The sequence below is a fragment of the Saccostrea echinata genome, unplaced genomic scaffold (genome assembly GCF_033153115.1).
Source record: "Saccostrea echinata isolate AGI-Se365-2 ecotype Australia unplaced genomic scaffold, CSIRO_AGI_Sech_v1 ptg000036l, whole genome shotgun sequence".
Taxonomy (NCBI): Eukaryota; Metazoa; Mollusca; class Bivalvia; order Ostreida; family Ostreidae; genus Saccostrea; species Saccostrea echinata.
In genome coordinates, this window is record NW_026889785.1 from 7,661,663 (window position 1) to 7,805,841 (window position 144,179).

General features: G+C 35.5%; 1 protein-coding gene and 2 pseudogenes across 1 annotated transcript; 2 read left to right on the forward strand and 1 right to left on the reverse strand.

Annotated features, from left to right (window-relative positions):
• The first annotated feature begins 69,991 nt into the window (after positions 1 to 69,991).
• Positions 69,992 to 74,629, forward strand: LOC133199958 (uncharacterized protein K02A2.6-like). The gene is made up of 3 exons (XM_061335743.1): positions 69,992 to 70,233; positions 70,443 to 70,694; positions 73,693 to 74,629. The coding sequence occupies exons 1-3, from the start codon at positions 69,992 to 69,994 to the stop codon at positions 74,627 to 74,629; spliced, it is 1,431 nt and encodes a 476-aa protein (XP_061191727.1).
• A 9,803-nt stretch (positions 74,630 to 84,432) lies between these two features.
• Positions 84,433 to 91,589, reverse strand: LOC133199959 (uncharacterized; annotated as a pseudogene).
• A 4,185-nt stretch (positions 91,590 to 95,774) lies between these two features.
• Positions 95,775 to 96,837, forward strand: LOC133199961 (uncharacterized; annotated as a pseudogene).
• Positions 96,838 to 144,179: the final 47,342 nt, after the last annotated feature.

Here is a 144,179-nt window from a genome sequence, read left to right on the forward strand (position 1 = left end):
ATTTACAGATCTTTGTCGGGGAGCTGTCTAAAACAAGCATTCAAGATAATGTACATGCATGTGCTTTTTGCAAAGGTTCCAACAAATATCTCCAAACACACGAAACAAGTACACAAAAATTAACCTCAAATGTGAGAAGTAATGGAGTGTTCAGTGGAACTATAAAAAAAAAAAGAGACTGGGGGGTGTGCTGAGAAATCGTGGTGACAACAGCCATAATGAAAAGTTAACATAGAAGGTAAAAGGCGTTCATTTTGGGACGAAGACAACATAAACAAAACTTGGGGACAAGGACCATGTCCAGGTTGTTTGCAATGGCTGAAGTTAGACATTACCATGTACAAACAAAAGAAGATACGTCCAGCAAAAACCGACATTGAAAAAACAAATAGTAAAGAAATCAAAATAAAAGTGGAGATAACGAACAGTATTCGAGGACAAAAGTCTAACTAAATCGCGCCAACACTACTGCAAACTTGTTTCAATTATAATTTAAAGAACACCAAAAAATAGAAGGTTCCGAACACATTAGAGAGGTCCTATAGCTTGTGTCGGCAGTAGGATTTCAGGGACTGAGTTGGTGTGGTTACCCTTCTCTGTTTATTGTCCTACATGAGAACTTTTTCACAATCAAGCGTTTGTTATGCTTGTAGCCTGATATATTAAATTCATTTGAAGGTTGTACCTTCCAGGTTTAGATTAAGGACTGTGTCATTACAAATTGTGCGCTTGTTCACCTTATATATAATTTGTAGTCGGAAAATATCTCTTCAGAGCTAATGTTTCTTGTTGATTTACCCGACTTTAAATAAATATGTTATTTTCTCTCTTTCTTCACTGTAACATCTTCACTTGTGATAACTTCATCCTAGTTTACATTATCTTCGATGATAGTATTTACTGCTTTACTCGGAAAATTGCGAATGTCGAGCCATATAAATGTATCTTTAAGGTATAGTGGCACTCTACTCTATGTTTGTGATAACCAAAAAATGTATATTTTTACGCAAACTCTGAAAATAAAATTAAAAAGGAAGCGAAGACCCAATTATATCGTAAAATTGTTATAGTATAAGAAAATGATCCTTTCTGTCTTCTTTCTGCGTGTATGCTATAACATACGCAAATAATTTCAATATTTTTGAGATTTTTGCGAATTGCAGATACTTTAATTTTAGATTAAATATGGAAGAAAATTTTGTTATAATCGAGTTTTCATTTGTGAGAGATATCATTCTCCACAAAATGTTTTTTTTTTCTTTTTGATGAAAAATACGATGATAACAAACAGTATTCAAGCTCAAAAGTCCATTAAACAATACAGATCAGGAGCAGAGCAAACACATCAGAGGTGGGATCAGGTGCCATGGAGGAGTGAGCATCACCTGACGTCCCGTCACACCCGCCGTGTGCTCCTTTTTATGATCGGGAAAATCTGTCGACAATTCAGTGTGTAAATAATGACCTAACAATTAGTATGAAAAACGTCAATCAGCAATTGACTTAATCATCTATTGTATGTGAGGCAGTAATGTCTGGTATAGCACACACTTTTGATTCGCAACGAATTTTTTTGTGAAAAACTTGAATAATGGTCACTGTTATCACAAACTTTTCTGTTATCTCACTGACCAAAGTCCTTATTATAAAAACGAAAGAATGAGAAGTGGATGCAAAATTAAACACTGTTCTCACTTTTTTAAAATCTGTTATCTATCTATTTTAACACGAAATTTAAAAAAAAATCTTGAATTTAATTTTTAAAAGTATGTTTAAATTAAAGTAAAACTAGTGCTAATTGTAACGGGAACCGTTACAGATGTTCCCCAAACGACTCCCAAATTCTTGTGATGCCCCATTCCATACAAGCTTCATGAATTAGGCATTACTTTTGTAATAAAGATGGACACTTTATTTTAAGGGTATTTTAATTGAAAGCTAATCCGATATAGCAATAGGGTATTAGCCAATCAAATATGCCCACATTTGCTTGCACGTTTTCTACATTTTTCTTATAGTGTCTCACAATAAATACATTTGTGTTAAATATCAAAGAATTTCATTGAAAAATAAAAGAGATTAAACTATTTAAGTATTAGCGCATAAGTATCAGAACTCAACACAAGCGCATGCATGCCGTTGCATTCAAATTTGGTAGTATCATAACGCATGTGCGTGGGTTCATGCTAATTTTACCATGTCATCTAATGTATCATCAAGAAATATAAAAGTTATGGCTTAATTTAGTATATCGGCCATTTCACTCCTAACACGCTCAATATAATCAATATTGATATCATTGTCATCTACAGCAAAGAATACAGTTTGTTCGGCATGCTCCAGGTGCTCTCTTGCCCTCTTCTGGCACCACCAAAATATAAATATGTATAACTATTTATAGGTAAGGAAACTAGTCCTGGTGGGAAATAATTCATCGAATGCTGCACTTTTTCTTGTAATTCTTCTCAAAGGATTTGTGGAATGAGATTTGAAAGGCAAAGCACGGATTTGTTTCAAATACTTATGATGCACAGTTAATGTATAAAATATAAAAGATGAACAAAAGCTCTCCAGAACAGAATAAACAAACGGGAAAAGAACAGGTTTAGCTACCTAGGGGCCCATCACCAAGAGTATACATGCATAAATACTGTAATTAAGAAAATATTACTTGTATACATTTGAATAATTTACCGATGATTAAACTAATTTAAGAATGCAAATAAAGGCTGTATAATTAGAAATGAAACTCACCTACATTTCAGTGTTTCTTTCAGCCCGTTTTTTAATGACTTGACAGCAATAAAAATCGTATTATTTTGGGTTTTTTTTTTTTTACATTTTAGTTCTCAAGCTTTGCATCGAAATTAAAGGAATAAATAAATTGTATGATAATAATTAAGACAATAATATTAAACAAGTAGATATTAAATACACTCTAAACTCTTCTTAAATTTATAATAAAATTTTCTTGTTTTTATTTTCTCATTAGTCCACCACAATGACATCCTCATCTTCCCCCTCCTCTTCCTTGTCTGAACCAGTTCCAGCGGTTGACTCAACCCCCTCCATGTTGGAAGTAAATATATTTTCTTCAAGACTCTCGTCCAAGATTCCCTCAGAATCCTCTTCTCCAAAAGAATGTAATTGACTCAGCAGTATCTTCTTTGAGTACACTGAAAATAAAGGATAGAAAATAAATGTGAAGAAAGAAGAGACTCAGAGGTCTTATTGATCATCTGAATTTTATAAGCCTCTCAGGTTATGAGTATGGCATGCCAAATTCACAAAAATGAACTAAACATAATTTGACACCTAATAAACTTATCGATTGTTGACATCGGATTCATACAAAAATAAATCCTACCACTTGTCATGCCCAAACAAAGGCTGGCTAAAATTTTAAATATCTGCATGAGTAGTTGCTGAGAAAACTGCAACAGAAATTTGGTAGGGACAGACGCATATATAAACAGGAGGTTGAAATTGGATTCACACAAAAATGAATTCCACCATATGGCACGCCTTTAAAAAAGGAGTACTGTAAAATTTCAAGCATCTGCGATTAGTATTAGTGGAGAAAACTGCGACGAAAAATTGGACAGACAGACAGTAAGACACACACAGACACACAAGGTTAATACAGTATATCCCCCTTTCCTTCGGAGCAGGGGTATAATGAATCGTTTACTCTAGTTTATTTTTTATAAACTACAGTTTACAATCAAAAAAGCTAGTTTAAAAATGTCTAATTTCTTTTAATTTGGCATGCCACATAGGAACCTATGATTAAGTAAGCACCACCTGGTATGGAACTTTTTTTCTCATAAAGTAAACTCTGTAACAAATACAACTTGCTCAGTGATTAGTATATTCATGGGAACAGTTTGGTTTTCAGTAGAAAAAAAAAAATATCAAAGATTAAAGCATTCTAAATGTATGACAAGTTGAACCACATCTTGGGTCTTCAGCCTTAAAGGGGGGGGGGTTCGAAATTTTGGCAGAAGTTAAAAAAAATGTACTTGTTTTACTCATGTAAACATATGCATGATAAGTAAAGAAGATTTAATGAGGTATCTCATTAAAGAAAATATTACAGAAGATTTAATGAGATATCTGACCAACATACCACTTTGAACCATAGGTAAAGATTTTTACATTTTTGGTAAAGGGCTCACTGCTTATAATAATCATTTCAGCAGTTGACTGCTAAAATTAAAAGCTGACACAATTTAATACATGTTGTTACTTTTTACATGTAAAGTACTTTAAATTTAATGACTGTTGGCTCTCTGAAGCTGTCAGTCTCATTAAAGTTTTAGGTACCTTTAGCCTCCAATACTTGGTTTACTACATAAATATTGGATTTCAGTCCAGAAACTGACTCCTCCAAAGGGTGGTTACAGACATCACAGTCATCAGCTTCTGGGTGTAGCTCAGTGGCATTATTGATATCTCTGAATGGAAGTCTTTCACAAAATGAACTACGGTACTTATCCTGCATTCGATAATTTGAAGTAAATGATATTCTTGTTGTAGAGAAACACGTCCGTTGATAGGAACTTTGCTTAGATTTTTGGTTTCCTAGCTTCCTCTCTTTGCAAAGTAAAAAAGATGGTAAGATGAATACAGCGACAAAGGGTTGAATTGCATGTAATACATTTATGTCCATCTAGAGTCTGCTATATTAAACCATAGCCTTTGCTTGAATGTATCAGGAACAGGTCTTCTTTCAATTTTACGAGGACCTAAAAATTAAGGAAAGGAGGTCCATGAGCCACATAACTCAGCGGAGCACTTTGGCTAGGAAAGAGCAGAAATCAGTCATTTTTAAAAAGTTTACATACATGCTTACTCTTAAGTTTCAGCTTTTCTGGCCAAGTGGTTCTTGAGAAGATTTTTTAAAGACATACCCAGTATATGGATAGATCAGGGTCAAAGGTTAAGACAGTAGGGAGAAAGTGAAATATGTAAAAAAAAAAAAAAAAAAAAAAAAAAAAAAAAAGAAGAAAAAAAAAAGAAGGCAATTTCACTACATTTCTCCCCGTTTTATTCAACAGGTTTAAATTATATATACTTATACATAGAATACATTAATGATACTTTAAACATATTTTATACAATAAAACCAATACTCTGCAATAATTCGGTCGGAAAGGAATCCAGACCTATAACTTTGCAGAAAGTGAGTAATCAATATGAGACATTCCACATGAACTTAGTCGGAAGATAATCCAGACCTGTAATTCTGCGGTAATTGTCTTCGATACATATCATCTGAAACTTATAGAGGCGACGGCTATTCTTAACTGTCTCCTTCAGAAGGTACTGCACGTTGACTTGTTGTTTTGATGCAACTTCAGTAGCAACGTCACCAATGAACGCTGGTGAGTTCCTCCTCCTGGTTTCATATATGGGGAGTCTGTTTCCAGAAGCAAGCGACTCATTGGAACAGATTGTGGACCGGCAATTTAACCAGCAGTAAAGTTCGCCACAGCACCCAAGAATCCAAAGTAGACGTTTGAGCAGCTATCCACCATTCCTTGACTAACTCTGCATCGCCCATGAAGCAATGAAGATATAAAGGTTGGTCTGGATCACACGATTTCCTCAGTAACTGAATAAAGCGTGCGTGTACACCCATCCCAATCCTGTCAGCGGCAATTCCACGCAAGTGAAGAACTAGGACTTTATCGTTACGAGTCAACTTAAGCACTTGGCGGGAAACTTCGTCTTGATGTCTCTAAAGCTTCACAGGGACAGTTCTGTCTAGCCCGTTCTCACCTAATGTCACAACATATGGACTAACCAACAAGTTCTTCATAAGGAGGAATCTATCAGGTTTCAACTCATCAACATGCTCGGGGTGAACTCCTATAGCCATCCTCCAAGGTCCACACATATCTACAAGCTCTGGGTTTGTTGATGGTTCACTATAGACAGCAACTCCTCCTGTAACTGTAACGCCAAGGTTAGGACGTAGATCACTGGAATAGGAGTAAGACAGCAAATCCTCCATAGATCTTCCTGGCGAACATTTCCATATGCGGGAACAAGTCCGATCAAGATGGAAAATGACTGTCGAAAGCGTCAAACATGGTAGATGTCTGAGAACTGCAAATCTCATGAACAATACATGGTTGTACAGTATTACTCTTAGATACTGGTAGTGGTTCCCTAGGGACGTCAACATCAGACCCGTAACTGACATCTATAACTGTAAGTTCATCTTCCGTCGACGAGTCAACAACCGGAACTTCTCAGTATCTTGACTAATAGTAATATCCCCTGTGGCACGTCCATGTGTACGAAATTCTTCGCGTTGAATGGACTGGAAACGTGACAACAGTACTACCAAACACCTCCAGTGGAAAAGAGCTGCTGGTGAGTTAAGTGGTGTCAATGTAAAACCCTCAGGTGGCTCCAACCATCTTGGTGCACACACAATCTTCGCATATATACAACTGTATCAGAATGAAGAGTGGTGACCGGGGTAAGCATTCCCGAGCGATTTAAATAATCCATTGCAGAGAGTAAGTCGGCACCATGTCCTAGAACGCTTCTTGCTAGACTCGTCTAAGTAGCGCAACGGTCTTATGTCACTGAAAATCTTAGGAAGATGACTGTGCTGAACATGACGCTTAATCTTCCAGTAAAACTTGGCTGCTCTTGACATAGGGAAAAGCACATTACCAGGCGTGACTTTGGTCGCAAGCCAATGATGAAGTACTTTTAAATCGGAATCATCTAATTGGGCTTTTTTAATGTCATCTCAGGAATGATTAGGCAGCCAGGAGGACTGGGTAATAAGTCTTACTTGGTGATCCTCATCACACCGGGTAGTTTTGTCCTCAAATATCTGTTGAGCTTCCGTGAGAGGCACTACATTATCAACATCATCCAGAAACTCACCCCAGTTCTTATGGGCCCGATAGCAGTAATGACACTCTCCACAGGGTAAATCTTCTATTTTGAAATCTCCCCTGTAGAAAGGACATGGATTTTCTGCACTTATTCTGGACATGCTTCTATTATATATTATAGCGTACAAAGGAACAGCCAAGTTTATAATGAAATTTCTGTGGTAATTCGCAAAGCCACAACATCCTTGGTACAGGTAGGTACTGGCCACTTGCGTACTTGTTCTATGTAGCTTGGTCCAATCCCTAATCCATTTTTGATGACGGTACGGCCAAGGAATTCCACTTCTCTTCTAAACAGCACACACTTCTTTGGTTTAATTTTCAGACCGTAAGACCTGAATCTTTCAAAAACATCAGTAATGTTGTGTAAGTGTTCCTTGAGAAGTTTCTTCCCCAAGACCAGTATGTCGTCAAAAAACGCCAGGACAATTTTCCAATGTAGGACCCGTAGTACAAGATTCATCACTTGCAAAAAAGTACGGGTGCATTAGAGTACAAACCCCATCCTATTAAATTGAATGGACCCATATTTGGTAATAAAGGCGGTGTTCTCGTCTGCATCCTTAACTTTTACCTGCAAGTAAGCCCAGTTGGCATCCAATTTTGAAAACCAAATATTTCCGGTTATTGTGTCTGGACATTCATCCACCAATGGTAGGGGAAAGACATCTTTTTTGGTCACTGAGTTTAATGCCCTGTCGTCGACACACCAACGGAGACTGCCACCTTTTTTCCTTACTGAAACAGGTGCTGGTGCCCATTCTGATGATGAGGGTTCAATGACTCCAGCACTATGCAACTTATTGAGATGTTTTTCCTCCTCGTCCACATAGCATGCAGGTGTTCTGCGCAAGCGTTGCTTAACTGGCCTAGCATCTCCAGTGTCAATTCCATGTTCAATGGCTGTAAAGTTGCCTAAGTCAAATTCCTTCTTGGCAAAAACATCTACATAGGAGGATAGGACATCTCTGAGGAGTGAATTTTCTTCAGATGACAAATGCTCTCCAGACTTAATCAGTAGATCTCTCGGTGTTCAGGTACCTCATTTTCGGATGTATCTTTAGAGGACACCTTTGCTATTTTGATATTACATCTACAATCTCATAAGCGGTCCCAACTTCTCCCCGTTTCAGCTTGATATTTTTATTAGAGAGATTTACAAAGCAGATTAAGGGCATACATCCCTTGGACTGTAATAATCTGGAAGACAAAAGGATATCTGACTGAATTGTCTCAATAACGTAATCAATGACATACTTAAACTGCATGGCACTCTAAGTACAGCATAAGGTGGAACATTAATATTCTTAACCATTGTGACTTTAGCCACTATTGCTGTACTAAAATCACCATCAGAACAAGAATTCATTGCTATACGCTCATGGCCAATTTCAAGATTACCTTCACTCATGTTGATTATGGCCTGGTGCTGTTGTAGGATATCTAGTCCTAAGAGCATGTCATCATCCACTGGCGCCACAAATACTTCATTGTCTATGAAAGTCTGAGACCCTATGACAATACTTGTCGGCCCAACTCTGTATCCTGTCATCCTCAAATCTCGTCCTGCTGTATGTAATATTACCTTTTTCAGAATGGGTGGTTTTGAACTAAAGGAATTACACAGTTTATCAGATACTATAGTTACCTGACCCGCGGTATCAATAACCGTCGCAACAGGTACACCATTTATATCTAACTGGACTTTAATATTAGAGGATGACCTCATTTTCCGTTTATACATCTCGTCGGGCGGATCGGAATTGTCGGTAGTCAGGCCTTCATCAGGGATCAAGGATTGGCCTACTGTCCTGATCCCTTCTCGTTTCCCTCCTTCTGGGGACTAGCGAAGGTGACGGACTTCGATGGCCTATTCAAGCTGTTGAGGTTGGGGCATTCGGCTTTAAAATGACTGGTACTGCCACAGCTGTAACACCTCCGCAATAGGGATGGAGACCTTGAGGTAGACCGAGATGCTGTCTTCTGATACCTTCGTGGACTGCGGCTAGGTGACCTTACTTTCGCGAGTGCTTCCATTTTCTTCATAATGGAATCTATGTCCGTTTTCAGTGAGCTCATATACTCTTCTAGCTTAGAGATATGATTTTGTACCCTGAACCTTGGACACTTTGATTTGCTCTTTGAGGGAGCATAGGGAACAGGCATCATCATCGTCCCCACAAATCAAAACTTCTCTCATCTCCCTCCTCCCCCTACCAAAAGTTGCTTGATGGTTGTATTGGAAACTCTTGAGGTCATCAATTGTTTCCTCTATATTGGTATAGCATACTGACAAGCTTCTCTGTCAGTACAGCTATGACATTTCCTTTTAATTGCTTGTTCAAGATAATCAAGAAAAGACAAAAATAGGGTGGGGTCATTAAAAAAATCTTCTTCTCGTAAACCACTGGGCCAGAAAACCTGAAACTTACATGATAGCATCCTAGGGTAGTGTAGATTCTAAATTGTTTAAATCACGACCCCCGGGGTAGGGTGGGGCCACAATGAGGAGTTTTACATTCAAATATATAGGAAAAATCTTTAAAACTTCTTAAATTCCACTGGGCGAGAAAAGCTGAAACTTACATGGAAGCATTTTGGGGTAGTATAGATTCTAAATTGTTCAAATCATGACCCATGGGAAAGGGTGGGGCCACAATGGGGAATCAAAAGTTTTACATTGAAATATGTAGGTTAAATCTTTAAAAATCTTCTTCCAAAGAACCACTGGGCCAGAAAAGCTGAAACTTACAAGGAAGCATTTTGGGGTTGTGTAGATTTTAAATTGTTCAAATCATGACCCCCGGGGTAGGGTGGGGCCACAATGGGGAATCAAATTTTACATTAAAATATATAGGGAAAATCTTTTAAAAATCTACTTCTCATAAACCACTGGGCCAGAAAAGCTGAAACTTACCTGGAAGCATAACGAATGGCACGGTGCACTTTAAATACTCAGTATAATTCAGATAGGAGCGTTACTTGCAAAAAATCATCAAATCAAAAACCTTGCATATAAGGACATTCAAATCTTTGTATGTTACAAAATTGAACTGGGCTGAAGTTTCTAGATAAATAATGGGATCCATATTTCTTCGAAGTCTAAATTTGTTTGCATTTTACTTAAGCAATGCAATTCTATAGTAAAATTATAAGCAATAAAGAAACATTTGATAAAGTGAACAGGGCGATAATGAAGCTGTTTTTATCTGTGTGGCGTGTAACTTATTGAGTGTACATTTCCATTTTGTTTTGTTGTATATTTGAGAACGTATTGATCGTAATCCATCACCCATGTTGACAGCATAATCAAGGTTTTTATGTAAAGCAGTCAACTTGAATAGACACAGATTGTTATTGTAAAGTTCATCCCCTCCTGTATCTTTGCTTCTGGGGGAGCACCTAAAAGGTGAATGAGAATGTAATTTTAGTTCATGAGAATGAAGTCTTCCAATGTAGTTGTATGACTTATCACACAATAGGCACCTGAGTTTCCCATTAACGTAATTTCAAGTCCGATGGTTAAATCATTGTTCTCAGAGACTGAGGAATAAATGAAATAAAATCCTAGTCATTAACATCTGCAGCCTCTTTCAACATGGCTTCCCTTCTTTGACATCAACTTTCGAAACTACTTGGTTATGTTTATACTAGTCATAAAAAAGAGCGAGAAAACTGGAACAGGAAAGCCCACGGTCGTGCTCCTACTTAATTCTATTTGTCTCAAGTCTTAACCATACCGTATATTCGTCAGATTGACTCTTGAATGTTACACTAAATTCAAACTGTTCATATGATGTGATATGATATGATTCATATATGATCACTCAGGTGACCTACTCCTACCCGTTCTTGTCTGGCGTCGTGTGTTATCATTTGAACATTTTTAGCTTCTTCTCTGAAACTGCTTAACAAATTTAAACCAAATTTGGCATATAGCATCTATGGGTGAAGGGGAACAAAAATGGTGAATTTCATGGTAACTGCCTCCCTGGGGCCTTACTAGTGGCGCTAAAACCACCGAAATTCATAAATCTTTAAAAAGTCTTTTTCTTTACTCCTGGATTTCAAGCAAACTGTTGACATGATTGTAATAAGCATTGAGCCATCTACCAAAATTGTGAAGTTCATGGCCCCAGGGTCAGGGGTTCTGGTGCTAAGGTGGGGCTATATAGATCATATAATGAAAGTGCATTATTTCTTTGAAAATCTTCTTCTCTGCTCCTGGGTATTAAATAAAGTAACTAAGTACATAGGTAAGAAGAACAAGAGTGACTCTTCCAAAATTCCAAAAGATCTTTGAAAATCTTTTCTGCTCCTGAGTATTAAATAAACATACTAAGAACAAAGTTATGGTGAGCAAGAGTGCCTCTTCTAAAATTGTGAATTTCATGGCCCCTGGCTTAGGGGGTCAGGTGTTAGGGCGGGGCTCTATTGATTACATAGTAAAATTGCATTAATTCTTTGAAAATCTTCTTCTCTGCTTATGAGTATGAAATAAACTAACTTAGTGCATAGTTATGACGAGCTTGGTTGCCTCTTCCAAAATTGTGAATTTCATGGCCCCTGAGTCAGGGGTTCTGGTGTTAGAGTGGGGCTCTATTGATATAGTGACAATGCATTCTTTATAAATCCTCTCTCTCCTGGATATAAAATGAACTACGTATTAGTTTTGATGAGCAGGGCTGCTTCCTCAGAAATTGAAGATCATGGCCTATGGGTCAAGTGTTCTGGTGTAAGGGCGGGGCTCTATTGATTATATGGGGAAATGCATAAATTCTTTGAAAATCTTCTCTGCTCCTGGGTATTATTCAAACAAAAGATTTTTGTTTGTTTGTATGTTGTTTAACGTCCCTCTCAAGAATTTTTCACTCATATGGAGACGCCACCACTTGCCGGTGGAGAGGTGCAAATTTTGTTCCATACTCGGCGTTTACGGCTATTGAGCAGTAAGGGATCTTTTTCGTGCCAGCACCTACTGCGGCACGGGACCTCGGTTTATACGGTCTCATCCGAAGGACCGGTTCAAACAAAAGAAGTGCATGGTTATGATAAAGAAGAATGCCTCTTCCAAAGTTGTGAAATTCATGGCTCCTGGATCAGGGGTTCTGGTGAAAGGGGGGGCTCTATTGATTATATAGTGAAAATGCACGATTTTTTTTTCAAAAAATGTTTTTCTACCACTAGTTATAAAGCAAAGAAACAAATGTATAGTTATGATGAGCAAGGGTGCTTCTTCAGAATTGTGAGTTCATTGCCCCTATAACTGGAATGTAATAAGGTAGTGTGTAAGTGATATTGTCGGGTTTCTCCCCAAGGGATTTGCGTCGTAGGAGGGGTGCCTCTTTTCCTCCAATGATTGTTTCCTCACAAATATTGCAACACACAAACAACTCTGATTTTGACTTCTTGGACGTTATCCAGCTCACTGTAAAAAATTCCGTCAGGGTAACAGTCTAATATCCGTCATATTGAATCTGTTTATTTAAGTAAACTCGAAAGCAACGGGGTTTATTTCAAAATATTCAGAGCTGTCCGTAGACGTCAATACTATTCGAACGCTCATCTTGAATAGAGATGACTTGTAGAAAAATAGTGGCTTTTATTGTTTTTTTTTTCCCTAGAGAACTCTCTGGAATCCATGAATAAAATTTCTTCGGCCATCCTTTCCATTTTACATACACTTCTTTGATTTCAACACGGCGTCTTCTTTTAAGTATTTTCTCCACTCTTTAAGAAACGTCTTCTGACTTTTTGAAGCTGTTGAAGAAACTGCGTAAGAGGGCACTTGTTGTCCCCCGCTTTCACTGAAAGTGGGGGATATTAATTTAGGTCTGTCTGTCGGTCCGTCCGTCTGTATTTCTGTCTGTTTGTAACACTTTCGTTTCTAAACGATATCTTGAGAACCCTTTGGGCTTTCGCAATGTAATTTTGCATAGCAACTCCCCAGAAAGAAGAAACCTATTGATTTTGAGGTCAAAAGGTCAAGGTCATAAGTTTTATCTGTTTTATAACTTTCGTTTCCGTTCGATATCTTGAGAATCCTTTGAGGTTTTGAAATGAAAATTTACATAACTTCTTATGGCCTTAGAAAGACCCCAATTGATTTTGAGGTCAAAAATCAAGGTCGTAAATTCATACATTCTGTTTGTAACATTTTCGTTTCCGGCCGGTTTGAGCTTTTGCAATGAAAATTTATACCATAACTCCCTATGGCCTCGTTCGCCCCTCTCAAAGTGTCCCGCCCCATTTTTTTTTTTATTTATTCTATTAAAAGTCGCTTGGCACTATTTTTAGCACAGGGGCATGTGGAGAGTTATTGCATATAATACAGGTTGTCGGCGGACCTTATATTCAAATAACATGTTTATTCTCTTAGAACTGTTAAGTAAAGGCTAAATTAGACACCATGTATTGTGTAAAATTTTGAAAATATCGAATGTGAATTACATGTGACCTAGTGTTTGCATATAAATTGATGTATAATCAAGTGCCTCTGTGATCTAAGGGTATGATTCTTCCTTAGCAAGTGAGAGGTCCCGGGTTCGAATCCCGGACGATCCTTTTATATTGAAATGTTTTTTCTCGGATTTACTAAGTGATAGTATTCAACATATGAGATAAAAAGTTATGACGTCTGGCGTGTACAAACTCATAAAATAATTATTAAAGTGTGATAAATATTCTATATGAAAAGAATCTTCTATACAGATATTAAAGATTAAGCAAACAAATCTTTATATCCATATTGACATTTTTTATTTGCTACAATATACATGTATAAATTTAATTATCCTACAAATCCAGGTGGGGGGTCTGACCCCCCCCCCCCCCCCAAGAACTGCGCATGCTCTTCTTTTTTCCCTAAGCTGGGGACACAAATTCTCTGAATTAGCTTGTCAGTATTAAAGTTGCTATTGAATTTGCCTTAATTAGCCACATATGTTCTAGATGATGGGGAGACATTTGACAAAGAGTGTCGGCGTTTCCAGGTAGATGTGCTAAAGGACATTGGGGATGAGGGACGGATTGACCATTGTTGGGGAAATCTAGTGTTAACGGAAAATATCCATTGCTCACAGAAATAGTAAAGGCAGTCCTGTGTCCTTTTCAGGTACTACAGGTTGAGGCATCAGTTAGTTCAATGACAGATATCACTGACAAGTCCATCCGACTTAATGCCAAAACTTTCAATGCCATACAGACAGTTTGGTATGAACTTTCAGCATCAGGGAAGACTGCATTTAAATATTTCCAGGAAAAAGACTTCTTACATGAAATAATTTATGTCAACCTGTGAAAATACATAAAAAGTGCAAGAAGAAACTACACCCTAGAACTTGAAGAGAAACAAAAACAGAAAGAAGAATTAAGCAGGAAAAATATAAAGACTGTGTCAAAATGGAAGGCAGAGGAAACATTCACAGTGGCTCCTAAAAAGGGCCAGAGACATTTTCTTTGAGGAGCAAATTGAAAAACGCCAAACTGGATTAAAATTATGTGAATTAGTATCAACATAAAGTGTATGTCTGTTGAAAAAAAAATATATCTTCAATTTTAAGTCTATTTTGGTTTAGCTAAATCTGAAATGTCGTCAGCATCCGCTCCCCCAACCTATTTCAGATATGTTAGCTGATTCACAGAATTATCACTGTGTTTATCTATCTATCTATCTATATTAGTTAAAGATGTGGGAGATATGATTGTGGATTATCTCCCTTTGATTCTGATAAACCTATATTGATTGTTTATTAATCAATATCTCTGAAGTTTTTATGTCGAATATTTATAATTTGTTTTTTCATAACAGGGTTTCTTTTTTGAATTGCTTGTGATCCATAATAAAGAGATCCGTCTTGTTAATACTTGAACCAACAGCGTCGTTGTTTTAACAATCCTACAATAAAAGTCTGTTACAAAAGCGTCCATGATGGATGACGTTTGGTTTTTAATACAGTTTTGAGCTTGTCTATGCTGTGGACCAAAGATTTATTACTGATTCTGGATTACTGTGTGCCTCTCTTTCCATAGGTGGGTCCGTCGTAGCTGTATCCGAATGGACATCTTTAACCAGAGTTTTCTCTTCTCTCGTGGTAATCCGAGATACTATCCGTTTCAGGATTTGAAAATGACATCTTGAAAATACTCTATAATAGTGTCCCTGCACTCTTCTCGCTGATACAAAAAGAGTGACATTGTAGAGTAAGTTTTCTTGTGCTTGATCAATTACTTTTATCATAATCGGGTTCCCGCCAACGGGTATTCTTACTTTTGAGGATTGTCTGACTATTTCACAGTAATTCCATCAAGTTTGCTTAAGAAAAATATCACATGTTTTAATCCAGTAAACAAAGTCTTTATTCTGAAACCATCTATGCAGACTCTTCGTACAAATCCACATTATTTTCTTCATAACAGGTAGTTTTAGCTTTGCTGTTCCTTGGTTTACATTTCACAGGAAAACATTCTTTATTATGATCTTCATTCATTGAAACAATATGATTGAGTTCAGTGAAACCCTTATGGCATCTTTACTATATGACGAACATATGTCTCTGATATTTTATGTACATTGAAATAAACGAAGCAAGTGTCTTGATCTTTATCATGGGCTTCAAGCCAGTTCCATTCTGCATTTTGAACGGTCAGATTTCTAAGAGGTTCACAGAGATCACACTAAGTCTGGGAAGAAACTTGCTGGGATATGTTACAAAACCCACAAATTGTCTTGAAACTTGCTGAGATATGTTACAAAACCAACAAATTGTCTTACAGCAAGGACATCAGTAGGTGTGGGCATATTTTTGAGAACTATCCAAGATTGAGTGTGTGTTTGTGTTACATCATTAATATTTTTATCTCAAAATCAAAAAGGGTCTTTGAAGGTCAATAAATATTTCTCATTAAATTTCTTTTCTAAAGCTGATTCCAGTGGAATTCCTTATTACCTAGCTGGACAGTTTCTTCAATAATAGGCAAAACTCTTAAGGCAAAAATAAAGGAATCGGAATGTCCTGGTAATATGCACATCTACACACTGTGTACTAAATATCTGCAAAGTTTGACCAAAATCTGTGCAGCGGTTTAAGAAGAGTTGCTTTGACAAACTATTCATCTCTATATTCAAGAGATGGCCAAAAATCTAAGTTGAAAAGTGCCGAAATTCCCAGAAAAAATAAAGGAATTGGAATTTTCTGGTAATATGCGCATCTGCACATTGTGTCCTAAATATCTTAAAAGTTTGACGAAATTCTGTGCAGCGGTTTATGAGGAGTTGCACTGACAAAAAAAAACAGGACTGACGGACGGACGGGTCAGAAACATTATACCCCCCTCTAACAAAAATTCACTATAGTTAACTACAGTGAAAACTTTGATACTTTGATTTACTATGAAACTTTACTCTGGAACATTTTTTGAGATTTCAAAGCTTAAAATCTCTAAAATTCGATAACAGTAATGTAAAATTTGGAAATAGTGTGTGAATATACAAATAATATTTCAATTTAATATAAAAAATGTGCAGGTATGAATTGAAGAACAAAAAAATTCAACGCTCTGAAATCCATAGTAAAAATACTTTGATGTACTATAGTGAAAAAGCTTTGATACTATAGTAAACTATAGCTAACTATAGTTCACTATAGTTAACTATAGTTAACCATAGTATTTTTTTGTTAGGGCCCCCACAACTTGTTGCGTGGGGTATAATTATACTGGACCAATTTGCTAATACCAATATTAATAGCTGAAAATAAAAGTTAGTGGTTACCATCATTTGTCACTTCACTCCCCTTGTAGAATTTTCAGAAATGTATCAAATTCGTTCATTTTGTTGGTATGCATTTTCATAGTTTTCTTCATTAGAATATAAATTTTCTAACTTTCCTTTTTTGGTCACCTGAGACTCTCGGGTGACCTATTGCTATTTGTTTTCGTTCGTCGTAGTGCGTCGTCAGTCGTGCGTTAACATTTGAACATTTTCAGCTTCTTCTCTGAAACCGCTTAACCAATTTCAACCAAATTTGGCATATAGCATCTATGGCTGAAGGGGAACAAAAATTATGAATTTCATGGTCCCTGCCCCCCTGGGGCCTGAGGGGTGGGGCTAAAACAACCAAAAATAATGCAATCCTTTAAAATCTTCTTCTTTACTCCTGGACATCAAGCAGTCAAACTGTTGGCATCATTGTAATAAGCATTGAGCCCTCTACCAAAATTGTGAAATTCATGGCCCCAGGGTCAGGGGTTCTGGCCCCAGGGTGGGGCTATATAGATCATATAGTGAAAGTGCATTATTTCTTTGAAAATCTTCTTCTCTGCTCCTGGGTATTAAATAAGGTAATTAAGTACATAGTTATGAAGAGCAAGAGTGCCTCTTCCAAAATTGTGAAATTCATGGCCCCAGGGTCAGGGGTTCTGGTGTTAGGGCGGGGCTTTATAGATTATATAGTGAAAATGCATTTATTCTTTGAAAATCTTCTTCTCTGCTCCTGGGTATTAAATAAGGTAAATAAGTACATAGTTATGATGAGCAAGAGTGCCTCTTCCAAAATTGTGAAATTCATGGCCCCGGGTTAGGGGTTCTGGTGTGTGGGCGGGGCTCTATTGATTATATAGTGAAAATGCATTAATTCTTTGAAAATCTTCTTCTCTGCTCCTGGGTATTAAATAAAGTACATAGTTATGATGAGGAAGAGTGCCTCTTTCAAAATTGTGACATTCATGGCCCCAGGGTCAGGGGTTCTGGTGTTAGGGCGGGGCTCTATAGATTATATAGTGAAAAAGCATTAATTCTTTGAAAATCTTCTTCTCTGCCCCTGGGTATTAAGTAAAGTAACTAAGTACATAGTTATGATGAGCAAGAGTGCCTCTTCCAAAATTGTGAATGTCATGGCCCCAGGGTGAGGAGTTCTGGTGTTAGGACGGGGCTCTATCAACTATCTAGTGAAAATGCATTAATTCTTTGTAAATCTTCTCTGCTCCTGGGTATTAAATTAAGTAACTAAGTACATAGTTATGATGAGCAAGAGAGTCTCTTGACACATTGTGAATTTCATGGCCCCAGGGTCAGGGGTTCTGGTGTTAGGGCGGCTATATAGTGAAAATGCATTAATTCTTTGAAAATCTTCTCCTATGCTCCTGGGCATTAAGGTGATAAACTAAGTACATAGTTATGATGAGGAGGTGGGCCCCTTCCAGAATTGTGAAAGCCATGGCCCCTGGGTCAGGGGTTCTGGTGTTAGGGCAGGGCTCTGATGATTATATAGTGAAAATGCATTAATTCTTTGAAAATCTTCTTCTCTGCTCCTTGGTATTATTTAAACAAACTAAGTGCATGGTTATGATGCATAAGGATGCCTTTTCAAAAATTGTGAATTTCATGGCACCAGGGTCAGGGGTTCTGGTGTTAGAGTGGGGCTTTATTGATTATATAGTGAAAATGCATTGATTCTATGAAAATCTTCTTCTTTGCTACTGGAGATTATTTAAACAAACTAAGTGCATGATTATGATAGGCAAGGATGCCTCTTCGAAAATTTTTAAATACATGGCCTCAGTTTTTGGGGTTCTTGAGGAGGGGGGGGGGGGGCTCTATTGATTATATAGTGAAAATGCATTAATTCTATTAATTAATCATTAACTAATCCTGTCTGCTCCTTAGTGTTGAGCTGATAAATAAATTGCTTAGCTATGATGAAAATGGGAGCTTCGAACAGAATTTTTTAAACTTGTGGTCCTAGGGTCAGGGGTTCTGGCATAACGAGGAAGGGGGGGGGGGGCTTTTGATAATATAGTGGAAAAGTGTTAATTATTTGAAGTCCATAGTTATGACGATGAGGGTAACTCTTCCAAATTTGTAAATTTCTTGACCTTTGCTCTTGGGTTCTGGTGTTAGGGTAAGGCTTTGTTGAATCTGTAGTGAAAATGCATTGTACCGGTGAAATTCTTCTCTGCTTCTGGGCATATCGAAAGCAAACAGAGTAAAAGTTTAAATGATATAAGTAAGCGTATTTCTACCAGATTTTTGAACATCTGGACAATTTGTCCAAGCATTCTGGTCCTGGACAGGGCTCTATTAATTTGTATTTTACTGAGAGAAGTTATTCCCCTTTTCCAATTACCTTTGATAATTAATCACTGTAAATAATGTATTTGAAAGATTAATAGAATAAGATAATTATGCAAGAATGTTTATTGTATAATTCAAAAAGTACTTTCTTAGTTTTAATAATCAGGCAGACCTGTAAGTAATAGATAAATAAAAATGAGACAAAAATAACTTATCTTATTAAAAGTTTTTCAAAGACCATAAGAGAGGTCAATGCTAGAGATTTCAACAAGGAATTAAATTAGTACAGAAGCACTACTGTATGGTGATAGTGATAAATGGGGGATGGATTAGAACCTAATTTATGAACTGTTTCTGAATACTAGACTAATTATTTTGTTGATCCTGATCATCCTATTTTTCTTGCTTTTGGGCAATAAAGCTTCACCTTTCAGTTCATTTTATACTCTATGGATCCTCTAAATATTTGTATTTTACTCAGGTGACTGTTAAGGCCCTTGGGCCTCTTGTTTCACCTTTTTGATGCACCTTGCTGTTGGGGTTCATCATCATATAAAATATTAGTAGCTGAAAGTGGATCATCTGCCATATCCAGCTCAAAAGATGATTCCATCCCAAGGACACTTTACTGCTTCTTTGAATCCAGTTGCATTTATGACAACATGTATCTAGTTTGTCTGATGTGTATTTTCATTATTCAACACCAAGTAAATCATCTACTACACAAGGTGCTTGTGAAAAATTTGAAACTGCAAATGGAGACGACGTTAATACTGAATTTCTTTATAAATACCATGGGCGTGTCAGCTAAAACAATGTAAAAGCTACTTGTCTGGAAATTGCATCAAAAGAACGTTCACAGGATCTAAGACTTGCTGTGAAGAGGGGTTCTGAAGGAGGCGTGTGATGAATTGCCAGTTAAACAATTACAAGAATAACTAGTAGACTAATTGTCCTCGAACAATTAGAGGTTTTTCCACCTTTTTAAAATTTCTTATTTTTTTATTTATATTTAACTAGTATTAAAAAAAAGAAATGGTTTGAAAAATTGCAAAAGTAGTAAAAAAAAAAATTATAATTTTGAGTGACCTTGACCTTTGACTTGAAGAAATATTCAAGGTCAAAGGTCACATTGCAATTAGCAAGATCCCTCTACGACTTATACTTTTAAAGTTATCAGGTTTAATAGTAAGCGCAAAGATGTTAAAGGGCGATAACTCATATAAGGGGTCATCAGATCCTTTCCCGCTGAATAGATTGAAGTTGTGCCTAAAGACCCTAAAGACATTAGTGAAGGTTTGGTGTCTCTACGGTTTTCGATTTCGGAGGAGTAGCGATAACAAGGTTTTCGCACAAGGGGCAATAAGTTTTAATGGAGTTGAGCTTATGGGACAAGAATGAAATCTTTTAAATAGTTTTAAGAGTACATATCAATGATGCAAAGATATAAAGTACTGTAAAAGTGGTTATTTACACTGGTTGTTAAGTACGCGTTTGTGACTGTCAAACATTACGCGTGGGTGTAATATACACGGTCGCACGATTTACCGAGAAAAATTTACGCGGCCATCGTTGCTAACATCGAGTTGTTCCCCTTTAAAAAGGTCAAGAAGTTTACACGCATGAATAAGAAAAAAAGTAATTAGAATTAATTAAGCCTACAAACAAACAAAACAGAAAGAATTTATACTGGTCATTGATATGTGCATGTTCCCTGGATTGCTTATTATAACGGCGATCTTCACAGTCAAAAGCGGTGAAGTGTGAACAACTGGTGAACGCTGTATTGTAACAGTGTAATTATTTACGCAAGCTCAAACTTCGTAGGGGGGATCTACTTACTTACCTGTACCTGCGTGGCGAGTGTTGTCTGTGTTGACAATTAATTCAATAGATATTTTGTAGTGACTGTGAGCTTGTGTAACATTTTGAACTAATTATTTGAAATTAAGAGAGACGTACATAAAAAGAAAATGAAAAAGAGTATCGATATTTTGAAGCTTTAATTGCATGACATTCCTTTAAAATACTTAATATGTAGATGCATTTTTCATTGCACAATTACCGTTCACGGTAGCTCAGTCGGTAGAGCGCTCGCTCCGTGATCGGGAGGTCGTGAGTTCGAATCTCGGCCGCGACAGACCCAAGTCGATAAAATGGGTAGCAACTGTTCCTTCGCCATGCGCTCGGCACTTTGAAGTGAAAGTTGCGGGTCTTTCGGATGAGACCTTAAAAACCGAGGCCCCGTGTCACGACAGGCGTTGGCACGATAAAGATCCCTCACTGCTCAATGGCCCTGAGTGCCGAGTAAAGGTCAAAATTTGAAGCCCTTCACCGGTATATGGTGACGTCTCTATATGAGTGAGAAATTCTCGAATGGGACGTAAAACAACATACAATCAATCAATCATTGCACAATTCAAAAAAAAAAACAGTTACGTTTTCATCACTGTGATGTATTTATCTACTCACGTGCGTTCAATACCAAGATTTATATACTACTGGTTCGACCGGTCTAACAGTACTAGTAATAGTCTAGAATGATTCCAGAACTTAGAAATTTTGTGACCATACGCGTGGGGGTATTTTACGCGGTTCTAAGCTTACCGCGTAAGTAGTGTAAATTTCTTCCACGCGTAAATAACCACTTTTACAGTATATGTTGAAATACAAAAGAGATGTAGAAAGAACTTTATTTCTCATATTTGGAATGACCTTGACCTTTGACCTTGACAAAAATTTCCAGGTTTAAGGTGAAAAAATTTAATGCAGTTGGTTCCATGTCTCTACGACTTATCGTTTTAAAAAAAGAATCATGTTGTGTAAACTTTGAAAACTTTCAGGGGCAATGACTCATTGGATGAATATATAGTAAAGGTCTAGTATGGCTACTCAGCTCTTGTTCTCTGTATTTCCAAACTTCCAGATTCTTCGATTCTCGTGGTTTATCTGTTACACGTGATGATTTTACCTTTTCAATCGTCAACTTCCCTTACTTATGCAGCAAAAATATACCCTTATCATCTGCATATGGGGTGTATATCTCTCAGTTGATTCGATACACAAGAGCATGATCTACGTATGAACAATTTCTTAAACGAGGTAAGTTACTGACAAACAAGTTGATGAAACAAGAAATCAACAGTCTCGTTTAAAGTCATCATTTCGTTAAGTTCTATGGTCGATACAATGACCTTGTCCGGAAATACAAATTATCATTAAGTCATATGCTAACTGACGTTTTTCATACTAATTGTTAGGCCATTATTTGCACACTGAATTGTCGACGGGATTGTTTTCCGTTATTTACCGATCATGACAAGGAGCACACGGCGGGTGTTACCGGTCGGCAGGGGATGCTCACTCCTCCATGCCACCTGATCCCACCTCTGATGTCTTAGAGGTGCGTGTTTGCTCTGCTCCTAATTTGTAATGTTTAATGGACTTTTGAGCTCGAATACTGTTCGTTATCTCCACATATTTCATCTTCATATTTCACGTATATAGTTCTCCATCAGGTCTACTCTTCCTCTCACTACGTACGGCAGCGACGGTTGTTTGGTTTATTCTGTATCCATAGGACTCGCCAAGTCTAGCTTTCTGTAAGGTATCTGACGGAATACAGTTTAAATCATTTGACCAATCAGATAAAGCGTAACATATCAAACCTCCTGCAAGGCTGTCAATAGAAAAAAAAATTGTGTCTGTATAATAAACTGTCTGATTACAGCTTATGAAACACTAAAGAAGGGGTAAAAGAGACGAGTAGGAGGTCATCTCCCTGACAGAGTGGTTGCGAAAATATGATAGTACACTGTTAGTACCTTGGAAATCAGCTTCGAAGCAGGGAATCCCCTTTTGTTTCGTACCTTGTGTATATTTATTATGTCGTATAGGCCAATTTTTAAACCTTATCAAAAGTACAAACCAATTGCACAGAATGACATACAGATATGATTGACGGAGAAATTACATATTTTCGAGAAAATGAAGACTCCTTTTATTCCATTAGTAATTTGGGGGGGGGGATCCACGCTTAAGGTGCCTGTGGTCCTCTGTGAGTTGCTCCAGACCGAGAGAAAGACTCTCAAATATGACACTCTCTGCAACCATATTTGGATCAAGCATGGGTTGGGTTGTGTCCATTTTACTCAAGTTCCCGCAGAGTGATATCCCTTTCTTCTCATTCCTAGCTTGTTTACCATTCCAACATATTTGCACTGCAGCTCTGTTGCATCCGTGAATGCGGTCTCCATGTCTTGAAAATGAAGACTCCTTGTGTTTCATTAGTAAGGGGGGGGGGTCCACGCTTCAGGTGCCTGTGGTCCTCTGTTGGTTGCTCGACTGAAAGACTTTCAAATATGACACTCTCTGCAACCATATTAGGATCAGGCATGGGTTGGATTGTGTAGACTTTATTGAAGTTCCTGCAGAGTGATATCCCTTTCTTCTCATTCCTAGCTTGTTTACCATTCCAACATATTTGCACTGCAGCTCTTTGCATCCATGAATGCAATCTCCATGGCCTGCGCTATCTGCATCGCCTTCCCAGCAGGCATTTCAACGTTGAATCAACGTTGCCCTTCAACATTGAATCGTCCTGGGACACACTTTAAAAAACGACTCATCTCGTCATAAATCTTTGATTCGACCGTCACGTAGCTCAGTCAGTAGAGTGCTCGCTCCGTGATCGGAAGATTGTGAGTTCGCATCTCGTCCGCGACCGACTAAGTTGATAAAAAATAGGTAGCAACTGTTCCTTCACCAACGCGGGTACGTTAAGGCAGTACACAGATCATATTTCGGCGAATTTAGACTTTTTATCGTAAAATGTAACATTAATAAATGGGAAAAACCATAGATAAAACATTTACAATTATTATCCATTGTATAGACGCCATTGAGTCTGAGGCTAAAAGAAGCTCTCCACTACGGCGTCATCACGTGACGTCTATAAATAGAAAAATTACCTTAATGAAAAAGTGAAAAGTTCAACACTACCACGGGGATAATTCATGTCCTTTTGTGAAAATAATTATGTAAAAACATCATTGGACCATGAAAAGTGCTGCTAGAATCCTACTCTCCAAACACAGAAAAAATTATTCCCAAGTTTCGCATGAAACCTTACCAAAATTTTTACATTTTATACATACGATCAAGGAATTGTCATCAATTTATGTTAACCGCACGATTCTAGCAGCACTTTCTAAGTACTATAGAATACAAGCTTTCGATACAAACAAAAATTATGTTTTACAGTATGCGGCGTAGTGCTGAACTTTGCATCTTTGTTGTTATAGAGCGACAGAGGAAAGGCTGATCGGGATTTCAAAGCACTGCCTCTGTTCATTATAAGAAAACATGCTAAGAATATATCAGCGTACCTGATTCTTAATCTTTAATTCCTTATAAATCACACATAACATTCAATGTATATGCTTTAAAACTCCCATTTCATATATTTGTTTACATGAATTCTCGTCACGTTTCATTTTCACTCGGCAAATATTTGATCAATATTTATGACCTCATGGGTTTGGTATATACCCCCCATGATAAATACTTAGCTATTTATACCACCCAAAAACTACAAGATTTAGTTTATATTATGTTTTTCAATGATTCCATTCATTTCTTGGATCTGAAATTAAACATTAAATATAGATTTTAAGAAATCATTATTTCTAAAGATCAAGTCATACAGCTTACTATGACGTCATATTGTAAAGGCAAGTAGGATATCTCTGGGTGTAGCCTTAACATACCCGCGAAGCGCTCGGCACTTTGAATTGAAAGTAATGGCCCTTTGGATGAGACCTTAAAAACCGAGGCCCCGTGTCAAGGTAGGCGTTGGCATGTTAAAGAACCCTCACTGGCTCTAGATGATGCTCTCTAAAAGAATATATGTTTATAAATGCATCAGATGCATTAATAGAATAGAATAGAATAGAATATTCAACCAATTTGGGCCCACAGTGGAGCATAAAGATGAACAATGTCCGAAATCATAGTCATAAATAACAATAAACAGAACAAAACAAACATTAATTACTGTTGATTGTGCAAACATATGATGTAGTTTATGTCCTGTTTTTTGATGAAGGGTAATACATTTCAATGACTTTGTTGACGTTTCAGTTTTATTTTATTATACTGCATTTTTTATTGATTTAGAATCAAAGGCGAACTGTACGCACATAATCTACACACATGTTACCCAATGTCAAGTGTGTTGTCAATGCTGAGGGTAACATTAAACATTTATTGACCGGATTCGAGGGCAACATGCGTTTTTTCGAACCCAAGAACCAAACTCTTTGCCTGAGGCCGTTTGCCCATTATGTAACTTAAGCACGAGAAATAGTGCGTTTGTTTCAATTCATTATAATTAAATGTTTGAGCTTATGATAATCCTTAAAAAATAGATCTAATACTATTAGTTTAATTTGAAATAATTATGTTTTTACGTTATGTCAAAAATCCTGACGCGAGCCCATTGCAGAGGTGTCTGAGAGAGAAACGAACGACAACTCTGCAAGGGAGATTGTGTACATGTCTGTGGGCCAGTAAAATAATTGGCTAAATTGGATTTGGGAGAAATGTCCGTTGTACATACAATGTCTGAATGACAGTCTCCCCCTCTCCAAGTGCTTGTTAAAGAAACGTACAGATGTACATTATTTCATTATGTATTCTGGTGAATACTTTCAAGTCAAATACAAAATAAATTTAGTTTAGTTTTTTGATAAGGCCATATCTCAGGTTAAGAAATTTATTTATGTTTTCATTTTGCATATAGCAACTCTAAAGCAGGTTTCAATGATTTATTAGTAAAGAATCTAAATCCTTGAAAATATCATGTTCTTTTATCATTCACTCCCCAAAATATTTTTAAATTGATACAATGCCAGAAAGGAATGTGTCTGCACTATGGTCGTTTCATTTTCTTACAAGTTTCTTGATTATCTCTTTCCAAGAAGCTTTACACCGAGTGCAAATACACAGCACAGTACGGTACAACTGGGCTGTTTCCATGTCTTGATCTGCTCCCTCTATGCCACAATGACAGCAAAGGTCTTTTCTTCCAACATTTACATTTGTAGAGTAATAGGACACTATAGGACTACAGTTTTATAGGACTTGAGCAGGAGAGTTACAGCTTTTCAAAGATGGTACCCTGTAAAAGATCACTTGTAAAGAATAGATATATTCTTTTAAAGCAAGTACTATTATGTACCGAAGCGGGTAGGTGCCAGGTAGAAATTTTTTTTATCTGGCGACCGCCACATAAATAACTGGCGGCCGCCAGATACTTATCTGGCAGTCGCCAGTTAAACTTCTAGCGGCCGTCAGATCTATTCATCTGGCGGCCGCCAGAAACGTATCCGCCAGATTTAATATTTTTTCTACCTGGCACCAACCGGTTTCCGTAGTTATGTATTAGTGTGTTTGCAACAAATAAAATAATGTTTGCCATCTGGTGTAATCAAAGATCCACATGTATAATCAAACTTTTCTATCAGTCTTCCAAGTCCTGGATCCTCTCTAGATGAGGCCTTTTTGCTATAAATGTATTTGGGCTTGTTGCACTCACAGCAGTGGGCAAACTTTCTCATATGTGGTCCAACAAAGAAACGATTTTTACACCCCTTTAAACGGAGAAAAGTTTAAATTTTAATAACTGATAATTATAACTAATAAGTAAATGAAAATTATAATATTATATAGCAGAGAATATAAATGCTCGATTGCAAAAGACAACCTTTGTTTTCTCTGACGAAGACATGTTTTTAAACTTTCTCTCGCAAAGCGAATCCAAAACATCTTCGCTAGCCAAGGGTTTCTGATACGCTACTCTCCTCATAAACCCTTGGCATACGGTGCTGACAAAAGACGGGATTGTTTTCGTCACGTGATCACGATTCTTACCAGGTATGCACAGATTGCGTCATCTTCAGAATAGATTCTTAATCACATATTTTGCACGTAGCTTAAGATATTGGATGACACCATATAGCTATTCATAGAATGGCATGTTATCTTACGGATCGTTGTTTACTTGAGTTTTTCATTCACGATATTAAAGAGTCAAGATATATCCCGAACGCAAATATCGTCATTTACAAAAAACAATTGCTGATTGATCGAACGATGTCGATCAACTCCAATCACAACTTGAGAAAAAAAATCCCAACATTTTTTAACACCGTATGCCAAGGGCTTATGAGGAGAGTAGCGTATCAGAAACCCTTGGCTAGCGAAGATGAATCCAAAAAAGAAATAAGGACACTGTCTCTCTCCATAACCCATTTGTCAATGTCACAAGATTTCAGAAAGTCCACGTTTTTTGTACTGGCCACTCACATTTTCATATATGTCACTCCTCGTTAACTTACGTTCTATGTGACCGATGGCCTCCGCAATTCTTTTTACGTTGTTTTCAGATTTATTATTGGTACGGATTATACCTATGATTTGATTAACAAGTTTATCTTCATCACTTTCATCACTGACTAGTTGTTGTTTTTCTGCATAGGCAGCAGGAGATGTACAGATATACACACAACTCCTAGTAAGGTTCCCATTTTCAATTAGGTAATTTATCATTTGTGCACAAATTTTATAGTGTGAAATTCTGTATACCTTACAACTGATATCTTTTGAAAATTAACCATGTTCCTTACAGCAACAAAGGTGCAGGATTTTTCTATAAAAAAAAGTAAACATATATTCATTGACAAAGTTAGACCCCCTCCTTTCAGCAGTGAAATAATAATCGGAAATTCGTAACTACATTTAGTAATACACGTGCCCATGTAAATATTTAAAGTCTGACACATATAACTAAAATAAAAATCAAATATTCGACAAACTCTTTACGTTTGCCCAAATTTAATTCTTATTTTGCATTTCTACGTTATTAATCAAAGTTGGCTTCCATATTTTGGAACAAAGTAACGGAAAATTTATCGTAAACCGTGTTTCCTCTGCAACTTACGTGCACTTCTGCGCATCTGGTTTGCTGGGAACTGATTAAAGAGCACAGAAAACACAGTTCATGGTGAGTTTTCATTCAGAATAAAGTTTTATAACTTATTTCACATATATACAACACTGATCATCATCGGTTTCAGAAATTTCCAATGCTGAGCGCCTCAAATGACGCACTTTCATACTGTCTTCTTTGTGAGTGAGTAATTTATACGCACGGGTGAACTTAATGGCAAAACTCAGAATTCGATTTCTTAGATTTTATTTATTAATATTTTGTAAATTCATACGTGAAAAATAACTTGATCAAGCTATTTGAAATAGCTTGATCAAACATTATAGCTACTTAAAGGTACACTTGTATATAGCTTAATAAAGAGATTTAGCTGGACCTGCTTATGTGAATGTTTTTATTTTGATGTTTTTCTGTAAATTCTTGGATCCATGCCTTTGCCGATCTATTCGATGCCATGTTTAGTGTATTTTTATACACACACGCTAACCATCATTAATGCAATAGCCTAGATGATTTTTTTGAAGACCCACCACCACCTACGCGATCCCGTGTGTCCGACTCTTTTCTGATTCCTGTGCAGTGTTTCTTTAAGATGGCCTGTTTTGTTTGATAAAAAGACAGATCGCGCTCTTTTGAGCAGATTTGTTTACATCTCTGTATTTTGAAAATCGCGTCATCTTCAAATCACTTTTTTAAATGGCTACTCGGAGCCTAGGATAGCTTGTGCCTCGCACCATGGAGCGTAGCGGAATCAGCCGAGAATTGTCGATTGATCAATGGCAGCTTACACTGGGACTTCACATCCGAGATACAAACGCAATATGTAATCTCGACAGAGAGATGACAATAATCGGTATACAGAGAGTACACAGTAGTGGTCTCCTTCAATGAGTATTTACATCTCGTGTATTAAAATAAAATACACACGATTTCTAACAATCAAATAATGTCCAATCATCGGCATACTTTCAATGAAAACAAAACACATCACACCCCAAAATGATTTTGTGATCCATTATTGTATTTATTTTGTAATACAGATTTATATTATCTCTTTTTTCATCCTTTCTGAAAATAGAGCAAAGACAATAAATTCAGAATGTAACTTCCTATATCTTATCGTTGTAATGGTAAATTTTTATTCATATCTATGGATGGTTTACTCATAACTTAAAAAATTCATTAATGAACTACGTCAGCTGAAATAACGAATTTATATAAAACCGTATTTATGACTGTATACAGAGATAAATATGTAAAACTCGCGTGCTTTCGTCCTTATCGTCATTAGTGTCGTTATCTCTAACAACGCTATAAAGAGAAGTTATGGCCCCCGCTTTCACTGAAAGTGGGGGATATAAATTTGGGTCTGTCTGTCCGTCCGTCCGCCCGTCTGTATATTATACTTTCATGTAAATTAGTTGAATCTGATTTGTTAAAAAACACTATTGCCCGCTGAATAAAGAAGCCACGCCCACCAGCGTAGCAACAGTTAACCTTGCTTGACGACGGGTGTTATTCCAAAAAATATTGACTGCGCAAAATTCATGCGCGCTAGGTTCACTGTAATATGTATTTGTATAAAACATTCAGTATAATATAATAAATACTGCATGTAGTTGAGTGTAACATTGAAAATTTTCACCCCAAGAAAACCATTGTCAACCTCGGCTGCGCCTCGGTTGAGAATGGTTTTCTTGGGGTGAAAATTTTCAATGTTACACTCAACTACATGCAGTATTTATATACTGTCTGTAACGCTTTCGTTTCCGCGCGATATCTCGAGAACTCTTTGAGCTTTAACAATGAAATTTTGCATAGCAACTCCCTATGGACTAAAGAAAGCCCCCATAAATTTTGAGGTCAAAAGGTTAAAGGTCAAGGTCATAAATTCTGTCTGTTTTTAAAACTTTCGTTTCCGCCCGATATCTTGCGAATTCTGTAAGCTTTTGCAATGAAATTTTACATTACAACTCCCTGTGGCCTAAGGAAGACCTGTATTGATTTTGAGGTCAAAGTTCAAGGTCGTAAATTCATAAATTCCGTCTGTGTGACACTTTCGTTTCCGGGCGATATCTCAAGAATTCTTTGAGCTTTTGCAATGAAATTTTATACCATAACTGCCTATGGCCTCTCTTGCCCCTCTAAAAGTGTCCCGCCTCGTTTTTTTTTTTTTTAAATTATTTATTGTATTTAAAGTCGCTTGGCACTATTTTTAGCACAGGGGCATGCCGAGAGTTATTGCGTATAAAACAGGTAGAATTATATTCTAATTACATCTATCAGAACTGTTTAGTAAAGGCTAAATTAGAAAAAATTAGAAAAATTATTGTGTAAAATTTTGACTATCAAACGTGAATATAAACATTATAATTATGTGACTTTATGTTTGCATTTAATACGCTGTATAATCAAGAGCCTCCGTGGTCTAGTGGTATGTTGCTCGCTTAGCAAGCGAGAGGCTCGGGTTCAATCCCTGGGCGATTCTCTTTTTTTTTTAAATGTTTTTTTTTTTTTTTTTTGGATTTACTAAATGATACTATTCAACATGTGAAATGAAAAAGTTATGATGTCTAGCGTATTCAAACTCATAAAATCATTAGATCTATTGGAAAGAAGCACACACACACACACACACACACACATATATATATATATATATATATATATATATATATATATATATATATATATATATCAACTTAAATTTTTGAGAGGTTATACAATATACCTGTAAGACTCAAAATTTATACTTAAAAGTTAAAATTCCTAGAAAATGAAACTTATACACTCCCCCTTGAATTATTATGAATAGTTAAGGTGCACTGTATATGAACACAAGTCTAATGTTCAATAAATTTTCTTCGTGTGAATTTTTTGCAGTCGAGATATGAGTGCAGAATTATACAAAAATTAGTACCCTGCATGAAAATAAAGTTATTTTTTGCCTTCTGGATCAGTTAATATTTTCCCCGTGACACACAGAGTCCTGAGTCCTAGTAGGCATTGATAATTTTCTTTGTTAATCCTTTATCATGGTCCAAAAAATCTGATTTTCGAGGGACATATGTAAACTGGCATATATAGACGATAGCCTGTGACGTGCTTTTCCTGCTGTTATCGGAATGATAACATCAGCTTTGATGGACACTTCTCTGAGACTATGTCACCCTAATCAATGAGATTTTCCATATTCAATTGCGAACAAAAATTGGTTTTCAGTGGAAATCCCATATAGAACTCTTTGCTCAGTGAAAATCTTTATACCTGAAATCACGTTGGAACCAAAACTGGGGCAATTTTTTTGCCTTTTTCTTTTAAGTATACAAGTTTAAATTGGTCAATCAAAAACAGTTCCGCTGGATCTTCTACTTTCTTAATGGTGGAAATTCACTGGCTAGGTTTTCGAGACCATGTAAAGACTAACTGTGATGCTGCACACACTTTTCCTATCTTTAATAGAGTTGCCTTTGGTGGTGGTTCAAATATCATTGCTTGACATTGTGCTATATATGCTGTGAAGAGTCTTGATGCAATCATTGTGCGAATTACTAGGTACTTTGACCTCAAATCCTGATGAGAGGTTTTTACTATGTAGAGGTATATACATGTAGGAGCTGATATGAATTCTACAAAGTGCTGGATTCTCCCTTTTGAAATTCTTATCCGTACAATTTTAGGTAGTGTAACATAAAGTCCAGGCCTGAAGATAGCTGCATGTTTTCTTGTCACACCCTCAATCATCCTCAACAATATGGTTTTGCTATATTTACTCGCAATGAGGGATAGAATCTGAGTGCGAGTTGTATGATCTGTGGGCTTCTTGTATGCCTCCATTACTGTGTCTATCATTGAATCTTGACGAAATATTGCTCAATCTTCATCAAGGAGTTTTTGACCCTGGACATGAGCTTTGATTGATTGTATGTTGTTTTACGTCCCATTCGAGAATTTTTCACTCATATAGAGACGTCACCATATACCGGTGAAGGGCTTCAAATTTTGACCTTTACTCGACACTCAGGGCCATTGAGCAGTGAGGGATCTTTATCATGCCAACGCCTGCCGTGACACGGGGCCTCGGTTTTTAAGGTCTCATCCGAAGGACCCGCAACTTTCACTTCAAAGTGCTGAGCGCATGGCGAAGGAACAGTTGCTACCCATTTTTTATCGACTTAGGTCAGTCGCGGCCGAGATTCGAACTCACGACCTCCCGATCACGAAGCGAGCGCTCTACTGACTGAGCTACCGTGAACGGTGACATGAGCTTTGATGACACAAATATATTTAGGAACAGGTTTGGTTTTATAATTTTCCTTCAGTTTTTAAGAACAATTAGCTTTTAAAAAATGCTTTTAAAATAAAAATGTATAAAAGACATACAATGCCCTATGGACTATTTACGTTACAAGCTAGATATTAAGGCTGCTCTATTTCAACTAATTACAAATTTTGAGAAACTTATTGCAGACTTTGAGAAATTTGTATCGTATAAATGTGTACAATCCGAGTTAAAATAATTTTTAAGTACAACAAAAATACAATTAAATATAAAATTCAAATGCAATTTACCTATTTATTGCCTTTTATATCTTATAAGAATTAAATAAAATGTTTGGTTATTTGTGTTTTTTTTTTTAAATAATTCGAATATATATTTAAATAATACGATTGATTGGGGAGAAACATAATTATGTTTTATTTCATTTTTTAAATCTAGATTCTAAATTCATATTTTCCTCAATTTCAGAATACTTTTCCTTGTGATTTAAATTCCATTAAAAACATCATTGAGTCGCCACATGATATTACTAAATTATTTGATGAATGACTGAAAATATTTCGTTATTCCTACAGTATAAATTCAAATTATGGAAAACTTGACCTGTTGACTTTTTTTTTCTGTTGACATTTAACCAAGTCCAAAGCAGAAATACCAATATTATGAATTTTTCCTAAAAAAAAATGATATAGGCAAGTTTGTTCATATTGGATACGACAAGAGTTATTCCTCTTGCGCATTGCATGCGACTTTACCCCTCCCCCTTCCTTTACCCACAAGATGTAACTCTCCTTGCATGTTACTAAATTCGATTTTAGGTAAAGGAATTGTATCAATAGTAATGAACGTAAGTCAAATCCTGTTCTTTTGTATAGGTGTAATTTTCCAATAGGAAGGACACAAAGACAAGAACGTAGCAGGGACTAGAGTGCATAAAAACCTGACGTAATGTCAAGAACGGTTTTGCGATTGTGATTACGATTCCTCGGGAATCTTATAACTGAGGGATAATGAATAAAGCTGGTATTATCCTGATATTCGCTCAGTGGAGCGAATAATACTGAACAATTATGGACTCTTTCCGTGTCAACTATTTCTGGACAGCCAGAGCGAACTTCCATATTTTCTGTCCACACTATTCTCAGTGTTTGAAGCTCTGATTCGTAAGGCTTGGTTTGATGTTTTTGGACCAAGCCATTTCACTACAAAGTCGACTTCCTCTGCTCGTGAACACTGTTCAGACATCATATTCTTGAAGATCAATTTCCATGTATTTTTCTAGTAAAATATCTAAAGATGAAACAGATGTGTCAGAATCGTTGGTATCTTTTAGTTCGAGCTCACTGGAATATATCGAATCGACATATGAATGAAAGTAACTATTGTTAATTGATAATACGTCGTCGATTTGAAGGCCACAGCAAGTGTTCGTCTTCTCATGTAGAAGTTTCTGAATAAATTCTGCTTCATATGATAATGAATACAAAAATAGGTCTGCTAATAAGGGGGCGCAATTGGAACCCATTGGAATTCCAACAAATTGTTGGAAAACCTGATCTCCAAAAATCTACAGATATTGTCAATCAGAAACTCGAGCATCTTTTTCATATCATCTTCAGAGTACTTGTGTGTACAATCAGAGTGGGTTTTAACAAAATAATTTTGTAAATGACCAATGACTTTATACATATTATATGAATATATTTATCAACAATAAAAGGAACATCAGTGAGAAAATTAATCAACAGTACGAGGAATATTAAGTAAGAGCATATGTATGGAGTTTATTCTGTGAGAAAATACATGTATATACGAGGGGCATTTGAAAAGTTCTGAGAACTGTTTTATAAAACAAGAGGCCCAAGGGCCTTAACGGTCACCTGAGTACAACAATTTAGAGGATCCATAACCTGATAAATGAAGCTTTGTTGTCCAAAGGAAGAAAAATAGTATGATTAAGATCAACAAAATAATTGGTCTAGTATGTAATCTATCTGTCCCCCATTTATCACTATTACCATGCAAACTTTTAACAAAATATCTATTTTTAACCCCATATTATTACCTCTCACATTTGCCTCACTTGGCCTTTGAAGAACATTTAAAAAGATTTTATTTTTGTTTCATTTTTATTCATCTATTATTTCCAAGTCTACCTGATCATTAAAACTAAGAAAGTACTTTTTGAATTATACAATAAACATTCTTGCATAATTATCTTATTCTATTAACCTTTCAAATACATTATCTACAGTGATTAATTATCAAAGGTGAATGGCAAAGGGGAATAACTTCACTCAATAGATTACAAATTAATAGAGCCCTGGTCAGGACCAGAACACTTGACCAAATGGTCCAGATGTTTAAAATTCTGGTAAAAATACCCTTGCTTATTAAAACTTTTACTCCGTTTCTCTTTTTTAATACACAGGAGCAGAGAAGAAGATTTTCAAAGAATTAATGCATTTTCACTTTATAATCAATAGAGCCCCCAACCCCAACCCCTACCCATGAAATTCACAATTTTGAAAGAGGCACTGTTATTCATCATAACTATGTACTTAGTTCCTTTTTTTAAAACACAGGAGCAGAGAAGTATATTTTCAATGAATTAATGCATTTTCACTATATAATCAATAGAGCCCCTAACACCAGAACCCCTGACCCTGGGGCCATGAAATTAACAAATTTGGAAGAGGCACTCTTGCTCTTCATAACTAAGTAACTTACTTTATTTAATACCCAGGAGCAGAGAAGAAGATTTTGAAAGAATTAATGCATTTTCCCTATATAATCAATAGAGCCCCGCCCTAACACCAGAACCCCTTACCCAGGGGCCAGAAAATTAACAATTTTGGAAGAGGCACTCTTGCTCTTCATAACTATACACTTAGTTACTTTATTTAACACCCAGGAGCAGAGAAGAAGATTTTCAAAGGAATAATGCACCCTAGCACCAGAACTCTGACCCTGGGGCCATTAATTTCACAATTTTGGTAGAGCGCTCAATACTTATTACAATCATGCCAACAGTTTGACTGCTTGATGTCCAGGAGTAAAGATTTTTAAAGATTGCATAAATTTTGGTGGTTTTAGCCCCACCCCTCAGGCTCTAGGGGGGCAGGGACCATGAAATTCACAGTTTTTGTTCCCCTTCACCCATAGATGCTATATGCCAAATTTGGTTGAAATTTGTTAAGCGGTTTCAGAGAAGAAGCTAAAAATGTTCAAATGTTAACGCACGACTGAAGTATCAATGCAGTTTCCCACAAATGTATCTTGAGTAACAGGACTCTTACTGTTTAGGAATAAAACGTACAAAAGTCTTTCCTCGGACTTGTTTCTGTATATATTTTTTTTTGTCCCCCGCTTTCACTGAAAGTGGGGAATATTAATTTGGGTCTGTCTGTCCGTCCCTCTGTGTTTCTCTGTTTGTAACACTTTCGTTTCTGCGCGATATCTCGAGAACCCTTTGAGCTTTCGCAATGAAATTTTGCATAGCAACTCCCTATGGCCTAAAGAAGAACCCTATTTTGAGGTCAAAGTTCATAAATTCTCTCCGTTTTAACACTTTCGTTTCCGTACAATATCTCGGGAATTCTTTGAGCTTTTGCAATGAAATTTTACAGAACATCTCCCTGTGGTCTAAGGAAGACTCCTAGTGATTTTGAGGTCAAAAGGTCAAAGTTCAAGGTCGTAAATTCATAAATTCCGTCTGTGTGTAACGCTTTCGTTTCCGGGCGATATCTCAAGATTTTAAGCTCTCTTGACCCTCTCAAAGTGTCCTGCCCCGTTTTTTTTGTTTATTGTATTAAAAGTCGCTTAACACTATATTTAGCACAGGGGCATGTCGAGAGTTATTACGTATAATACAGGTTGTCGGCGGACTTCATATTCTAATTGCATCTATTAGAACTGTTTCGTAAAGGCTAAATTAAACATTTATTGTGTAAAATTTTGACAATATCAAACGTGAATACAAGAGCACCGCTAAGCGGAGCATCCCCTCGCGCCAGGAACTTCACCAGTAATGGCAATGTCTTCATACGAGAGAAAAATTCTCAAGAGGGACTTTAAACACAATACAATCATCTAGGCCTAGTAATCAACGGTACCCAGTATTCCTATGTAAAGTTTAAAATAAGGTAAAGAAATTAAAATGTATTGCAATACTAATTGAATTTTAACAAAAGTCAAGGTGGATATCCTCGGGGGTGGGGTGGGGGTTGCGTCATAAGCATACGTGATTGGGCAGTTTCCCTTATTCCTACCAGAAACATATCACGTATGCTTTAAATTTCATTAATTTTCCTACCTGAGTAAACCTCACAGTAGCATGCAATATGCATCAAATCTGAAAATACGCACGGAAGTAATATTTTTTTGTAGTGAAAAATGACAATATACCGGTGTTGAGATGTCAATGACACTTGTGAAACTTTATATTTATCATTGTTTATAGCTTTCAAGAATTACGTGCGCCTCAAGATTAAATTCCACAGGCCCCTATTGTAAACACACACACGTGGTGTGGTAATTTGGTATTGAAACCGCGACGTTCATCAAATTATTTCAGTTACTCTGTGACAGAGATGACACTTTTAATTCACAAAAAATTTCTCAGATACGCACAATAAAATGACAATACGCAAATACAAAGTAGAACTTACAGAAGCGGCTCTATCGAAACGACCCGAATTTTAACCTGTTAAATTTACCGGAAGTGAGTATTGTCAACTCGTACATAAAATTGCAGGGTTTGAAGGTAGTAAAAACGCGATATTTTAAGAACTATTAACTTGAAAATGAATAGGGTTCGTCCTTTTACAATGCCACATAAGTATGTGAAGGCTGAAAAATGATAGTGCAAAGGTTCTCTTTAAATCTTGCCCACAAGCTGTAACGGACACACTAACACAAACACATACGCACAGTAGCGATGCTATATCCCCTCCGCAACTAGTTGTGCGAGGGGATAATAAACATATGTGACTTAATGTTTGCATTTAATTTGCTCTATAATCAAGTGCCTCTGTGGTGTAGTGGTATGTTGCTCGCTTAGCAAGCTAGAGGCCCGGGTTCAATCCCCGGACGATTCTCTCTCTCTCTCTTTTTAAATTTGTCTTTTTTTTCTTGGATTAACTAAATGATACTATTCAACATGTGAAATGTAAAAGTTATGATTCCCTGGCGAGTACAAATTCATAAAATCATTATTACAGTGCGATAAATATTCCGTATATTAAAAATAATCTTCTATACACACATTAAAGAATAAGCAATCAAATCTGTACTGGTCAATGCCCAGAAAAAGAGAAATATATTGTAAATGCGTATGTCTTTATTCAATTCCCATTGATTCCTAGATTCACATCATGCGTACAAAAAATATTGAGTGACATACTCCAATTGACACATCATATGAAACGTCATACGAATGACATCCTCTAATTGGCATATCATACGATTTACTGTAAAGTAAATAAAATAAAATATTGTTAACAAAAAATTCTTGTAACACAATGCAATACAAATAAACAGAGGCAATTCGAACTAGTAATTGGCAACGCCAAAGCAATTCAGACTAGTAATATACACCAGAATATATGCTATCAGTATCACAGATTATAACCAAAAATAATCCTTTATAAGTTTATGTTCTATTATATTACAGAATATGCATAAAAAATATCTAACTTTAGAAATTCGTGTTTGCAACAAAATATGAGAGTTATTGCCTTTGAGATACACAGTTTAAGCATAATGCATTTAACATCTATCCTAAACAATACATAAGGGACCTATCAATGAATCTTATAAATAATTTTAAAATTACTATGTTCAATATAATAAATCTATAAATGTAATTTTACATAATAAGGTAATGATTAACGAATATACTCGACTATATAGACCATTATATGAGTATCAAAAATAATGTTTCATGAATAATATATAAAATGCATACATGTAAATATGGGTGTGCTGGTGTTTAAATAATTGGCTTACCGAATAAGTAATTTCTTCACATTCCAGAGATGCATTGAATCAGTACAGACCAGAGAACGATGCTTTCCAGTGAATGTCACTGCTCGTGCAGTACTCAAGAAAAATATGTGTACTCAAAAATTTGTGACGTAGTACACTGACACAGTGGCGCAAAAATTTGAACATCAATAAATGGCTATTATAACCCTGCCCCCTAATTGTGGAGCATAGTGACATAATTACTTCCCAAAAAACTTAAATTCAAACAATATTCATACAATGTTTTGATAAATATATATATATATATATATATATATATATATATATATATGACAGAATTTTTTAATGTAGCACAAATGTTGTTACGTCATGATACCTGCATAAATATACACAAGTTCCTAAGTATCCTAACAAAGTCCACAAAATCTACAGAATTAATCCATTTCTAGGATAAGACATAATTTATCTACAGGACGGATCAAATTGTTTGTAGAAGTTTTAACTCTCACTTGACGCAAGAAACCTTTGTCATCTGGTAAAGTTTCTTCAATAATTCCCATGGGCCACGAATTTCTCGGAGCATTAGAATCGACAACCAGAACGACATCACCCACTTTGAAGTTTCTTTTCTCTTCAAACCATTTCTGTCTCTCTTGAAGTAATGGTAAATATTCGCGTGTCCAGCGTTTCCAGAAAAGGTTTGCCATGTATTGAATTTGTTTCCAGCGTCGTCTACAATAGTTGTGTTCTTTCACAAAGACACCAGGAGGTAAGTTAGGTTTTGTTTTCATTAACAGTAAGTGATTTGGTGTTAAAGCCTCTAAGTCAACATGTTGATCTGAACATCTGGTAATAGGCCGTCCATTCAAAATAGACTCGATCTCGCACATCAAGGTATGAATTCCTTCGTCATCCAAAACTTGTTCTCTCAGTACATTATTCAGGACCTTTCTTACGGATCTTATGATTCTTTCCAATACACCTCCATGATGAGATCCTGCAGGTGGATTAAATTTCCAGTCGATATTTCTCTGGAGCATAGAATCTTCAATTTGAGACACATTCCATTCGTTGATGGCACTCCTTAACTCCCGCTCAGCTCCTACGAAATTGGTGCCATTGTCTGATCGCATCTTGACAACTTGACCTCGGCGCGCAATGAAGCGACGTAATGCGTTGATATATGAGTCGGTGTCCAGAGATGCTGCTACTTCTAAATGAACTGCACGACTGGTTAAACATGTAAATAGAACCCAATAACGTTTCACATGACTTCTCTTTTGTTTCATGATAAATGGTCCGAAATAATCTACACCTACTCTGGTGAATGGTGGTTCATCTGGGATCAGTCTATCTTCTGGTAAATTGGCCATCTTTTGTTCTCCAACACTTGATCCTTGACGACGACATATCGTGCACTTTGAAATAAGTTTTCGTATTGCTGAAGCTGCATGAACAAGCCAATACTTCTCCCTTAAAACTGCCATCATATGGTTTTTATCGCTGTGTTTCAAGTCTTCATTGATTTGTCTGAGAATCAGAGTTGAAATGTGATGGTTCTTGGGTAAGATAAATGGATGTTTACATTCAGTCGGCATATTGGCTCGCTGAAGTCGTCCTCCTACCCGTAAAAGTCCGTCTTCATCCAAAACTGGGTCAAGTTTTCGTACATAACTGTTTCGCTTCACATGTGTATTTCCTTCTGCAAGAGTACTCAGTTCATCACAGAATGTTTGATGTTGTACATAACACAAAATGGTGATTTCAGCTTTCTGTAAATCCTGAAGCGAAATGTGTCCTGAGTCATCTGGTGTAGATCTAACCTTTTCATTAGGCGATAGGTTGTCACTATTTGCAAGTTTATTTTGTTGAATACGACGGAGTAATTCAGTACGGATCTTCAAAATCCATGCAACACTTTTTCGTAGCATATACCAAGAAGAATGATAGTTGATAAGTTTCTCAACACCCATCAGTTCAACGCTTGGTTCTGCCTTGTGTACATCAGCTAATAATGCTCTCAGTGACACTTTTTTTACTTCTGGATCATCTAGTGTTTCACGCAAATTTTCTGTAGGAGTTTCTGGCCAATAATCAGAATTCCATAAAAATTCTGGAGCTTGGATCCAGCGTCCATGTTGCACTATTTCCTTTGCTGAAAGTCCTCTTGATGCATGATCTGCAGGATTGAGTTTAGTGTTGATATATCTCCATTCTTGTGGCGTTGATCCTTCATGAATAACAGCAAGTCTGTTAGCTACAAACGTGTGAAATCTTGATGTTTTGTTTCTTATGTAACGTAACTCAGCCATACTGTCTGTCCAAAATACAGTTTCATCTATAGGAATGTCTAATTCTACTTTCAACATTTTATTGGTACGCACGGCAACTGTTGCTGCTGTCATTTCTAATCTTGGGATACTTGTTTGCTTCAAAGGAGCCACACGCGACTTGCCCATTATGAAAGAACAATGGACATCGTTGTTTACATTTTCCAATCGCAGATAAGAAACAGTCCCATAGCCAATTTCACTAGCGTCCGCAAAATGGTGTAGTTGGGCAAAACATACTGTTCCGAATCCAATAGGTTTAACACATCTGTCTATTTTAAATTCCGATAATTTCTGTAAGTCACAAAACCAGCTGTTCCATTGGTCCGAAAATTTCTCAGATATTGTATCTTCCCATCCAAGTTGAATTTTACTTAACTCCTGAAGTATTTTCTTTGCTCTCAGTATGAACGGTGCAAAAAAATCCCAACGGATCAAAAACACTACTTATCATGGATAGGATTCCTCTTCTTGTAAGGGGTTTCTTATTAACTTCTATGTTGAAACAGAACACATCTGATTCCACACACCACTGAACTCCTAAGGCTCTTTCTATCGGTAGTGCATCATAATCCAAGTCTAGGCCCCTGACTTCTTTTGCTCTCTCTGAGATTGGAATTGACATCATAACATCTCTGTTATTGCTTATCCACTTTGAAATGTGAAATCCTCCTCGAGTAAGAAGTCTTTGTACATCCTTGATTAAGCCAGTAGCATTATCAACAGTCTTTATGGACTTTAGACAGTCATCTACATAAAAGTTCTTAAACACGGTATTGATAATCTCGGAATCAAAGAGTCCTTCAGAATCTCTAGCAGTTTTTCTAAGAGCATAATTAGCACAACTAGGCGATGATGATGCGCCAAACAAGTGAACTACCATCTGATACTCTACGATCTTCTTATTTGTGTCTCCATCTTCCCACCATAGAAATCTGAGGAAGCTTGCATCTTGTTTTGGTACACAAACTTGGTAAAACATATTGTCTATGTCTCCCATCACTGCAATCTCCTCTTGTCTGAATCTCAGTAGTGTACCCACAAGTGAACTAGTTAAGTTCGGTCCAGGTAAAAGATCATTCAGTGAAGTGCCTTGAAATCTAGCCGAACAATCAAACACCACTCTCAACTTTTTCTTCTTTGCATGCTACACTCCATGATGAGGCAAGTACCAAACCTTGCCATCCACATGCTCCATATCTTCAGTTGGAACTTTGACAGCATATCCTTCACTCATAATCTTGTTCATAAACTCACAATATTCTCTGTGAAAGTTTTCATCATGATTGAATCGTTTGGCAAGTGACAATAACCGTTGTTCGGCTTGTTTCTAGTTGTTTGGTAATCTGACATCATTAGACTTGAATGGAAGTCCAATTTTATAATGTCCGTTCTCAAAGTAAATAGAGTTCAATACAAAGTCTAGAAACTTCCTGTCATCTCTGGATGGCTCGTGAATGTCGTCGATTGTCCTCTCACTGAAGTCATAGTTAAACTGGTTACGAATCTGCTCCTCTAGTCTCTTTGCATCAATGCGATTGATGGATACACACGAATCACTGTTGTCATTTGGAGTCACTTCCAGTGGTCCATTAATGACCCAGCCTAGTAAGGTTTTCACTGCAAAGGGACCATTTTCTACGCTAGGAACAACGTCCAAAGGCTCCATCGCCTTTGGTACATTCACACCAATCAAAAGTCCCACATCACAATCAATCACATTCTAGTCAATGTCATGTAAATGTGGCCATTCTTGTAAGTCTTCCGGAGAAATCACATCATTCCTGGACACTGGTAATGTAGACTGTGTAAAGACAGGTGGCAGTTCAAATGTATTTTCTCCGTGAATATCACTCACTTCTAAATCTGATACGATATAAGTGTCTTGGACTCTCTCTTGTCCCATGGTAATGAGATTCAACTTGGTTCGCTTTCCCTCCATATTTAAGGACTGTGCAAGAGTTTCTAAACAAAAGGTGGCGTTGCTTCCTGAATCTAGAAAGGCATATGTTGTTACATATTTGTCACTATACTTAGATTTTAGTCTAACAGGCAAATGGGTAATGCCTGCTTCACGGCTTCTCCAGCCCCCTTATCAGCAGCCACCGACAAAGCTGTTGCTTCACTGCCATCTCCATCACTTGAATTCCTTCGGTTGTCATCTTTCTTCTGTGGATTAACATGAAGAATAGTAGGATGAATTTTTTGACAATGTCTACAAGTCAGTTTTTGCTTGCAGTTATTCTTGAGGTGTCCAGGTTTAAGACAAGCAAAACACAAGCCCTTTGACTTCAAAAATGAATATCTGTCTTTCAAGGATAAGTTCACATATTTCCTACACACATCCAGTGAATGAACTCCATTACAAAACACACAAGGATCTGAGAATACACTTCCAGTCTTTTGACTCTGTGTTGTATACACATCACCACATGCACCTGATTGAACATTTTTTAATGGTTCATTCATCGTGATTGCAAGGTTTTTGTGTGTTCCAGAAAACTTGACTGATTTACCAGGTTGACTACGCTGTCCATCTTGTGAACCTTTGACTGATGCTTTAGTATTGCTCAGAATCTCTCTCCCATATATAGGATCTGTAGCTTTCTTCGCTTCTTTGTAAACAAAGTTGACGAGATGATGAAATTTCACAATCTGATTCTTTTCTTTAAGATCATACACTACATTTCTCTATTTTTCATGCAAGTAGTATGATAACTTTTTCACTAACAGTTTAAGTTTTCCGAGTATTCTAAAACTCTAGCAGCTTCCACATTTTCAATTGCGAACTGACACTCCTTGAGAAAAATACCATAAGCATCCAAGGCCTTCGCATTGTCGGTCTTTATAACTGGCCATTCTTATGCCTTTTTTACATACGATTGAGCTAATATATCAGCATCCCCATATCTGTCCTTAAATTCGTCTAATGCTGCCTTGAATCCATGTTCTGCATCCAGATGTGAATATCCTAACACAATTTTGTGCGCTTCACCTGCGGTATATTGCAATAAGTAATTTAACCGTTCTTCATAAGAGTCTGTGTTAGAACAAATTCTTGTGTTGAATTGTCTTAAGAATCTCTTATAGTCCATCGGATTTCCATCAAAAGTTTGTATTACTGATTTAGGCTTGTTGAGTTCCCGTGCGACAGTCAATATACCTTGGTCACTATTGGACGATGTTTGTATTGGCACAGTAGAACATGGTTCATCAGAAACAATATGCGGCACGTTATCACTGACATGAAGAGCCGGCGTCTGAGGTGGAGTAGGGATATACGCACTATATGTGTCCTGCGGTATGTTTCTCGGTAACGGTTCATGTGAAGTAAATGTCTGTTCACAATTCCTGTTCTGAAATGCACTTGTATACTGAGGTACATGTACATAAGGTGTATTCTGAGGTAGACATGTAGACTGAGGAACATGTAAATAAGCTGTATTCTGTGGTTGACACATATTAGATGTTACATGTGAATGAAAGGATTTTCTTCTGTCTTCCCATGGTGGTGCACATTGATTCAATGTTACATTAACAGTTTCTTTTGTTTCAGGCTTATCACTTGCATGGAAGTCATCTTTCAGAGATTCTTCTAAGTCCAAATTTCTCAAAACACTCTTCTCCATTTCCTCAATAATTTTGGTTTTTGCATCAGTTATTTCAATTTCTGTTTCAATTTCCAGTTCTTCCTCTTTAAGTTTCAGTTGTAGTTTAGCTTCTTCTAATTCCTTTTTCTTCGGTAACGCTGAGGCTCTGGCAATAAGTTCTGCTTTTCTTTGTTGTTCTTTCAATTTTTCGATGGAAAGATGACTTGAAGAAGATCTTATGCTGAATTTAGATCGCACCGATTTGTTTTCGGGTGTTGTGTGTTGTAATAACCATTCTTCAACACATTCTTTCAAATCTGTGAATCTTTTGTTCCTAGATTGAAAATCCTCATCATCCAGGATTTTCTCGCTTGGTGTCAAATACAACAATTTTTGGTATTCTTCATGTGACACGATCACGTCCTCATATATTTGCATCCACTTTTTGTACTCATTTTTTACTGTTTCTTTGTTTGGATTTTCCAGTAGTAATTGTTCTATGTTATCACTTACTTTTGACAGTTTCCTATCACAACTTCTTCTAAACTTTACCTTTTCTTGCACATGATAAGCAAGTCCTTTCTCTGTCATCACTCTGTGCCTCTGTCCTAACTGCTCTTCTGTATCACTTTCCTCTGTATCACACATGGCTGTTGATGATACCTATTCGTAAATGATGTACTGGTCAATGACCAGAGAAAGAGAAATATATTGTAAATGTCTTTATTCAATTCCCATTGATTCCTAGATTCACATCATGCGTACAAAAAATATTGAGTGACATCCTCCAATTGACACATCATATGAAACGTCATACGAATGACATCCTCTAATTGGCATATCATACGATTTACTGTAAAGTAAATAAAATAAAATATTGTTAACAAAAAATTCTTGTAACACAATGCAATACAAATAAACAGAGGCAATTCGAACTAGTAATTGGCAACGCCAAGGCAATTCAGACTAGTAATATACACCAGAATATATGCTATCAGTATCACAGATTATAAAAAAAAAATAATCCTTTATAAGTTTATGTTCTATTATATTACAGAATATGCATAAAAAATATTTAACTTTCGAAACTCGTGTTTACAACAAAATATGAGAGTTATTGCCTTTGAGATACACAGTTTAAGCATAATGCATTTAACATCTATCCTAAACAATACATAAGGGACCTATCAATGAATCTTATAAATAATTTAAAAATTACAATGTTCAATATAATAAATCTATAAATGTAATTTTACATAATAAGGTAATGATTAACGAATATACTCGACTATATAGACCATTATCTGAGTATCAAAAATAATGTTTCATGAATAATATATAAAATGCATACATGTAAATATGGGTGTGCTGGTGTTTAAATAATTGGCTTACCGAATAAGTAATTTCTTCACATTCCAGAGATGCATTGAATCAGTACAGACCAGAGAACGATGCTTTCCAGTAAATGTCACTGCTCGTGCAGTACTCAAGAAAAATATGTGTACTCAAAAATTTGTGACGTAGTACACTGACACAGTGGCGCAAAAAATTTGAACATCAATAAATGGCTATTATAAATCTTTATATCCATATTGGGCCGCCCGCGTGGCGCAGTGGTTAGAGCGTTCGCTCTAGAGTTGCGAAGTAAGGAGTTGATCCTTACGTCGCGGGTTCGAATTCAACTGTGGGACGTGGAGACCGGTCCTTCGGATGAGACCGTATAAACCGAGGTCCCGTGTCGCAGTAGGTGCTGGTACGAAAAAGATCCCTCACTGCTCAATGTCCGTAAGTGCCGAGTATAAGACAAAATTTGCAGCTCTCAACCGGCAAGTGGTGGCGTCTCCATATGAGTGAAAAATTCTCGAGAGGGACGTTAAACAACATACAGACTATATCCATATTGGCATTTTCTCAATTTGCTTCGATATACATGTAGACATTTAATAATTCTACAAATACAGGGGGCAGTGTGCCCCCCCCCCCCGAACTGCGCATGCTCTTCTTTTTTCCCTAAGCGGGGGACACAAATTCTCTGAATTAGCTTTTTCATATTATTTCAAATTCGGCGCTCCAAAACTCATTATTGCTTTTGACTTTCTACTCAAAAAAAATGAATCCGAGTTACATTGCCATGTACAATCTAATTTATTTTCAACGAGTTAACATTTGCGTATATATTAAGTTAAGGTGGGGTTGCAACTACGCCGGCGCCATTTTGGCTTTTACGAGAAAATATGGGGCACCCTAAACTTATCTTCTCTTGAGCTTTAATTGTTCCTACAAAATTTGGTAAAACACCTGACGAATTAATGCCAGCAAATTCTGTAACACAGTCCACTATTCTCCTTTGATTGTCAACTTTGTCATTTGTCTTTTTATGCAATATTTTTTGGCGAGATTCAATAATAACATGCTATGTTTGAAACACGCTTAAACTACATCAGAACTATAGGATCTTTTAAATAAAACACCAAATGATAGACTGTAGTCTATGTAAACGTTCTCCCAACTGGCATTTGTGTCCGTTAGCGTGCATCCAAATAATGAACAAAAGTTGACTTTACAGTTTTAATTCCCTGAAATTGTGTCTCTTGTTACGTCATTTGTATGGTCAGTATTCTAAACACACGGTATTCTGACGTAATTTTCGGAGTTATTTGGTCTTTAAAAAAATTACAAAGTGACGTCACAATAGGTGTATATTTTTCTGATCTTTCCAATGATATCAAACCCAATAATTTCCACTGAGCGGTTAATATTTTATCAAACAGTTCTCAGAACTTTTCAAATGCCCCTCGTATAACCGTTTGCAGCTCTTTACCGACCATGTGAGTGAAAAATTATCTCGAGTGACGTGAAACAAACAAAAAAAATCAAATTAACCGAGATTTTGGTATGAAATATTTTATTCCTTTTTGGAAGTGAAATATTTTATACCTTTTGAGAATGACAATTTTCTCAAATGTTAATATAAATCAGAATTTCAGTCAGCATGTTCTTAATTTTTTTTTCTACTTATAAATTGATTAAAAAACAAACCACTTTAGCCTGTAGTTCTGGGGCCATTAGCGAGTCTTCACAAAGGAGGATTCTTCCAGTGTCATGCTCTCTGACCACAAACGTGTCCTGGTCCTCTCAAGATTTTCCTCCCAAATTCCTTTACCATTCATTATCTCTTATCTCCAGCAAGAGCTGAATTACTCTTCTCAGGAATCCTAAATTAAATTATGTTTATTAATTAAATACACGATTATTGCTCAAATCAACATAAGATTGTGTTTACACAACTAAATATGTTACTATTGTACTTAGACAGAAGAATCGAGTAAATGCACCTTCTACACAACAACAAAAAATGGTTTAATGCTTAAAACATTGATAAGAAGAAAGGAAAAAAAGTCCACCAACATCCAGTAAAAGAACTTGTTGATGATTGATTGAATGTTGTTTAACGTCCCATTCGAGAATTTTCACTCAAATAGAGATGTCACCATATACCGGTGATGGGCTTCAAACTTGAACCTTTACTCGGCACTCAGGGCCATTGAGCAGTGAGGGTTCTTTATCTTGCCAACGCCTACCGTGAACTTGCCGAAGGAACATTTACTAATTATTTTTTATCGACAGTCGCAGCCGTGATTCGAACACACGGCTTTCCGATCACAGTTAAAGAACTGGTGGATATCATATGCTAACTCTCAGTTGACATCGAGTATCCACCAGTTCTTTCACTGGATGTCGATTGACTTTTTCTCCTGTGTAATGAAGGTAAGTCTGCCTCCGCCTCAATGGCTCTCCCGATTGGTGGTGTCCTTAGAGCAGGCAATTTTGGTATGCTGGTTGAATAAACAGTAAGACATATTTTGGTACTAAGTTTGGTTGCCTATGTCTTCCGGTTTGGAGGTGGGGTAGATTTTTAACAACTTAATTTAAAATTTTCTCTTCCTTACATGAATAATGGTTTCACTTCTTGGATGAGCAACCTGCATACTGGACACATCTTATTGTGATTTGCAATTTCTAGTGTGCAAACTAAACAAGTGGCGTGCTCACTTGGAAGTAAGAAGTGAATTATTTCTCTATCAAAACATTGTACAACTTTTGGCTGTATGGACTTGTTGGAACAGCTAGCACCTGCAAAAGATTCATCGTCTAAACACAACACTGAAATCAGATTTTAATGTATTTACATGTCCAAATTATATAATTCCATCAAAAGAATTCAAATACAACCTCGTTTTTCCTTCTTTTTTTTTGAGCTTGTCAAATTTTTTCAGAGAAAAAAAAATTTGTCGTCGATTAAAACATAACAGTAACAAATATTGGAAGAATTTTTTTAAAGATAACAGTTTAATATATGGATGCTTTTGTAAAAACGCTAGTCAGGATATTGACATGAAAGACATCGATCGGGGAATAAAAATATGTCGATTTCATGTCTATGTATTAGGAGAAATGAAACACACTCGATCAATACATATAGTTCTGTTTTGTGAATTTGATTTCTAAAAATTAAAATACGTCACGAAATTTTAATATTGGCCATGCTTGCCGTTTGGTTTTACGCCTCCAGGAGTTTTTTAGAAGTCATCTGGGACACCATGGGTGTAGACAAGGGGGCAGTCAGTAGAGCCGTCAAGGGCGTGACAAATGCACTCCTCAAAAGAAGGACCAGTTCCTGAAGTGGCCTAAACAGGAAGATATGTCAAACGCAAAAAGAATTTTTTTTGGTGTTTTCCCAGGGGTAATTGGTTGTATTGATGACACCCATATCAGGAATTAGGCTCCCTCAGCGGATGAACCACTATATGTGAACAGAAAGGGGTGGCACTCCATTAATGTGCAAGCCATCTGCGATCATGAGGGTATGTTTACTCAAAGCAGTACTTTTTATCTTATATTTTTTGTGCCAATTTTGAATCATTTAATTTCGGCTGTAATGCGTCATTTAAAGTTTTTTTTTCTTTGTTCAAAATATGTACAATTGTAAATAATTTTCCTTCTTATTTATTGGCTTTTCACCCCCCCCCCCCCTTCAGCTACAGGCCTGTCACTTACATGAAGGTTTTATAATACCATGTTTAACAGTTTTTGTCCAGTTAAATGCCATATTTAGTATGCCCTCTGTTAAGTTGTAATTGTGGACACAGGGAAAACAAATGCTGCCGAAACACCAACATCGTAGATGGAAAGGTCGATGAGGAATCTCTCCAATGCATTACTGAACATGAAGGTTTCCTTGTAAATTGTTTAAATTATTATGTGTTGGAGACTTCTTATTGTGAACACATATACATGTAGGATACTGGCAGACTTAATGAGATATGGTCACCTCCCCCCTTTTCACCTTCAAAACCTCTTGTTCAAAGTACATGTAATAAATGGACAAATAAAGTACATGTAATAAATGGACAAATAAGTGCACATATAGCATTATGTTGAGCATATCCTCTGCAATATTTCAGACTTTATAGACGTCTTGTCTACAGGATTTGTTTGGTGGATTTATCATAGACTTGGGAAGAAGAATAGACGTATTCAACCATCTTGTGTTGTCTGCAAAATCAGACAGACCTTTCCCTCCAAACCTAATGATAGAATTTTGAAATATTTTATTCAATAAAATCTTGATCTGTGAGCAGCCAAAATGTCTTTTCTAGCCATTGTTTCCATTTGAGCAATTGGTATTGGTCTTTCTTTCTCTTTTATAGCTTTGGCTGTTCGTGTCTCTCCATAAGAATTGTGGACTTTTCTCCGAAAAATAAGGTCTTCAAACAGTTCATTCACATAATCTATCAATTGAAACAAGAAATTGGACATCATGCAGGATATAGTATTTCTACAAGAGCAGATCTAACAAGAGGCCCAAGGGCCTTCATGGTCACCTGAGTGTAAAAAAACAATCCATAGAGGATCCATAAGGTATAAAATGAACTGATTTAAGACGCTTTGTTGCCCAAAAGCAGGAGAAATAAGATAATTAGGATCATCAAAATAATTATGCTTTGTAATCCGCACGCCAATCTATAAGCTTGTCCGAAGTCCAGTCACCTAAAAAACTCATTTTCATCCAAAATGTTGAACAGCATATATCGCAGTAGAAAGAAATGAAGACATTTTTATATTTATGTTTAACATATTTTCAGACCTTATAACCATAAAAAACAATACATATCATGGAAATGATTGTCGATGAAATCAATTTCAATGATGAATTACAGTGAGCTTCATCAAACACTAGCACACACACAATTTTGGTATCGCGTAATCACTCAATACTTTTCACCATATTTGGTGTATTAGCTGCTTCTGCATAAATAATGCTTGTCCACAACATCTGCAAAGAAAATAAATAATAGAATTGAATTAAAATGTAAATCGGGCCGGTCAGTGCAGTCCCATCAATATGCAGGTCCTGCAAAATAATTTGATTAAGCTATGTAGCTGGAATTAGCTGTAAAGCTTAATGGGGCTTTTCAGAATGAACTCGACAATGCAACACATAATGAATGGTACAGTGCATTTTAAATACACAGTATAATTCAAAAAGGGGCATTACTTGCAAAAAATCATCACATCAAAACTTCTTTCATATAAGGACATTCAAATCTTTATATGTTACAAATTTAATTGGGTTGAAGTTTCTAGATAAATAATGGAATCAAAATTTCCTTGGTAAAATACAAACCTATACATTATGTCTGAAATACCTACAAGGTTTCAGGAAATTCAGTGCAGGAGTTATGCTGACAAACTGTTATTTACATTCCTCAGTGATTTCGATATGAGTGTATGTCCATGTCCAGCACATGACAAATTACACATTTAAATACTTGATGGAAACAAAATTATGATGTAGTCATATGAATTTGTTTATATACTGTACTTATGAAATTATTAAAGGCAAAGCAGCAATTTGAGGAGAGGGGGGCACAACTAGGGTTGGTGATTTCTATTTCAGTAAAGTTTCATGAAGATTTTGAAAGCCATCTACGAGAACGCTCGAGTACAAAACTAAGGTGAACCAAAATACGACTTGTTCCGGTGGCTGAAGCGATGGACCTGTATCAGCCACCTCTAAGAACATGTGTGACCATAATACCCTTTTTTCTGTTTTGTTTCTATGGTAGCTGTGCGGCCAATTCCAGACCCTTTTTTTAAATAGAAATCACTTTGACACAATGCAAGGAATCACCTATTAAAGTTTCAAAATGATTGCTTGATCAAGTACGGAGAAAATTGAAGTTACAGAATTTTCACTTTTCCTCTGTTTCCATGGCAACAATTGAAAATTTGAAAATTTTAAATGCGAATCGCACAACTACAATAACTGATCATCATTTCCATAAAGTTTCATGATGAATGTTCAAGGGACCAGAGAGAACACTCCCGAAAAAAATTCCTCACTTTTCCCACGCTTCCATGGCAACGATAGCCATTTTAAAACAAAGTCTGCACTGCAGAAGTACCGCTAGTGATCGTCTATTGTGGAAAGTTTCAGGAAGATTGTCCCAGCCATCTGCGAGAAAATCCCCGGACACAGTTTTTATGCGTACAATGCAATATGTCGCCCGACTTCGTTCGGGGCGACATAATTATTATCTTTTTTGTGCATTAAAGTACGCATTGACTGATAAATTTAAGCAATATATACTTATATATATAAGGACTTTAAATTTTAAAAAAAATAAAGAAAATAAAATCATAAATATACTTGTAACATGCTACCTGGAGAATTAAAATATATGATGTATTAATTGCTTTTAATAATGAAAAATAAAGAAAATAAAAATAACATGCTGCCCGGAGAATTAAAGTAAATTAATATAAAATAATATTTCAATAGTCTTGTTAATAATAGATATACACTGTACATTTACGCGCTTTGCTTGTATGTAGACTGTTTGGATTTATATCGAATAACATAAACGCATTTGATCTGTTATCCCAATGGACAGATCTTGACGTTCGCTTTCTGGGATCTCTTCTGAATTTGGGGTTCGCTTTCGGCGTTCGCTCTTGGTCCGCTTTGGGTGCGCTCCGGGTTCGCTCGGGGTCGGCCTTAGCGGACCCAGAGAGGGAACCCGGGGGTGCGCTCCGGGTTCGCATTCTGTTAGGTTGTGTCCGGTCGATACGAAACACTTGGTCAGAAAAAACTTAATGAGCATTGGATGTCTAGAACCATAAAGCCATTGCAACGCGCTTTTAAACGTTACTCTTGCTCTCATAACTTGCTTTTTTTTTGGGGGGGGGGGGGAGGAAATGCGTTTCCTACTGCCCTAAGATATAGAAATACTAAGGATGAAAGGCAGAGATGATGTGTTTGATGAACCTCAAGACGGATGGTTTGCAGCAGACAAAGTCTACTTGGCTGTGTGCTATACTGTTGGTAAGCCAATCCAGGCGCGGATTCAGGAATTTTTCCAAAGGGGTCAACCTTAGGAATTAATCCAACCCAGAAACCCATATATCTACATTCTAGCACATAATATAATTGTTAATTCTTGTAGAATTTTTAATCATAAGGTACACTCTGCTTTATCTTTTTTCTTTTGTGTGACATTTAGTATTACTACAAGGTCTTTATGTCATTTAAATGCAGTGACCCGTCTCAAATCACAGGCCTCAATCAAGATAGATTTGGTGTATTTGATTCCCACAGAAAACAACTGTCATCTTGACCACAAGGTCAACAGTCTTCAGAAAAACAGGAAAAGGCTGAAAAAGAAATGATGGTGAGCATTTTAGCGATAAATGTACACTTCGTTATATGATTATCATATGATTATCATATCTTAATCCGACTCAAAGAAAACGAATGTAGTCATGTCCTTAAAAATAAATGTTTTGATATTTTACGAACTACCGAGTACTTTTAATACAACGATTGTCTTTTTGTATTTTAGCTCTTAAATGATTACTTTTAACTACTTCCAGGTATACCTATATTAAAAATAAACAAGCAAATTCGAAAATTTTTAGTGGATGGGATGGCATTATATACGGCATATTGTGTCAAATATGAACGCCCTAGCATATGCCATTCAAAATGAAAGTAATCACCAAAGTTAAAAATTTTGAATATATGAAAGCTCAATTTTTCCTCAATCAAAAGTTATAAGGGAAGATAACATTTTTGAAAAGTAGATTAAACTCCAAGTTGTCCGCGTGGCGCAGTGGTTAGAGCGTCTGCTCTAGAGTCGCGAAGTAAGGAGTTGATTCTTACGTCGCCGGATCGAATCCCACTGTGGGACGTGGAGGCCAGTCCTTCGGATGAGACCGTATAAACCAAGGTCCCGTGTCGCAGTAGGTGCTGGCACGCAAAACATCCCTCACTGCTCAATGGCCGTAAGTGCCGAGTATAAGACAAAATTTGCAGCTCTCCACCGGCAAGTGTTGGCGTCTCCATATGAGTAAAAAATTGTCGAGGACGTTAAACAACATACAAACAAACAAAACATAAACTCCAAGTTCAAGGTCACAGGGTCAAAAATCATAGTATATGTGGTCTTGTCACAGGTAATGTACATGTGAATTTTTAGGATAAACATGCTTAGTTTTAAAGCATTTTTTCGTTTTTTATTTGACATTAGTTCCATGAATTTAACAACATTCGGTCTGTGGGAATAATAACAGCCCAGGTAATTTTTTCTTACATTAGCTAAAGTTTTACATTCTAAGATATAATGAAATTCAGCAGCAGTTTGAGTATTATTACAAAGTGTACAGATTCTATCTCACAGTGGTTTACCATACCATCTTCCATTCTCTACTGGTAGATAATAATTTGCAGTACGAAATTTTATAAATATTTTTCTAAATTTAGGAGATTACTTATCTATAAATTTTTCAGATCCAAAGTTTTGTTAAAAGATTCTGTAAATCTGTCCTTTTGAAGAATTATTTACGTCACTAGACCACCTTTGAATAAATTGATCTTGTAATATTTGTTTTCCAGTAGCAGTTATCCATTTATAATCCATATCGTACCATATATTTGATAAACCACACATATTACATATTTTCTGTTCGCAATCTAACCATGAGTTTGTTAAGTTTCCATCACAGTACTGTTTAAACATATGTTTGTATAAAACATTTACAGTTGTTTTTGGCGGGCCTGAAAAAAGCTTTGCCAAATATGAAATCTTTCTACATTATATCGAAATATACGGAGGAAAGCGACCTGTTTCACCATAGACCATGTACGATGGTGGAACTTTTCAAATTAAATATATACTTTGTAAACTTCAAGTGCAAACGCTCAATAAAATATCAAGATTTTCACAGCCAAAACCGGGGGACAATAATTTGTTTATGGATATTATACCACAGTTTTAATCAATATTACTTACACTGGATTATTCATAATTAAGAAACGATAAATTTACTATATCTCATTCTTTTGAACATTTTGAACAACCAAAGATTTAAGATATATGTATTGAGTTTCATACTATCTGAATAAAAATTCTTTAACTTGCAGCATGTTTTCTCTACAACAGAATTTTGCAGTATTGGGTAAAAGTTTTTCTTACTTGTATTTAAGATATCTGTTGGACATGGTATTTCAAAAACGGAAGATTTGTAAGGATTGGTTCCTTTAGTACACGTCGAGTTGGAGGGCTTGTAAACGTGGGACCATTTTCAAAGACGGACAAACCGTTCACGGTAGCTCAGTCGGTAGAGCGCTCGCTCCGTGATCGGGAGGTCGTGAGTTCGAATCTCGGCCGCGACTGACCTAAGTCGATAAAAAATGGGTAGCAACTGTTCCTTCGCCATGCGCTCGGCACCTTGAAGTGAAAGTTGCGGGTCCTTCGGATAAGATCTTAAAAACCGAGGCCCCGTGTCACGGCAGGTGTTGGCACGATAAAGATCCCTCACTGCTCAATGGCCCTAAGTGCCGAGTAAAGGTCAAAATTTGAAGCCCTTCACCGGTATATGGTGCCGTGATATGAGTGAAAAATTCTCGAATGGGACGTAAAACAACATAGAATCAATCAATCAAAGACAGACAACACCTCAACAAAGATCAAGTCTGCAGCGTATAAGAAACTTTGTAAACAGAACAGAAATTTTAAATTGCACCATAAGTCGGAGGACAAATTTGTCCTAGTATATCCGGATGGAACCATCGTGGAAAAGATCCCGGGTTCTGACGATGAGTTCTCCATTCTTGGTTATCGCAATAGTTTAGATCCAAACAGACGTTTCGACAGATTACGACTTTACCTATGTTCTAAAAGTAAGCCTGTACAAATTTCTAATGCACAATATATATCATTTATGACAGTAAATAGTTTTATGCCGACGAATGACTTAATATTGCAAGTTGTGTTTCATATTTGTTTTATGTTCGACATATATATTTCTTCAGATAGTAATTTAGTCGTACATGTAAGCCCTTACAAGGGCCTCCGCAATTTTTCCCCACTGGGAGCCTCAGGGTCATTGCTGCAATCTTATTGGTTGAGAGTAAGCGTCGCTTTGTACGATTTGTGAAGATAAGTAGACATATTTTGTAAGAGGTTTTCAAAAGAGATTTTTAAAAGATTTTACCGGTGTTTACGGCGGAATCCTTGAATATTATCTTAAGGATCCATTTGTTCTTTTGAAATGTAAAGAACATTGTATCTATTTCCAGTTATACGATTTCAGGCTAGGACACAAAGTTTGTTTACTAACGATGTAGCTTTGCATGAGGAATTAGTACGCCAAAACATTATGTCTAAGAAGGTCTTGATCATCGGTCACAGTTTCATTAGGAGATTACAGTGCACTTTGGGCGATCTGAGGACATAAAACAAAATTTTGGACTTGATCTGGGTCAATATGTTGTGAGGCCGTGCGGTCTCAGCGGGGGCAGTCTAGACAGACTTCAAAGGGACGCTAACGTCTATTCGGAGATACAGTCGTTTCGCCCATGTGTTATCATTGCGCAGATTGGTGGAAATGATATTTGTAGTGCGGAGATGAAACCAGAAGTGTATGCGTGTGATTTGATAGAGTGGTTAGAAGCTTTGTTGAAGCAGTTTACTTTCCTTGACAGTGTTTTTATTTGTGAAGTCTTCATTCGCACCCGTCCAAGACGCATAGATGCACAGACTTATGAAAGAAGGCGTACAATTATTTATCAGATGCTAAAGGGCATGTGTGAAGTACATGGTTCTATTATGTACTGAAAAATCTTAGACTCATGCACAGCCCATTGCAGATTATTAGCAATGATAGGGTACATTTATCCAGAATTGGGAATAAAAAGTTTTACAGAAGTTTACGACTGGCAATTATGCATGCTGTTCGTCACCTGGCAAAAAATTAACAGGGATGTATATTTCCAATTTCTGTTGTGGTTCTCCTCCTCTTTATAAGCTTATATAATGGGTGTATGTGTTTATATCATTGGAAGTGATTATTCCAAAAATAAATAAATAAATAAATAAAATGGATGAATTTGGTAACTTTGAATATGATAACATTTAGACCAGTTTGATTATAAACCTAGCTTTCGGTAAATGATATTCGCCATTTAAATTGGTAACCTTATATTTATCTTACAATAGCCATGTGTTATTTATTCGGCCTCACATTGGCCTTATAAATGTAGCCAAGTACTTTAGCTTTAACCTCAAATTAAGAGGTTTGCCTGGTAATTTGGTTCTGCAATACCACTTTATTAGTAGCCAGGTATTTTGGTTTGAACTTAATAGCATTATGCTAACCATGTATTTTGGTCAGCATCATCAACCTTAAAAGCTATGTATTTTGGCTTCAAAATAATATTGACCTTATAGGCCATGTATTTTGGTTATTACATTATATCAACATCATAAGCCATGTATTTTGGTCTATAGCCATATCAACCTTATAAGCCATGTACTTTGGCTTAGTATCATATCAACTTTATAAGCCATGTATCGTATCAACCCTATAAGCCATGTATTTGGTTTATTATATTATCAACACTTTAAGCCATGTATTTGGTTTATTATATTATCAACACTTTAAGCCATGTATTTGGTCTGTTATATTATCAACTTTTTAAGCCATGTATTTTGGTTTATTATATTAACCTTTCAAGCCATGTACTTTGGTTTATTATCATATCAATTAACCTGATAAGCTATGTAATGAGCATGAATTTTGGTTTAAGACAGTGGCAATTTGTATAACGGTACCATATGAGCATTGATTTTATCTTGCCAAATACATAGCTGTAATGCTTCTTGCATTTCAAACAGTATAAATTATGCATATATGGGGTATGATTTCAGCCATGTATTTTGGCATGATATAAATCAAGGGTCATTTCATGGCCTGTGGCATACAAGTAACTTTAGGTATATATTTTACAGTCTTATGTGGAAGCTGCAAAATGGGGAAGGCCCAAAGATCAAAGGACAAGGAGGAAAGGCCTGCAAAGAGGAGAAAAACAGGAACAGAAGAAAGCCAAATGGTACTTGACATAACTCAAACTCCTCAACTTTTGGAGCCTTTGGAACTCACTTTCTGCCACTTACAATGATTTTTCTAGTCATGTCTGTTTGCATAGAAAAATTTTGGAATATTGTAATTTTGATGTATTATACCACTTATTATGTCGCCCCGTACGAAGTCGGGCGACATATTGCTATTGTACGCCTAAAAACCTTGTCCGGAAATTTTCTCGCAGATGGCTTGGACAATCTTCCTGAAACTTTCCACAAACGACGATCACTAGTTGTACTAGTGCAGTGGAGACTTTCAGTTTCAAAATGGCAACCGTTGCCATGCGAAAAGTGGGGAAATTTGTCCGGGAATGTTCTCTCTGGTCCCTTGAACATTCATCATGAAACTTTATAGAAATGATCATCAGTAATTGTAGTTGTGCGATTTGCAATTCAAATTTTCAAACTGTCAAATGTTGCCATGGAAACAGAGGAAATGGGAAAATTCTTTAACTTCGATTTTCTCAGTAACTGCTCAAGCAATCATTTTGAAACTTTAATGGATGATTCCTTGCATTGTGTCAAAGTAATTTCTATTTTTAAGAAAACCTGGAATTGGCCGCACTCAGTTACCATAGAAACAAAACAGAAAAAAAGGTATTATGCTCACATATGTTCTCAGAGGTGGCTCGGAAAATCTTGATGAAACTTTACAGAAATTATAATTAAAAACTCTAGGTGTGCAGTCAACATTCAAATTTTTCTAAATTCCTACCGTTGCCATGAAAACGAACGAAAAGTGAAAATTCTTTAATTTCTATTTTTTTCAGTAACTACGCAAGCAATCTTTTGGAAACTTTAAATGGTTTGTTCCTTTTACCGGATCAAATTGGAGCAGGTCCATCGCTTCAGCCACCGGAACGAAGTCGTATTTTGGTTCACCTTAGTTTTGTACTCGAGCGTGCTCGTAGATGGCTTTCAAAATCTTCATGAAACTTTACAGAAATAAAAATCACCAAACATAGTTGTTCATGGGATATTTTATTTTTCCAAAGTTTGTCGCTGACGCCAGGTAAGGAACAAATGATTTCAGAAAAGTCGCGGTCACGTGACCATTGTATGCTATCAGAAGTTTCTCTTAATCAAAGGACTGAAAGGAGTTGATGGTTGTCCAAGCTAAGCTAATGGGTATTGCTTTAGTGATGAAAAAATGAATTGTCTATTGAGAAACAGAAATTTAAATTTCCATTTGATTTATGATGTCAATTTCATGAAAAGATGCAATGTATTTTAAAATACAATTAACAGATAATACTTTATGAAATTAAAAGAATACGATAGTTCTTTCTGTTTACAGTATAATTATACAAGTTATACATTTATTGAGCATTGCGACCTTATTTAAGAAATGAAATGAACTTGCACAACTATCATAAAATGTATAAAAAAAAACAAAACAATTGTTGACATTCCTTATAGTGTATGCAGCAAGTATGTTTTTGATAAGTGTCGTTTTTCTCTGATAATTTTTTTCTCTTGAGTAATGCTTTATTTTCACATGCAGTTTTCAAATAAAATTCTGTTAACTAATAAATATAAAGTCGAAAAAGTTATTGTACATTTTTACTACCCTCCCCCTTACACACACGCGCGCGCGCCTCACCATGAATAACAACAACATAAAATATTTCTCTTAACCCGAAATCAATTAATTGCCGAATTTCTGTACAGATGAACAGAAATATAAAATTTATTTTTTGTAAATCAAGTTTCCCTAATATTTGAGTTTATATTCCGCTGCCGTGATGCTTTTTCTGTTGCATGTGTGTAAATCATCTTAGCTACGATTATCCGGATGGAACCATCGTGGAAAAGATCCTTAGCTACGATTACTTCATCTTAATATAAACCACTTGTATTAGTTAAATTATTTCCGGTATCAATAGTGACTAAAAACTAGCGATATTATTCCTTTAATACAATCCAATTCTCCGTATATGTTAGTTACAGGTATAAGCATCAGTGTTCTGATGTATGAAAAATCAACAACAGAATAATACACTTTTAGACCATTTCTAATAAAGTCAGTTCGGGGCGACATACGCTATTGCTTGCAATAGCAGACTTTCTAGTTGTGTTTGCAATTGGTTATAGTTACCAAACTTCTAAGATACGTGTTTGTAAGTTTAGACTTGTACATTTTGCTAATGCATGTAATTTTTACTTGGTCTCAACCGGTGTTTGCTTGTCAAATTTTGGTTTTTGTGTATACTCGCTTGAAATCTATCAAGCCTTAATAAACAACAATTTCAACACATTACATGTGTTAAATTATAGTTTTCTAGGTTACTGTTCATTTAATTTTTGCTGAAAAGAGGAAGCATAAAAAGCTACTATAAACTATTATTATCTTAACTAATGCATAATGTATTCAATGTAACATTTAGAGGTTTAGGTAATCGTTAATCTTAACATGTGTCATGTAAATTTTGAATTTACCGGGTGGCAGTAAATACAAAATTTACAACATGACAAGTAAACGTGTAAAAGAGTTTAGATATTGTTGGTTGGGGAACCTTTACTCAAGTTAGGGAAATTAGCCGCTCCAGTACCATTGTTATGCAAGTACAAGAGACAAATGTCTTTGTGCACAAGTTGCAAATGCTGAAATAATAAAATAAAGTCAGAATAAGGCTTGTCAATACCTATATTGATTACAAATCACAGCTCGCAATGGAATGTTGTAACATGTTATATCAAACACAATTAACATGGTATGACAATTCTTCACTGAGACAATAATCACCAATATATTAACATAAAAGTTATAACTTTTTGTGTCTCAACAGAAAAATAACACATTTAATCAAGTATTTAAAATTACATAACATATGTTTTAGTTTTTATCCGAATGTCATTATTGTGCGACTTATTACAAAAAAACTTTATCGGAAACCAACTTTTTAAGCAAAGAACGTATTTACAAACAATTAGACTAAGTCTAAAAATAGTACTAAACACAAGGCAATAAACATCAGTTTCTCGACTGATTGACAAATAGTTAAAAAAAAATGAACAAAATAACGATAAATCAATTACAAATATAAAACGTTACCTTAAAAACCGTTTAAAAACCGTTTATTGTCAACAAATTCCATGATTTTATACTTTACGAAAAACGTGTACACAAAATTGAAAATAGATCTTAACTTTTGTAACAATCCGGTACTAAAGAGTTCGAAGGTAATTTTAAAAAAAGAGCGAAATTCAAATAGTGCAATATAACAAAGAATAAAAATTTTAGTTTTTTCGAGAATAACATGGAAAATCACGAGAATTCATATGAAACAAATAATGTAAATATCAAGACTAAATAAACGACTAAATTGATAAACCATTTGCTATTTACAAAACAAAAAAGTTGTCCCTGTGGGGTTTTAAGTAGCTGCAGAACTGTAGCTCTCTGCTTGAGAAAATTAGGACAGATAAAGCAGAGTGGTACAGATCCGAGCGTTGTAAAAACCTTCGATTTACGCCGCCGATTTTTTGTCTAAACAAAAATAAGAAATTTCATTAAAATAATCTTAACTATTATAATTTCTCTTAAGTTTTTTTTCCTTAAATAAATACATTTATTCCTTGATAGTTTTTGTATTATGTGTTTATAAAATAATTAAAATTCCTGTGATGAAAATGTTGAATTAAATAATTAAAATATAAAATGTTGAATAACAAAAATATACTCAAAAGTTTTGAATTAACCGGGTGGCAGTAAATACAAATTTTACAACATGACACATGACATGCACATTTTGACAACGCAGTTTTGAAATGTTTACAATTGAAAGGTACACTTACAGTACACGTCAAAATATATGATAAAATGGATAGACCCACTGGGCAGGTATTCCTAAATTTAAAGACTGGTGAAAATGGCATTTATGAAATGGATGTTGACATTCTTTTTTCGAAGTGCAACAAAAAAAATTATCTATTTACAAACTCTTTACTATAAACACAAAATTGCGATAAATATGTAGGTATCGTGTAAATTGCGTTTCCATGTATCATTTAAATTTTTCTGAATATAATATTTGTAAATGTGTTCAAAACAACGATGGCCGATATGAGCCGTCAAATTACAGGTAAAGAGTAACTCTATTATGTATGCAGAATTCATTTACTTTAATAGGATTACCAGTATCATTAATACATGTACAGCTTTGTCAACGACAAAACGCTTGTATTTGTAAAATAAATTTTTACATGTACAAATCTTAAGACAAAATACACTTGAGACTACTAAACATTCCTTAGATTTCTGTAAACTTAGACGGAGACTGAACAAAAACTCGTGTGTGGTTTTCTTCTCTCTCTTTTTTTTTTGATTGGGGGTGGGTAAGTAAATGATGTATGCCTATTCTTTTAATGATATTTAAAACAGTAAGACTGATTTTACTTTTACATACATCGTCAACGATCCTAACTGTCGGATTTTTCCATCGTTGAAGGCATATTTTATGATTGATTGATTGTTTATTGTTTAACGCCGAGTCGGCAATTTTTCAGCCATGTTTCGGCGGATAACTTTTTTAAATACTCTGTTTATGAAAGGTTTTTTGTTTCTCTGGCGGCCCCCAGTGAGCCTACTCTTTTCGAAATCCAGAGAAACGATCTTTTACGTGCCAAGGGGGTTGTAATCCTTGACACGGGGCACCATTTAATGTCCCGTCCGACGGACTTAAAATTTAAAAATATGAAAACTGTTAAAAATATGTAAACTGTTTAAAATTAAGTTGATCTATGAACATGTATTTCTCATCAAAATAGTTTTCTTTATTTTATTCTAAATTTTTAATCAGTTTCTTGTAGATATTCTACAATTTTATAAACATTTACATTTGTAAAAAGTTCATACATCGTTCTCACATTAACAAAAAGTCTACTTCGAATAGGCGTAAAATCGGAACATTCTAAAAGCATGTGGTTTATAGTTATCGGACAGTCACAGGATATGCATTCTGGCTGTGACTCCCGATTCAGTAAGTACGTATTCTTGAAATAATTATTTCGTCTTGACGATCTGTTAATTTTGTTTTCAATAGCATAAAGCTTACTTTCATCACAAAATCCCAATAAATTTGCCAAAGAGAATCAACATAAATTTTAACTAAATATTTTGAATAAAGTAATTCATGTTGAAGTGCAGTTTTTGCAGCATTGCCGGCCTTAGTGTTTCCAGGGATGCCGATATGACTCGGAATCCAACAGAAGTTAACTGTTTTACCTTGCTGCCCGAAATTATGATATTGAATTAATATATCTAAAATGTAAGGTTGATCAATGTTCTTATTTTGTATAGATTGTAAGCAAGAGTATGAGAGTCTTTATTCGGATTCCATAGGCAATCAGCCGATTACACACAAATGATCGACTCATGTGACAGAGAGAATGGTTTCAAAGAAGACTAACTGAAAGAAACAATACTATAGAAATCTTGGAAGAAAAGATCAGTGAGCTGAAAACAAAGCTACAGAACTTGGAAGAAGAAACATTGTCTCTCAGGTTACATGTGCAAAATCAGTTACAAGATCACACCGCGGAAATGGTTCAAAATGCAGCAAAGAAACCCAGCATTGATGAAAACGGTGGAAAGCCTAAAGTACTTCTTATTGGGACTTCTAATGTTCACAAAAGAAAAGAAGAAAAGCTGTCAATACAAGTTGACACTATTAAATAGCGTATACTCTGGAAGATACACATGATGAAATAAAGAACTGGACAAACATTAAGGTTGTGCTTTCATTGGAAACTCCCTTGATGATAAACATTTAGATGTCAAGATGCAGACTATCAATGCAGCAGTGGTGATGAAGGTCTTGGACGACCCTCAGGTAACTCTATCACATAATACAAACTTAACAAACAATGGTATTCCACTTACAAATTTATTGGAACAGGATGGATATCATCTGTCAAATCAAGGCACTGCAAGACTGGCTGCAAACCTAAGAATGCAGTGTTTTCTGCACTAGAAATTCACCAATGGGTATCGAAATGATACACCTACCGTTACAGAAGACAAGGGCCTAACCGATGGAATAACAGAACCACCCCAAACATGGGCAGTTAACTACATGTATATCAACTGTCTTACTGAGATATAAACAAAACTTACCACCGAGTTAGATTTGACTGTTTAGGTAGCATTGTTAGGTAGAACTATCTTACTTATAGTTTGATTTAGTTTGTATATGCATGCTAAGTAAGCATTTCTTTAGTGAAGTTAAATTTTGTTTCTGGAATATTGGGGGTCTAATTACCAAAGGGGAAAACAAATTGGAAGATGATTTTTTCTTGTCAGAATTGTATGGATATGACATAATATTTTTTGCAGAGACACATGTGGGTTACGATTTCAAAGCTGTACTAAATAGTTATAAATATTTTTCAGTATGTAGACCACTGTAAAAAAAATGAAGACATTTTGGAGGTTTAGGTATATTTATAAAAACAACAATAAAACCATATGTCTCTATATTACCAAACACAAAGATTATCAGTGGGTTAAATTAGATAAATCTTTTTTTTTTCATTTAGACAGAGATTTGTACATGTGTTTAGTATATCCTATCCACCATTCCAGTCTTCTTATACTAGAAATTTATCAGTAGATATTTTACAGTCCTTAGAAAGTGACATTACACAATTCAGTACAAAAGGGGATGTAACTCTTTGTGGAGACTTTAATAGTAGAATTGGAAACCTTCTAGATTTTATACAATATGATACCACAGATCATCTTCCAGTTGGTGATGACTATTTATCAGATTTAGATTCATACTGTAGACAAAGTAAAGACAATATCATAGATAACAGAGGCAAAGAGCTGATTGAAATTTGTATTGGTAATCAATTACGGGTTCTAAATGGTAGAGTCTTAGGAGACCTTTTAGGTAACTTTACCTGTTTTACAAGCAATGGTTGTAGCACAGTTGATTATATTCTTGTATCAGAACGCATCATAGATAAAATTTTGTATTTTCATGTATCACCATTTTTAGTAACTTTAAGTGATTGTCACTGTAAAATTACATGGAGTTTACTTGCAAAATTTAAGAAACTTGCAGATAAATCCAAAAACTCCACAACATTGGAACAAAAACCATGCAAATTTATTTGGTACGAACAGTCTGCAAGTAGATTTCAACAGTACATCAGTAGTGATCTAGAGTTCCAAAACAAAATTAAAGACTTCATTTCTTTGAATATTTTGGATGTTAACAAAGCAGCTGATAACTTAAATAAAATTTTTCTAGATGCAGCATCTAAAACTCTGAGAAAACCAAAATTCAATAAACAGGAGAAAACTAAAAAATCAGAACCATGGTTTGACAAAGATTTACATTGTTTACGCCGTAGACTAATTTCTTTTGGTACAGTCTTTAGTTTTTTCCCTAGAAACCCACAGGTACGTGGCAGGTATTACAGACTACTGAAAAAGTACTCTAAAACTGTAAAATATAAACGAAGGAAATTTAAATCAGATATGTTGAACAAAATAAGTGAAATTCATAAAAATAATCCAAAAGCTTATTGGGATATGCTATCAAAATTAAGAAACGACAGAGACGCTAAAGTTCCTGCTGACTTAATATCCCCAGATACATGGCTAGATCACTTTAATTCATTAAACAAAATTGATAACACTTTTACTGACCGTGTTCAAATTATCAAAAAGCAAGTTGCAGATCTAGAAAAATTTAGGTGCTTTAATGAGTTGGACATGAAGATAATAGAAGTGGAATTATCTAAAGCTATCAAAAAACTTAAAAATAATAAAGCTGTTGGTCTGGACCTTGTCTGTAATGAAATGCTTAAATATGGTCAACATGTTTTTAATCATTGTCTTTTAAAATTATTTAATAACTGCCTTATTTATGGTATATACCCCAATTGTTGGACCAATGGATATATAGTACCTCTTCACAAAGGAGGTGACCCAAGTTACCCTACAAATTATAGAGGAATCACAATAACAAGTGACATAGGTAAATTATTCAACTCCATCTTAAACTCGAGACTGGACAAATTTTTAGAAGAAAACAATATCATTAGCAGATACCAAATTGGTTTTTCTAAAGCATGTAGAACATCTGATCATATATTCATTCTGAAATCTCTTGTTGAGAAATATTGTCATCAAGGAGGAAAGCTATATGCATGTTTTGTTGATTTCCGTAAAGCTTTTGACAGTCTTACATGATGGTGTAAAGTTGAAACTTCTACAAATGGGAGTCGGAAGTAATTTTTACGATTAAATAAAAATTATGTATTCCAAAAGCAGGTCACATATCCAAATAGGAAATTATTTAACAAAACCTTTCTATACTCAACTGGGTGTAAGACAAGGGGACAATCTGAGCTCAAATCTATTTAAAGTATTTATTAATGATCTACCAAATATGCTGTCTAGTACACCGGACCCTGGTACACTTAATAATTTAGAAATACATTGTCTATTGTATGCTGATGATGTTGTTCTGTTATCAACCTCAGCCAATGGTCTTCAACAAAAGCTAAACACATTAGATGAATTTTGCCAAAAATGGTGTTTAAGTGTAAATGTTGATAAAGCAAAAGTCTTAGTTTTTAATAAACCTGGTAAATTGTTGAAGAATAAATTTTTATTGAATAATAGTATACTCGAAAATGTTACTAATTATAAATATCTTGGTGTTTATTTCACTGCATCAGGTACTTTTTGGCAGGCTAAAGATGCATTGTACAAAAAAGGTTTGAAATGTTATTTTAAGTTATGTAAAGATATTTTAGCATTTAATCCTCCTGTTAAAACTAGTCTACATATTTTTGACCATACATTTAAGCCAATACTGTTATATGGCAGCGAAATATGAGGTGTGTTTAGTCCTCATTCATCACGATTCAGAAATGGTATCTCAATGTATATAATTTTTCAGAACATGACACGCTACATTTGAAGTTTTGTAAATTTATACTGGGTGTTCATAAGTGCAAAATTTGCAGTAATGTCAGAACTTGGAAGATTTCCGTATTATATTGATATCATAAAATCAATGTTATTATATTGGCATAGATTGGAAAATTCTGATAACAATTCTCTTCTGTACAATGCTTTTATCAATTCCAAAACACTTAGTACAAGTAGAGACTCCTGGTTCTCTTGTATACTTGAATTTTTGAATATTTTAGAAATATCAAAAAAATGCCTCCTCGTTGAGTCTATCTAAATTCAAAATTGTCATCAATAATCAAATCCGCAAAAAGTTTATTTGCTCTTGGTTCAACTCTAAAGAAAAAAGTTCTTCTGGAAAACTGGATTCTTATGTAAAGCTTAAGAGTAATTTCCAATGTGAAGAATATTTAACATTTCTGAATAACTTTGACTTTAGAAGGGGAATAACTAGATTAAGAATATCTTCTCACAGCCTAAAAATTGAAACTGGTAGATATATTGGACTAGAAAGAGATAAAAGAATATGTGAAAAATGTAATTTGAATGTAGTGGAAAGTGAAATACATTGTACCATAGATTGTCCTTTTTACAAAGAAAAAAGAACCAAACTTATAAATGAAGCACAGAAACATAATAAAAGTTTTAATAGCTTAGATAGTTCTCAAAAATATTTTTGGATCACTACATGTGAAAATATGAATGTTTTACTTCAACTTGGAAACTACCTCTCTAATCATTTAATATGACATTGTAAAGCACAACAACTTGCTATGTATGTATTTTACTTTAACATTTTTTTTTTTAAATTTATCTCCTTATTGATAATGTACTGCCTTTGTCTACTAATGTATCTTTCATGCCTCTCTGGGGGCCCTTGATTGGAAAATATATATTGTCTATATATTGTCTATTGTCTTACTTGTAATTTGACGGCTCATATCGGTCATCGTACAAAACTGAAGTAACTAAGGTAAGCCAAAATGTAAATTTTCACATGTACAAATGACACTTTGAAAATGTACCGTTTGGCATTGGTCCTTGTTATTTTTATGTATTTCAGGTTGTCTTGAAAGCGAGGATGCATATGTGATTGTGTCAGGATCCCTAAGTTCTTCGGATGAGCTTCCACCATTTTACGTAGGAAAAGATGCATCCCAAAATTTAAACGAGAGTTTATATTTAACAACGAATGTTACTTTCCTTCATCGTGGGGGCACGATGAAAGAATTTTTTCCAAACAATTGTAAAGGGCAGGTAACTTATTACTTTCGTGTTCGGATTTCGGATGTTTATTTGTGAATGTCTCTGAAATTTATGCGAGTTTCATTGCCTATATTTCAGGAACTGATCAATTTTGTAGAAGCCAATTTAATGACAACGGAGTTTATTTTGAAAGTTGGTCCCTTGGAGGTGTTAAGAGAAGACCGATTGCAGGATTTGGGGGGGGGGGCATATAAATTGAAATTGAGGAAATGAGGTTAACCTATTAACCTTTCGACATTTTATGAACCAAACTTATGATTCCATACGGTACAAAGATTTGCATTCAGTTAGAGTTCGTGCACGTGTACATGGGGCTTATTTTGTCCATTTTTCGCTATCTTTTCTGGTGTGTTAAAAATATTAATTCATTTACACATAATAAATTTAGGGATAAACTAAAATGTAAAATTATGCTTTATTTATTTTGTTTACTCATACAATGCCACGTAGAAAGGTATTAATTGTTTTATATTGTTACAGGGAGGAAAACGAAGTGCCAGTCGACCCAGAAGGTGGAGTAAACACAAATTTACTTACCAGTCCAATAACAGCGGGAATAGATGAAGGCTGTGAAATAGCCACAAAAATTGTTCAACAGACAGCAAGGTTAGACAATTTTGTTGAAACGTGTAACGTGAGACTTTATTAGCAGCTGAAAAACCGATTTCGTTAAAAATTGTCTACCTTATTAGATAAACAAATGCTCCAAATTGTCTGAAACAAACACATCATGAAATCAAATTTTTAAATTAAATGGCACGAGATGTCCACCCACCTATTGTTTTTAAATTACGTTTAGTAAAAAGTTGTATTTTCATTAGGCTCGAGACAGAGGAACCCTTTGCGCTGTGGGCGCATTTTGTGAACAACATTTTGCAAGGGAGGCCCCTTGATGTTTTCGATGTCTCGGAGGAGGCTGTTGGAGAGACCACCAGTCCCTTCATCAGTCGACACAATCTCTTCAGGGATGCAGCTGAAGAGATTCAGCACGCTTTCAACCTGCGGTACCCATTAGAAATAAACTTCTTCGGGGAGAATGCAGAAGATCTCGGAGGTCAGAGAAAAGAATTTGTTAGGATTCTTTTAAAGGACCTTGGGGATATGATCCTGTCAGAGGATGGAAGTCTGGAGAAAAACGAAGAGGCACTGGCGCCAGCATTTTTTTTATGCTGGACTCTTCATAGGTAAATTCCCTTTCTCAGTGGATTCCAAACGAATGTTTTTTTTATGCTGCCTGTTAGTAGTTATCCCTCTATCAATGTTTTTAGGACTGAGTGCTATCCAGGGAGGGCCATTTTTTTTACCAGTTAATGTCGGTGTTGGGCTTCCCTGAGTCTGAAGAGAAGAGGCAGTTCGTTAGAGGGCTACAGAGAGTTGGTGTAGATCAGGTGAATTTTAAATAATATTTTATTAATTCCTTTAAAAATGCATGTACATCTAAAATATATCATCTCTATCCATTCAAATACATATTTATACGCTGGCCGATATCAGCCTGTACATATCTCGACTGCTTTTGAAATTTGTACATTTGAAATGTACATTGACATGTACATTTGGCACTAACAGTGCACACTTCGTGCTCATGCCTTTTGTCTGTACATGTACAAAATGGCAAAAAGAAATGTCAAAATGTCAAAAAGTGGACGCATAAAACACATACCCTTTTAATTAAAATTCCTGGTCGGCGAAGACCATTAAATATGAATAAAACTGTACAAGGCACCGGGAAGAGTTTTACTGTATAAAAGGCTGACAAATTTAATAAGAAAATGTTATTAACCCTTGCGACCTATAAATCAATCTACATAAAAGAATGAAAAAAATCATCAATTAAAATTGCCTTCCACAATCAGTTCTTTGCACCTCTGTCAAAAGACTGCCCCCCTCCCCCCCCCCCCCCGAAAATGATGATTATATGGATAATGTGGTGTATTCCGGATCTATTGTATCTTTTGTTTGTATATTAGAATGTACTACACATGCGCATTCAATAAAAGTTTGTTCCGTTATGGCTGACCCACGTTAGTGTGATGATTTGAACAACACAACATTTTGGCGACGAGGATGCTGGTTTAGAGTCGGCAAACATACAGACTGATACAAAATGGGTGAAGAAGGAAACGCTCAACAACTGATAGGCTTACAGGTCAGATCAATCGGTAAGATTGGATCATACGACGAATCAATCGAGACATGGGATGTCTACACAGAACGTGTTGATCTTTACTTTAAAGCTAACGGGGTGTCTGAAGACTTATTAGTGCCGTCATTCTTAGCAGTAATAGGACCTAAAACGTACGGGCTACTTAAGAACATTTTTGCACTTACTAAACCTGCAGATCTCACGTACCAACAAATTCTTGGACATTTGAATAGACATCTTTGCCCCAAGCCTTCTGTTATTGCGGAGCGCTCTAGATTTCACAGACGTGAACAACAGTCAAGTGAAACTGTGCTTTCATACGTGGCGGAACTCAGAAAATTGTCAATTCATTGTTAACTTTGAAAACTCTCAATGACACTACAAGAGACCGATTCGTGTGTGGTATTAACAGTGAATCTGTTCAGAAGAAAGTACTTGCTAAACCAGCACTAACCTTGGATACTGCAGTAAAAATTGCACACGCAATGGAGACAGCAGGACGTGATGCAACAGAGCTTCGTGAGCAGAGAAACACCAGTGCTACAGTTCAAAAGGTAAATGGTAGTCAGAAATCAAAACCTCGTTTTTTCTATGAAACCTCAGACACAGAAACATATGCCAGCACCACAACAACGTTCACACAAACCATGTTGGAGATGTGGAGGTAAGCACAGTGTAACAAGCTGTAAACATGTAAACAGTACTTGTCGTTACTGTTCAAAGAAAGGCCACATTGAGAGGGCATGTTTAAAGAAAAAGGACACAGAGAGGACTGAAAAAAAGTGAACTTCTTAAATAGACAATGATGAATATGATGAACATCAGTTTGAACCTGTGTTACATATGCATACTGTTAATAACATGAACAAAGTTGACCCAATTATCCTCCAGCTGATGATCAAAGGACAACAAATTAAGAGCTAGATACTGGATCATCTGTATCTATCATACCTGAGGCCTTTTATAAACAAAATCTCAGTGATGTACCACTTCAGAAGACCAGAATAAAACTCAGAACTTTTACTGGTGAGAATATTAGTCCTCTAGGCACAGTGCATGTACCAGTGACATTGAATCAGCAACAGGGAAACATGGACTTCTGTCCGAAATAGTAGTCAGACAGAATGGACCAGCACTCTTTGGTCGTGATGGACTATCACAGTTTAAAGTGAACTGGCATGAAGTGAAAGTGTTGAAGCTACAATAGACCACACAGAAAACTGACACAATGTTAAAGAACGCAGCTGTGTTAAGGCTGTCCGAAGGCTTAATATGCATTAGATATATACTATTTTATTTTGAGCGATGTTTTGATTTTAATTTGTAATCTATGTATACATACACAGTTAAGTTGTAAAGAGAGTTGAATAAGGTATTATAAAAAACATTTTTGTGATGTCACGACTGTGTTGATGACGTGACGGACACAAATTTTCTTAAATGTTGCACAAAAATCGAATCGGCACAATTGAAAAACAAAATTATTGTGAATGGCTTGTTATATAAATCAATTAAACGTATTCTTGTGTGTATATAAAGTGCTGGGGGCAAGTCTGAATTTTATTTCTTAAGGAAATATTTCACGAGAAATTCAACTTGCCCACATACAAGGGGTCATTTTCCACTCTTCATCGCAATTTATACAAAATGGGAAAAATTACATACGATCCCCCCAGCAAAATTCAGTTAGAAGACATATATTTCTAGTAGATTCACACAGAATCTTATTATTCACTTGTGCCAGTCAAATATATGTAAGATTTATAAATTCTATCTCTATCTTAGGACGTGTGAGGGAGCATTTATAGGTCATAGGAAACGACTCTTAACATTAGGATTTCACTTTTTAAACCTAAAGCTATATATGAAAGAATGTTAAATTACGAGTAGTAATATTTTTTGGCCTTTGTTCTACTGAAAAATAAAGGTGAAAACTTTTCCACTTGTTACTTTTCTTACCCGCTTATCGTTCTTGATTTTGTGGTTTTATGACGTCACAAAAGCCCACTGATGTAAACAGAGCATTAGACTAATGTATTTTCTACCATATTTTTATCTAGTTAATTTAAGCTATTTTTGTAAATATAAATGTGTCTATGTTTTCAGGTGAGTTTTCTGATTTCATAGTTCAGTCAATTCAGTTTGAACGAGTCGTTAATAAGGCACGGCAACTCAAAACGGGGGCTCTTTATCGGAGGATATTCTATATAAAATTACGCTGAAATTAAGCTACAACTTCGATTACTTACTCTGCATCAAACCTTTAGAAACAAAAAAAAAATGTTTCCCTGTTTAATACACATATACGACATTCCAAAAGGATTCCATCGTCATTAAAAAAAGTTAATAAGTCGTTTGTTTTTTATTCCAAGAAAAATTGCATAATGCAACATAAAATAGAATAATTTATTAAAAGTGACCTTTTGTGATATGAATAAAAATTTTGATTAAACCTATGACACTTATATGGGGAATATCCCTAATGTGAATCCCCAAAATAAACACGGGGCTGCCTTTTTTTAAAACGTCGTTTGTACTAACTCCCATATACACAAGTTTACGTATAGTTCTTGCCAGAGTTGTTTTTAACCCATCTGCAGTGTGTTTAAAAACGACACGATTATTTCAAGAACTTTCAATTACAAAAAGAAAGAAATAAGAAATAACAAGGGGGTGTGAGGGGGGGGGGGGGGGCAGAGATCGGGTATTGGTGGTGATGTTGTACATGAGTAAGTGAATATTAAGACAGTGTCAAATGATAAGAATTGTTTTATTTATATAAATTTTATTTATATATACAAGAAATTTTTTTCTTGTTTTTTTTTTAAGACATGTGATACTTAACGCAGCAGGTACGTATCGTTTGTCAAGAAAGGTGTCATACTGACAGTGTTGGACTCTGTGTGAAAGTAAAACTAGGTTGTAAATAAATGATTTCATAAAAACAACTGCCCTGATTATGAAAAATGAATTCATTCTCACTCTCCCTTCTTTCTCTCTGCCGATTGCTTTATTTTTCTCTCAGTAGATCGAAGTGTCAAACGATGAAAATGATCACATTTTGATTGATAAAACATGCAAACATCTTGCAAATATGCAATAGAATTTTTAAAAAGAAATACTTGCTTGTTTGAAGATCGTATATTTATACTAGGTTTTAGCCATGATTATGATATTCTTTAAAATTAAGCTGCAAAATGACATGATAGTTTGTAAACATTGCATAGCTTTGAACAGCGATTGGGCCTTAGTGACGTCATATGCTAAGGGAGATAAGCAACGTTAGTCAAAGTGAATTTTCACAACTGAGTAATTTTGATCGACTGTGCTGTAGCTATCTTGCGTAAAAAATCCAAAAAACAATTTCAGTCTTATTTTACCAGCTCATATGAACTTATTCCCGTATGTTACTCAATATGTTCAGGTAATTGTCTCCTATGACCTTTAACAATCTGTGTTGAACAGCCTTAAAACAACAATCAAAACACATGAATTAAACACCAACGTAAAAAAAAATTCTACACGTGATGTGAAAGTAATGTAAAAGTTATGACACTTTCCCCAAATTTGCAGTGACTTGACGTCGTATGCCATTATGACGTCATATCTAGGTAGTTCAGAGAAGTTACCACGGCTGCTATACTGTGACATTCTTCGGACAGCCTTATCCTAGCCGCGAAAATTCTCGACAGACATCAAGCTGTTTTGGGGTCAGAAAATGGAAAACTGGAAGGAATTAGAGCTACACTGTACCTGGAAGATAATGCTCAACCAAAATTCTGTAAGGCTAGACCCGTGCCTTATTCCCTGAAGCCAAAAGTCGAGGAAGAACTCAAGCGCCTGGAGAAGGAGGGCATCATCAAGTCAGTTATCCACAGTAAATGGGCCTCACCTGTTGTCCCTGTAGTGAAGAAAAATGGTCAAGTACGTCTATGTGGAGACTACAAGGTAACCATAACCCCAGTAATGAAGGTGGACCAGTATCGTTTACCTCGAATTCAGGATATATTTGTTTCACTAGCAGGAGGAAGGAAGTTTTCTAAGATAGACTTGAGACAAGCCTACAACCAGATGGAAGTGGATGAGTCTTCCAGAGAGCTAATGACAATTAATACACACAAGGGCTTATACCAGTACACACGCCTACAGTTTGGTGTAGCTGCTGCCCCATCTATCTGGCAACGTGCAATGGACCAAGTGTTACAGGGGATACCATTCATATCATGTGTCTTAGATGACATGATAATAAGCGGAAAAACAAATGAAGAACACCTTGCAAATCTCGATGCAGTTTTAGAACAATTAGAAAAGTTTGATCTACGAGCTAACCTAGAAAAGTGCGACTTCTTTAAAGCACAAGTGTCATACTGTGGTCATATGATATCAGAGGAGGGACTGAAGAAGTCACCAGACAAGGTCAATGCTGTACTTAATGCACCTGGACCAGAGAACTTACAGCAACTCCGATCATTCCTGGGCTTAGTTAATTACTATCGTTCCTTCTTACCAAACCTGTCAACAGTCCTGTTAACAAGCCCAGTCAGAATTGCGTCGCAAGAGGAAGAAGAAGAAGAAAAGAGGTCAAAAGAGAAAACGTAATGATAATTTCGATTAGTTAGACATGGACTCTGAAACGCCTCTCATGCGTAAACGATTTTCATCGCGACTTAAGGTCGCTAAAATGACGGCCGGTTCATTGCTAGTAACCCCTTTTTTGATCGTATTCGGAATGACTGATGATCTGTGGAATAACGCGCGAAAACACGACGTACTTGATTCCGGGGATGCTAACAAGACGAATGATTGCGACTACTCGAAAATCTTTCCACTGACCAAAACTCTGCATGTGGGTGTTAGTGTTTATAAAGAAACATTGACCATAGACTTTAGACGCTTAGCAAACAACAGACCTACTTTGACGGGAATTCAATTCGATGCTATGCAATGGTATTATCTAAAAAGAACTTTACCATTTATCGACCGAGCTCTCAGCGCCTTAGAATCCAGACGAGATTACTCTTGCAATATAACCACGATCCTACCTCGGTAACGTAAACAACAGCATAGATTCCATACAAGAAGGTCTTCCCAGAGAATTGTTAATATTTCATCTCCCCGTAACTCAAACAGCAGTAACTAGAACATATTATGTGGACTGTTGACCCGTGTCTCAAATATGTGAGACGGGACGCGTGGAATACCATGTCGCGGGAACAGGGGACAACTTGGATTTAACTTGGATTTAAAAAAAAGTTTACATTAAAGGTCAAATCGTAAAGGCAGACGAAACGTCATTAAGTCCCGATGAGAAAGTAGGTCCAGTCAATAATTTTTTTCAGTCTCTTTAATCAGATCGACATCTCGCTTAACGGAAAACAATTTCCCAGCAGTTGGTGGAGCTTTCTACGCTTATAAGGCGTACCTGCAGAACTTGCTGAATTACGGGGAGTAAGCTAAACAGACTCAAATGCAGTGCTGCTTATTTTTCAAAGACGATGCTTCATACATGGATGTCAGTAATCCTAACGGCGCTAATTCTGGACTGTACTCTCATACGGTTTTTACGAAACAGAGTAAACCTTTTGATCTCGAAGGACCTATCTTAGAGGATGTGTGTCGACTAAATCGATTCGTGTTAAACGGAGTCGACGTAAACTTAAAACTCTACAGACAAAACCCTTCCTTTCGTATAATGACTGCCGAAACAAACCCAAAGTATAAAATCGTGTTCGATGATCTCATTTTCCGAGCTTGCAGAGTACAGGTATCACCCGGAGTTATCGTGGGGCATAACAAAGCTTTAGAACACGGCAGTGCTAAATATCCATTCATTCAAACGGATGTAAAAATGGCTTCGCTTCCATAGCTTCTGGACAGACTCGATTTATATGGGACAATATCTATCTCTCCTAGTGTCCTAGTAAAATCGTGTTAGGACCGATATCTACAGAGGCTCAGACAGGGAATTATTTAAAGAATCCTTTTAATTTTCAGACGTTCGGAGCTAGACAAATAGGGTTGTTTGTAAATAATGACAGCGTACCCGGACAACCATATAAAATTGACAACGACTGCTACATATATATGCCTTTAAAAGTTTATTTGATATTGTCGATAAAAACCAGATGGACTCGGGTAACAACATAGATCGAGACGATTGGAAAGAAGGGTATGCTCTTTATGATTTCATCTTACAACCGCAGTACGGAAATGATGATAGTCTTCCTTTAATTAACCAGACCAGTGTCCGACGGGAAATCGCTTTCGCTCAAGCTCTTATGGAAACCGTCGCGTGCATTTTATATGCGGAATTTCCGACCAACTTTGTAATAGACAGTACCAGAAATGTGATTCTTAACCTTAATTTATCCCCATGAATGGACAGACTTTCGCAGATCTCTGTCGCACAGATGCGATATTAGAAGAACAATTCAGAGGCGTATTTTCCGTCGATAATTTACCCTTCCATGTGCCTCGATATCCTAGTGCATACATTGTAAATACAGCGCCCTCTTCAGACAGGGGCGAACACTGGTTAGTGATTTATTTTTCCTCGTCGAGACATTCATTTGTATTTGATGGTTTTAGGAGAAAAGAGACTTTACCTTCTCCGATTCGTTCATTCATTTTTCGTAATAGTGTACCTTGTACTTGTAATACAAAAAGAATACAAGATATTCATAGTCAGACTTGTGGATTGTATACCTTATTATTTTTACTTGTAGTTAGTAGATATTGTCATATATTTAATTTTCAACGGTTCTTTGACATGATACATTGCAGACCGATTTTTATGTATACAAAACTCTTTGTTCTGTATTTAACTTCAAATAATAAAAAAGAGTAATTACAGTGGAAAAACATTTTTTTTTAATTTCATATTCAACATTTCTGCTTTGATTTCCCCATTGGACATCAATGATTATAAAAAAAAAAGTCTATGTAAATTAGTGTCATTGGTCAATAATTTGAATTGACGGAGTACGTCTGAAGCATCCATCTTGTCAAAATATTCCTCCATGAACATGTCTCTCTGTGTGCACCAACTTGTCAGACATCCCGCGTCCGTGTGTTACGGTCTCATCCGAAGGACCGGTCCAATTAAGGAATATTTGGAATAATGCCCTGAGAAATCATAATAACAAATAATAAATACATAGCATAAAATATTCTGAGATATCCGTATCACTATAGTAATTACAATCTGTGGTTCACAGATACACTGCATAAAGAAAGGTAACTCTGTACATGATTTACATACAATCAATGCCCCTTTCAATATTACGCTTTGTAAAACATAAAAACATTTATACAACAAAAACTGATTTATATGCTGCAATAATGTCTACACAGACTTTACTATTTCGGGATTGTTATAAAATATATATATAAAAACATTAATATCATATCAATCTATGGGACTGAGCCTCTCCCATTCATCGTAGTCTATATGGCTCACAGTACATGTATGTCCAGATCATAAAACTACAAATTATCATAGTTAACATAAGTAAACCTATCATCATAAAAATATCTAGTAGACATATATAAATAAAAAAAATACTTTCAATAAAACATTACTCCTTAAATACTCTCTCACAAATCAGATTCTGACTGTGCTAGTGCTATGGAATTAACTTTGGCAAAATTACAGATTTTACAGTTAAATCAAATATTAGAAATCATATTAAAATTAGTATATAAATGTTATCTTACCCTAATAGAGAAAAGTATTCTCTCTGTCAATGTCAAAAAGTCGTAAATACAAAACGTAGTAAATATAATCCTCTCTGGTCAAATACTGGACAAAGAATGACCATAACAAACAACACCTTTTTTGGAGGGAAAAATACTGATCCAATAAAACACAACCTTACAAAGTCCAAACCAATGAAAACAGTGAATACTTCAAACCAAAGACCAGAACCTTCATAACCCAAGGCAATAAACATTAAGTAAAGCTACTGCCTGTTCTACTTGGTGACCTTTAAAGATTTAATAATGCATTTATATTTACAATTTAAAAACATAAAATATATTTCAGATTTATCAAATAAATTAATAAATCTAATACTGTAAAAAATGCACCCAGTCATATTATCCCAGCCCTTTCAAATGTGAAAATTCATTTTCTTCCTCCAACAACAACCATTCACCTACAACCGCTTGATTCAGAAATTATACACAGGTGTAAAATAAACATTACAGAAAACAACAGTTGTCTCACCTGATAACGTTTATCGATCGAAGGGAAACACCGTCCCTATTTTAGACTCTGCTATTTGATACGTGAAAATTGCTTGCGATTCCGTAACCAGTGAGACTATTATAGATTGTTGGACACATAGTTGGTTGATCAATAAACCTGAAGGAATAACATAATCTGCGACAGTACTTAGGGTACTAGCGAACTTGAAAATATGTTACAACGGGTTCAGGAGGATTAGAAATGGACCCAGACATGAGACTTGCTATTCGACAATTCATCGATTCAGATCGTGACGCCAACCCGACCGAAGTTTTAACTGACTCTGAAATTCTGGAGACAGTAAAAAAAAACCTACTTCCGAATCAGAATCTGACGACAGTGACAATGAACCTAAAAATATTTATATACCGTCAATGTCAGAAGCTAAAACTGGTATCGACAACGTTCTTAAGTTGTTGGAGCATGACGAGAGAACGACAGAACAAGAAATTAATAAGTGTTTGAGTACTCAGACATATTTATTTCAAATTCAAAACTCTAGTAAACAAAAAACAATTGGTGACTTTTTCAAAAAGAAATGAAAGTCGCGTTATATTCTTTTGTTTTGTTTGTTAACGTCCCTCTCGAGAATTTTTCACTCATATGGAGAATTTCTTTTGTAGACACACGTAACATTAACAAAATGTGACAAGATAAAATGTGCATATATATTGATTTTGTTTTGATAGTCTACAATTGTAGTTTTTGGAAGAACTCGTTATATTGCCACCCTCGCTTTAATGCCAAAATCTGTCTTGGACAAAAGTTGGCAATATATCGAGGTAGCACTGTACTTACATTTCAACTATTGTGCGCCCTTTAATGATGGCATTGATGTATATGTCTTCTTTGAAGTGTTCATCTGGCATGATTGCAGGCAAAATTGCAGTTGAAGTTTTGTAATTTTTCCCCCCACTCATGATGCAATATATATGGAGAATGTTTTTTTAATCGACTCACGTAGGCGGCCCAAGAAGTGAGCTCCTTTACACGGCAACAAGCAACTGAAAGAGAGATTCATTAAAGAAGACAATGGTAACTCTGTTCTGTATAGGAATGAACAGGATTTGGCCTACAGCCGATATTATTTTTGGTGAATTTTAATTGGTTAATGTACGTATTATTAATCATTGAACTACACTGCAATAATTCGTAGAAAACAAAAATTGTTGGCATTCTTAAATCAAAGAATTACTAGATTTATTTCAAGGTAAGAAGTGTGTGTCTATATCTCATAGAAAATAATCTTAGTCCAGCATAAAGAGGATATGAGTGTATGAACTTAATATTTTTTAGATTAATAGGAATGCCGTGTAGATGTGGAGAATGAGGGTCATTTTTCACGTACGTGCAATTATAGGTAAAATGTGTGCTTGTTGACTGAAATAGCAATACCGTTTGCATTTTTAAAGGAAATTCTAAAGGAAATCCAATACATATATTGGACTTTAAATTAACCAAAAAAATTATTGGAGCTAGGACATTAAAATTTGGATGCATTTTGAGTTCATGCAGAACTACGAATTGATTACAGACACCCATTTCTCTGATGATTCCGATTTCCTGCCATGCCTTCATTTCACAAAATCAAACAGAAAGAAAACAACAGATATGATTTCATTCACATTTTAGATTACCTGCACTGAACATTGTTCCAGCTCGAGGAAAAACCTAGCCCTCGATCAAATCAGTGTATCCCCCCCCCCCCCGGTAACCCTATGTCCCCGGGTAGCACCCTATATCACTTGATATGTCCTTCTTTTCCGTCCTTAGAACAATTATAGTGTGATCCAAAACAGTTGACTATCAGCAATTCACACCTGCACTCTGTAGCTCCTGTGCATCTTCAATTGCTCAATAAACTCGCATTACTTTGGCCCAACTGGGACAAATATATGTTCAGATCCCTAAATAATCTCGCATTACTTTAGCCGTTTTTCTATGAACTCGGACATATACTGTATGTTCAGATCCCTGCCTCCAATTATAGTGACTAAGTAATTACTTTGATCTATAATATACTGAATAGGGGCTAGGAGCTGAAATACTTCTGAGAATACCCAGTATCTATCTGTTTTAATATAAAATTTAATTTTAATTTATTTCTTGACAAAAACCACATGTGTGGCACGTCATACATACAATATACAAATTTACTCACGTAGATTTTCTTATTTTTTTTTTCCTGTTTTATAGTTGAGTCTCATCAAGTAAATTAAAGCATTAAAAAATAAATCCTGAAGTGAATTTACACAAAGCTCACTTGAGCTTTTAGCTCAGTTGTGCTTAAAAGAAATACTTGGCTTCTAGAGCTCCGAGCTCAAGATGAGTGATCATTCTGTATTGTTTTACATCCCATTTGAAAATTTCTCACTTATATACAGACGTCACCATACACCAGTGAAGGGCTTCAAATTTTGACCTTTACTCGGCACTCAGGGCCATTATTTATCGTGCCAACGCCTGAAGTGACAAGGGGTCTCGGTTTTTAAGGTCTCAACTGAAGGACCCACAACTTTCACTTCAACGTACCGAGCGCATGACAAAGGAACAGTTCGCTCGCGTGGCGCAGTGGTTAGAGCGTTCGCTCTATTTTTGCGAGGAAGAAGTTGACTGAAGTCGCTGGCTCGAATCCCACTGTGGTACGTTGAGATCTGTCCTTCGGGATGAGACCGATAAACCGAGGTCCCGTGTCGCAATAGGTGTTTGCACGAAGAAGATCCCTCACTGCTTAATAGCCCTGTGTGCCGAGTATAGGTCAAAAATTTGCAGCTCTCCACTGGCAAGCGGTGCGTCTCCATATGAGTGAAAAATTCTCGAAAGGGACGTTAAACAAAACAAAAAACAAAAACAAAACAAAACGAAAAAAAAACAAAGGAACAGTTGCTACCTGTTTTTATCGACTTAGCTCAGTCGCGGCCGAGATTCGAACTCGCGAACTTCTGATCACGGAGCAAGCGCTCTACCGACTGAACTACCGTGAACGGTATGCTGAAGACGAGAGTAAACACTTCAGAAAAGTAGAAATGACCGTCACGTGATCAACGAGGTCATGTGATATCGTAACAAATACGTTTATATATAACCTATAGAACTCTTTATATAAATTGGCTGTACTTAAGTACATAACTTACAAATAAAAATAAAAATCGACTTTGCAATGCAGTGTTATGTTTTTAGCGCATATAAAGCTTCGGGAAGCCTTAACATTGCTGCGCACCCCTTAGTTCTCCCTCACCTGTACATACTTATATATATAGCTAAGGGCATTGGTCAGGTGTTTTGAAGTGGTTATTCTTATTTTGGTTTTTATTGGTCATTGATTTGAAAGGTCGGATTCTATTACTTTTATTGACTGAGTTGGAGTTTTCCCGCTTTATTATGACCATTCGTTGTTCAGTGGGTGATCAGACCAGACCACATATATTCACAAAAGACATTTTGACTTGAGACAGAGATTTCCATCTCTGGTAAGTTACTTGTATTAAGGTACTTGTTTACTCAGAATAAAAAAAAATCCACTGATGATAATCAAAACTCAGCTATTGAATTAGTAAGACATATGTATGTATAGATGAAATCCATTTTAAAACATCTAGGTCAATGACCTACTTTTTTTCCTATGAGCCAATGAAATTATAGCATGAATTCACCATTGTAGATATGAATTTTTAAAGGTTACTTTCATCTTTTACAATTTTTTTTTTTTTGAGAGCACATAAATGAAACATTTTATCACTTGAATTTTTTTTATTTAAGGTGTTATCTTAAAAATAATATAAAATCAATTCCAAAATCAATCACGTTTTTATTTTCTGCAACTCGAATTTCCTCTGTTTTATAACATTTTAAGCATAAAAATGAACCTTTTTCATTCAAATATTCTAAAAATTTGACTGATGATAACTCTAAATGGTTGATTTATACATATAGAAAACACCCTAAAAGAAATAAAAATAAATTACAAAGTGGGTGTCAATGATCAAAATATTGAGATATTTTGTTACAAAATAACCTGAATTTCCTCTGTTATTTTTCAATTTCATACGATATTTCATTATGTTCTCATTAAGATGTACAATAAAAAAAGTTGATGTACATAACAAAATCTTTTTCAGGTCACCCTGTCTGATACTTTGAACTGCAAAAATAATTAATTGACATTTTAAAGACAAAGGAAACAAACTTAATTATAATATTTCGAATTTTCTCTATCCTCTTTTCCAATTTTCATACATCTCTCAATTTAAGTTATAGTAAAACCAAAAGAGTTAATACAAAATTTCATAATATATAAAAAAAACACATTCCATAAAATTTAAAATAAATTTTAAAACATTAAGTCAAAATAAATTAATAATTTACATGTAATAAATATAATGATTAATAAGTTAAAAATGAATTACTGCATGAACAAAGTAAAAAAAATGTACTTTTTTTCTTACATGACTTAACATAATCCATTTCAAGGCAAAATATAAATTTTCATATAATTTAACTAATAATCATCTGCTTTCATTAATTTTGTATGTATGACCTCAATGTTTGTTAGGAAAATACAGGAATGCAACACTCCAGGCCTTATGCATGAAATATATGGAGATAACGAACAGTATTCAAGCTCAAAAGTCCATTATACAATACAAAATAGTAGCAGAGCAAACACGGACCTCCAAACATCAGAGGTGGGATCAGGTGCCATGGAGGAGTGAGCATCCCCTGCCGACCGGTCACACCCGCCTCGTGCTCCTTGTCATGATCGGGAAATAACGGAAAAATCCGTCGACAATTCAGTGTGTAAATAATGGCCTAACAATTAGTATGAAAAACGTCAGTCAGCATTTGACTCAATGATAAATTGTATTTGCTGACAAGGTCATTGTATCGCCCAGAGAACTTACGAAATGATGACTTTAGACGAGACAGCTGATATTCTTGTTTCATCAACTTATTTGTCAATAATTTACCTCGTTTTAGAAAATGTACATACGTAGAGCATGCTCTTGCGTATCGAATCAACTGAGAGATATATACCCCGTATGCAGGTGATGAAGGTATATTGCTGCATAAGTAAGGGAAGTTGACGATTGAAAAGTTAAAGTCATCACGTTTATCATAAAGCTTGGTTGTTAGATTACCATTAACGTCTTTTTCAAGTAAAATATCCAAATATGAAACAGATGTGTCGGACTCTGTGGTATCTTTTATCTCAAGTTCACCAGGATATATCGTATCGACATAAGAATGAAAATAGCCATTGTTAATTGACAATACGTCGTCGATATATCTAAATGTCGAGTTGAACGCCACAGCAAGTGATTTCTTCTTTTCACGTACAAGTTTTTGGACAAATTCTGCTTCATATGAATACAAAAAAAGGTCTGCTAATAACGGGGCGCAATTGGTACCCATAGGAATTCCAATAGATTGTTGGAAGACCTGGTCTCCAAAAACCACATAGATATTGTCAATCAGAAACTCAAGCATCTTTTTAATGTCAACTTCAGAGTACTTGTGTGTACAATCAGAATGTTTTTTAACAAAATAATTTTGCAAATGACCAATGACAAGGTAAGTATATTTACGAGTTCCATTTTTATTGAAAAAGCAGCTGTCAATGATATCAAAAAGCCCGGACTTTAATTTATCGTGGGGAATGGTTGTGTATAAAGTTGAAAAGTCGTAAGTTTTTAAGCTGTTGATTTTGGTAAAATCTTGCGATTTCAAATTTTCCAAAAGTTTCTTGGAATTTTTAAGTATCCACATCTGATTTACACCACTTCTGGAATATATTGTTGCACAGTACTCTTGAAGTTTCTCCTTCACCACTGTTAATATCTTAGTGAGGAGTAAGATAGAGGCTTGGTTGAACATTTACTGGAACCCGCTATGTATCTTTGTTTGTAAGGATTTTTATGAAGTTTCGGAATCCAATATAAATATGGTAATTCGAATTCATTTTGGTTGTTTGGAATATTAAAAATATTCAAAACTGACATATGATTTTGAAGAATTTCTTCCTTAGAAAGGGAACTATGAGTATAAGTTGGATTACCACTTGTAGAATTAAATCCAAGTTCCTCTAAAATACATTTAATATAATGAGCCTTACAAACAAAGACAATGTTGTTACCTGCTTGTAGTGATCAGACAATTAACTTTCATTTAAAGACATGAAAAACTGTGTAACAATATCAATAATTTTCTTGCACTTCGTAACTCTGACAGATTTGTTGTCACACTGCTCAGTGAATAGATTATTAATTCCATCAGGACTTCTAGAATGTGCTGATCTGAGACAATCAAAGTCTAGGCCACTACCTGCCACCTTCCTTGCCATTCTGACACTCAGAACATTTTTATCAATTAAACATTTTAAGGATGGAATGTTTCTATCTACAACTTTCTGGTAGTTATGGACACTCAAAGCATACTGAAATGTAAATGTAGAGGATGAATTAATGTTCATCATCACAAAAATGAACAGTGTCAAATAACCTTTGTAAAGCTGAAACATCCTCTACAGCATCATGTGCATTGTAAGTACAATTTAACAATACTTCTGATAAATGTTCCTGTCTATATGAACACAAATTGGGATGGACAAGTTTGAATAGAAATTTGGTATCTAAAAAACCTTGTACACATTTTGACATTCGATCTAACAGAGAGCAAGAATCTAGAGCATGAAAAAGAACATGAACATCAACACTTTTGATATTGTGGCCAACTAAAATAACACTGCCTTGCTTCTCAATAAAGCTTAAAAAAGAACCAAGTGCACTTGAAATTGAAACAGCATTGACTTTCCTCTCATGGTGATGGAGGATTCCATGATCAAGCTTTAGGCTAGTAACTGTGGAGGCAGAGGGTGTAATTTGCTTCTTAGGCATTACATAGGAAGAAAATGTCTCCTTCCCACAAATGGCAGCCACCTGCAGAATGTGTGATGTTCTTGCTGAAATAAAAAAGAATCAGCATTGACATTCATTAAATAAAAAAAAAAAACTAACAAAATCAACAATGACATTCATTAACCTTTTTTTTTCTTTTTTTTTTTTTTTTACCAAAATCAGCATTGGCTTTCTTTTATGATTTTTAATATATATAAGACAACTTTTTTGAAGTTTTCCTTAAAATCAATTGTACAGATTTAATTTAGAGAAATAGAATTCATCAATACCAAGTCCTGTTGTTTCCAGGTCAAAGAAGACAAAATTTTTGTCTTTGGTTGACAAACTCTGTGGTTGTGGTGCAGATGAAGGTGGTGGAATTTCATCAACTACAGTATTGGAATCAGAGATTCCAACTCCAGACTCATATGTAGGCCCCTCTCTTATCTCTTTACATGCTGTAGTCTGGCATCTATAAAGGCAATAAAATTTTAAATATCAATAACTGAGCTATTTGAAACTTCAAAACAAAATTGATTTTCAAAACTTATCAAGAAGAGCAAAGTAAATATATACAAGTATGCATGAATTACACAACTAATTTTTTTCTGTCTACATTTAATACTATCTTTATATACACCTTACAAAAATTATGATACAGTAAAGCTCTAGGTGTGTGACAGACTGAGTAGTCCAACACGATCAAACCCCACAAAGAGGTTGGAGGTAGAGTAATACTTTTAATAACTTTAAATTTTAAAATCTCACTTCTTGGCTTTCAGTTGCATTCTTTTCCTCTTTGCATTCTTTGTTCTTGCGATGGCTTTTCTCTTTCTTGTTTGAGAATCACGCAAATAGCAGAATTTCCTTGTGTGTTTTCCTGGGGAGAGACCAACTCTTCTGTTCACCTATTAAAAGTAGGATGTTATAATGTTAAAGTTCAATAAATAATATATCACTGACTCAATGGCGTTCTAAATATTCAATCTATGACATGTTAAGTTGTCATCATCACTCAAATGCAGAACTATATATGACTTACCAGATATGACAGATATGTCTGCCCTGCATTTTTCTCTGCAACACTTGCTGCAACTCTGTAACTGAGGCTTGCAGATCAACCAAAGTGATGATTCTAATGGAGCTTTTAGGGAGACAGATTTGTTGAATGCTTCATTTGCTCGTGTACTTCCTGATCTTGAAAGTTTGGAAGTGTCCTTCAGTAGCTTGGAGCAGATAAGTTGAATGGACTCTTGAAGATGGCTGTCCTTGAGTGGTTTCCCATATGGGAAAGCAGAATATTTCTGTTTCGGATTGCTGATACGGGTACACCAAGATTCATTGCAAGCACTGTGATCTCCAAAGGGGTGTCTGCTTAGTGCTTCCAACCCTCTCTGTACTCCCACCGGATTCCCTTTGTTTTGTGATATCATGTAATTAAAACATTTTACCAAGTACCGAAGTACTTTAGTACTCAGTGATCTGTGTTTTAATTGTAAACCATACAAATTTGAAGAGAAAATTTTCCTTATATGGTTTTTATCACTAATCTTTGTAATGTTTTTGTGGACGTTTCTCAAATGGCAAAAGGTAGTGGTGTCCTCATCTGCAACCACATTTGTTATGTTCACCCCTTCTTCCATTTTTCTGGAGACCATTTTAGCTACCATATCCTTTTCCATCGCCTTAGAGCTTCCTATATAAAAGAAGTCCAGTAAAGCTTGAGATGAAACTATTGTAGTTAGTTAAATGTTTTATGTGCTACTAGAACTGTTTATATTTTACAATATACACTCTACAACTCATTTCAAATGGATCATTTTGCAGAATTCCTTCAAATAAAGTCAAGCATGGGGTTATCAGATAAAAGTAATCTAATAAATAAAGTTACCTATGTTATTAGTGATGGGTATTGCCAAAATTTTTTATCGAGATATATCACAATTTAAAAACAATATCATGATACTACATGTATCTTGATATTTTTACATATAATTTTTGCTATGATTTTAAATGAATTTCCAAGATTTTTTTTCTAACAAATACAGTGTGAAAACATAACTTCACTTTTTCATTTTTATTTACATGTATATTACTAATAAAGCATGTTTGTATTCTTGGATGTTTTTGTTTTACAGTATTTTTTAAAATTCCTGTGCGTTGACATGTTGCATGTTAGTGTGATTTCGTGTTGTGGGAAGTTGTGTTCACTTGATGTGTTGTTGTTTGTAAGCGCAAAGGCCTGCTTTTCTGAAATCACTGGTGAGCTTTTGTAAAAGGCCCTATCTGGACACCATACTCATGGGATATATTGTTTCACATGTCTTGCACAAAATAAATTTGCTTGCTCTGTTTTCCACAAGTGCTTTCAAGCAGTTTTAAGTACATGCATTTGCATTATGATTAGTTATTTTTGAAAGTGAGAATAATAGAGAGAAAAGGATAGGTGGGTCAGTTCTCTCTCTCAGAAAATAAAATACCTTCCCAGTTTTTTCGGCAGTCGTGATCTTTGGGGTCTTTTCCACTTCTTGTAGCACTCTCACAAATTTTGCAGCATTTTGTTCGTATATCATAATTAATGATTTTACCTGTCTGAGATCCAATCATTGAGCAATGACCTAAAATTATTGTTTCAAATAAAAAGTCATGAAGATTGAGTTATCTAAGGAATGAATTTGTGATAAAATATATAAATAATAGGTCTGTTATGAAATACATTTGTTATAAAATATATAAATATTGTATACAATAGGTATAACTATTATAATTCAAAATAATTTAAACAATTGAAGTTTTACTGTGTTAAACATCCAACTCCTTTTTAAAAGAAAACTAGAGGTACTGTGAGCAATGAGCTCACTAAATGGTATCCCCTGCCTTCCATATGATTATAAAGGCAAGGTCCATGTTTTGTTTTGTGATATCATGTAATTAAAACATTTTACCAAGTACCGAAGTACTTTAGTACTCAGTGATCTGTGTTTTAATTGTAAACCATACAAATTTGAAGAGAAAATTTTCCTTATATGGTTTTTATCACTAATCTTTGTAATGTTTTTGTGGACGTTTCTCAAATGGCAAAAGGTAGTGGTGTCCTCATCTGCAACCACATTTGTTATGTTCACCCCTTCTTCCATTTTTCTGGAGACCATTTTAGCTACCATATCCTTTTCCATCGCCTTAGAGCTTCCTATATAAAAGAAGTCCAGTAAAGCTTGAGATGAAACTATTGTAGTTAGTTAAATGTTTTATGTGCTACTAGAACTGTTTATATTTTACAATATACACTCTACAACTCATTTCAAATGGATCATTTTGCAGAATTCCTTCAAATAAAGTCAAGCATGGGGTTATCAGATAAAAGTAATCTAATAAATAAAGTTACCTATGTTATTAGTGATGGGTATTGCCAAAAATTTTTATCGAGATATATCACAATTTAAAAACAATATCATGATACTACATGTATCATGATATTTTTACATATAATTTTTGCTATGATTTTAAATGAATTTCCATGATTTTTTTTCTAACAAATACAGTGTGAAAACATAACTTCACTTTTTCATTTTTATTTACATGTATATTACTAATAAAGCATGTTTGTATTCTTGGATGTTTTTGTTTTACAGTATTTTTTAAAATTCCTGTGCGTTGACATGTTGCATGTTAGTGTGATTTCGTGTTGTGGGAAGTTGTGTTCACTTGATGTGTTGTTGTTTGTAAGCGCAAAGGCCTGCTTTTCTGAAATCACTGGTGAGCTTTTGTAAAAGGCCCTATCTGGACACCATACTCATGGGATATATTGTTTCACATGTCTTGCACAAAATAAATTTGCTTGCTCTGTTTTCCACAAGTGCTTTCAAGCAGTTTTAAGTACATGCATTTGCATTATGATTAGTTATTTTTGAAAGTGAGAATAATAGAGAGAAAAGGATAGGTGGGTCAGTTCTCTCTCTCAGAAAATAAAATACCTTCCCAGTTTTTTCGGCAGTCGTGATCTTTGGGGTCTTTTCCACTTCTTGTAGCACTCTCACAAATTTTGCAGCATTTTGTTCGTATATCATAATTAATGATTTTACCTGTCTGAGATCCAATCATTGAGCAATGACCTAAAATTATTGTTTCAAATAAAAAGTCATGAAGATTGAGTTATCTAAGGAATGAATTTGTGATAAAATATATAAATAATAGGTCTGTTATGAAATACATTTGTTATAAAATATATAAATATTGTATACAATAGGTATAACTATTATAATTCAAAATAATTTAAACAATTGAAGTTTTACTGTGTTAAACATCCAACTCCTTTTTAAAAGAAAACTAGAGGTACTGTGAGCAATGAGTTCACTAAATGGTATCCCCTGCCTTCCATATGATTATAAAGGCAAGGTCCATGTTTTGCTCTGGGAGACCCGAATATGTGTCAGATCAAAAAGTAAAATAGGTGGTGCACAATTTACGGCCTCATGCGTCCTCCGGGGCATGGAGAGGATAAGTAAGTAAGTACAATGGCACTATGAAACAAAGATTCTGTGAAAGTTTCATTAAATTTCATCCAGTGGTATAGGAGGAGTTGCGGATAAGAGATGGGTACCCTCCAATATTATAGAAAGAATGGTAATGTCCATATTTTGCTCTGGGAAACCCAAAATATGTGTCCAATCAAAAAGTAAAATAGGAGGTCACAATGGCACTATGTAACAAAGATTCTGTGAAAGTCTCATTAAATTTCATCCACTGACCAGTGGTACAAGAGGAGTTGTGGATAAGAGATGGGTACCCCAAAGCATAACAGACGGACGTACAGACGGAAGGATGGACAGATGGATGGACGTACACACAGACGGACATACCGATCACTATATACCCTCCCACTTTTCAAGTGGGGGGTATAAAAAATTATGCACAACATACCAGAGAGGCTGTCAAAGGATCGCCCACTGCCTCGTTTCTGCCAACCTGCATCAACACTGTCTGTTAGCTCGTCTGTACCTTCATACCTTAAAAATCACAGGAAAGCCATCAGAAACATGAAGCTAGTTGGTTTTTCCCACCTTAATTGTGGTTAATCTCTTAAAATGAATATTTTATATAATAATAGGTTACTGTGTTGTATATCTTTAGGAAAACTATTTTAAAATCTTTAATTGAAAATGATAGGATTTACTGCTTACAGGTAATATGTTAAAGTTGAATATATTTGAGAATAGAAATATTAAAATTTTAAATGACATCGTCTATCCATTTACATTCTGATAAACACATTGTAACTTCATTTAAATCATATATATTTTAGTGTCCTAAATATTCAAAACCAGAATTTTCATATTACAATGGATGTGTTTTTCTGCATGTACATACTCTACAGTTGCCTGAATTTCTTCATGAAGGCTGCTTCTGGTAGTTTCTACTGCAATTTTCTCCATAACTGTTCCTGTTTCATTTTGTCTGTTTTGCAGTGTCCTAGAACTGATTGGGAGGATATTTAATGATGTTAAAAATGTATTCACCTGAGAAGGCCCCATGCCTGTATGCACCATTCCTAAAAATATATAATTCAGATGTATTTATGAAAAATAGAATATATTCATGACAGGATATTAACCTGGTCCTTTTCATAGTATACATGTACTGTAACTGAAAAATAAATACAAAATATGTACCTGTGGCAAGCTTGGTATTTGCATCCCATATCTTTCCATGGCGTTTTCCAGTTGCTATTTTATTTACATGCTGACATGTTGTGTTTTGACATTGGACTTTCAGGAATGAACCTAATCCACAAGTTAGTATTCCCATGGTATGAGAAAGATGGAGAGGAATGCCACAAACATCACAACCAGAGAGCCCATCTGCTAACACCCCTAACTAAACCACCCTTCTTCCTTCTCTCCAAGCAGTGTCATATCTTTAGAAAAAGTGTTATTTGCATTAAGTTAAATGATCAATACCAATTATGCACTGATCATGCAATTAAACTGAATCAAAATCCATTTTTATAATCCTATATCATAATTCATATATAAAGATCGAAATAAAAAAAAAATATTTGGCAGTCAAAGCAATCATTACAAGTTCATATCATTTTAAACTATACTTTATTTATGCATTAAAAGTGAATAGGATTCAGCAGTTGAGCAGGTTACATGTCACTGACATTGTCAGATTAACAGCTGATGGATTTGGTTATTATTTCCCTCGACCTCTTTTTCTGTGTTATATGTAGGCAACAATATTTTTGCCGAAAGATTTACATGTATGTATTAACACCTACAGAAAACTCGTTTCTAATAATTTATGGTCTTAGACTTAAGCATTACCTAGAATTTTCTAAGTCGTTGAAGAAGACGGGAACGTCGCTACCTGCCGGTTCTGGAACAATTGCATGTGTTGTCATCATGTCCAGTCTCATCCTCGGTAGATCGATTGACATCATAATTATGGTCTAAATTAATCCTACTTACTGACCAGCGATTCGTGAGCAGCTGAGAATTTTGTACTGGGATATTTTCTTTGAGAAACCTTGTTTCTTCCAGCGTGTCATGATGCATCGATCATGATCGGTGATGTTAAATGACAGACGATTGTTTACATTTTACCGCGCTGATATACGGCATATATACATGTACGGCATATGTCGTAAACAGTATATTTCCGATAAATTATAAATATTAGAATAAGAAAGACACAAATGTTAGTTGTATATGTAATGTGTAACTCTTATATATAGTTTTAAAATATAAAACTATTCATTGACACAACTTTTTAAACTTACGACATTTATAACTACGGCGACCCGTTGTTGTTAAAATATCGTGAGTAAACAAGTACCTTAATCTCATACTTAAAATGTTTATCCTAGAGTACAGGGTGTTTCAACAAACATGTCCCGACTTTGGATATTTAAATTTTTGCCAAATCACAAAATATGTTTATAACAAAAATGCAAGTTTTACGGCAAATTGTTTAAAAATATGAATATAAGATATTATGACGTCATAATTACTTACTTAAGCATCAAAAGTTAGGTAGTCAGGTATTTTAAAAATGGGAGATAAAAGAGATCTCTACATTGATATTGTTAAACTGTATTACGCAAATAGAAAATCACCAACACTTGTTGAAAAGGAAGTATCCAGATGAAAAGCTTCTCTCTAGAAAACAGATTTTTCAGGTTGTGTCAAAATTTGATCAGTATTGGACTATTGGTGACAGAAGAAAAGACACGTCTATAAAGCCAAGGACTGGACGGTCAGATGAAAATATCGAAATGGTGAAGACAATCATCCAGGAAACACCACAGAAATCAGTGAGAAGACTATTTAGAGAACTTGATTCTAACATTAGTTCCTCATCAGTTAATAGAATTTTGAAATACGACTTAAAATAATCACCTTATAAAATTTCAATAATGCAGCATCTGAAAGATACCGATATTTTCTCCCGTCTTTGTTTTGCCAAGTGGATGTTGAAAAACATTTTTTTTTTTAACCGACGTCATATGGTTCTCAGATGAAGCACATTTTACACTTGATGGACATGTAAACAAGCAAAACATGCGTTTTGGGGGAACTTCAAAGCCTGACTTTTATGAAGAGAGACCACTACATAGCCAGAAGGTAACAGTCTAGGCGGCAATGAGCAGTACCGGTATCATAGGCCCTTTTTTCTATGAAGAGGATGGTGAAACCACAACGGTAACACCTCAACGCTACCTGACTATTTTCTGAGAACCAAATTTCTGCCTGAGCTACCGTTCACGGTAGCTCAGTCGGTAGAGCGCTCGCTCCGTGATCGGGAGGTCGTGAGTTCGAAGATGGTGCCACTCCTCACACCGCAAATACCGTGCTTGAATGGCTGTCTCACAGGTTTGGAGAAAAGTTTATATCCCTTCGCTCAAACATTGAGTGGCCACCACATTCACCCGATCTAAACCCTTTAGATTATTTTTATGGGGATATTTAAAGGATCGTGTTTATTCGCCACCCCCACAAGATACAAGCGCTCTGAAAATGACTATCAGAAGAGATATTAGATGTATATCCTTGGACTCTTGCAGAAATGTTATCAGAAACTACAGAGACAGAATGAAACTGGTGACGAAAAAAAACGATGGACATTTGAACTCGTTATAAAATGACGTCAGATCAAAACCTGCCTGTAGTGACCATCTTCTTAAAATGTCTGTCTTTAAAATAAATGATCTATCCTTTTTAAAACTCTTGAATTGATTAAATTGTATAACTTTGTTCTTTATTTTTCCGCAAACTTTCCTTTCATAAATGCTACATAACTTTTAAAACTGCAAAGTCGGGACATGTTTGTTCAAACACCCTGTATGTAAAAGTTATTTCCATTTGCACTTGCTAAAGTGAATGAATGAATTTGAGAGAAAGTTATTTTATGATGTATATTTATTGTTGATTACAAGATCAATATTAAATATTTGACAGAAGTAATTTAATGTTAATCAGATTATGTGTTTTTATGATGATCAAAGATATTTTTATTATACTGTTCAAAGTGAGCAGTTGATATATTTTTTAATAGATAATATTTTTAAAATATTGTATTAAATTACAAATCACCATTCATACATGTAGACATTGTACAATAGACAATTTTGTGGGAAAGCCTATTCCCATAGAATGGTGAGATTGAGATTTATATGTTTTAAATCTTGAATATTTGACTATTATGGGAGTAATATGTAAAGGTTTATATATTCGAGAGTTATCTCCCTTAGATTGACAATGTAGATATAAACGATGATAATTCAATTATTATCTTCATGTAAAATAATGAAGATTGTGTGTGATAATTATTTACTTTTATATTGATTGTTGTTTTATGATATTTACAGGGCTATAAACATGATAAAAAGTTGCATGTCAGTCAACTGTAGAATAAATATATTCAAGAACCTTGACAGGAGTTTTGTGTCATTCCATACCCCTGTTACATTAAGATCAATGTTACATCATATTATCATATTTATTCCTAGGATGCTTCACAGAGGCATCTAAGTCATTAAACAGCTCTTGTTAATAGGTTAAATGTAAATATTTTTTTTATTCTTTTTGGATACCAAAATAAACAAGAGTCACGTGAAAATAATACAACACTGTAAAGGATCCTTAAAAGTATAAAGAAAACTAACTGAAATATGAAGATGTTGCCCAAGAATATCAAACATAGTTTATTAATTTTGTCTTTAAGTAAGGCAAAGTAATAATCTAGTATAGTGCACAACCCTATATGTAACTTTAGTCGCCCGCGTGGCGCAATGGTTAGAGCGTCTGCCCTAGAGTCGCGAAGTAAGGTGTTGATCGCGGGTTCGAATCCCACTGTGGGACGTAGAGACCGGTCCTTCAGATGAGACCTTATAAACCGAGGTCCCGTGTCGCAGTAGGTGTTGACACGAAAAAAATCCCTCACTGCTCAATGGCCGTAAGTGCCGAGTATAGGACAAATTTTGCAGGTCTCCATCGGCAAATGGTGGCGTCTCCATATGAGTGAAAAATTCTCGAGAGGGACGTTAAGCAACATACAATCAATCAATATATGTAACTTTGGCCCGATAGGGCTTGCAGTTACTTGCGAATGGACTTACCTACAAAATTTAAACTAGTGTTATTGGTCTTGTATGTGATGTTATTACATCTCTCCCTATATGCTTAAAACCACGATGTGATGGCATAAAATGTTGTGAAAGAAACTTCCGCGCTGATCCAATGGGACGTCGGATTGAGTCTCTGCCTAAATTAAATAATGTGCAGAGGATTTTATTTGGCATGCTCGTCTTCAGTTTGGTGAGAAATATGCAAATACATGTGCCGACACTGCATGTACTTGAATCTCTAAGATTTCCACCAACTTCTGAACAAAGTTCATCTAAGTTCTTTTGTGTCATTCCAGGCAGTTAAAATGTCTGAATCCCATAAAGATTTTACGAAATCGACACAAGTGAGTTAAGGCGAGTTATGGGCGTTCCAATGCAAATGAAAAATGACATAACAAAGCTTTTGACAGGAAGCCATGCCCACTTATGAGTGATTTGCATGAATCCTAAAGTTTAAGTGATTTAATCGATCAAATATATATTTTTTGTTTTTTAAAAAAACATAATAATGTTTTCTAAACTTCCTTCATTCGTTTTTAATCTGAATTATTCTGTTCCGTGTTCAAAATTTAACTACTGTGTTGTCTTTTGTTCGCGGTAGCGCTTGAAAGCAGTTGTGGAAGCTGGAAAGACGTGTGATATTTTATCAGTTTATCACCCAGTAAGGATTTGTCATCGGTATATACATTTTAAAGATGTATCATTTCGACCTCTGGCTAAAAACGTTAAGTAATTTGTACACACATTTGCTTTATTACATTGTGTTAATAACTGATAACTAGGCTGCTATTTGGGACTACACTTGTAGTCCTTCAGTGTTAACTGAAATTCTGAGTTTAACAGTAAGGTGCAGTAGCAGTGATCATAATTTCTAGCGTAAGCTAAATATTGGGCAATGTTAGTTGTGTATTGTTTGCGTTAGCAATTCTAAATTTAATATCATGTCCTTACAACATGCTTCATTTTACAGGCAAGATGTCAAAGCCTAGGAAAAGGAGACGGGTTAAAGAAGGCTTAAAGGAGGAGGTCAAGGATATGCTGAAAGAAATGGTGGTAGAAGCATTTCCTACAATAGCGAGCAAGGTTGTGGCACAGCTACAAGAAATGAATAATCCATCCAACTGCTTGTCGCAATCTGCATCTTCATCTGAACAGAGCCATGCAGCTGCATCGGTACAACAATCCCTCCCTGGAAATGACATAATCAAAAGTCAGCAAACATCGACAGAAAGTGTCGACCAGACATCACATTCTATGTCTGAGACACCATCACAACAGAACCCGGCAACGTCATCAGCATAGCAACACCTCCCTGCAGATAATGTAAATCAGCAAACATCAGACAGTGTGAACCCGGTCCTGCAGTCCTTAAAAGGTAATGCATTCAATGTGACGGGCCCCGTACATGCAAGCCGTCCATTAAGACAGGGTATTGACCTGAAAATAAGATTTAAAATATGGGCAGAGGAGTATATTCAGCTAGGGTCCCTAATTTTCAAGCAAACCTCTGCCAAGCTTGAAGCTGTCCAAGGAAATGATAATTCATTTACCTTCCTTCTAAAGGAGCACAAGTATTTCTTCAAATCCCTCCAATAGTGGATGAACGCTTTTCATGTTTTTGTAGCAGTGTATTGTGAAAAATTCCCATCACAATCGCCTTGCTTAATAAAGTACATGGCAACAATTCAGAAACTCAGCAATGATGTCGGTGAAAAAGCAGCTTTCTACTACGATGAACAGTTCCTTTCTTGGAGAGCTGAAAAATCCTGCTCAAATGCCCTGGGACAAAAATCAATGCTGAACTTCACTTGGAGGCATTACAAGTTGGACGTAAAAGTTTAGACATGAATGAAAAAACTTACAAACAGAACAGAACAAGCAGCCCTTTCGTGGAAAAAGAAAGAAACCATGCTTCAGCTACAACAACAATAATGGGAACTGTGTTTGACCAAACTGTGAGTACGCGCACATCTGCAGCAGATGTTTTGTACAGCACCCAAAGAAAGAGTGCATCATGTTCTCAGAGCCCAATAAGTAACTCATTGCAAACTCTAGTAAACATCAAAACCCAGCAAGCCAACCTAGAAGGTGATATTGTTATAACCCATGTTGATGCAAGAGCATTAATGTTTTGGCTACAGGGTTCTGACTCTGAAGAAACAAAATTTTTGTTTAATTTTTCCAGAATTTTCTGATTACGGTTACTTGCTTACAAGTCGACGATAACGCAGTTAAACATATCTCCTGGAGTCTGAATCCTGAACTTATGGGGCCATGTTTTTCACAATTCTGGTGGTTATTCTTCCAGAGAAAAAGCTGGAAATATTCAAATATTTATGACACTCAAGTAGCATCAGGTACCTATATGTCACCTGAGTGATATTAAGGTTCATAATGTCCCTGTTTACTTGTATCAAATGCTTCTTCAATGCTTATTGTTTTACTAAAGAATTGTATTGCTTAAGTAAAATACAAACAAAATTTAGCATAGCTTTCAGGGCAAAATTGGACAAAAAAGACATTTTAACATGATAAATTTATAAAGGAATGATTAACATTTATCCCATTAAGTTTATTTCTCTTAACAGAGTATCTATGAACCTTAAAATCAATAATAAAAGCACGTGAAGATTTTTTCATAATTGTCTCCATGGCAGATCATCTTCTCCGTAATCATTGCGCAACTCTTCATCTTTTAGTATTTCCCTCGAAGCAAACAAACACAATCTTGTTTTGTTGGTAAACACTTGAAGTTTCATCACTGCATTGTTTTTTAAGGTATTTAATGTATAATGACCATTTTTTTGTACCCAATAAATGAATGGTTAGATTTTTAAACATGGCAGCATTTTGAAGGTGTTATCAAACATAGATACTCCACCAAAGGTATGTATCAAGTTTGAATTATTGTACAGTTCATTATACCTTTAAGATAACATTGAAGTTATGGGCAGCGCATGTGTAATTAAGATACTGTAAAAAGTAATCTGAATTTCAGAATTTCATACAAATATGGATAAATTCTCTCTTTATTATAATATGAAATAAAATGAATCATTCACCATAGATATTTAAAAAAAAGAAGACTTGTCTTCCATTCATCAAGGGCAGATGACTAACTTTTCTTCTATTCACAAAGGGCAGATAACTCTTCAAAAACTTTTAAGGTGTATAAATGAATAGTTTCTCAGGCAACGCCGCTTCGGTAAAATCATAGCCGCGTCGACTTTTTTTTATCTTTTTTTCCGGAATTTTCGTACTTTATTGTTATAGGTTTTCTCTCTTATCCAAACAATAACAAACGCTTAAGTGACACGGAATATATTCGAAGCCCATGTCAATAAAAAGTTTTTTCTTGCGGGATATATCTACAGTAATCATGTCTCCGTTATCTGCACAAATTGTGAGTGCCACTTCCATCATATTACCTTGGAACATTTCTGGTGGATATAGTGGGAATTGTTCGGTGGGAGAATTTACGAAGACTTGAAACATAGAAAATTGCATGTAGCATTTTTCAATTTCCCAGAAAAATTGTTAAGTTCCCCTGTACTGTAGAGGTCGGGCGCTCGGAAACGGATTTATTTGATCGTGTAATGTCCACACTGTGCTTATCTGAAGTAGGGTCTCTATTCGGACGATGTAAAAGATTTTCCTTGCAGTCAAACAAAGATGGAAACGTTGCATGGGTTCTATTAATGTCAACAATGAAGAGAAATCACGGACAGATGCATTTAAAGTACTATTGAATGCATCTAAGAATCCTACACTTCTTCTCCAGTAAATGAAGATAATAACAAACGCATAGTATACAATAAAGTATTGCAGATATTAGAGAAATCTGGACTTAGATTCACAACGGAAAGCTTGGAGTCTGGCAAGTACTTTTTGAATGCTGTGACAAATAGCCTTTGGTACATTGATCCATTCAGTGATAGTTTCCAAAGCAGGGGTTTTTTTATCCTCTGTTGTTTGAACACTTAGTTGGTTTTATTGACCCATCTAAATCAAAGCACAAAAGCCAGGAATTGACAGATCAAATTAACTGGCACATGCTCAACAACTTGACATTGTTCTAGAGCAAGCCTGGATAACTGGACGAATGTGGCACCCAAATAAACTGCAGTCAAAAGGCTTAGCAGAGATAATGTACAAATATTCAGATTACTTGAAAAAATCTTTAGAAAAAAAAAACGAAAACAATACACTGTCTTAATTTTCCTGAACGCATTTTGGATGATATGCAGTCACTAAAGTTAATTCAACCTAAATGCGTTGTGAAGCCCACGTTTTTTTTTCACGTTACAAATCATTGACTAGCCACTTAGACACCTTGAGAGTTAGAGCCAATGTGTGTTGATGAATATATCCTAGATGACACTCGCAACAGAAGATATATTGACCATGCCATTTCCCATAAGTGCATACATTATTGTGTTGCAGCTGGTAACAGCCTTGGAACGCACAACTTTTTGTGGAAAATCCCAGCAAGTCAGACTGAAGATGACCGGATATCGAAAAATCAAGAGGTGATTTAGCGAATATAGAAAAACATGCCCTCTTACCACACTAGAGCAATGCGACGTAACTTCCCTGACTTCCCTGATATGCTCCTTGAAGCTAATGCATGCAAGAAATGTATACAAGACTCTGACAGGTGATAACAGTGCTGCTTCACATCTAAAAGAAAAAGAATGAGTCCAACAAGCATTGTAATCTGCAAGATCTAGACTTTATTTAAGACTTGCATGAGCAGAACAAGGGGCAATATCAATTCCAGATTTGCATAGACAAGTTGCATTAACTTACCCACCTGATACACCTATTCCAAGTGAGCAGTGGTTACGATTTCAGTTTGCCCCTTAGAATGCGACATCATACTCTTCATTACAGTACACAGGAAAATTACAAGTAAAATTCCAAGTTCAAAGTCGTCAGTTAAGAAAAGAGCACATGGAGATACATTATGCATCAGCCGCTTTTCGGTATTTGAAAGAATTGGCTGTGAAATTAAGAGAGTTTACAAAATTTGTGTGTATGGATGATAAACATCATTGTAAAGTTGTAAAGTAGGGGAACCAAACCTTCCAGTTGCAAAAGTGGATCGTAGTAAAAGAGTCATAGTTTGCCAAGAGAAGGTTTTTGCAGTGTCTGATCATGACTTTACCAAATTAAGTATAGTTCCAAGTGTGACTATGCTTCTTGATATACCAGAATCCATATATAGGTCATTTTACAGGGACCAAGTTTATGTAGGAGTGAAAGACTTGGTATTGGAGCCATCATCACTAATTCGACACAGAACTGAAGCAAGTAATGCCTTGAAACTTGAATAAGACTAGAAACCTATACTTCTGATATACACAGATGGAGACCCGGACGACAGACTTACCTACTTGACTGTTCAGTTAAACCTCTCCATGGGAATATGATATGCTTGTTGTTGTGCGAACTCCACCTATGAACTCTTGGAAAAATGCTCTTGAGAGAATAATGTCAATTCTGAATTTAGCCTTACAAAGTGTTGGTTTGATGCGAAAACAACAGTCAGAAGACTTCGAGAAAAAAATTAAAAGCATATATACATGTACCATCTCTCAACTGAGAGACATTGCAAGCCAAAATCATGACACAAGCAAGAGATGATGCACTGCATAGAACCAGTCAAGGTTTTTTTAAATATATGTAAAAGTAGATGAAATGAAAATACAATTTACATTGTTCCTTAATACATATTTAGAATATGTCTTTAAAGACAGAGCCTTGAATGTGTATTTTCTTTTGAACCTTAAAGATACTCCTCACAAAGTTGTTTAAGCGACTTTACCTTAAAGAGATAGCACTTAAGTCCTTCTCAGCTGCATCAGCAGATGACATCAAAGAGTTGTTTGGAGAACCATGGGAGGATAACTTGAAACAAGCTGAACTAAACAAATGCTTAAAAGAGGGGTGCTGTCTTTTATTTTTATCTTCAAATGCTTAAAATGTGGTAAAATGTGCTAGTTCTTCTTTTGATTCTGTATTTCAGATGGGATGCAGTGTTGGTAATAATGATGAACATTCAAAATTGTCAGAGTTTGTTCTGTAAAAGGGAAACGAGCAGTATTCTGTACTTCATGCACTTCCTTGATCAGCACCAATAATTCTTTGCCACCATTTGATATAATGTTCTCTCATCTTGAGAGATATAAATACCCACATCAAGCAGAGGATGGAAAACTGGTTTGCAGAACAACAAAGAAAAAAATGAGACTGCATTATTATTGTATCAAAAAGAAACGTCTACTGAGACGTCACCCTTACTTTTGGTTAAGCCTTACAGATATAAGTGAAGTAGCACTTCAAGAAATTCACATGAATATGTTAAGAGATGTTTTAGGATTTAAGATTTGAAGTTTTTCTTGAAATTGAAAACTGGTAGCATAAAGCGACATTTTACGGGCAGCAATTCTGAATTTTAGGACAATCTCCTATACTTCTTGTACATGTTGACGATAGTGTTAGTTTCTCTGAGAAAGAGATGATCATCCATGGAGATTAAGAAGATGAAACTAAGAAACGATTTAGGAGCTGACATTTTGATGTTACCCCAAAGTATAGGAAAGGATACAAACTATGGTGCAGTGAGGAAAATGTATTTTCTACCTACTGTGAAATCATGGAGACAACAATGAAACCATCACCACAGCAACACCTGTACGGTGGGAAACCAACATTGGAATCATCAGGAATCTAGCTATGAAGGGAAAAGGAGAGAGGGCATTGGTGGAGCCAGTATCATTTTTCGCCGAAGACGAACAAAGGGATAACCAAAAGATTAAACCATCAACACCGCTGCACCATTATCTGCATCTTGAGAGAAGAGAATCAAACATCAAGAACTGATTGTTACTTGCATCTGCATGCAAAGCAATAGTTAGATCATTCATAGTTAACAAAAAATTTGAAGATAATAGCATTGCTTGAGATAATGCATCATACAAATTCATTTGACCAGATTCGTCATTTTGGGAACGAGTCCCTGTACCTATTATTCCGTAAATATATTCCTAAGTAAACTCGTTATTTCAGTAATTCAACACTTTTGGCATTTGATTGTGACCTAAATATTGTAAAGATTGTAATTCTTGAGAAATACGGGCATAGTTTGGTGCTATCGTGCAACATCTGATCAAATTGAAAACTTGTGAAATCTGACTGGGGACTCGTAAATGTTAGCAAAGCAATGAGCGCTATTGCCGTACATTGTACTCCATTAAATGGTGCAAACATTTGATAACCTTGATGATAATTTGCTAAGACACTCCTTTCCATTTTAGATGCGTTCCCTTCAACTGCCGATATGGAAAAGAAAGCAGCATTTTCACGTGGCGACGTGCTCACGGTGCTGATACACTTGATCTATGTCACGTGACGAAGCCGATAATTTTTTTTAGAGAAGATACTCCGAAATACAAAATGCAACATTATGGTTGTTTTTTAAGCTCGCAGAATAATGAAGAACAGAAAGTGAATTTAAACTGAAGCATATGCATTTCTTTATGTCACGTGACGAAGCAGATTTTTTTTTTTTTTGGAGAAGATTCTCCGAAATACAAAATGCAATATTATGGTTGTTTTTAAGCACGCAGAATAATGAACAAAAAGTGAATTTAAACTGAAGCGTATACATTTTTTGACACCGTCTTTTTTTAATGAATTACTATCTGGAATCTCATATTTATAACGAGTTGCTTTTATATCTTGCACACTCCTCTCCTGGAGAGCATTTATTGTTGTAAAAGGACAAGAGGCACAAGGGCCTTAACGGTCACCTGAGTATAATACAATTTATAGGATCCATAGAGTATAAAATACACAGATAGATGAAGCTTTGTTGCCCAAAAGCAAGAGAAATAGGATGATCAGAATCAATGAAATAATTAGTCTAGTATTTAGTAACAACTTGTACATTAAATTCTAATCTATCCTCCATTTAGCACTATCACCATGCAGACTATTAACAAACTATTAGTTCTTCTGTACTACTTTTAACCCCATATTGTGACCTCTCACATTGGTCTATCTTGGTCTTTGAAGAACATTTAATAAGTTATTATTGTCTCATTTCTATTTATTTATTATTTACAAGTCTACTTGATCATTTAAACTATGAAAGTACTTTTTTGTATTATTCAGTAACTTTTTTTGCATAATTCTCTTATTCTATTATCTTCCAAATACATTATTTACAGTGATTAATTTTCAAAACTGAATGGCAAAGGGGAATAATCATTTGAATACAAATTAATAGAGCCATGGCTAGGACCAGAACACTTGACCAAATGGTCCTGATAGTCAAAAATCTGGTAAAAATATTCTTGCTTATTAAAACTTTAATTCTGTTTGCATTCGATATGCAAAGGAGCAGAGAAGATTTTCAAAGAAATAATGCATTTTCACTACACATTCAACACACCCCTACCCTAACACTAAAACCCATGTCCCAGGGTCAGAAAATTCATAAATTTGATAGAGGTACCCTCATCATCATATCTATGCACTTAGTTGAAGATTTTCAAAGAATTAACACATTTTCACTTTATTAATAAATGTAGCCCCCCCCCCCCCCCCAGCAAAACACACAAACCTGGAGACCACAAGTTTTAAAAATTTGTAAGAAGTTGTTCATGATAACTGTGCACTGGAAGAAGCCGAAGCAGAACTTAATGCCATGCTTGAAGAAATTGAAGATCTAAGTGAAATTCAACAAAAGAGAACAAAGAACTTTGTCAACGAGCAGAATCTTGCACTTCATTCAAGTGAGCATACTCTGAGCCAAAATACACCTGGTATGTCGGATCTCGTTGAATCACTTCAGTCTCAGCAAGGCCAGTTTCAAACGAAGGACCATCTACCAGGCCAGTTTAGTTTTGCTAGTATGCCTATCCCAGGTCTTGTTTACATCTCGCCTCCTCCTCCGGGACAAGTATTTAAACAGTATAAATCTACACCAATGAATCCTCTGGGACCCTCTTTCTTGTCGGAACTGCCACCATCTACGAACCTGCACAGGTCAAAATCATGGTAAGGGTAGTGAGTTAACCAAGTTTTTGTTGAGAAAGGGTATACTTATGTCCAGATTCTCGAATTTCAATAACCGACCTTAAACTTACTTTCTCTAGAAAACCTCATTCAGAGCTGTCACTTCTGAATTAGAAGTAAGCCCACTGGAAGAGTGAAGAATATCGAACATGAGAATCCTGCGAGAGCATTAGCGAAAATATGGGAGAGACTAGAAGAGAGATATGGGGCCGCTGAAATGATGAAGGTTCCCCTTAAAACCAAGGTTGGCAACTTTCCTAAAATAACGTTAAAGGATAGCAAGAAGTTATATGACCTGTATGATGTACTGAAGGAAACATACAATGCAACCAGATATAAGAGGGTACAAGATGTAGAGTTTCCACCATTCGATGTGTTTTGCGATTTCATCAAAAATAAAAGTTTGATGTTAAATGACCCTTTTTTATATTTGATCATGTGATCTAGCTTAAGCCAATCAGATAGCTGGCAACAAAAGAGAAAAAAAATAATTTTTGTAATTGTTGAATAAAATTCATTTTCAATGAAAAACCATGAGACATCCTCTCTCTCTACCGTTCATTCATATCGTTTATCAATGTTTTGTAATGATTTTATTCATGATACTTGCACGAGAAACATAACCCCCAGGTGTCATATCACCACATATTCGTAAGTTTTTCACTGAAGAGAAAGATGGTATCTCTATTCCACTTTCTTTCATAATGAACCAAATAAATTTGGTCGTTTTATCACTTTAGAAAGGGTACTCTCTCTCTCTCTCTCTCTCTCTCTCTCTCTCTCAAACTTTTGTATGTATGCGTTTTGAGTGGACCAATATATACAAGCTACATGTACCTTTAATAGAAGAAAAATTTTTATTTGGAGAATGGGTCACTAAATCCTCATCATCATTGGAAGAGCTGGAGCTTTCCTGATCATATCAAGAAAAAAGGGCCGGTGCCTCAAATGAGGGGCTCAGAGGGGCCAAAAATCTTTCATGGAAACTTTTGAACGATTAATATTTTGTTATCAATTCTTGAAGCAAAAATGTTCATCTTAACTCTATGTATTTGCAAGTATATGTTTTAAAATTTTGATCAAATGTTACGTAATAAGGGGCCAGAATGTTAAATCTTTGAAGCTTTATATCTCGAAAAGGGGGAGTATTTTGATAAGCAACAGTGAACAAAAGATGTTCAGATTAATGTTCTAAACATTATGCAACCTTTCAATTTTTGCAAAACGGCCCCATTCTAGACTTGAAGGGTCAGCCCCTCAATATTTCTACTTGGCATATCTCGAAAACGAAAAGAAACCTGAATAGTTGTTGAACAAAACGTCTTCAAAATTACAAGACCTTTCATTTGGTATCAGGAAAAAAGGACTGAACCTTTAAATAATTGGCTCAGAAAGCCCAAAAGATTCAGATCTGTAACTCTTGAACGATCAGTATTTTGTTATAAATTGCTGAAGTACATATGCTTTAATAACAATATGCAAGAAGATATTGTAAAATTGTGATCCTCTGTTACGTAATTAGGAGCCATAAAGGTCCAGAATGCTGAACTTTCACGCTTTACATCTCGAATAGGGTAAACATTTTGGTAAGCAATATTGAACAAAAGATGTTAAAGTTAATGTTATATAAATCAAACGAAGGAAATCTTATGAGGGAAGTCTTAATATCAGTATTTTTTAACGAATATCTTAGTCAAAATCACATCTCATCTTATCAAAAATCCAACGAAAGACCTACTCGTTGCTCGCAACGAGATCTCATTTAGTTATTATTATTTGGGGGGGGGGGGTTACTAAATAATACTATTCAACATGTGAAATTTAAAAGTTGTGCCGTCTGGTGTGTACAAACTCATAAAATCTTTTTTTAGGCCAAAATAAAAAATACCTTAGTTTCCCCTAACGCGACCGACCCCATTAAATCGTGCCGACTGAAAAGTTTTTTTAAGAAGATTATTCAAATATTTTTTTTATTGCTTATCAACTTTATAAAATACAATCTCATCGAAATCCGTTTTTTTTCCAGAACGGCGGCTTCTGTTTTACTCTCATTTGGCGCCCACAATTAAACATGTGGCCACAGATGGTTAGTTCGTGTTATAAAACAATGGGGATGTATCAGTCTTAATATATATCTTTAACCTATCACAATCCTACACTCTTGAAACATTTCGTGAATTAAATATACCATGACTAAGGTGTATTAAGATGCTATTTACAAATTTGTCTTCCAAAATTAACGTACGTAGTAAGCATGGCAAAGCCTGCCTCATGAGCAGAAGAGGGGCCCACCTTGTTTATGCTTATCAATAAATTTCACTGCATTTCATTCGTTTCGATGTAATTTACACTTCAGGTATGATTCTATTTGTACTATACAGGACCGTAAGATTTGTAAATATGTCTTTGTATAATTATTTCATCTTTACAAATATAATTTATATGTCGTTTCTTCCTTCCTTTCATTTATGGGGTAAATTTCGTGGCTATAACATTAGATATATAAAACTTTAATCATTTTATATATGATGTAGTTGAATTAAATAGTTTATACAGGTACACTCTTTTCAAATAGTGTGTGTTGAAATCTTTAAAATTGGCTGATGGTACGGCTTCCTGAGACGTCTAGTGTAATTTTCTTTAGGTAGTACCTTGAAAATAGGTTGTTTCCTTGCTTTAAAATACCTTTTAAATTGTTGGATCGACAACATTTGAACACCTGCCTGCTGGAGGGCTCCAAATTTAGACTTTTTATCGGCACTTATGGCCATTGATAATAAAGCATCAGTAAGGGATCTTTTTCGTGCCGACATCTACATGTATATTTCGACACTGCATGGACCTACGTTTTTTTTTTTACCGTCTCATTCGACTGAGCAGTCCCCACGTCCCACGTCAGGACCTGCGACTTACAATGCAATAAGCTCCTGAATTATGTCGTTACTCCAAAAACAACACTAGAATTACTGCACCACGCGAGGCCCTTGACATTTTGTCTGTGTAAGCACTCGAAGATGATAATAGGTTTGAAAAAATATACTCGGATGGCCGATGGTTGAGTATTTGCGAATTTTGTCTTTTTGTAAAAATTCGATAAATTTACGCTGGCTTGAGATATTTCACAAGTTCAAATGAATAATATTTGAGAATTAACTAACCATACATGTTGCTTTTAAATTTTATTTGTATGATATTCAGTTTAAAAATCGGTTTCTTTTCTTCTTTCTTCTTTATAAAGATATTATTCAATTTTTCAGAATGTATTTTCAAAACTGCTGTCAGAAAAAAAATAATTTACCTACCTACCTACCCAACTTATAATTTAAGGGTCGGGTTAGGGGAAACAAAGATATTTTTAATGATGGCCTTACAGTGTGATAAATATTATATTAAAAAGAATCTTCTATACACATATTAATGAATAAGCAATCAAATCTTTAAATCCATATTGGCATGTTTTTATTTGCTTCAATATACATATATACATTAAATAATTCTACAAATCCAGGGGGGAGTTTTACCCCCCTCCCCCCCCCCCCCCAACTGCGCATGCTGTTCTTTTTTTCCCTAAGCGGGGGACACAAATTCTCTGAATTAGCTTGTTCGAATTGTTTTAAATCCTTTATCATCGAATCATCGAAGTAAATATTCTTACTTTATAAGATATTCGGCAGAAAAAATAAATTAATTGTACTTCTGGTACATTTATCGTTAATGAAGAAAAATAAACTCAATTATTTCCCAAACAAAGACACTTCTGGAATACGGATTGGATAGTTTTCGCTTTGTTCTTGGATTGGCAGGATCCCTCTCACGGACATTTGGTGGATGACACACTCTGTCTGTCCGATGTCGGGAGGTTGGTGCGCTGTCTATTAAAAATACAGTAATAAGAGTAATTCAATAGAAGGAAAAATGCAAACTCATGTCTATATTACAGTGGTCCAATCCACACTTTACAATTGTTGTTTGCGCGGTCAACCAAGACTCTTGTTTACACTACCAAATGTTAGGGCATGCTGCTACAAATTTACTTTGTGCAAGTTTTGTTTTCCTGTGTAGGTACCAAAATCACTGGGCAATCAAATTACTACATGTTAAGGTAATTTTAAAATTAAATGACAAAGATACAAAGTCGAAAGTTACATGTCCTAAAGATGGCGACCAAAGGAAATAACTTTTGGAAAGTTTGGATTAAACTATACTTAAGAAAATGTTGACTGACATAACATATAACTGTATTCAATGGTTAAGTCTTTGTCTGTAATATTATGTCAGTATTCAAAATCCAAAATTTTATAATATAATGAAAGATATATATTTTTTAACATTGTACACATTGCTTTAAATGTTTAAAATTATTAATGATAAGAAATCAACATATATTTCAATGATACTGTCACGTGGTCAAGCTGGCTATCTCCAAAAATCACACAAATTCAACTAAGTTTTAACAAATTTATTTACAAATAATAATAATAATAATAATAATAATAATAATAATAAAGAAGATTTCAAACAGACAACCACACTCTGATCCACACTATTAAACAAAAAAAAAAAAAATAATAGCAATTGGTAACCAATAATCGGACAATTAACCAAGGGTATAGATTTCACTCAAAGTATCAATGGCAAACATATCCCACTGGAGTCGTCATCTCCATATCAATGATTATCATTGTCATCATCAGCATCATCGTATGAACGAAAACCATGTCAGGTTTGCCAATACGTCAGTGTTCCTATATCGAGCTACACAATGTTACGTGGATTGACTTATCTGTATCTGTCCACTATCACTGAATCTTGAACCACACACAGCATCCTTCCGGGCTTTAGTCCTGGAACCTTTCGCTGTGTCTCGACGATCCCCTCAGCTTAGGGCATGTATCCAGCACATGTCATACCAGTGTCCTTGACGCTACAATGACGAATATTTTTAAGTCACATGTTTCACTAAATAATGTTTGGCAACACTACTATGTTTGGCAATTCATTCTCATAAATAAATAATTCAATACGTATAAATTATAATGGTTACCAGTTAACATAAGTCAAAACAAATTATTGCCAACATGGCGCACCTTACTTTCGACTTCCGGTCATTCACTTCCGCCCAGACATTTAAACCAAAATTTAAATGGACAAAATATTTCACATAATGTAACAAATCTGAATACAAGAAAAATTGAATTGCGTACAATAACACCTTTAAACTCTATCGATATAATACAAAAGCCATTCGAACACTCGCTAACCGTCACACCTGACTGAACAACGGGTAAAATGGTGAGAGCTGGCCAAGTTCAGAAATAAGAACGAATACGTATTCAATAATAAATTTATCTAAAAAAAAAACTATATACATAACGAATATTAATAATATTATAAGTAAATACTTACCACGGACCTGTCTCCGTGCCAAAGTCAAGATACTGATTGTATGGCAGCTATTTGCATGTACACTAGCTGCTTCAATTGTAGAAACGTGTCTGCAGCTACGCTTCTCTGCCGGGAAGGACCAGGCCTCAATTGTTCTGGTCGGCCAAGCTATTTTGCAAGGTCTTATGGGTAATTAGGGCATAGGGACAAAACGCCGGAAATACAAATAATATGTACAAGTATTATAGTGATTGTTACAGATACAATAAAAATAATTAAAAATAGAAATATAATGGTTTATTGTGAAAAAATACCTTCCTTATACTCTCTTGAATGTAACAGTTACGGATCCACTTTGTAGCTTCAGTTTTACTGGACCCTTGAACATTTCCTGAAGAAACCTGGGCTCCCCCTAAGGTGCAAGACAAGGTTAAACCCATTATTATTCCCATTAGCATTTCTATTCTGCAAAAAATAGTCAATAAATTGACGGTCAATGCAATTATTATATTTTATAGGAGAAATGGATGTACCTGATCTACCAGTTAAGTGGTTCCTGCATATCTGATTCTCTCTCTCTCTCTGTCGGAATTGATGACTATGGGAGCAGATTCAGCACCTACTAGTTCACCAAGGGTGTAAACACATAGGTAATATGAAATGTATTGCTAAACTTCGCTGGTATATGTGTAACATCATTGCATCCATAGTAAGGAAATACATATTTAAACTTAATCTTACTTGATTCAGTTTGTCAGAAGTTGGTGCGATGTCAGGAATATCTGTATTTTAAAAATGTAAATGTATTTTTCTGCAATACGTAATTTCTATATAAATTGAATAAAAGAAAAAGAATAATTTTTAGTAGTGGAAAGTGAAACGTATTTGCGTAAATTTCCTTATTCCATATCTTTCTTTAGATTTACCTGGAATTGGCGTCAATGTTTTATCCAAATCCGACCCCTAAAGCAATTCATCCAAAACGGATTCTTCTTCATCCTCTTTCCTTCTCCTTTGGATAGTATTTTCGCTGGCTGTTTTGTTTCTTGGGATTGATTCCGTGTCTTCAGAATCTGGTAATAGGCTTGGAAGGGATGAACTGTCCGGTGTGCTTAAGACTTCGGAGTCGCTTTCAGCATCTTTGTTTCCTTAAATCATAGTTTATTATTTTCATTTTATGAAATAACACAGGAAGTTATTTTTTTCAATATATGAACTCTAACATTATTCTATTTTAAACATATTTTTTATAAGAAAAATATTTTCAGTTAAGTATACTAACTTCTTAATTAATGTTTAAAATTCCTTACTTTTTATTTCCTACTAATACTATTGTATTAAACATATCATTTTTTACAGCAAATTATATTCAATTAATTATACCGACTTCTTCATTAATGTTCGAAATTTTTTTACTTTTTTAATTTTCTTCTAATATTGTAAATTTACCAATTAATTATACATTAATGTTTAATTTTTTTTACTTTTTATTTTCTACTAAAATTGTATATTTATCTGGTCTAATATCCCCGTCTCCCAACTCATTTGTAGGAACACCAGCCCACGTGTCAAATAACGGTGTTGTGTACTTGTATGATGGTTGGACATCCAATGGGTATACTGATCTATGATAGTATAACATTTTTTTTTAACCTTAAACGAAAATTATACCTTTCAAATATTTTTTCACAGAACACAAGTATATAAATTCTTACTTGATAAGGTTGAAGAAAGCATCATACAGGTTGTGTTTTCCACATAACCTCTGTCATGTGACCCTCAAACTGTGAAAGTTTTGTTCCCGACATCTTAAAATGACCCTTTGCATGTTTCCATGCACCTTCGATACGATTGGTGTGTATGTCGACTTCCATTGACATAAGTTTTTTTTGAAAGAATACCTGGAAATGACTGTAAGCGTTCAAAAACGATGTCATTCAGGGGCCAATATGCCGACCAGCCGTCACTGTAGATGGTGCTGCCTGGCATACAATGGCGTTGAATGATGGGTAGCAGTGTCTCCTCTGTCCAGTCTGCTACTTTATACAATATAATTGTATTCGTTTATCTCTCAACTATTCCAAACACCCATATCTGAAATGTTACAAAGAAAAATCATGGCATCAATAATCAATTGTATTTCTGTTAAAAAATGGAATAACTCTGAATTTCTTTTTTTTTTAATGATTTCTTTTCTTGAGTGTTTGTATTGTTGTTTTAATTTGTTTTTCTTGTATGTGTTTTTCAATTAAAATTAAAATAATTTTTATATTATTTTGAAGGTATGCAGTTTAAAGGTCCATTGTTATCGAGGAATAATTTGTTAGTTTACCATTTTCTAAAATGTTTATATTTACTAAACAAATACAAAGGTATGATATTTAGCCTTTTGTTATCATTGATCCATTTTCCACTTAATTAAGGTTTTAAATTTATTTCCTTTTGTACATTTTTGCAAGATATGCTATCTGAATATATTACCTTTAGTCCAGAGTTGGGATTACCCCTGTTGTGCTTGACTCGTCAATCTCTATGACACCAGGCGGTTCTTTGTTTTTATGTGGGTCTGAAAATGTTCCTTAAACAACTCCCTTATATAGGAACCCAGTGGACTGCTGTGGTGTTGTGGGAAACCCCTGAAAATCGCGCGCATTGGGCGAGAAAACAACCATCCAAAAAAGATTTAAGAAATAAAATTATGTCTTGAATAGCCAAATTAGTTTTCTCAAAAAGGGAGTTTGCCCTGCAATTTCTGGTATGTAGCCTCTGTACGTTGAACCTGAAAAGGGAACCTCCTGGGTTATTAGCAGATGCTCGTAAATGCATTGTCCCTCCGCAGTTGGCAGCTGTACAAGGTACTGAAGTCGCTAATATACCCTGCCTTCTTAACCATTTATAAACTAACCCATCAGTCGCCCGCGTGGCGCAGTGGTTAGAGGGTCCTTTGGACGAGACCGTATAAACCGAGGTCCCGTATCGCAGTAGGTGCTGGCACGGAAAAGATCCCTCACTGCTCAATGGCCCCGAGTGCCGAGTATGGGTCAAAATGTGTAGCTCTCCACTGGCAAGTGGTGGCGTCTCCATATCAGTGAAAAATTCTCGAGAGGGACGTTGAACAATAAACAAACAAAACTAACTCATCAGTTAGAGTCATTAAGGAATAAAAATTCCACGGATTTTCCAAATCTGTTGGCTGTTAATTTCCATGAGGTTCTCCCTCTTCCATTCTCTGTAATTACCGCCGCCCTTTCTACTTGCCATTTCTAACCCTGTGTAACCCGTTTCTTAAAGGGAACCTCCTGGGTTATTAGCAGATGCTCGTAAATGCATTGTCCCTCCGCAGTTGGCAGCTGTACAAGGTACTGAAGTCGCTAATATACCCTGCCTTCTTAACCATTTATAAACTAACTCATCAGTCGCCCGCGTGGCGCAGTGGTTAGAGGGTCCTTTGGACGAGACCGCATAAACCGAGGTCCCGTATCGCAGTAGGTGCTGGCACGGAAAAGATCCCTCACTGCTCAATGGCCCCGAGTGCCGAGTATGGGTCAAAATGTGTAGCTCTCCACTGGCAAGTGGTGGCGTCTCCATATCAGTGAAAAATTCTCGAGAGGGACGTTGAACAATAAACAAACAAACAAAACTAACTCATCAGTTAGAGTCATTAAGGAATAAAAATTCCACGGATTTTCCAAATCTGTTGGCTGTTAATTTCCATGAGGTTCTCCCTCTTCCGTTCTCTGTAATTACCGGCGCCCTTTCTACTTGCCATTTCTAACCCTGTGTAACCCGTTTCTTAAAGACCATACCCTTAAATATTGCTAATTAAAAACCACGTGACCATGATTATTTCTCATCAGTAGACAAGCAAACAATCGCCCCTGGAAATAAAAAAGAAAGGAAAATTTATTTTTAACGATTTATTTCTTTTTCATGTTTCCATAATGTCTTGTAGAACCATCCAAATACTGGTATTGCCGCATTGTTACATTCCATGCATACAAGGCATAATTTCTTCCATTCTCAAATAATCTGAAAATTATCATTTTATTAACGTTGTGATAATTTCTGTCCAACTAACAAACATATTTTATTTTTTTTCAAATATTTCTGGGGTTTACCTGCAGATGATATATATATATATATATATATATATATATATATATATATATATATATATATATATAATAATAATAATATTAAATATTGAATTAACCTAAATAGTACTTCCAAGTGATTCCTTGCAGCTCTGTTTCTTGCCAGATAAATAACATTTACCCATTCCAAGAAAATGGCGGGATTCAAACCGTTAACAAAAAAGAAGGTGGCAATTAGAATCCTCTGAAAATGACGGCGATGAGGCGTCCAGAATAGTCTTCTAATCCAATATTGCCATTCCCTTGCTGGACCTATGTCTTGTATATTAGACCATAAGTTATATTCTTTCTGTCTATGGCGATTGTTTAAATGTACATGTTCCTTTACAGAGACTTATTTTATATATTATCATTAAAATGTGCTTATTTTTATTTAAATTATTTGTGTTCCTTTCATATTATTCATTGTGGTGTTAAGAGTGTTCACTGCGTTCACCAGCAAATTGCCTTCATAGGCCTCGTACAGTGTATGTTTAATGTGAATGAAGAGTACTCAGATGCGTAGATCAGAGTTGCCGTTCGTTGACGGAGTGGGCTCGAAAATGAAAAAAAAAAATTGTGTAATGTAGATATTGAAGAAGTTTATATATATTTCCCTTTTCGGGAAAAATGCAATTTACTTGCACCCGTATTATAAATTTGCAACCTATTTTTAAAGTTATGTCGGTATAATATGTATCTACTGGCGTTAATATTTATTTTAGTGACATTCTTGAAATTTATAATGAACTTTAAGAGCTCACCAAGAATATTTATTATTTACGGAATAAATGAATATGTACTCGTGTTAATGAATTCCCTACCTGAATTATATTCAAAAACGGAACTTGCGTCGGTATACACTCATGTTATTCAATTCGCTCTATTCAATTCCATCATTATTTCAAGTATGAATTAAGAATGAAAACCCCTCAAAAAATCCACGCCCCATTTTTTATCTGTATGACCCCAAAGAAACCCTTCTCCGGGGAAAACCTCCGCTTTCAGAGACTTTTAGAATGTTGCCTCTGTATATATATACTCATGTTATTCAATTCTCTTTCTGTGAAAAGTCAATTTAAGAATCTTGTCTCCCTATATATATACTCATGTTATTCCATTCGCTCTTAATACCTGGTATTTATTCCGGATTTGGATCACTTGCTTTTTATAGAAAGGAAAAAATGACTTGCGTTGGTATATACTCATGTTATTCAATTCGCTTTCTGTGAAAAAGCCAATTTTAGACTTAATGGTTATCATTAAAATCAGATTTATGTAACTACATAGTGTTTCTTATTAATTTTAATACTAAGGTTTCATATTTGGATATTTTACTTGAAAAAGACGTTAATGGTAATCTAACAACCAAGCTTTATGATAAACGTGATGACCTTAACTTTTCAATCGTCAACTTCCCTTACTTATGCAGCAATATACCTTCATCACCTGCATACGGGGTATATATCTCTCAGTTGATTCGATACGCAAGAGCATGCTTTACGTATGTACAATTTCTTAAACGAGGTAAATTATTGACAAATAAGTTAATGAAACAAGAATATCAGCTGTCTCGTTTAAAGTCATCATTTCGTAAGTTCTATGGTCGATACAATGACCTTGTCAGCAAATACAATTTATCATTGAGTCAAATGCTGACTGACGTTTTTCATACTAATTGTTAGGCCATTATTTACACACTGAATTGTCGACGGATTTTTCTGTTATTTCCCGATCATGACAAGGAGCACACGGCGGGTGTGACCGGTCGGCAGGGGATGCTCACTCCTCCATGGCCCCTGATCCCACCTCTGATGTTTGGAGGTCCGTGTTTGCTCTGCTCCTATTTTGTATTGTATAATGGACTTTTGAGCTTGAATACTGTTCGTTATCTCAACATATTTCATTTATTTATAATTAAAATGTTTTATAAAGGTAATGACCTATTTTGTATTGTATAATGGTCTTTTGAGCTTGAATACTGTTCGTTATCTCCACATATTTCATTTATTTATAATTAAAATGTTTTATAAAGGTAATGACGTTAACGTGTACAACGTCAAACTTAATCCATTTCCGAATTGAATAACATGATCAGGCCCGTAGGACGCAATTTCAGTTTGGGGGGGCACAGCCAAACATTTTTCAGTTGACAGTTGAGGGGGCACTACCAAAAATTTTCTGACAAGCCAAAAAAAAAAAGTCATCAGGCGGTTATTGAGGGGGCACAAGCTTATAGTATCCATGTTTATTATAGTAATCTATATATTGGCAAAATTATTGGGGGGGGGGGTGCCCCCCCCCGGTTCCTACGGCCATGATGATTATGCCATTAGTAGCAACCTAGAAAGCATAGATAATAAAGAATCTCGGCCGCGACTGACCTAAATCGATAAAAAAAAAATGGGTAGCAACTGTTCCTTGGCCATGCGCTCGGCACTTTGAAGTGAAAGTTGCGGGTCCTTCGGATGAGACCTTAAAAACCGAGGCCCGTGTCACGACAGGCGTTGGCACGATGAAGATCTCACTGCTCAATCGCCTCGAGTAAAGGTATAAAAAATTTGAAGCCCTTCACCGGTATATGGTGACGTCTCTATATGAGTGAAATATCCTCGAATAGGACGTCAAACAACATGCAATCGATCAATAAAACCCGAAATCCGGGACAGTCGGGCGTCGGGACGACTAGATTAACCGCTTGCACACGAGTCAGTTAAAGAACGACTTGACTTAAACAAAATGCAAGCAGTTTTACAACACGTACTCATTTTATTCGGATAACGAATTGGACATGAAGATTTCGTTAGAAGCCGTGTCCCTTTGCGGGGTCAACTGAAAGATCATAATGGAAAGGAAATATCTCTACTTTATGCTTCTAAACATTTTGGCATGCTCCGTTAAAGCTACTGCATTTAACTGTGTTTTCTTTCTATGTATGGGTAGCCCTTACCTGCACAAAGACTGATGTCTCTCGGTCTGTCCTTACATGTAAGAGGAGGTCCTAACCTATATGTGGTGCTGATAGCACCTATTTTCAGAGAACACAGTTGTTGATAGTGTTCCGAATAACTTTGGTTGTATTCTCAATAGTGTTCCGAATAACTTTGATTGTATTCTCAATTTGAATTTCAGGAATTCCTGTAAATTTAAAACAAGTCTTTCGAGAGTATTGCTAATCAAGTCGAGACTCAAAATCAGATACCTGTTTTCTAAGATCACGAACTTCAAATGCAACTTTTTCTATTATGCTATTATTGAAAGCTGGTTTGCCTGATGTAATTAAGCATAAAAATAGGTATGTCAAGACAATTGAATATTTTTTCATTATTTCTCACCTTCTCCGTAACCATCCTGAAATCATCATCCTTGTCTACAGCCACAAAATGTTTGTTTTTTCTGTCATGAAAGTCATTCTTTGGAATTTTATCATCCTTGCCTGTTGTAAAATCATAGTTGAATTCTGTTACCTCGTAATTTCCACGAAATATTTCTTCAGCATTCTCGGATTAGTGAAATGTTGATACTCGTCTTCTGTTAAACAGTCTCCATGACAGATTTCTGAAGAAGTCTGTACCAAGTTGGTAACATACTGAAAGGTACAAGGGGACTGTAATCATACAGTAGGAGCATCCAGGTATTTCCCTTCTATCATTTTTACACACTTGAGTAAAATTTTTTCTTCCAATTACCAACATTTCATGGGCTGAAAAAGAATGTCTTACTGTAAATGATCCTTTAATAAATAAAACTCACAATTGTTTTGGATCAGCTCTTTATTGTTTCTCAATAATTCTGATATACAATCAGTTGATTCATCCATTCTATAATAAACTAAACCCATCCTACATTCTCCCATTATTTGACAAGAACTCCATAAAGCATCTCCAGAAGGCAATGCATATTTCATTCCGGATAAAAATCTCTGCTCCGCTAACAAATTCTGTAGTTTAGCAGTCTTCGTCGCGTGATTGGAATCCATTGTACCAAGAAGGATAACTGGTTTTCCCCAATAAAGTGTTTCTTTCGATTTCATACCCATGATAAATTTTACTGTTAACCATAATGACTGTAGCGCTGATAATGGACAATGGTTCTTTGCTGCCGTCTATAAAAATTAACGTTGCGGTGTAGAAGCTCTTTGTTGCTGACGACGTCTTTTGTCTTTTCTGTTATTTTATCCAAAGCTTCATGAAATTCAAATTCCGGAGTGAAAACTTCTGATATGTATCCTTTTTAAAAAATTATCATAGCCCTACGTATTTTATTAATATTATCATAATATGAAGAAATATTCTGAGCCAGTAATGTCAAACTAAACGTTTTCTCTGCATTATTCTGTACATCGGCTATATGTTTAGCAACTTTTACAGCCTTTTCAAGTTTTCCCGAGTGCCGTTGATAAGTTGTTCACTTTGTATCGATTGTCTTCGCTTTGAAATTCTTTGAGACTTAGTTAGGTTCAGTTAGATTCTGGTCTCGTCTAATGATGCTGTAAACCCAACTGGCAACCATTTGTAAATCCTCCGAGGTGGCAGTTCGAATATGGATTAAGAAAAATCTCTAATGAAAAATAAAGGAGCACTGCGTCCTGAACCTGTAAATTTTTGAAATTGTTTTTAATTAAATGTGGAGAGCTTTTTGATTTCGTATTCCATTTCAATGTCCATCGTCTTAAGCAATTTAAATAAAGGATGCCTCTTGTATCTCAAACAGACGTCCTACAATTTCTGCCCGTTGTCAAAACTTCAAAGATTTTAAGACATAAATATTTTTTAAAATGTTATAAGATGAAAGTAAAAATATCTTCCCTCTCGTCTCATTGAGTAAAAATGATATAAAACACATAAAAGATAGCTCTACAAGTAATAAGAATTCATTCCCAAAAAAGGAATTATTTCAAAATGGAAATTAGAGTCACAAGTATCTCTAAAAAATGAAAGAAGATTTTTGAGATCAAATTTTTTATTTCGCGAATAGAAAGCTGTTCCAAAATCTTCATCAAAGGTAAAATACATGCGCGGACGAATGGAGCACATATCTATATGAATGTCCACAGAATCCTTTTCGTTATTATGCTGCTGTTTTCAGGTTCTGCTCTATCATTCGTTCCTTAGTTACGTAGCTTCCTTATTTCAAAAACATTGTGTTAAAGAAAGTGTTTGGATTGAAGTCTTCCTTTCTGTAGTTAATACATCTTACAAGAATCACAATCGTCATCCCGATAAAGAGGTTCATAAATTATTTTTCTTCATACATTTGTTCATTCACATTTTTATTGGATTTCCTTTAGTTGACGCTGCCTTTCCATAAGCATGTCTATGAGCTTTGATGAGCATTCTTTCCCTGTCAGAAGGAATATGTTGTGACCAAACACATACCAATCATGGTTTTCGTTATGGTAATATAACTCCAGAGTGAACAAAAGAACAGTAAGATGATGGGAAGATTTGTCTTGTCGAGTATTTATACTATTTCTTCATCCTCTGTATTTTTGTAAGAATAATGTTTATTTTAAAAGTTTGTCTCCAAGAAAAGTAGCAAAGTCCTTGGGGACTTCTGTTGGTTTCATATGTAATTGACAACAGGGAATTCAGGGCTATACCCAAATACAATCTCATATAGAGAATATCCAAGACTCGTGTTCACAACAGATGATAAACAATTTTCCCAATTACTTTTATCTGGAGATACGTAAGGTGTTAGTCTCTAAGCAAGTGTCGCATGTATTTTTTCACAAGCTCCAAGGCAATGGTGTGCAAAGGCTGGAGTTAATTGTTAGGCAATATGTAGCATCCTGCAGAGTTCAGACGTAACTTTGGATATAAACTCACTTCATATTCGCATATTTGTCGTTAATAGAAAGGTTGACATTTCAAACTTGTAGGGGTACGTGTACTAGGGGAATCACCTAGATTCATCGCGTATTACGTCATCAGTTTTTGTGACGACAAGGTTTCTATGCGTTCTCTTAACTTGTAGAGTGTCGTCTACACGTCGTAAGTACAAACTTGTATCTTTTACAACAAAAATAATCTTACTGATGAGTGAATATATTCTTGTGAAACATTAAATAGATTTCCAAACTTTATTTGCATGCAGATTGGTAAGAAATTAACCATTTATTTGAAGTTAAGTAAATTCCTGTACACGATTATATCCTACACGTTATGAAATCTCAACTGATATATTACAAAAACGGGTACGTGTACGTGTAGTTATATAACACGTACCCGTACACGTTTTAAATCTCAACCTCTCTATTTTCACTGTTTATACATGTACACGTAGGTGTCGCTGCGCTGCAAATGAGGTCCATTACGCACTTTTCAAACTCTTTGGTTCTGTAACGTATAAATCAATATTGATTTGATCGAAATATTATATTCAAATCAAGTTAAAAAAAATCGCGAGAGTAAATAAGCCGACACAGAAGCCAAATTTAATCAATACAAATTACTGCGCATAGAAAGTGCGTGATAACCTAGGGAGATGGAACACAGTCCTACTCCTATAAATCAATCTAAACTAGAATACTAATTATTTGTTCGAAACATTTCTCTGGGTACGAAAAACTATCTCTAATTGTCTTTCAGCATTTATGCTTGTCAGTGGTTCATGTAGTCATTTTATTGTGTTTGGTTTAGATTGACTCCTTAGTATCTTTTTGTTTTGGTTCATTTATCGATCCAGGTGTTTGAGAAAATATGGCATGTCCAGTAGACTCATGCTGTACAATTGTGAGCATATCTAATATGCGGTTTGCTATGGCCTTTTGTAGCATTGTTATTGTTAACAAATTTGTTCGCCCTGGTGGAATTTGATTTCTCTGTCATTGGTATTTTTACGTTGACGATACACTTTAAACCCTGTATTAGGACGACGGATGGCTAGTGAATGTTTGAGCTGATAGCCTTAGCTGTTGGTTGCAGTTGGTTTCACATGCCATTTGTTGTACTCTTGAAATGTTCTACTTAGATATTCGTCCAAATGTTGTTTAATGTCAAGGAAATCTAAGTCAAAGGTATTCTTGCCATTGCCGAATCGTTCAAGAAAAGTCGTTTCCAGGTTCACAAGACTGTTCTTTGCAGTTGGCAACATTGGTGGACAATGTCACTCAGGTAAAACACAAATGGCCCGGTAATGTCAGTCAAGTGAAACGCAAAGCTTTTCCAGAATTTGTCGCTCGAGAAGGCATGCAGGGTACACAACTGCATGTAAACAGTTACTTTTTCTTCCAGAGTTTTTTGAGAGATTTACGGAGACATAATCTCTCCAGTTGATAACTTCTTAATTTCCTGTATTGTGGTTATTTTAAAACTACGCGGCTAGGATAAGGCTGTCCGTAACATATCAAAACTGTTTCAACTCTAGTAACTTCTCTAAACTACCTATATATGACGTCATAATAGCATATGACGTCAAGTCACATCATACTTGAGCTGACATGACGGGGAAAGTGTCATAACTTTTACATTCCTTTCACATGACATGCAGGATTTCTTAGCGTTGTTGTTTGATTCAAGTGTCTGGATTGTTCTTTAAGCTTAAGTGTGCTGTTATGATGTTGAACATTTGCAATTTAATATCATTATTCCTTTAACTTGTCCGATATACATATATTCGAACAATAAAAAAAAAATGAATGTGAATCGCTCCGCCTTACACGTCGGTGGACTGAGTTAGAACTTATGAATCGTGTATATATTTGACTGGCACAAGTGATTAATAAGGATAAATCAAAGATATTCTGTGTTAATCTACTACAGAGGTATATCCTCTTACTGAATTTTGCTGGGGGATTGTATGTAATTTATCCTATTTTGTATAACTTGCGATAAAGAGTGGAAAATGCCCCCTTGTATGCGGGTAAGTTGAATTTCTCGTGGAATATTTTCTCAAGAAGTAAAATTCAGACTTGCCCCCAGCACTTTATATGTACCAAAGATCACGATGAAATGACTTATTTTTTCTCAACAATGTTGTTTTGCACTTGTGCCGATACGATTTTTATGCACCATTTAGGAATTTGTAAGTGTCCGTCACGTGATCAACAAAGTAATGTGACATCGCAAAAATGCATTATTATAATACCTGATTACACTCTCATCACAAGTTGACTGCAAATTCATACATAGATTACAAATTGAAATTAAAATCTAGCTTAAAATAAAATGTTTCTATTTTAATGCATATTGAGCCTTCGGACAGCCGTTAGCAGTTAGGTGCGTAGTTGTTGTTAATGGGGATACTGCGGTTGATGTTGTTCTAGGACATTTCTGAACTTACGATCGTCTGATGACTGATGATTCTGGCTTGATGTTGAACGTAAACCTCTTGTCTTTTCCCTTAATTCTATAACACTCGGAATTCTAGAGTTACCGACTTGGTGTCGTTTCTGCATCACTTCCCTAATTTCTACTTTGACTTTAAAAAATCTTCAATGAGTTTAGAAATTCAGTGTAGGTAGGTTAGAGGGATTCGATTTCTCGTCAGCAGTGGCACCGTTTCTGACAGACTATATATCGCATGCGCAGACATCACTTCAACCTGTACCAATCGATTTTCAGAAGCTCATGCAGCAGATAAATTTGTTAGGGGCAGTCTTATCTGAAAACACTTGAAGGGTTTATCAAGTTGGTTTTAAGAGCATAGTTCAGTTGCTGCATGCAACAAGGATTAGGTTCACTTTGGCCACAAATATTTTTTACTTTGACCTTCCATGTTTTTCAACTATAATTTCAAGATATTATCGTCTTTCCTTCCTATTTGGCGACTTTCTCTAGTTGTCGGTCTGTAGACTCGATCGTCAGTTACCAGGCCAACAAAATTACCTGATATCAGTTGAGTGTTCTCTTTTTCATGAAATTTTTCTGAGAAGTGTTTCAAAGATTATGCCCAATTTCTTAATATTCTTACAAAACATATCTATCTGCTTTTCTGATGAGTCTTGCATGTTCTTCCGTTGTTTTGTATTTTATTTGTACCTTGTATTGAAGTACCCCAAACTCTCAATTATTTCTAATTCAACAGGACAATCAGCAAATTTATTTGTTTTAAGATAAAAGAAAGGTGCGTCTGGTTTCTGGCGTCGAATATGAATACTACTTGCATTGTGAAAATCAAACAAAAAAACCCATTGCACTCCTTTATTTTGGGGGCAAAAAAATGCAACCATTGTCACCCTCTGAAATATCTACCATTATGAACACTTTTCAAATGAGCTACTTTATCAAAAGAAAGGACTGACGTAGGTTCCGATTCAATATCAGCAGTTTAGAAATCTGTTATTTTGCAGTGCAGCATTTCTTCAATGTCCGATCTTGGTAAAGGCATTTGTTACCTTTGAATTGCTTGTAGCAAGCTCTCTGGTATCTGTTGTAGATGCATGTCCAGATTTCTGTATAGAAGAGTGGTCTGTATTGTCAGATGAGATATTGTCGTGAAAAGATGTTGACAATGATTGGGCAGGTGCCTGTGAGGGGGTAGGGGATGTCTGGATGGTTTCTTGAGAAGGCGCGAAGGATTGTGGGACGGAAGTCTGTGAGGGGGTAGGGGAAGTCTGGATGATTTTGTGAGGTGTCGTGGATTGTGGGACAGATGCCTGTGAGGGGGTAGGGGGAGTCTGGATTGTTTTGGTTTTGTGAGAAGGTGCTGTTGGTTCTCCAGTAAACAGGTTGTCCTATGTGCTGGATTTCTGAAGAGAGGGATTCTCGAGGGAAGATTGCCCAGCTGTATCAGTTGTAGTTTACTCAGAAGATACTTTCTCTGAAATGTTCAGAACAATGAAAAAAGTACTGTAAATACACTGCAATTTTGCAGAATAACATTTTATTTTTGTTCATTTAAGTTTATTCCCAAACTTGATTTAATTAATGGAACTTCATGTAGTACTGCACAAATAGTAATTCAAGCTATGTGGCTGTTATCAGGTTTACAAGCTAACATTCAACTGCATATATATTTTACATTCAAGCCAAAATAGTTGATGGATTATAATAATCCATAACAGTATTTAATTAAATTGGCTTCGATAAGGTTCCTCCTATTTTTGTTTGTTTCTCTCTTTGTTTCTCTTTGAAAGCCATGTAGATAAGAAAAGTTTTCACAAGAAGTCCATGTACATTTTATGATATTTGTTAGAGATGACTTAATCTTCAACATCAGTGCAAAAAAGGAATGCTGTTAAGCATTACATTGAATTCAAAATAAAGATTCTCCGACTAAAAATAAAAACAACGCAAACTTTTAAGTAAACTCCCTTTACATCCATAGTGAAAAGGTCCAAAAATGAGAATTCTTCGTCGGCCAAAACGTGTTCCACCAATGGGTTATGTGGCTTGAATCCACTACTCTGTCTAGAAGGATTATCTACCGTAGTGAACAGCAGACAAGCATGAATTCCTGCTACACAGAGCTTGACAATTTGTCATAAGCAATATTTTAAAATGGGTAGGCCTTATAAATTAAAGAATTGAGAATATTCAAGTAAATATCCATATTTTGGCTTGTGGCGTCCAATTCTTTCTATTCAGCATCCAGAAAGAAATTTTAACTCAGAATTTTAACCTGCAGCTATCATGAATATTGCATTTCTTTTAAAAATTTCATTATCATAACGGCTTGCCAGTTAAATGTTTTTATTAAACATCTAGGTACTTCCTGATTATAGATCTTAAATATAGTTAGATATTAAGTATTAAGTTAAAAATGAGACAAGTATTTAAAGGTGTGAAGTGCAATGCATTGCTATAAAAGATAATTTTACATATATCTCTCCTCATTCTGTATAGAATTTTATGGATATTACACCCCTTGCGTGATTTCTTCTCATTCTGTATAGAATTTTATGGGTATTGCTCCCCTTCCGTGATTTCTCCCCTCTCAAGATCAAAATGTCGGTTTCCACTGTTTTTGTTGGAAAGGCAAATCCACAATTTTTGCACACCATCACTTTTACGTGATCCTCATAAATAACAGCTGGGACATCGTCTGGGAAACTTTTTTACACTGTTAAACAAAATTTTTTATATCATAAAATGTATATATCAATTACTGCAAGTTATATATGTATGATTCACATAAATATTAGGGTTTGAGAAAAAACATTAAGGCAGAAAGAATGGGTAAATTTCATTCTTTTCAAATACTGAACAATGCAAAAAAAAGGGGGGGATTACTAAGTACTACAGTTTGTTTTTGTCTTCTCTTTATTATGTTCCCCAAACGAAGTTTGGGAACATATTGTTTTTACTCGGTTTCTTATTATTATTATTATTATTATTCTTTTTTATTCTTATTTCTTCTCCGGTACTTTTTTGTCCGCGAGTGTTCTCGGAAACTGCACATCCAATTGAGTTAAAACCTTTATAGGGTTACTAGGTATGTTATGTAGATTTGCGGAACGAAGGTCATTTTGCGCGCACGTGCACGCACGTGCGTGCGCGTGCAATGCGTAAAGTGACCAATATACATGATATAGCTGTAACTTTTATATTTTTTGATGAAATGCTTTGATACTCAGAATACAAGGATATATTAAAAGTGTAGACAGGATGACATGGTCAACATGCACATGCATGCACGTGCGCGCACGCGCAAATCGTAAAATAACCAATTTACTTGATATAGACGTAACTTTTATATTTTTTGATGAAATGATTTGATACTCAAAATATTTATATATATTAAAAGTGTAGACAATATGACATGGTCATCATGCACATGCATGCATATGCATGCACGTGCGCGCGCATGCAATGTGTTAAATGACCAATATATTTAATATAGTCGTAATTTTTATATTTTTTGATGAAAAGCTTTGATATTAAGAATATACAGATATATTACAAGTGTAGACAAGATGATGTGGACATCATGCACATGCGCGCGCGTGCAATGTGTTAAATGATTAATATACTTAATATAGCCGTAACTTTTATATTTTTTTATGAAAAGCTTTGATACTAAGAATAAACAGGCATATTATAAGTGTAGACAAGATGGCATGGTCATTATGAACATGCATGCAGGTGCGCGTGCGCGGAATGCTAAGATGACCAGTATACTTGATATAGCCGGAACTTATATATTTTTGATGAAATGTTTTGATACTGAGAATATAAAGATACATTAATAGTATAGACGGGATGACATGGTCATACTGCACATGCATGCACGTGTGCGCGCGTGAAATGGAAAAAACGACCAATATACTTCATTGCCTTATTTAATGAAGCTTACAGAAAATAAGACATCAAAAGGGAGTTGGGGAGCGTTTGGGGAACATCTGTAACGGTCCCCGTTACAATTATAACTAGTTTACTTTATGTTGAACAGTGTGCAGTGCTTGCTTGTGTTTCTGATATGCCTTAATTTATATAAGAACCAAGATGGCCCTCGTCACAATATAATTATGTATTAAAAATCAAAATAAACTATGATAATCAGGGTTTGATCTTAATATCATTGCCACCTGCTTCGAAAAAAATATAAATCAAATCATTGACTTTAGTGACAATGTTTCCGATCACATCATCTTTCACATAGTAAAAGCAAATCTTAGTAGAACACATCTTTACAAATGACTGTACATCCCATACAACAAATAAGAAATTGAAATGAACAATGCAATGACCCTTGCAAGGTGAGTTTTGATTTCCTTAGAATTATATTATTGATTTCTGATCTTCACTCCTTCTGATCTTTCCCTTTAAAATTTGAATTTTCTCAGCATTTCTAATATCAATTGTTGTAATATTGGACTTTGACTGTATCTGCAACTTCCTTCTTCACTTGTCCACTTTGTTCTTTAATGCCTGTAATCAAATTTGACTCTGTTATTGACATTCATGGTTGAGGGCATTATAAGACAAATACGCCAGTCAAATATTGTTCATATATCATAAACAGTTTAGAGTGCAAGAAAATCATGTCCACTTTGATGCAAAGATTTCATTTATTTTTTTCATTCCTTATAATATTTGATGTACTTTCTTTATGATTTTGTGACCAGTTTTTAAATTGATTTTTGTATAATTTGCATTGTTTTATTAAATATGTTTACAAAAAATTGTATTGTTATAAATAGTTTTGAAATGAGGGATTCTGACTGAAACTTTCCTAAAAGCTGAATAAACATACCTTAAGGAAAGATGATACAAACATACTTTTATCAAAGATTTTCAATTAAACTGATTTCAGCAAACAACAGTAAGTAGTCCTTAAAAGGATGCTTGTTCTGTGACAAGGGAGCCTGTGTGATGGTCTCTCTCCGCATGGCATCCACTAACCAGCCCACATATCCCAGACAGTTCTCGACCATCCAAGAAAAGGTATGACCCCTATACTTTCCAAACTGAACAATGTATTGGCCCAAAACATATTTCTCTTTTTTAACATCCCAACTATGGGACCTTACAGCCCCAAAGCCCTTGCCTTCACTTGGAATGTATTAAGTTTGGTGAACTTTCCAAACCTTTCTCGACATCTTCCTTCCTATGATACAGCAGATCACCACCTCTTGTTCGTCTTAATCGTGGCAGCATATTGTAGTTAATAATAAATATAAACTGTTTCAGACAAATGAATTAGAATATGTTGCAGTAAAAAACAATCCTTCATTGTTGTCATGCATCTGCATTATGCTCAGTTATGTTCTGAATTCCTTAAAAAATATACCCTTGTCAGATAATAAATTCAACGTATATATTCACATGCTTAAAATAACACATACTATTGATTCATTGAAGGGAATAATTAAGATGACTGGTGTAATATCTGGACAAGATAAACAAAAACTTATGCATATCACACGTGTTGTACATTTGTAAATAGGGGGACTTATAGACATTTATTACTTCTGTTCTTCATACATCTAATTAAAGCCACGTGTAACTTGATGTCGGTAATCAATATTTATTTTAACATTTTATTGGCAGAAACGCTGATGTTTTTTCCAGGGGAAATCACTGTTGAAAAGATTTGATTAATGTGTATAGAATATGCATTTTCTCAAACACAAAAGTGATCAAGATTAGGATATTTAATAGTGAAACCAGAATTGTTCAATTCTGAAAAGATATAGGTGGATACATGTTTCAAATAGCTCGTACATTTTAGCGTCGTCAAGAACCGTAAACACACTATTTATCTAGGCCTTATCTTAATGTTAGATGCAGAACATATTGGTCAACTCCAATGGAAGGGAATGTAGTCCCTATGCAAAAGCTTGTTAATATGTCACAATATTTAAGTTATGATAGTTTACCAGATTACTGACTACCATATAGAGATGTTGACAATCGACAGTTTCTTCCCTGTTGTACTGTTCAAAACAGGACACCCTTCTCTCTCCAATAGGGCTAGAGGTGGGTCACAATAAGTGATCAGATTCTTACATAGTTGTAATATACAGGAAAATATCTTTTAATGTCCTCTTCTTAAGAATAGCACGACCATAATTAGCCGTATTAAGGGGTAAACCATCCTAAGATAGTATAGATTTATGTTTGTATAAATCATGAACCTAGGGGGGTGTAAGGTGGGTCCATAATAAGAGATCAAAGTTTTACATAGGAAGTGTTACAAAGGAATATGTAGTTGAAATCTTTAAACATTTCCTCAAACACAAGAAAGTCGTGATTGCTCATATTTATATGGAAGCATCAAATTTGTGTACTTTAAGTTTGTTCAAATCTTGACTCCCTGGGGTAGAGAGGGGGCACGACAGGTAACCGGAATTTTATTAGGAATATGTAAGAAAGATCATTAAAAATCTTCTCAAGAACAACAAAACCATAATAAGTCATTAATATAGAAGCGTCCTCGAGTAGTGTAGATAAAGATTGTTCAAGTCTTGTCCTCTGGAGACAGGCTTGCAGGCCAAAATACAGGATAAAATTTTAAGGAAATAAATCTTATAAAATCATCAAATGTCAAATATGAGAGCATCGCCAGTTAGTGATGTTCAAATGATACCCCCCCCCCCCCCATTCCCTGCTCCCTTAAAAGTAGGTTTCGGAACACTTTTAAATTTAAATATTTTCAATACTGAACTACTAGCCAAAGAGCTTGGGTGAACGATGTGGCCCAAGGGTCTCTTGTCTTTACAGTGAAGGGCCTTGAATCTCTTGTTTAAGATATCAACTTGAACTATTTTAATACATTTAATATTTTACCTACCATATTCATGCAGTTTCTTTATTACAGCTGCAGGTGGAAGAGAGCTGTATTCCTCACCTGATGTACTCCTCAAGACTCCCAGCGTTTCCTGTTCGTTGAGTGATTGCTCCCTGATCTTAAGAAGTGTAAACTTCCGACCATATATCTCTTCCTGATTCACAACAAGCTCACCCGTGTTGTTTATTTTGTTGGTATCAAAAACTTTTGGGGCAATACAAATACCAATATCGTAGATACCATCGTAAATTTTTTGCTGTAGGGTTTTTCTGATTTTTTTGGGTGGTATTTGATGAGGCACAGCTAGTCCACGTACTCTGAGGTACTTTCTCCTGACTCTTTGTATAATGTCCCTACCACTTACAATTTTTTGTGGATTGAATATCTGTGTATTAATACCATTTTCAGAAGCAAACTGCTTGAGAATTTGACCAGCATTTGAAGGAAAAATTCCTGCCTTGTTAGTAATATAGTATTTTTCCCTAATGCTGCCCAGTTCACCATTGTTTCCTTTTAATTCAAGTAGAAAAGCTTTTTGTCAAATGCTGCAATAGTGTCTGTATAGCCCCCTGCTGTGTCCGTATAGCCCCCATGAATAGAGGTCTTTGTACCCACAAATATATTCGGATAGCCCTCATAAATAAAACGGGGGAGGGTCTAACTTTAAAAAGGCGGAGCAAATAAACGTCAGGGCAGTTGGAGAGGGGTATTATTAATATTTATTAATAAGTCTAAGTTAAGAATGCAAATAGTAATTTATTAAAGGAAAAGTTTTAGAAAACAAGAACGAGAAAAAAAAAAACATGGTGGAATTGTATTCTGTAGATATTGGAAACAACAGAGATGTAAGAATTTTAAAAGAAGAGAGCAAAATGTCTATCGTTATACGAGAATTATCTGATAAGCAAGAAGAAAATCCAGTAGGAATTGTGTTAAGCATTCATCAGTGGAATAACTTAAATTTGTTGGTAGGATTTGCAACGGAGGCATTACATCAGCTGATAAATGAAGAAAGTGAAATAAACTTTTTTCGTCGATTAGGTGATGATACGTACATCCAAGTGTACTCGCCATACAAATGTGTAACTTTAAGAAAATTTGTTTCAGTTCCATACTATAACCCACATCTACCGAAACCATATTGCCCCACATATAACCAGGTTAAACTCTGTCCTACTAAAGACGGTATTAGTTTACGAGTTTTAGAGTGGAATCATGAGGATCATCAATGAAATTATCAGACAGCATTCTTAAAAGTTTTGTGACAATATCTTGTATTTCATAAAAAAACAATGTTGACAGTATCAGTATTTATCAGTTAAAATACAGGATCTTAATGGATAAAGAAAGAAATGTACACGGACAGACATATGAAGAACAAAAATAGGAATTATATTTCGATTTTAATAGACGGAAAGGTTAAAAATTTCAAGATGGAATTCATCAGAACGTTCAGTTGTTTTAACAAGAAAATCAAAAACTAATAAATTGAAAGAAAGTAATGACTTAATATTTTTTTTCATTCAAATTGGGATTTGATGCAATAGTTTTTATATAATGAATATGGTCTCAAAATGTATATTACAAACAAGTAATACATTTCGTGTATCAAAACGTATTTGACAAACAATGAAACTTTGTTCATGGTATATATATGAATAAATAAGTAGGTGTTTCAATAAAAGGTTCACACCTTAGTTTGTACATATAAAGGAAAAATAAAACAGTCAATCAAATACGGGTGAATAGCGATAGATATATAAATAAAAATCGAAGGGTATGTTTGACTTTCAAAAAAAGTTGCAAATGAAGGAGAGAAAAAAGGAAAGGAGGTGGTGTTCTCTGTAAGCAGATTGGATTATAAAGGATGCCTTGCACAGGTGGCAGATTACGGCGTCATATAACAGGCGTTGATAAAGGCTGTGACGTCTACCATCACAACATATAAACATCTACTGTCTTTCCTCTGTTGTATCTTTTAATTCCTCCGTGGATACCAATTTGCCGAAGAACCAAAGCTACTGTTTCGTTGTTGTCGGGGTTGACGAAGGTCGGCATCCCTTCAGTAACATCAGCTGCGGACGTGTGATTAGTTGGCACACATGAATATCGCTAACTTGATTCGCCTGTGTTTTCCATTTGACCTTCTACATTTTGTGCACAGCTTTTAGAATTGTTTTGCTTAGAACCCGACGGTGCTGTTCTTTTCTTCCTCATGCTTCTTTCAAACCTTCTCGTTTTGACAGCCTGTGCAGATTAGTTTTTGTCTTGCATTTTCAGATCTTCATTAAGTGCAGATCAGATCAAAACACCCTTCATTCTTCCCTCTATGTGGATTGTTTCATTTGTGTTGTCAGTGAATTGGCTTGAATCGGAAAACTTTTAAAATAACTGTGTATAGTGCATTTTGTATGAAATGTTGGAAGTTAAAAGTGAATTTGTTCTAGTTTTTCGTAATCAGGTGATGCTTGGTCTAGGATTTCTTTTTCAAACGTTTGTTTTTCATGCAGTATTTCTTCTCTGACATGATTCATTTGATGTTACATGCCGTATTCTGAAATCGAAATATTGACTGGAAAACAGTCGGAAGGTTTTAGATCTTCCCACATTTGCAATCTGTCAGGTGTCTCGGTGTTTTCTGAGGTTGACAAGGGAACAAATACTTGGATAATGCTAATTAAAGATCGAGGTTTTTGGTGTTGACCAATATCCTTTTCTAACCGATAACTTGTTTGTTGTCAAAACCAGCAATGACGGATCTAGACGGGCATTTAGGAATCGACGATCCAGACTTGGGATACTATCCAGCTTGATAATGAGGAATAAGAACCCACTCGGAGATGATTTGCTCAGCATATCAACAGCCTGTCTACTGCTTGATTTAGTGTAGATATTTAATGACAGCAGGAAGGACATAGGAGCAACCAGTGTTTGAAAACGGAGTGAATAAATCTGTTCTATTGTCCTCCAAAAAGTAATTCTGTCTTGCCCTGTCTAAGTTTTAATATTAAAGACAGTCAATGCGTTGATAAATCTAACTAATGTTTTGTTTCTTTGTGTTGTATAAGAATTACTTTTGAAATTTAGTAGCTCAGAATGACTTAGATATTCTTTTGACACTTCTACGATGTCTTCCCCTATGTTTTTCTCTTCTCTATTTCCTAGATAAAATGCCAAATTTGAAATCTCTTTCGAAATTGATGATTCCAATACAGAAAAAAAGTCCTTTTTTAGGTCACCTCAGTCACTCAGGTGACCTATTGCTATATGTTTTCGTCCGTCAGTAGTATAGCCGACATATGGGGGGGGGGGGTTAAACAATGGGTCTATTGTTGAGAGAACAATGGGAAGGACAATGGGGGAACAATGGAGCAAGGTCATGGATGACCTCTTGGTGACCTAGAGGAGACATTACCGTGACCGAGATCAATGGAGCAAGGTCATGGATAACCTCTTAATGACCTGGAGGAGACATTACCGTGACCGAGATCAATGGAGCAAGGTCATGGATAACCTCTTAGTGACCTGGAGGAGACGTCACCGTGACCGAGAACAATGGAGGGAGGCTGTGAATAAATATATATATAAGCTGTCACTTAGAGTTCATCAAAATACTGAAGTAGATATAATGATATCCTCATCTAATTCATGAAGAACATCATAATCAATGAAGTAGATTCTTTTACACACAACGAATACCCTTTGTACTTTTAATACCCCCTCGTAATTTATCCATGCATGAAGACATCTCTGTGTCCGTCACGACAATATGGGGGAAAGATAGCTTAAAATTTATTAACTGTCGCATAGAATACCTTAAAATACATGAAGACATCTCCGTGTCCGTCACGATAATATATAGGGGTAAGGAATACTAAAGTAGATTTAATGATACCTTTATCTGATTCATGGATTCCTGTGTATTAGCTTCAAAATATATTAACTGTCGCAAAGAGTACATTAAAATACATGAATACATCTCCGTTACGATAATAAGGGGAAGAAAGGGTGAGATTTATTATGATTTATTTACTTATATGTAAGGAAGGGTGAGAACAATAGAATACGATCATGGATTGTACATAAAGTACATGGTATAGATTTAAATATAAGCCGTCACATAGAGTACTTTAAAATACTGAAGTAAATTTAATGATACCTTCGTCTAATTCATGCTGCGTATTAGCCATATTCTTCACGCAGCAGTTATCAAACACGACAGTGCCTAAATTGGTACCTTTAACAGTATTAGAGAGAGCATACTCGTAATGGGCTAAACATGAAGATATTTACAAAGAGTGGATAGATTTAATGCTAACATGTATCATGAATCTATGTGCATTAATCATAGCCGATCTCCTCTCTTTAAAAAAATACACATGCAGATAAATTCCAAGCATCGACATGGTTTGTCACTTCTTTTCAATGAAACCCTTTACATAAATAAACTGATTTAAAAAAAAAATACATGTTTTCTAACAATCAAATAAAGCCCAAACATCGACATGTTTTGTCACTATACTCAAAGTTTATCTTTTCGATGAAACCCTTTACATGAATAAACTGATTGTTTAAAATTCGGACATACTGAAGTTCGGATGTTAAATGACCGATTACAACTTGTGTATCTTTTAAAAAAAAATACACGTTTTCTAACAATCAAATAAAGCCCAAACATCGGCATGTTTTGTCTAAGATACTCAAAGTTTATCTTTTCAATAAAACCCTTTACATGAATAAACGGATTGTTTTGAAATCTCTGGCATACCGAAGTTCGGATGTTAGGAGGTTAGATCCTGCCATCAAAAGTAATGAGAATTTTTTATCAAGTATATTTTTAGAATTTATACACATAGCTTTATTAAAAGTCAAAACAATAACTGGGGGTCAATGTGCTTCTTTTGGTGCTTTAGAGCATTTAGTTTGACCTTTTTGCACTGAAAATGCATCTTACACATAAATCAATTTTGAAAGCTTTTCCTCCAATATTTTTTGTTCAAATAAATTATGGGAACAAAAACAGTCTTATCTAAATATTAAATAGACACATTAAAATTTGTGACAACGAAGAAATTTTCAAATTACTGCGCATGTTCAATTATTTGACCTTTTTGCACACAAACATTTTCATTTTTCTGGCATTAAAAATTTAACAAGCAAAAAAATCATTTGAAAATAATGACATTTCACTGAATTTAAGAAGAATGGTTAAAAGTATCTTATATATTCAGAAAAGAAAATTAAAAGTGGGGGTCTGTGATGTTAATTTTTAGATATTACTAAAATAGTGCTAATTTTAAGCTTAAATTAGGGATTCATGATTCATGATTTTCTATAGTAAATCGAGAACGGTCATTCATTTTTAAGCTTCTGTTTACTATGAGCCTAACGTTGTGCGAATGACAAAAGACGCATTATATATATTTATACAACTTGTGTGAAAGTAGGAAGTTTGTACAAGGTTAGGCTGGTACCTAAAATATTACAAATGTATAAACAGTTCAATGTTTTCCTATAGTAAACGAGAGCTATTTACCTGTATGACCTATGTTGAACTCACATGTGGAATAATTTATTTATAATACTGATAGTAACGTGCGTTCCTCAAAGGTGCTCACTGTATATAGCCAGGTTTTTGGGATGTATTTGGTTTTAGGATTAGAGGGTAAAGAGAGTTTAGTGTCGTTTATAAAAGTGTCAACATTTATAACATTCATCCATGACAATGAGACGGTATTGAAGTCCATCTTAATACTATTTTTTATTAATTTCAAAATTCAAAGAAACTAATATCAATGCTTTTTTTAATGCAAGCGTGCAATTTTCTTTGTTTAATCACTATGACTTCAGACTACTACACGTCATTTGATTTTTTTAAACAGATAAAACAGCGCAAGAATCATTTGGCAAAAGCGCCCGTCGATGATCCGCCATCAGACAGTTCAAGTGTCGATTTAAAAGTGGGATTTGGATATCTAAAAGCATTTAAAAATACCCCCCCCCCTTTTCAAGTTGGGGTATAATAAGATCTATCCCTAACGTCCCATACAGATAAGTCAAAAAGTGATTTATTTCTCAGGCTCAAATTTCATGCACTAGTAACTCACTTGGTAGTTTCCTCTAGTAGGACTTCTATCGTTCTTTTCGTTTCTGCATTGTGTCGAGCTGCAACTGGGAGGATCGAAATATTTGGGTCTTCTTCACCATCAGATTCGACTTCTGATCTAAAATATAAATACATATATAGGATTATTTAATAATTATTTAATCATTTCCCATCATAAACCTCTTCATTTTTGTATCTAAAAGTTGAAAAAAGTAGAATACATACTCTCATTTCCTTCCATCATCAGTGAGTACGAGATCTCTTTCCTTCTATCATCAGTGAGTACGTGGTCTCTTTCCTTCTATCATCAGTGAGTACGTGGTCTCTTGCCTTCTATCATCAGTGAGTACGTGATCTCTTTCCTTCTATCATCAGTGAGTACGTGGTCTCTTTCTTTTCGAAGGCAATTACTTTTCTTTCCATCACACTTGGTGGTGTTCACTTTGCTAATAATATAAAATAAAAAAAAGTCCAGATTTTTACACAGAGCTCTCTCTCTCTCTCTCTTAATCTTTTGATAAATGATCAACAAAACAGAAAAATTGAATCTTAAACAAATTAATTTGACTAGATACATATACAAAAGTAAACACAACCTCCCTGGTTGGCTTGTACTGTTGCCAGGGCCCATTTTGTTAAAAACGGACAGAGATGCGACATTTTGTCTTTTTAAGTAATATTTATAATCAGTTTTTATTAATAAAATTAAAACATGATAAATGTGAATGTATTTTATTTTTTTTTTTAAATATACGTTTTGATTTACCTCGAATATCGGCAGTGGAAAGCAAGTATCGCAGAGTCGTACTAAGCATCTATTTCGGTAATTAGCAAACCCTTTCAATGCGTGGAGAATTCGATTTTAGCGCGTCTGGAATCGTTTTTATACGCCCGTCTTTAGACGGGACGTATTATGTTATGGGGTTCATGTCCGTCCGTCCGCCTGTTAGCTTTTCTCGTGTCCGGCTCTTAACTTTAATACTTTTAGGCCTAGGATTATCAAACTTTGTCAGCTGATACTTCTTGGGTGTCAGACTCTGTGGTATCTTTTATCTCAAGCTCACCAGAATATATCGTATCGACATAACGTCAAGTTCAGATATTGGATATATAGCACTTCGGGCGTATTTGTAGGCATGAATTAATAAAATCAACTACTTAAAACATGTAAGTTTTCTTGGCATGTTTATTTTCTACCGACATACTTTGGAAATCGTATTTAGCGCGTTCGCATTTGAACAAAAAAGACAACACAAGTCTCTATTCGTAGGACATAGTGTCACTCTTGTCACGCTGTCAGTACCATAATGGCGGCCGACGACAACTCCGCAGAGACATAGAGCGATAACTCTGTAAAACTTGTAAAAACGAATGATGTATAGGCAAGTTGAAGTTTTTGTGGACAAACAGACAGCTAGACAGACCACCAGACAGGGCAAAAACTTTACCCCCCAAATCTTTGAATACGGGGCATTAAAATAAGGTTACGTTGCTAAATTTATATTTTATTTGTAACTTACTGAAGGGATACGAGGTAGTAAAATTGCCCAGATTACACTAGGGAAACTGCATACCTTTAGTAGCTTGTAAAAAAGTTAGGAAGCCTTTGCCTGTTATTGTCTCCTGATGTCTTTTGTTTCCTTCTGTGTACTTTAAATTCAGCAACTGTCTTCAAGCAGCAGCTGCTACAGGTTTTATTTTCCCACTAAAAAGTCCCCAACATTTCTCTCGTGTCCCCTCTTGCCGAAGAGCACTTACAAGCTGGTGGTTATCTTACAATAAAAAACAAGTTAAATACATATAATCTGATAATACAATGTTGGGTAATTTTTCACCTTGCAAGGTCACTGTAGATCAGAACGTCTCCTTGCAACTTGTTTTCATTAAAAGAATAAATACAGATAAAATTGCATATTATTTATACGACGTTTTAACATGATACATACTGCATGTTCATGGAAAACATTTTTTTAAAGTATTATTCATTGGAGTGGAATACTTAATTCACATTATTGTTAATTAATTCCAGCTAACAACTTGGTTTTCTATTAGGCATGCTTGAAGTGTTGGCACATGCTTCTCTGTAAATCGTGTTACTGGTACGAGAAATCCAGCATCAGTAGCCGAGTCTGTTATACTCGTGTAGTGATGCTGTAATTCAGTTCTCGAACTGCACGTAAATTAACATACAATCGATCTTTCTTCTACATTCCCTCCATTTCATCTCCTTTAAGCTCGCATTCAAATGACTGGGTTGCTGTTTCCATGCAGTACATATTTCCATAATATTATTTATGGCCAGTTGAATGTCTGTCTTTTTTGCATTTGCTGCACACAATACCACCAGATTCCTTACATACTTCCTGTAAATTATTTCAGCTTCCTCTTGTAGCTCTTTTCTTTTCCTATACCTGTGGGTAGAATATGATACATGTGTAGGCACTTGAATGCCAGAACTGTGAAGTATGGGGGTGGTGGGTGTTGGATTTGTTACAACATGGATGTTGTTGTTGCTGCTCTGAAACAGAAGTGTTTAGCATAACTAAAGGCTGTATTGATCGAGTAGGGACAAGGAGCTACACAGGTGGAGCAGGTAAAGGATTAGAAGGCTGGATCACTGTTCTACTCTTTACTTATCTGCAGTGTTGGATTAGAAGGCCGGATCACTGTTCTACTCTTTACTTATCTGCAGTGTTGGATTAGAAGGCCGGATCACTGTTCTACTCTTTACTTATCTGCAGTGTTGGATTAGAAGGCCGGATCACTGTTCTACTCTTTACTTATCTGCAGTGTTGATGGGGAGACAAACTCGTGTGGGTTTTCAGCTTCTCCAAAGGGCAGGGATGCAAGCTACTGAAGAGGTGGAGATAAATTTGCAAGCTCTCACTGGCGGATTTGAGAGATTGATCCTTGTTCCATGATGTACAAGTCTTGTTTCTTCTCACGACGATTTTACCTGAAAGTAGAAGTATCTGTGTTTAATAGAGCATTGGAACAAAAGATTCAGCTTCTTTTAGGAATCTTGTCTTCATTTGCATTTAAGAGTGTAACTGGTTTTTGGAATGGATGAAAACAAGTATTAAAGACCATCACCTTGCCATACTGATCAATGACTAAATTTTTTTTTTACATATATATTGAATGTTCTCTTCAGATTTTGTATTGGTGTCTAAATAGAGATATAGCTCCACATTAGAATTATTTTCATTTACAACAATGATTATATACGTGAATGTGAATGCAAGAAATGGGAAAATTATATGCGAGTATACAGTAACAGAAAGTTATAGGTGACAGATTGTCTTCAGAGGGTGAGGGTGATGCCTTGGACTCATCGTTGGAAATGGGGTTACACAACCCGACCCAAACAAAGTAACAGTTGTCAATGAATTCTCATTGCCGATCACAAAGAAAGATTTAAAATCGTTTTTTGGTCTGACTGGATATTATCGGCAGTATATCCAAAATTACTTCGCCTTGACGGACATGCTAAAGAAAAATCAACCCAATAAAATAAAATGGACTACCAAATCAATCGAAGCAGACAAAGCCCTAAAAGAAGCGCTAACAACAGCCCCTGTTCTAATAACACCCAATTTCAATAAAAGTTATTGGAGCAGTTTTAAGCCAGGACCTGGAGGACTGCGATCACCCCATGGCCTACCTTATAAGAAAACTGTTACAAAGAGAACAAAAGTATTCGATAGTATTCAATTCAGCATATTTCAAAGTAATGCAGATGACAACACACTTTACAAAAACGTAACACTTGATGAATTTAAGGATTTTGGCTTGTCTTTGAATGTCAGAAGGGATAATGACATTTTGTTTAAGTTAAAAAACCTAGAAATTTCAATTAATGTTATGAGAATTTCAATGAAGTTAGTGCATATTTTTTATTCCTTGCCAGGTTCTCTGGTAATTTTATAACTTACTATTAAAAATAAAATACTGTCTTTTAATTATATTTAATATACATTTGCGAATGTACTTCATTTTTAAAATATTAAAATGTTTTTACTTTTAATATAAAGTGAAGCAAGTACTTTAATTGTTTGTTGTTTTTTTTTTTACATAGGAACGCATTGTTGCACAAATTGGTGGCAACGACACATCTAAAAGGCCATGGAAAGGTAACATTTGAGCCGTTTGCTTTAGTTTTCAATGATTAAGTTTAGTTAATGTTGAGGTCTAATTTGTGTCCAGTTATGTAGAGTACAAATGAACTGTACTCTAATTTTCAATGCACTTGATTATTGTTTTAATTCATATTAACACTTATTTTGATATGTTTTATTTGTAAATGTATGACGAAAAAAGTAATGTCGTATATGAATATCTCTGGGAAAAAAAAACAAATGTGCATTTGGGGGGTCCAATTTCTTCAAATTTATCAAAGGTTATATTAGGTGATCGTATTGGTTTTAAATAATATGTACAAAATTTCTTGTTCTTTTTTTTGTTTGCTCACCTGAGCTGAAAGCTCACGTCAGCTTTTCTGATCACAGGTTGTCCGCCGTCCGTCCGACCGTAAACTTGACATTTTCAACTTCTCAAGAACCACTAAGCCAATTTTAACCAAAATGGGTACAAAGCATCCTTGTGTGAAGAGGGATTTAAATTGTTGAAATAAAGGGCCAAGCCCCTTCCAAGGAGAGATAATCAAGAAAATACAAAAATAGGGTGAGGGCATTAAAAAAATCAGTAACCACTGGCCCAGAGAAGCTGAAACTTTTGTGGAAGCTTCCTTGGGTAGTGTAGATTTTAAATTGTTCAAACCATGACCCCCGGGGGTAGGGCGGGGCCACAATAGAGAATTCAATTTTTACATTGAAATATATAGGAAGAATCTGTGAAAATCTTCTAAAGAACCACTGCGACAGAAAAGCTATAACTTAAGTGGAAGCATCCTGGGGTAGCATGTCTCTTCCGAGGTAGGGTGGGGCCACAGAAGGTATTACAAGGGGAAATCAGGTGAAGAACAGCAGGGCCAAAGTTACTCAGGTGAGCGTTGTGGCCCATGGGCCTCTTTGGTGAAACATCTTTTCATCTTTTGCTGAAATGAATTAATAGTAATCCATTTCTTTTTCGTTATATATTTCATGCTTTTTGTAGATGTCATAATGTGAACGAACAACGTAACAGAAAACCAGGTTGTTGAAGCCATAGCAAATTATCTGAAATGGGCCCTGGAGAGAGAGGATGGTGGTGGCCGTAAAAAATGACAGTGCTGACTTTAAATGATAGAACTTTAATTTTTAATGATAACAAAAATTTTTTGCATAAAGATTTTTAATCACAATTAATTGTAATTAGATTAAAACGATAAATATGCTTGAAATCTGGGATTTATTTCTTATTATTATGACCCCCCCCCCCTTTGCAAAATAAATAAATAAATAAATAGATGTTGAATCAACTGTCTTTCGACATATAATCAACACGTTGATTATCAATGTTGATTCAACATTAGGACTTCAACCTTGAAACAAATTTTCAAAATCTAACATAAAATCAATGTTGAATCAACATAGAAAATCAACGTTGATTCAATGATTGATTGTATATTGTTTTACGTCCCATTCGAGAATTTTTCACTCATATAGAGACGTCACCATATACCGGTGAAGGGCTTCAAATTTTGACCTTTACTCGGCACTCAGGGCCATTGAGCAGTGAGGGACCTTTATCGTGCCAACGCCTGCCGTGACACGGGGCCTCGGTTTTTAAGGTCTCATCCGAAAGACCCGCAACTTTCACTTCAAAGTGCCGAGCGCATGGCGAAGGAACAGTTGCTTCCTATTTTTTATCGACTTAGGTCTGTCGCGGCCGAGATTCGAACTCACGACCTCCCGATCACGGAGCGAGCGCTCTACCGACTGAGCTACCGTGAACGGTGACGTTGATTCAAAGTTTATTCAATGTTGTGTGCGTGCGGAATATACCCTAGCATATTTTTTTCGGTGTTATTTATTAAAGTGTCTTGGAAGTCTACCTATAAGTTGAATTTAAATGATGCATTTTTATTAATGAAAAAAAAATGATTCGAAAGTTTCACCTTTCTACGTGCCTTTATGAGCAAGTTAGTTGCTTATTTTCGCACGTGCCGAAAACCAATCAACGGCACTTCCGCTTTTACTATGTTTGTCTGTTTGTTTGAATGTTGTTTAACGTCCCTCTCGAGAATTTTTCACTCATATGGAGACGCCACCACTTGCCGGTGGAGAGCTGCATATTTTGACCTATACTCGGCACTCAGGGCCATTGAGCAGTGAGGGATCTTTTTCGTGCCAGCATCTACTGCGACACGGGACCTCGGTTTATACGGTCACATCCGAAGGACCGGTCTCCACGTCCCACAGTGGGATACGAACCCTCGACGTAAGAATCAACTCCTTACTTCGCGACGCTAGAGCAGATGCTCTAACCACTGCGCCACGCGGACGACCGCTTTTACTACAAATAGCAATTGGAGCCTGTGACGTCACAACACATCAATTTCAAAATGGCCAGTGACAATGTACCAATAGAAGATCGTCAACTTCTGATGATGTCTTTTCACGTATCCTCTTTTTACGATACCGATGGGGAAGACATACAAGACATCTCGTTCCTTACCAGTTCGAGCCCAATGCTTCTGGATCGGACGAGCACAACTCATCGCTTGGGGGGGGGGGGGGGGGGACGATGAGGAAGAGCAAAGAATAGGCAACAACGACTTGTATTAATTTTATTATTTCTTTATAATTAATTTCTGTGACAAAATATTTGAATAACTACACATTGAAATTCTATCGAAATTCTGTTGTTTATATAACCTTAGCGTTCGTTATATAGACTATATAGGTAACGCACAGACAGCATGAACATAAAAAAATACTGTATCCGAGTTTACGAATCTAGGATGTTCTTTCATTATTGGTAGACATATTTTTTTAATAAAATTTCCAACAAAGTTATTTTTTTAATTCAGTGCTTTATGTTTAGAATTCACTCTTAATCCGACTTTACTCTATTCCTCTGTTTGTGCAAATAATAAAATGCCCTGCTAAAATATTTCTGATTGGTCAGATAACTGAAAATTAGGTACCCTAGAATTATTCCAGACATAAAACTACATTTTAGCCGTGCAATTAAAAGATGAAATGGAAGAAAAAAAACGTGTCAATTCATGCTAGAGGAGTCTGATGACAAGAAAAAGAGGACAATGTATTTTCATACACATTAATAATTCATGTCTTTAGTATTATGTATGTTACCCTGTAAAAGAGCAAGTGAATAAATTCACTCTCCCCCACTTTATTTTTAACATGCAAAAATTCTTTTCTCACCTATTCACACATATGACTGCCTCTGCTGATTTCAAACGAATGATGACACTCAATTATAGATGCTGTTTCTAGACTGAATTGCCCTTTTTTGTACCAATCAATTTAACTTAACAATTTTAAAAAAAGTTAAAATATCTGATAATTCTTTTAGGTTTTCATGCGGTTTCTGTGTCCACAAGCCTTCACCAAGGGAGAGTGTTTGCTGCTGAGAGATTGGCAGACAACAGCAAAAAAAAAAATCTTTCCACAAGAAGCTCTCCCGCATTACTGAACATTCAGATTTTTCTTCAGTGTGCTTAGATGTGTATGTGCTTGAGACTACATATTACCAGTACCGTGCACAGTATGGAGAGTTACAGACCAACAGTGAGGAGTAGGATAGTGATATTTCTACATTTATTTTTTATTTCAAAGTCATACATGCATGTTCCATACTTTGAAATGACATAATAAATTTTCACTTCACACAATCAATGTTACAAAGTAATGAAATTATTTTTCGTGCTAGTAAAGACAAACTTCTCTCTTTACAGAAGGGACAGATATACAGCGTATCGACAATTTGTGCGTCGGTGCTGGGGCTACCTTGGTAGGAATGTTAGAGTTCCCCTACCAGCCTGTGCTGTCTAGAAGATAAGATCTTCCTTTCAATCAGATGCTTTCAGAATCTACACTAACATGGGTATGGTATTTGTAAAAATATATTTTTTAATTTGTGTGTCAATATATTCAACATAATGAAATTAAAAATATATATATATATATTCTTAGAATTCAGAAAAAAATATTTTAAAAATATGACAGGGAAAACATCAGTCCTACAATTCAGATATTCATTTATTAATGGGATGATGACTCCTTTTGTCTCCTTTCCTTTCTTTCATTAAGAAATGAATTTGATTTTTGAAGATTTATGAGGACATAAACTACGACGTTTCACTCCAGCATTTTACATGAAGCGCATTAGCGGTAGTACATGTAATGAATTTTTTTCATTTGTCACAACGGGCCTCCATATCCCTTACCATACAGACAAAGATCCTTTCTTCTGTAAATTCGACAAACCTCTTTCAACGCCAGTTAAAAGTTATTACAAGCATTAATTTGTGCTCATGTGTGAGAAATTGAGATTCAGTCTTTCTTGAATACTACCGAAATCAATGGTTGCTATGATAAAAATGTAACTTCCGTTTTAATGAAGTGTGTTCGCATTATTAAAAATTCATAATATGTAAGGGTGTCAATTAGTGTCCATTTTTATACCCACCATGACTTGCGCTTTAAACAGCATGAATGATATTTGATGAAATCGAGGATAAATACGGCTGAAAATATAGCGGGATTTCATTATAATGGCGATATACCACTATTTAGCGGAATTTAAGTTTCCACCCAACTTGACCAAACAATCTCTTACCCAAACAGGATCAGAGCTCTCGAAGACTCTCAGTCCCGTTTTTAATTATACCCCCCGCAAACGAAGTTTAGGGGGGGGGGTATATTGGAATCAGCTTGTCCGTCTGTCTGTAGACGAGATTTTGTCCGGACCATTTCTTGGAAACTGATGTAAGGGTTTGTCTGAAAATTTGTACACTTATTATTCGCCATATGAAGGTGTGCACCTGGTATTTTCATCATGATTGGATATTTTTTTTTTTTTTGGCATTTTACAGGTGTTTTTTTTTTTCAATTTTATTATGTGTGCATTTTACTCAAAAAGGTAAAGTAGTAGGAATTCGTTGGATTCCAAGTCGCATTGGCACCCCTGGAAACACCAACGCTGATAGTGTGCAAAAATGGCACTTCAGTATGACGTTACTCTGATCTGAAATATTTTGTAAAACTTCATTTTGGCAAATTTTTAGCGAATATTATGTTATACAAGTAAACTTAATGCTATAGAAAACAAATCATCTGATTCGGCTTGAAAGGTCAGGACGAAGTAATTATTTCGTCATTTCACAGGATGCTAAAGTAGCTGTGCGGTGTGGGTTAGCGCTAAGAGTTCCTTATTGCCAAATCTATCCCAAGATTGTTGTTCTGCAGGGCGCTATAACTGTTTTTGCGGCTGATTATTTGAGGTTGCATCTTTTCAAAGCTGCAAGAACCCTGGAAAAGTTATCGAGGAGCTGATTTGGCGTGTCTGCTCCACAAAAAAGATCAT

Coding starts and splice junctions, on each gene's coding strand:
- LOC133199958 (XM_061335743.1), top strand. CDS start 69,992: ATGGGTGAAGAAGGAAACGCTCAACAACTGATAGGCTTACAGGTCAGA. Junction 70,234..70,442: donor ACTAAACCTGCAGATCTCAC/GTACCAACAAAT, acceptor TGGTATTAACAG/TGAATCTGTTCAGAAGAAAG. Junction 70,695..73,692: donor ACCATGTTGGAGATGTGGAG/GTAAGCACAGTG, acceptor TTCTTCGGACAG/CCTTATCCTAGCCGCGAAAA.